Source organism: Manis javanica, chromosome 13 (genome assembly GCF_040802235.1).
Source record: "Manis javanica isolate MJ-LG chromosome 13, MJ_LKY, whole genome shotgun sequence".
NCBI lineage: Eukaryota > Metazoa > Chordata > Mammalia > Pholidota > Manidae > Manis > Manis javanica.
In genome coordinates, this window is record NC_133168.1 from 53459418 (window position 1) to 53603596 (window position 144179).

A 144179-nucleotide genomic window follows, 5' to 3' on the forward strand; every position below is an offset into this window, starting at 1 on the left:
TGATATAAGACTGAGCATAAGTGTGTTAAAATTATTAAGACATCATGAACAAATTGTCCATCACTCATCTGTTTTATATACGTGTATATAACGTGACACTGTGTCTTTATGCTATGACCCTTGGTATACTGTTCACATAAAGCGATTTCAGCAAGTACATTTTCCTGTGAACAGTCTGTACCTCATGTACTGTTACAGCATTATCATCGTGCCTGCCGTGATACTAGGTGGAGCACAGAACAGATGCCACTGAAAAGAGCAAACTAAGAACCCTGCCTGTCAGAGTCCATGGTTTCCAAGATACATCCAAATATACAAACATATCTGTCTGAACACAATGTTATAGGTAAACACTAAGTAAACATCAAGGGTTGTTCCTCATCTTGTTGCTGAAGTCCTTCATGGGAAAGATGTGGACAGCAGAGAAAACATATATAAATTAAATATGTTTGTACAGAGCAAGGAAGTAGTGGCCAAAGCAGGCCAGGGAAGATCACACACACATAAGCCACAAGTCAGATCTTAGCAATAATAGTTTAAGTGCTGGTTTTTGTGAGCAGTTAACAATTTTCATGCACTAGGAGAAAAAATCTCAAATTGGGCTTAGTTCATTTGGATGACTGTTTTTCTTAATGGAAGTATTGTTCTGGTAACACCAGATTAACTTTAACATCAACGTGCTCCTAAGACAAGGCTTGAGGCCTATGAAACAGGATATAGGAGCTTTTTGATAGATGAGGCAAGAAATTTTATAACAAGAGGAGGTGGAGATTGACTTCCGCGTGCGGCATGTAACATCTTGCCTTGCCAGTTACGTTGACTGATTATTGACTGGCAGATCTATTATGCCTTGGGGATGTTGAAGAAACTGGTGGGTAGCCTTTGTCCTAGATGCTCTTTCTGCAGCTGTGACAACCACTTCAGTAGTCAGTTACCTTAATGAAATAAGCTACATTAAACACGTGTTCCTTTTAATTCATCCTTTTTCTTCCTTCATTTCCAACAGCTCACTAAGCTCATTGATTTGGGGGTATTCAGAATATCTCTTCTCTATCCTTCCCTTGCCACTGCCAATGGGGTGAGCTGTTAGAAGTCCCTTTAGTGGCTTTCCCCACACTCACAACTCGTGGCAAGAGTCATCAGAACGCTCCATCTGATCGCCTTACTTTTCTCATGGATAATCTCCAAATGCTCCTTTTTGAAATCTGTTATATATCAATAAAGATATATGAAATCTGAACTTCCTCATGTGATTTTCAAGAGCATAAACGATGAGGTCCATCTCCCACCTCAAAATGATTTCTTACTGCTTTCTAAATATCTTTTTCTTTCTCTCCTATAATCTAGTACAGAGGAGGGGAAATTGAGAAAGTAGTGAGTGTGGAAAGAAGAAGCTAATTAGCATTCTTTAAATTCCAGTTCCTTCTGTCATTGTCAGTGCTTTGAGGAGATAGGCACTGGCTGTTCATTCCCCCCTGAAGAAACTAAAGTTAGGAGAGGTTTACCCAAGTTACTACTTGCCCAAAGCTAGAAGAATGATCAGCAAAGCTGGGATTCTGGCCTAGGTCTGTCTGGGACCCTTCTTGCAGTATCTCATTTGTTGTGCTTCTGCAGGCTGTCCCCACACTCCCCCACCTCTAGCAACCAGTATGTGGGATGCCCTTCTTTCTGCCATACCTTTGAGATCCCGTTCCCAGGATAGGCTACCTGAACACTCCAGATCTTCCTAAACACTTCTGTCCTAACCTACCTGAAAGCTTAGCCCCTTTGCCTGACCCTCAAAGTGAGTAGGGTGTCCCCATAACATCCTTTTTTCTCATCATACCAAATATCCTTAATAAACATCTTTACCGATATATAAGAGACAAATGCACTTAAGTATATAGCTTGATGAAATTCCAAAAATTGAAACCACTCCCTGAAATCACCAACTAGAAATTACCAGCACACACAAGATTCCCCGCATCATGTGCCCTCTTGATGGTTATCTCTGCCCCCCTCCCCTTTTCAAAGGTGATCATATCTTGACTACTACATAGATTCATTTTCTTTACTCTCACATTTTATATAAATCAAGTCATACAATCTGGTTTCTATGTTTGGTTCTGAGGTTTATTCTCTGTCATCATATGCAGCAATTATTCATTCATTGTCATTGTAGTATACTGTTCCATTGTATGAAAATCACACTAATTTGTTCATTTTACTGTTGGTGGACATTTTGAATTGTTCGCATGTGGGGGCTAAGATGAATAGTACTACTATGAACATTATTGCAAATATTTTATTGGATATGTGTATATAGTTTGTGGAACTACTGGGCCATAAGTTAAATGTACATTTACCATTAGTAGACAGTGCAAAACAGTTTTCCAAAATGATTATGCTAATTTGCCCTCCCACTGCAAAGCATATTTCCAGCTGCTCTTCATCTTCATCAGCAACTGGTGATGTGTACCTTGTAATTCCAAATTCCCCCTCTCTTTCTCTGTCTTCACCTAGTATGACACCTAGAAGATATCTTAGTAGAAGTCTGGCAAAATAATAAGTGAATGACTCACAAACACATAACTGCTTGCCTCTGTACTCTGTTGTCATCTGTTAAGCACAATAATGGCTACAAGCATAGGCTTTGGGGCCTGACTGTCATGATGTGACTTCTCGTTTCACCACTTCCAGGCCTGCAGGTTAGCTTTCTGTGCTGGTTTTTTCACTTGTAACATCACGTTGTTCCAATGATTAAAGAGATAAAGTACTTAGTACAATGTCTGCTTCTGCTCAGCGGCATTAGCTCTTAATGCTATTATCTATCCTCAGGGCCTGCATTCCACTGGACTCCCTAGAAGTAGATTGGTTCGTACGAACCATTGGCATCCCCCCTTGTGAAGCCTGCCCTAAGCAGCCAACTCCACGGAAAGCCTCTGGATGTCTGAAGTTCTCTTTAGCTCTCACTCAGCCCCTGTCATATACATGGGGCGGGAGTCACAGCTCCCCAGGGAGATGACAGATTCCCTAAGTGCAGTGAATGACTTACTCTTCATGGCAGCAGTAGTTTTGAAGTCCCATTTTAACTTGTGGGAATCTTAGCTGATGTTTCTCCAAATCCATATTTGAACAGATCCACAGCTAGAGAGCTATGGAGAAGTGGATTGTTCCCTTTGCAACCATCATGCTCAAATGTAGCTTCAAATGCCAGCAGGGATGTGCCCCAGTCCCCTAGATAAAAGATAGCTCTGAACATACGCTACTTAACATCACAGTACTTAGTAAATATTTACCTTTTTTTTTAAAAATTGATCCCTGTTCTTTCTAGACCTTCCTGTTCTTACCTTGTTCCCTTCCCACCCACTTGTGTTTGGTGTCCTCCCGTTTATGTGACAACACTTGGGACACCTCTGACTCTTATCAGTTCCCAAGCAATACAAATCAGATCTTATATAGTGATTGACTGTAGCCCAATAAGCCAAATGTCTACCTTTAAAGAGGTGAGAATCTTTTAAATCCATGACTAGCCTCTTTGAGTTAACCTTTAATGAGACCGGAGACTCCCAGCCTGCAAGAACTATGTTCAGATAAAAATATGATTTAAGCACTTTTGTTTGGGGAGTATGTAACTGTTATTGATAATGAGGATGGGGGGTGACAACCAAAAAGTCTCGCAGCAGAGCCAGCAGCAGTCCTTACCAGGAAAATGCAGGCTTCAGATTCTCTTTGTCACTGTAGTTGACTTTGGCAGGGATTTAAAAATCCTAATATCTAATATCTAATATCTGTAACTCAAATGCAGATCTGGATGGGGGCCCACCTTTGGCAAAAAGCTGCTGACTTGTTTTGATCGCATTCCTTCACTGGATTAAGAGGGAGAAGGACTAAGTGATCCCCAAACACCTGTTCAGCCCTTAGGAGCCTTGGCAGGTGGGATGTGAGGTGAGATGGAAAGGGGAAAAGATCACACCTGTCCCTGGGCAGAGCCTTGTGCACACGGAGGTCAGGGCAGAGGGAACACAGTGTTTAGAGGGTAAGGCTGCAGCCCCCTCAACTGTTGGACTCCTTATGTGTTAGGCATTTGAGTGACAGGCTTAGAAGAGTGAGAAAGTCCAGACTGTTTGTACTCAGAGATGATCGCCTAATACCGTGCCATCTTCCCCTTGCTCAGGGCAAATTATCCAGTTCAATGGGCTATAGGAGTGGCCCCTGCCTGCCAGACCCAGAGTGAGCTGGGCCCACGTGGTGCTGGGTGCTCGCCGGCTCATGGCTTCTAAGCCAGGGATGTGCTGCTTCTTGCAGATCCTTTTGAGCTGGCACTGATTTGGTTCAGCTCTGGGTACGCTCAGAAACCGGAAGTCCTGGTTATGTTTATCCATTTACGTTTCTGAGGTCAAACATCTTTACCGTTGTTAGTGACATTCTCCTACACTTGCAGGCTACTGTGTTGACTTCCATTTCAATCAACTGCTTGATTGACAAAGTCTGCCTTTCCCATCAGGCTCTATAAGGGCAGAGATTTGCCTGCCTTACTCACTGCTGTATCCCCGGCCTCAGGAGAGAGCCTGGCCCCAGCATAGGCACTCAAATATTTGTTGGATTACCTGCTACGTCAGACAAGCTAAATGTCAGGACAAACAGCTAACTTCACAGGGCAGGCAATAAATACAGGGAACATTACTTCATGGCTGTCCTTGCAAGACTGGTAAATTGAAAAGGATTTGCTGGGTTGGATTTATGAATGACTGACATCATAAAATGCTGCCAAGAGCACCTGGAATATAAATTGGCTTTAAGACTATCCTACACTCTCTTGGAGTCTGAAGCTACAGCAATATTGGAGACAAACCACTGAGATGGAAATTCCAATAGCATTTTGCTGATTTTAAATTTTAAACAGACCCATTACTGCCTCTTTAACTGAAATATACAAAATAACACACATGACAAATTTGTAAATATTTTTCAAGGTTTTATTGCAAACCAAAGTTGGTTTATTACATACACACAAAAAATTGTGTGGTGGGGAAGGGGGAGAATTGTACATATTATAACCATGTTAATTACAGTACTAAAATGGTGGTTTACATTACAAATACGCCTCTAAGTTTAAATATACTAGTGTTATAACCCAATGTACAGACTTTCTTTATACAATACATACAATTATCAGGAATGCAAAATAAAACCCATAAATAATGCCCATTTTACAGGTGACATTTTAAACAATGAAAACAACAGGCTTTGACCGACAACTGGGGCATTGGTCCATAAAAACCCTTTCTAAAAATAGAAATATTTGTAGCAGCAATGCTTTCGTTAAGCATCTGAATACAAGTCATTGCAAGACCATTTTCAATAAATTTTAGTTATTAACTATATCTTACAAAAAAAACCCAGTCTACACATAAATTTATCTTCCAAATATGGAAGAAACAAACAATGTCCCACATTGTAGTGTCCTGCAAGTGTCACATTGATGCTTATAACTAAATCTACCTGTGATCAAGCATACCGCACTCATACCACTGTTCATACAGAAAACCCATAAGGAGAAATCAAGAACTGGAACAATTTGCAATAGGAAAAGCTTTGGAGCTAACACAATCTCGTTAGAAAAGGCACATTTCATAAAATTCGTTATCACGGCCTGGACAGACAGACCTTCAGCAGATCCTTCTGAGGACAGCATCATCCCTCTAACAGGCTATAGCATCTAAGGCGGCGCTCTAACGCCCATTTCAGAGATAGCACCACGTTGGAAGGAAGAATAAAAGTGAAAACCTCATGAGCTCACTGAGAGGAGGATGTGCTCTTTGAAAAGCTTCCAGCAACCAGTGTGCAGTAAGACTGCCAAGATGTGCAAGCTTCCAGAGATGTGCAAATTCTCTCTTAAAATGTCCTATCAGCTGGCAGCTCCGCCAAAATACTAACTAAAACGTTTAGGAACACACATAACATCCTTCACAACCACCCCTAAGACTGTTCAGAGGAAAGAGTCCATGGGAGGTGCATAGGAAAAGCCTAGGAAGGCCTCGGCGGCTTCCTTGACACTGGCTGTGAGGAGGATGCTGTCGGGAGACCTGCCGATGGAGTTGGGGACCGGCTCTTCGGTGAACTCAGGGTCAAAGTGCCGCAGGTCGTTGGGCCCACTCTGTGGAAGGAAGGACAAGATGCACTCAGTGCCAGTGTCAAGAATTCACAGTGGAGGCAGGGCAGGGAAATCTTCACTCAGGCCTTAAATACTGGAGCTCAAGGTTGAGGGCACTGTATGGAAACTCCCATAGTAACTATCCATTTCTAGCACAAAACTCACAGGCCATACCAAGTTTAAATGGTGAGATTAATGTTCACTGTTTGTCTTTGGTTGATAAACATGTTGAAAAGTTATGTCTCCTTGGCTGGGACAAAAATGCTACTTTTTCTTGAGGTACAATAGTGGCCTATGAAGAGGATATATGCCAATTTATTCCCTGAGGGCCCTCCCCGCTCCACCACCACCACCGCAGACTTAGAGGAATACACTCTGGGCCTCCTTATACTTAGGGGAGAGACAGGTACTCACCACATTTGGGTTAAAAGGGGGGGTAATCTTCTTATTAATGAGATCATCCCAGTTAATTAGGGAGAAGAAGACATGATTCTTAATCTCCATCTGTTGAGAAGAAACATGAGATGGATTTAGACAGGAGAATTCAAGGAGAGCAGGGAGGTCTCGTGCACTTCGCAGACAGCCCAGGACAACAGGAAATACGTTACTCACAAAGTCGTCCTTGGCACCCAGCCGCTTTGTCCTGTCCTTCTGCAGGAGGCACTCCAGGAGGTGTCTTGCAGAATTTGTAATATTTGGCTTCAACTGGAGGGGCTTGTTCAGAATGTTGTCATACATTTCAGCTGTGTTTCGGCTATAAAAAGGAGGCTGAAAGAAGGGGGAATGTTACTGAGTACTTAATTGGCAGTTTTGTATAGTATACATAACCCATACAGAAAAAGACTTAAGCTGCATTATATTACACTGGGTTTGACAAAGTCTATCCCTTCATAGGTTTTCTTTGCCCCAGATTTTGAAATGTGTATTCTGCAACCCTTATCGGGGGTATATACTCCTGAGTCACCTTTACCACACTCATGTAGGTTAAGTGTGGTCCTATTTAATAACATGTGAATTAACAAAAGAAAGATCTACTAGGTGAGGGTTTACCCTAAAACACTTACAAAAGAATCAATGTGCCTCTCTTATTGGTAAGTTTACTGATAAAGGGCAACACACAATGACCACGTGTGTGAATGGGGCCTGTGCATCCAGATTAAGTCTGGATTTAAGACTAGGTTCTAGAGAGCATCCTCAAACCGGGGCAGTACTCCACGATTTTCAGTGTTCTGCTTACCAGGCCATACAGCATCTCATATAAGACGGCTCCCAGGCACCACCAGTCCACGGTCCTGTCATAAGGCTGCTTATGAAGCACCTCAGGTGCAAGATACTGAAAGACAAGCCAGGAAAAGAGAGTTTAGAGCCTGTGAAGCCAGGCACTCATAAGACCAGGCATGCACTTTGAAAGGTCTGAAAGATCCTGGGTCCACTTGGAGGATATATTTCTTTAAATTACTCTTTGATAAGACTGCTGGACTTTGAGGCTGACTAGCCACTTACATGTACTGATATTTATAGGAAGCTTTTGGGCATTCAACAGATATCTCACTTGGGGATTTAGAAACCTTTTAAGACATGGATCTTACAAACAACTAGTTTTAATTAAAGCAGCACTAGGCCTTGGAATTTCTCATGCTTAAACAGCACATATACTTTACTTGCACTGGACTAGACTAGAAAATCTCTGCAACGAGCTTACTCTTTTGGTACTTGAAAGCACTCTTGCACCTGTCTCCATGGAAGGCATAGGTGGACCAGGCCCCAAACCATTCGTGCTCCTACCTCAGGTGTGCCACAGAAGGTAGATGTCGTGCCATTGTGCTCAATGTTCTCCTTGCAGAGTCCAAAGTCAGTAAGGACAATGTGTCCCTGTGAATCTAGCAAAATATTCTCTGGTTTTAAGTCTCTGTAAAAAAAAAAACAACAGGAATAGTAAAGTAGTTGCGTAAGTGAATTTCACTTCATTAAGAAATCCTCTGTAAACGTAATTGCTAAGGCTATCAGAAGCATTTTAAATTCACTGTACTGTAGTTGTCTGTGAATAAAAAAGGGAGTCCTTGTTCTGCTAATCTGTTCTGGATTAGGCACAATCTTAGCTGGCTAGTTCCCTTGTGGCGTGGAGTCAAGGCGGCTCACATGCTGGGGATTTGGTATTAGGTAACCAAGCTGTACCTAAACACCGATTATTTTCAGGCTCCGTCAAAGGCAAGGACTATGTCTCCTCTGTACCCAGGAGAGCAGCCTACGGAGCTCTTCAGCTCACCTATAAACGATGTTCAAAGAGTGCAGGTAACCCAAGGCACTGGCTATTTCGGCAGCATAGAAACGAGCCCGTGGTTCCAGGAAGCAACGCTCCCTCTGGAGATGGTAGAACAGCTGCAAGAGGCAGAACAAAGTCAGTCTGGTTTGCTGAAGCCTCATAACAATGCACTGAATTAGTCTTGACATATACTGCTAAAGAGAACAATTGCAGGAAGTGGCCCTAAATAGTCTATTAACTATTTGAGACCTGGTAAATTAAAGGAAGTGCTAATTCTGGTGACTTTCCTTAAAATATCTCTTAAAAACTTTCTTTTCAAACTAAAACTAAGTAAGTAGGCTCTGCCCAGACCCTCCGGGGTTAGCTCTTATTCCCTCTGCTCACCTCTCCACCGTTTATGTAGTCTAGGACAAAGTACAACTTGTCAGCAGTCTGGAAAGAGAAGTGAAGGCCCACCAGGAAAGGGTGTTTCACATTCTTCAGTAGAACATTCCGCTCCGACATAATATGCTTTTCCTAGAAAAAGGACAATTAAGATTTAGTGGCAAATTTCAACCTGGTACCACAATGCCAAGGTGAAACCACCCAATAAATGTCTAGTTCCAACCTCAGCCCATCAAGCAAATCCCTTACCTCTTTCTTTTTCAGGATCGCCTTCTTCTGTAAAACTTTGACTGCATAGAATGCTTCTTCTGCTTTGTGTCTTGCTAGAAGAACCTGAAATTTCAATTAGAAAAAATCATTTTGTTGTCCACATCCAGGGTGAATGTAAGATGAGTCATGCAAGACTATAAGTTCTGAGGCCTTCAGATCTGAAATTACCTTTCCAAAACTGCCCTTCCCAATCACTTTCAAGAAGTGAAAGTCAGATGGTTTAGCGTGAGGATTGGATGATGGACCAAGGTTGATTTGCTGAGAAGGACTTGGCTGGAAAACAGAGTTTTCTTTTAATATCCTTGCTTCACAGGAAGACATCAGCAATGTCAAAAATGTCACATCAGCAGAAGACTGAGGCAACTAACCATACATCTATAAATACATTCAAAACTACTTTTCATCCATACATGTATTTCAAATGAGTATGGAAATAACTCACAATCACATTATTGTAAGCAGATAAAACTTTATGCAATATGCCTTTTAAAATACTTCACTGACTCAATACTTAAGTACTTATGACACTTGTTATGCCATGAATGAACAAGGCATTCCTGACTTGATACTAATTTTCTAGAAACGATGCTCATTTAATTCATCAAAGTAGGAAAACTAGCTGACTCATTTACAAGATTCCTCCACAGAGGCATCACAAAAAGAGACTACTTACTGGAGGAGAAGGGTTGGCATTCATAAGCTCAGGCTCCTGAGGTTGGGAGATTTTCAAAATGGACTGAACTTCAGGGCTGCAGAGGAGAAAGGCATCATTTAGAACCCCCTATCTCACCACAAGGGGGCACTCCGACACCAAGAGTGAGGTTTGGCCTCAACTTTTCCGGGAGAATTCTATACTTACACACACAAATAATTCACTCAGTTAAAGAAAATAATAAACCCAGTTAAACACAGCCATGCAGGTTGTTCTTCATGGAGAGGGGGTCAATGAGGCAAACATTTAAATTTTATTTTATAGCTCTAGAGCAAGTTAAACCAGCACATTAATTTTAACGTTTAAAATGTTTAAACTAAATTGGAACTTAAAGAGAAAAAGGATTCCCCAATCCCGGAGAAGCCTTCGGCTTCTTGATAACCTACTGAGGAGAATGGAATGTGTCTTTAGTGCTGGTAAACTGAACATACACTGTTTTTATTTTCCCCCATCCCCACAAACTTACTGTTTGCACGCATAGGAGTTATTGGCAATCTTCTGAATAAAGTCGTTCAGGCCCATCCTCCTCTGCTTCATAAAAGCTGTGAATTAGGAGAAATAAACGTTTAGACGGCTTCGTTACATCTGACGCCACACACGCTAATCCGATCAGGGCCTTACAAATTTTTCCACTTCCAATCTCCTAAATGTCCAGTCTACTCCTACACTCACCGATGAGAATTGCTACCATTCCCCTCATTTTGGAGTAGGTGAGGGTGCCCTTGGCAGCCTCGGTCTTCACCGTCATCACCACCGTGAGGATCCCAGGGGACAGAGGTTATGCGAGACCGGCTCTACCAACTGCCAACACTGGGCTCACGCCGCGCCTCCCGCCTTATAAGCGCAGCGCCTCCTCGGGGGCGGGGCCCGCGGGACTGGGGGGAGGCGGTGCTGCCTGGCCCCGCCCCCGGCCCGGCGGCCGCGCGGCTGGGCTGGCGGCTCCGCGGCGGCCGGCGGGCGGCGCGACCCCGGCGGGAAGGAGCTCCCGGGCGCGGGTGGGGGCGTGGGGACTGCCCGCGAAGGGCCCGGCGCGGGGCTGTTATCAGCCTGCCTCGGCTCCCGGACCGGAGAGAGGGAAGCCGCAGGCGGAGGGGGTGGGGAGGGAGGGCGAGGCCGGGGTAATTTTCCACCTTTCTCATTTATTCCGCCCGGCGAGGAAATCAGGCGCGGCGCTGGACGCTGGGCGCTTTCCGCAGTGTGCGCAGCGACCGGGTGGCTTTGTGCCCGCTCCACTTTCTCAAACTCTCCCTTTAAGTTCACTCCCGACCCGGGCGCCGACCCTCCCGCCTACTCCGCTGCGCAGCCTCCAAGGCCCCTGCGGGGCGACCGCACGCGGCCCGCCGGGTTATCGCTCGGGCGCAGGGCGGCGGCGCCCGGGCAGGGCGTCCCCGCGCGCCCTTATCTTCGGGTCACCGTGGGGCCGGGGCAGCCGGCCGGTCCCCCGCTCCCACCGCCCTCTCACCCCGGCCTCGGTCCCTCCACCCGCAGAGCGACTGCACACACCCAGCCCCGCTCGCCGGAGCCGAGCCGCTGGTGGGGCGTGAGACCAGCCGCGCGTGCCGGCCGCGGCGCTTACCCAGGCCCGTCAGCAGGAAGGACTCGCTCCTTTTCTGCGCCTCGGCCCTCTTTTTGTGGCGGGGCCGGAGCAGGGACTCGAGCCGGGCCCTGGCCAGCGCGCCTTGCATCTCCCCCATGGGCCGCGGCGGCCGGGCGCGCGGCGGCGAGAGGGACCGGAGAACACTGACGTTTCCTTGAAGGAGCCGCCGTGACTCAGGCCGGGCAAGATTTCCTGCCCCGAGTCCCAAAACAAACAAATGGCCCTTGTGCACGGCCGAGCCGCTTCCGAAAACGCCTTTTTTGTGCTTTTGGCCAAAGCCAAGCAAGGCTGAAAAATCCCAGAACTTGGAAGAGGAGGAAGGAAGAAAGAGGGAAGGGGGAGGGAGAGGTCAGGAATGTGCAGGGGAGGGGGCGGAAATAAAATTCGTCTCTGCACTAAGGAAAAAAAAGTACAATCTGCATTTCACTTCTTTTTTCCCCCTAAAGTAAGCTTTGAGAACATTCTGTCCCGTTCCGCAAGCAATTTTTTTTCCCTTACATTTTTAATCCCCGCCACGCCGAGAACACGTGAGTTAGTGGCAAGTTAGAGGAGCGGTGGCTCGATGCAGAGGGCCGACCTAGCGCGACCCAGGGGTAGTGCGGGGTCCCCCCCAGGCCTCATCGATTCCCCTGGTTCCTTATCCTGCTTTCCCAACTGAAAAGTCTGCAAGGTCGCATTGCATTGTCTTAGATCCTTTAGTTTGTCCTGTCTCCCCCCACCCTCCGGCGTATTTCAGGACTGACCCTGGAGTCTTTCTCTCAAGTCCCAGAGAAACTCGGACTCTTTTTAACTCCTGAAAGATTAGCCGCGGGCCCCTTTGCTCCAGAAAGCAGAGGATGGAGGGAAGCTCTGTAGAGCAGCGGTGTGGTGCCTTCCAGTAACCCCACCGCGGGGAGAGGTCTGGGAACTGCAATCTGACCGCCGGCGCGAAGACTCGCGCCAGCGCTAGCAGGGAAGCCACATTGAGCAGCGACCGGGCCAGGAGCCTGGAGACGGCTGCAAGTTACTGAGATTTGCAGAGCCGGGTACCTGGCGCTTGCTGGTGCTGCCTGAGGTGGCTGCCCTGCCATGACCCCTTAGTGCCAAAAGCCCTGCCATTTTAGAGTTGCCTACTGTGTCCGACACACTCTGAAATACCAGCTGTCAAACCAAGAATAGCATGTAAGGCGGCTTTTTTGGTCCTGATCAAGGGTTTGCGGACACAACCACCTCATTTGCCCTAATATGATCTGTAGCCTCAACTGCTTTTTGATTTGCTCAATTGCAACAGCTCCACACTGGGATGAGGGAATTTATAAGCTCTCTACTGGAGACTGGGAAATTTTGCTCAGCACCCAGTATTTTAAAAAGCACTTATTAGTGCCCCCGGTTGACCTTCCAACCTAAAACAAGGTTTAGGAAATTGCAAATCATAGTAACTGGCCCACTTACGCTTTGTCTTGCATGGATTCTTCATATAACATAACTTCATTATTGCCAATGCCATACTCCATCAACCAGCTTAGCCCAGCCCAGCCCTGCTCCCACACTGTTCCATCCCCTTTTAAGACAGAAAATTCTGCAAAGACTACCCAGAAACACCAATCTGCACCAAGATTTCTTCTTGTTTGTTTTTAAAACCTTAATTAAGAAATCTTCCATTAGAGACCCTCCACTCTGCCCCATCTCCTGTGCCCTTGCCATACCAAGCAACCCCAAATCCTCCAAATCGTCTTTATTTTACTCATTCCATCCAAATTAGAGTAATAAAAGCAGACGAACCTTTCAAAGGGGATTTTATAGCCTCCTCTTTCATTCTTCAGGTTGCCTAGGATATGAGGTTGGGGCTTACTTTCTGAAGACTGGAGGTGGAGCTCAGTTAGGGCTGGAGTAGCTCCCTGTTATGTGCCTGATAAGGCTGAGAGCTGAGATGACAAGGGAGCTCAAGTCAGAGGCTGCTGTCCCTGCTCTGTTAGGAACCCAACTTTTTATAAAGGCAATTTACATACAGGAAGGGAGCAAGCTGCAAAGTTCAACACTGGTCCATTTATTCCCTCCGTTGCAACATCACCCAGAAAATTACAGTCATCAGCGTCCTGGGTTTATTACCACCCCTAGCAAGACATACAAGAAATGTAACTTGACTGATTATCATCACAAATCGGTCCAGAAAAAATTCAAAACACATGCAAAGGGTTCATTTTCTCAAAGCTCTGCCTTTTGCATTCCAGGAGGAACGTGGAATTTAAGTTAGAGGGCTCGAAGTGGAAGACTGAAGAGGCACAACCGTATGATTTGTGGGCGGAAGAGACAAGGAACGTCTGATGCTCTCCTTCCTCCCCCTACCCCAATGTTCAGCAGTTGGAGTCGGACCGTCTGCTAAACTTGTCATTTCACGTGGAGAATCAAGTTGTTGAGACTGGCTTTTCCTCCAACCGGATACCTGATGGGTGGAGCAGGCGCCCCCTGTTCTGTCTCAGCAACCTACTAAGACTTCCGAACCGGAAGGTGACACACGGCGGTGGGTGTATGGGGCCGGGGGAGGTAGGCTGGGGTGGGGGGGTACTGTGTGGGTCGCGCGCTGTTAGCTCTGTACAAGCTTTAGGATGCCCTGGAGCCGCTATTCAAAGGTTTGATCTGTTCTTCCTTCCCGTCACCAGCCTTTTTCTTTGGTCCAAACAGTTTTCCTACCGGGAGGAATCCGGCCCCTTCCCTCTTAACTCCCTGGTGGCGAAGTGGCCAGAGTTGCGTCACCAGATTCTGCTTGTAAATGCAACCTAGAGGGCGATCGCGTTCTCCGGGAGAACCAGTCCGGAATGCTTGATTTCCCCCGACTTGCCTCCAGAGGATTAATCAGTTCCAGATAATTCCTCTACAGCACCTTGTGCAGCTAGAGAAAATACACACCGCTTGATAGGAGATACTCGAATAACCTTCTCATTCTCCAAATCATCATCTCATTCATCCCTCATCCTGGGAAAACTACAATCAAAACTCACCAATGGAAATGATTCAACAAGATGTAAAGTTTGCACTGAAACAACATTTTCCAGTGAATGTGTATTTTAATACTTCAAAAAATCGTTTTAGCTCATCTACTATATTTTTCCTTAATGATGGCCTATAAATACTAAAACCTGAAAGGTTTACTAAGATGTGACCTTTTCCTTTCAAAGGCTCAGAAAACAAATTCCTAATGTTTCTGCACACATTAGAGGAAATATTTTGAAAAATGCTTTTTTAAGGACTCAGTATATTCCCTCTTGGACTACTTCTTAATGATGTCAACTGTGTTTATCTTCATTCCCTAGATATAGTATCTTCCATTGGTAACAGGGCAATATAATTGCTTTCTATTGATGAAAGTACCATAAATTCTGGAACAACCCTGTGTACAGTTTAGGCTCCCATACTTAGTGATTCGTTGGTTGATGCTGATAGCATCCATTTCCTGCAACATCACTGAAGAAAGTATATACAAATGCCAGAAACATAATTATTACTCTAGAGAGTTTTTGTTGGATCGGTTTTTGTTAGAAGTTGTTACCAAGTGCATGTCTGTTTTACAGCATTCGTCAAACAGAAAATGATGGCAACAAGTGAGTTTATTCAGGATCACTATTATAGATAAGTAACAGCTAATGGTAGTTAAATAAATGTCTATAGAACACACATCCTGTATTATCACCTGCATTTGTACTTGTCAAAAGTGATGTGCATAAAGCACAGAGATTGTGATACAGTGGAGAACTAAGAGAACACAGAACCTAGAATAATAGTGTGAAGAATTATTAAAACCCTTAAAACTACATGTTTTATTATGAGAAACTTGTTTTTTTTTAGTATGGAGGCCTTATGTTTTCTCTAATGGCATTTTTTAAACTCTAAGAATTAAGCACTTATTGTTACTTTTCTTCTGAGTTGAGCAGATGATAGACAAAATTGGGAAGTAGCAAAACTTGCTTTAGAATCAGACTTTTCTCCTTCTTGTTACCCTTCTTTGTCACTGAAGTTGACTCCTATGCCTCGCCTACTTCCCACCCATTCCCCTGACATGCTATGTGGTCCTGCAAACTGAAATACTGCCTGCCACCGTGTTCTCACCAATGACAACCGCCTCCAAACCCAGCTCTCAGCTAATCACAGGAGATGTTAACCTGATCTTTCTCTTTCCTTTCTTCCTTCCCTTCCTTTCTCCATGCCTCCTATCCATTCACTTACACAGCGTTTAACAAGCTTTTTAAAAGTACAAATACTAAGACAAAGGGACACATTTATGAGTCATCCAGTTATCTGACTCACAGAACCTACCATTCTAAGTGAGGAGACATACATGTACATTTTGACACAATATAATGCATGTTAAAACAGAGGTCTGAGCCATCTGTCATAGAAGAACAGAGGGAGAAATTTTCTGGGGAGAAGCAACAGGCTTAGAATTGTTGAGGGAAGTCTCCACAAAGAAATGATATTTGGGCTGGTCCTGGAAAGACTAGCCAGGTACAAAAGAGGAAAGTCATTCCAGGCAGAAGAAATAGCATGAGTACCAAACTCCAAGGTGCTGTGGAGCACCTCTGGAATAATTTGGAAATATGGCCCTTACTCAGGCCTTACACACAAATTAAATGTATATGGCCCTTTTACTGCTATCACTGAAATGGGAAACAGCACCTGCCAGTGACATGAAAAAGATCCCAGCCGTCCCAAATCTGCTTCTCCCTCTCACTGCCTTCCTCACTATAAATATAGAATTAATAATGTCTTTAAAACATATCCATTTGAAAGACAGCTAATTATCGCCCTGTAGGCATCTCTGTGTCTGGTACAGCTCTAGGCATGGTTGGCGTTCATTCATCAACAATTTCTTCTAGAACTATGCACCAGATGCTGTGCTAGATGTAGGAGACACAGAGGTAAAAATGAGCGCATACGGTGAAGCACAGGTGGGGAATTACCTACAAAGGCAGAGTGAGCCCTATTGTGAGGAGCTCTAAAAGCCACCAAGGAAAATCCCTGCATCAAGGCATTTAAATGGACACATTCCAATGGTTTTGGAACATTAATTCAAACCAAAATGTGATTGATAACTATTATTCCTTCAAAGGATATTTGCCTTTATTTTTATTACCCTATCTCATTAAAAAGGATGAAATTTACGTACACAAACATATAAGAGAGTGTTGGAAGTTGTAATGGGAAATGAATGTAGTTAGAAGATGGATGAACATTTAGAAAAGCATAGTTATAGTCTAGTACAGAGATTAACCGTTTTTCAGAGGCCATAGCACCAATGTTTTAAACCCTTCCACAAAGTCAGGCCCCAGGAAACTTGGCAGGAGGGTGGGGCATAGTTTTGTAGTAAATTTCTTATTTCAGTCAGGGGGCAAGGGAGGCCAGTGAGAGTTCTTGACGAGGGAGGAATGGGAATCTAGTTAACAACAAACCAATGAATCCATGATGGACTGAAAACTCATCTTAGCCCCATCTTGGAATGTTGTCCATGTCTGATGTATCATAATCCAATGAACAATAAATAAAAATTAAAAATAACTGTCAAGCAGAATACAATATAAAGGACAAGGGACAGCACATATTTGGCAGCTTTATATTTGACTCTCAGGATTGACCTGGAAAATGACATCCAGGAAACTTTCTATATGACTATAAAAAACAGTACAAGAATAAGTTAGAAAAATATTTTAAGTCAAAATCCAATACTATCTGTGACTTTCTGACCACAGAAGGACTACAGCTTTACTGAAAGCCTTATATATTATTGACATAGCTTTATTATTAGACATTTATCACTAGGCATTTATATATTGTCAGGCATTTGTTTTTAGAAAACTGTTAATTCAAAAACATTAATTTGTAAGGATAAAAGATCAGGCATTAAGGTACGGAAAGCCAGAGCTTTGGCTGAGAAGCGTCTCCCTTCTCTCTGTCCAGGGGGATGCCATGCATGCACTTACTTCCCCTGAAGTCCCACAGCCCAGCCTTGGTGTTCAGGAAGCACAGGGTTTGGAATTTTCTTTGCAGGCTGAATCCTTCTTGGGACACACATATGGAAGTTGCAACCTACACAGAGGCAGTGTAAAGGGTTCTCTTCACCCCCACTTTATTTATAAAGTGCCCACAGGAAATAAGGAGCTTGGTTTTCTCGCAGACATCTGCCAAACCAAAGTGAAACCTGAAGGCTTTAATTTGCTCAGTGCAAATCTCTCCTTCAGTCTCTCCTATTGCTGACCTCATAATCAATCGAGCAAGAAGCAACAGAAGCTCAGGCCACCCCTAAGGACTGTTTCCTGTAAACCCTGACTACAAACCGCAGCAACAAAGTGAGATAAATCTTATAGTAACCAGCGGTGGGAAAATGGGGGACAGGAAGGCTGGCAGAGGGTTGACTGGTGTCATTTTAATATAAAGCAGTTTAGTGAGCTTCCTTTTGATTGCTAACCCTGGAGGTAAGCTATGTAAATGTTTATGTCACCTCCCACAGCACTCTCAGGAGTGGCTGTAACTTGCTGAGGGTAGGGCTCTTCGTGGTACACTTTAGTTGGCTGCAATTGTATTCTCTAACCCTGATTCTCTTAATCTGTATAATGGGGATACTAATACTTAATATCAATGGGGACAAATAATTGAAAGAAAGAATTTAGTAAGTGTCTTGTTCAAGCTCACATAGAAATATGATGTGTCTATGTCCTTACCCCCACAGTACATATGCCACAACTACAAACAACACCTCACACAACACAAATTAAAATCATAATGCTTATGTGCTATATTGAAACTGCACAGACAGTATGGGGCACTTAATCTTCTGGGTCAAGATCAGGTCTGTGAGATGGGAATTCCATTAAAGGCCTGATGGGTGATCCATGTTGTTCTCCCAACTTCCCCCTCCTCCCTGAGTCTCCCTCACAGATAGTGATCCAGAATGCACACTACCAAAGAACTGAATGTCATGATTACAGAATAAATACTTGTACACCAAGGGTTTGAAGTGCAGGCTAACGTTTAGGGTCAAAAGGCAGGGGGTAAGCCAAAAGCCAACCCCAAAGAGATTTTAATTTCTCATGGAGGATGGGAAACAACAGAATGTAAATAGGAGCTTATCAAGACTAGAGGCATTGAAAGCAGGTCAGGGAAGGCTTCCTCACCCACAAGATGCTTTTTCTAGGTCATTCAATTTATCCACCAGTTACAGACAGAGGAACAGTCTCCAAATGATTGCAATCGGTTATTTTCCATCATATTGACCTCTATGGAGCACATCTTTTGTACCAGCCACTGTGCCAACCCCTGGATCTAACAAGAATACCCAAGAGGGCAGCGTTCCTATACCCAGGGAGGACGTGGTCTACATTTATTTAGTTTTTTTAAATAGAGCTTTCTCCAAAGCAAAGGTAAGCTCTCAGGTATTTTTACTTTTTCTGAGGCGCAGTTATGCCTTAATGCCGTTCAAATACAGACTTGGATAGGTTTAACCATTTAGAATATTCACTTTTACCAGTGAGGAATGAGCTGGAGGTTCTCCTGTAGCACTAAAATTATGCAGTTCTGGGATATCTGGGAAAAGATCAATCTAAAAGGAACTTCTGGAGGCTCAGAACCACCTCACTGGCTTCCTTTAATAATGTCCACACCCACCTAATCCTTGGTAACCTTCCTGTCCTCCCCCCATTGTAGCCTCTTCTCAAGGATTTTGTACTCTTAGTTGCTTACCTCTCAGGTGCCTCTCTGGGCCTTGTGTTCCTTGAAAACCAGACAGCACAACCCCCGTTTCTCACCAGCCTAACTTTCTCCAGCTCCCTCCCTGGGCACCCTGCCCATCGCCCTCCAGGTTTGCGGGTCTTTGCTCTGGGTTCCTTTGGCAGTCCGAGCTTGTGTATGCCTTAGGGACTTCGTGCTTCCCCTCCACCTGAAGTGCTTTCTTCCTGATGTTCCCCCAGCTGGATCCTTCTTGGCAATCCGATCTCAGAGTAAATACCACTTAGACCATGAACCTAAAGTAACCAGCTAACCATCCTTTATCATTCACTCTGATTCAATTATCTGCATATTAGATTACTATCTGACTTTTTTCTTGGGTTTATTGTTTGTCTCCCCCCCACTAGAAAGCAGTCCCCCTGGAGAGACGGTGTCTATCTTGTTCTCCGTACTACCCCTGGTGTCCAGAAGAAGGCCTGGCCTATAGGAAGTACTTAATAAATGAAATCGTTTTATAATATGCACCTTATATATTGTTGGGCACACAATTGGTTCTCAACCAAATTAAATTCCCTCCCTTCACTTAATAATCAAAGGTACATTTCCCAGGTAGTCACTTTGCTACTCACTATAAAAAGCAAGACAATATCAAACCAAATAAAATAACCCTTGGGTTTAGCTATTTTATTACATATTACATATCATGCTACTCAATTGCTTCTGAAAACGGAGGGACTAGATTTTATGAATGATGTACAATGAGGATTTTGAAATCAAGGCTACTTTTTTTTGGCCCATTGGGGTCATTAACAATCATACTGAGTCATTTTTCAAGAAGTAGAAATAGATGCTCCTTTTCACAGACATTTAATGGATACTTTGTCAAGTTCAGAGAATCAAACTATTGGGTGTGGCCATCTAGGCTTTTATCTGCCCAGCTTGTAAAGATGCCAAATGAGCCACTTGTTCCCAGGACCACAGATAATCTCCCAATCGGTCAGAAAAACATATCCTCTTTTTCTCTCTCCTTTTCACTTTGCTCCCCAAATTCTCCTTTGCTGTCCATGGACTCTTCTCTTTATGAACCTCCCCAGTTTTGTAAGTGTGGATGATCATATTCATGAGGAATTGGTAGTTGTTAAGAAGAACTGCCCTTTCTTTAGGGTTTAAAGAAAGTGATAGACAGCAAGCTATCTTTCTAGAAGTGGCACAGTGCAGTCAGAGCGGCATCCTGGTGCTCTCAGTGCTTCTTAGGACTCTGGTTAATCTGTAAAAGTAGATGTACCCTCAGTAGGTGACGGTAGCCAAATGTCATACTGCATTTACAGATACGCAGAAATCAAAGGACAGATACTATCTTTATTAATGACACTGTATGAGTTTGGTAGAGTGCTGTCTGTCATTCAACTGACTTTCCCCAAGAGTATCAGAACCTCTCATCCAGCCAGAGGACACAGGGGATAACATGGCCATTTCCAAGAGTGTTTTCCTCCTGTGTTGCAATCATCAAGTTCTTACATAACTGTCATATTACCAGAAAGCCTGCATGAGCACTTAATACAAAACCCTTCTACTTTATTTTCTTTCTTTATTTCCTTCTCCACACTATGACAAGGCCTTGATAAAAGGACTCCTATTGTGCACCGTCTGTGTGTGGTTTTAAAGCCATAGCAGAATGACTGTTAGGTTGTCAGACATGGAAAGAGCCACAGCTCATGTGCAAGTGCTGTAAATGCTTAGTAACAAGTTGGTGGGTAATTGTATTTTCATATCTTTGTGATTATTTATACATACATAGGTATTAGGGTTCCCCAGAGAGACAGAACCAATAGGATCTATCTATCTATCTATCTATCTATCTATCTATCTATCTATCTATCTATCATCTATCTATCCATCTATCTACCTACCTATCTATCTATCTCTATCTAGAGATTTATTATAAGTAATTGGCTTTTGCAATTACAGAGGTTGTTAAGTCCAAAATCTGCAGGGTGGGATGACAGGCTGGCGACCCAGGGGAGAACTAAGTTGCTTCTCAAGTCCAAAGGCTGTCCACTGGCAGAATTCCTTCTTGCCCTGGTGTAGGTCAGTTTCTGTTCTGTTTAGGCCTTCCACGATTGGATGAAACCCGCCCACATTACAGAGGCCAAACTGCTTAAGTTACAGACCACTGATTTAAATGTTAATCTCATATAAAAAGAACCCTCACAGAAACATCCAGAAGGATGTTTGACCAAATATTTGGACTCTGTGGCTCAGCCAAGTTGATACATAAAAATAACTATCACACATTAACCTGTGTCAACTTGGCACCCATACACATCTTCTTAAATTATACTTAATCTCCATATAAAGACAATAACAAGGCCATACTTCCACCTAACATGACACAACTATCCTGCATACAACCCAAAACCTACTAATCCTTTCCCCAGAAAAGGATGCAAAGTTTTTGCAAGATGTTACTCTTCCCTTTGACAGCCTGTAACTTAAATACTATGATGTAAGGTTCACAATTCTTAAATGTTGTGATAGAAAGTCAATGAATCTTATATTACTTGACAAGGGGTAAGAGGGGGAGAAAACAAAGATATTTACTTCACACACACTCACACACACATCCATAACAGATAAGGAAGAAATATTCATAATTATAGTCTTTGTTTCTACAATCGGTCACACGGGTGTAGCTGATATTTATAACCATCTTCTCCCATTACCCATTTGTCCTCAGCAACACTTCAACTGGTCATGATTCTTCATCTTGTGGGGTGACCCACACTTTCATTGCTGATAGGGGCTGGGCCATCAGTAGTCCTGCCTGGATTGGGTTGTTGGAGATTTCCCTTGCCTTTAATCATAGGGCATGGTACACCAAGAGCCACCCTGTGGGGTCACCTGTATTCCGGACATACTCTTCCTTACTTCTGTTATGCAGTAGCAGTCCAATTTCTCCTTGGTTGTCAGGACCTACCTCCCTTCCTTGCCTGTTGACTTAGGGGCACAAAGAGCCCAAAGTGGATCTGTGGCAGTCTTAACTTTCAGTTTAATGGAATCATTGCATCTCCCAGTGGAAGCATTCCTCCCTTTGAAACTAAGACCACTAGGCCAGCAGAGCATAAGATTGGGAAGACAGGAAGCAAAACTGCTGCTAATAATTCACTGGAGTTAACAGTGAGCGGTGCCACTCTCATCTCTACACCTTGATTTCTGGACCTGTGAATGCCAGTATGGGAGAAATAGCATCTTATACTAGATGCTGATTCAGAGCATATATAACCTCCTAGAAAACCTTGCCCCAAATCTGCAAAGTACTGCTGTCTAGCTGGCACTGCAACTGAGTTCTCAAAAGGTTATTCTACTATTCTATCAAGCCAGGTGCTTCAGGATAGTGGGGAACCTGCTAAGACCAGCAAATTCCATGAAAATGGGGCCTACTGCCATGTGGTAAGCAATAATACTGCATGGAATACCATGTTGGTATTCTGTAAGTAGAATAAGTAGGTAAGGCATTCGTAAGTCGGTGGATGGTTGTTTCAGCAGAAATTTTGCATGCAGGGAAGGCAAATCCATATCCAGAGTAAGTGGATATTCTGGTAAGAATAAAAGGCTGTCTCTTCCGTGATGGGAAAGTCAGATGTAATCCCCCTGCCACGGGGTAACTGGCTGATCACCCTGGGGAGTGCTGTGGTATCAGGGACTCAGTATCGGTGTCTGCTGCTGGTAGATTGGGCAGTCAGCAGTGGTTGTAGCCACATCAGTTTTGGTGAGAAGTCCACATTGCTAAGCCCTGGATAGCCTCCATCACTGCCATCATGGCCAATTTGTTCATGAGCCCATTCAGTGATGATGGGGGTGGCTGGGAAAGAGGCTGACTGAGATCCACCTAATGGGTCATCCTATCCACTTGATTGTTATAATCCTTCTCTGTTGAAGTCACCCTTTGGTAGGCATTCACATAGGACACAGATAGCTTCACATTTTTTTGTCTATTCAAAGAGGTTTATCCACATTCCTCTTCCCCAGACTTCCTTGTCACCAAATTTCCAATCACATCCCTTCTACTTCCAATTTTATGACTGTTCAGCCAAACCATTGGGCACAGTCCATGAATTGCTATATAATCATGTCTGGCCAGTTCTCCTTCCAAGTAAAATGACCAATCAGGTGGATTGCTCTCAAGTTCTGCCCACTGGGAGGGTATCCCTTCACCACTGTCCTTTGACAGTGTCCCAGAAAGGGGTGATAGCATTGCAGTTGTTTGCTTCTGGGGTTTTACGTACATATACATTTTAGTAACTTGGTGGTAACATCCATAATGTGAGTGTCACACACAAGCTTTATCACATACAGAAACATAACAAAGCAATAACCCCTGACTTGGTAGTAAGTACCTCAATTTTTACTTTCTAAGGATTCTACATCTTCATTTGCTGCCTTCTTAGTGCTTAGTAAATTTGAGTTCATTTCACTATTTTTAGAACATTTCTGACTAGCTTTGATATCTGGGTTCTGTTGTTTTTCTTATCCTTCCACTCTCTTTTCAGGTTAATAATTTACAACTTTCTTTGTGACCCTATGGGATTGGACATACACTAGCTTACCAAGCAAAAATTCAAAGAAAGGTGACTGTGGATGCCCTAATTATATTGCCTGACCATTCACTTAATGTATTTGAAAATACTGAGTAAATATGTGGAAGGTATTGTCTTAGCACTAGCTAACTTTTATGAGAAAATCAGGGAGTCACCTTTTCACATTTATATGTTGTGCAGTGTGGCATAACACATAATCACAACTTGGCAGTGTGAAGTTGCCAAATGCTCCTTACGGCAGGGTACCTGAGTCCTGTTGACACCTAAAAATGCCCTGAAAGAATGTGACTTTTTGATGTCTGTGACTTTGGGAGATGCCCGTTATGCCCCCATTACTGACTACTCCTAGAATTGTGGGAGATTTGGCAGGAACCCCATTTCCCCCACAGCTTATCTTGAAGTTTTGAAGCTCATCCCCAACTCTGAAGGCTACCAAAAACCTCATGGTCCCCTCACCGCTAGCAACAGGGTTCTAGGAACCTGTGCACATGTTTACACTTTTCTAATAATTTGACGCAGCAAAAGAGGAGGATTATTTTGTGTGATTACCTTTCCTAACTTCCTAACATATGCCTTGCATGTAACTGAGGTTCAGGAAACATTGGGTGTATTTGATGAATAAATCTTTCTGCCGGGCCCATCATAATTTCTCCTACTTATCTGTACTTCTCTTCTCAACTTTAACACCATAAGATGAACATGAAAAGGCTTGATCCTGTATTCAGGTGATGCATGTCAGTGGGAGATGTTCATTCTAGACTAGTTAATATATTAGACTAGTAAATTCATTTTTGTTTTTATTTATGATATCCTGGATCAGAACTTCCATGATCAGCCATCATAGCCTAATTTCCTTAGGGTGTATGGTCAACCATCAGACACTTATGATAGTACTATTTGTTTTTGTGTTGTGATTATAGAATCCATTTAACAAATAAGATTAGTTGTCGCAGAAGAAACTGACTGATGGTTTGGCCAGCAGTTTCAGATGTATTAATAACTATTTCTGTTTTATGTGTGTGTGTGTGTGATGATACCAGTCTTCTTTCGTAATCACCATTTCACTAAAGACATAGAGGAAATCTAAAAGAATAAAAATAAGCTTTTGTGGAAGACCATAATAAAATTACAGAGAAGAAATTAAGTAGATGTGAGCAAAAGATAGAAATCATGAATAATCCCACACTTCCCAAACTAAATAAATACGGTGACTTAAGAAGTTATGTTATTTGTTTATGAACTTAATGTTTAAAATTGTATTATACTCTATCCTTATTTACAGCAAATGACTATTCCAAAGAGACAAGATTTGCTATCATTAGTATCTATGATGATTCTACTTCATAGTTCATAAAATATTGCTTAAAAATCTAAAGTCTTAGAACTTATAGAACATGGTAGACCTACTTGAAATTCATTCTTCAAAGAATGTTGTTTATACCTTTTTATATTAACATAAATCCAGTTGGGCAAGTTCTGTTTAATAAGCCTTGAGATTACATTTTAAAGGTAAAAGTATTTTCTTTTTTCTCTTAATCACATTGTAAATATTCTATTTTTATATCCACAAACTGCTCTTATTACATAGTTGATGGCCCACTGCCTTCAGACTTTCTTTTTTGTAATGGGAAGAAACAACCAAAGGGGAGAAATGAGCCCAACATACATAGTTTCTGTCTAAGATCCATTTGCCATTCTCTCCTGCCACTTTCTTCCTATCTCTTCTTACTTCCCATTTTCTTTTCTCTGAGGTTTATTTTCTTTAGGATTATTGGTTTCTGTAAGGTGGACAGGGACCTTGTAAGGACCCCAGGACTGCTATTCCTTTTCCATCTCTTTTCTAAAAAAGTTATTGAGAATTACAATTAATATTACACACATTATATTATGTATCTATACACATATATAATATACAATGCACATTACATTAATACTATGGCAATACTAAAATTTTAATATTTAAAAACATTTGAAGGTACATTTATATAAAGATATCAAAGCACAAATGCACTAGACATAACAAGCTTACTTCCAGGAATTATTGTAAAAGGATCTACTACAGGGAGCCTTGTTAGAACATGGTACTGCTGGATTTAACATCTTATCTGCTTTATATGAGCCAATTATTTTTCCTCACAGAGCATTCCTTTGTGATTTTCACAGATGTTTTTCACAGATAATTTGTCCCCAAAAAGACACTGGATGAAGACATGAAGATGGATTATTGTCGACTCATTGCCATTTCTAAAAATAACCCAACCACTATTCCTTGAGCTCTGCTGTACTTATGTGCTCCTGTGTATGGACAGTTCACAGCCAGCATGCTGAATGACCTTTTCCCTCTTTGTTTTAAAGTTTGAAACTATTGTATATATCTGAAAGTAGGTTTTTATTTGAACAGCACTGCCAGCCTCATTTCATGCTATTCATAGAATTATAAAAAATTCTGTTAGGGCTCAAAGGACCTTAGGAGCTATGACTCTACAATTTTCCTGAGAACTCTTTATTGAGCTCTCTCTTTAATTTTTCACTGGAATCACCTCTACTTCCAAGGCTATCTCTACCATTGCCAACTAGCATCAGTTGGTAAAGTTCTTCCTTAGACCATATGCCAATATTCTCATAAAAATTTTTGAAGGAATACCTCGTCTGCACATTCTAGAGCCCAGCACTACTGTGATGCTAAGGACATACTGATAAGCAGAAATGACCACGTTCTGCTCTTTAACTTCCATAATTCAGTGCATTTACTTTAAATAGCTAACATTGAGTGATTTTAGTGGCAGACACTATGGTTAAGTGTTTTTGGGGAAATTTCTCACTTAACCCTCATAATCACTATGAAAAACTGTTACTATCCCCTTCTATAATTCTTAAGATCTGAGGCTTAAAGAGGTAAATATTAGTTATGTCATGCAACATAACTAGTACTGGCAAAATCAGAATGCAAATGTAGGTTTTTCTGACACCTAAAATTCTTCTTTTTACAAGTAAAATAACCTCTCCCCTTTATGTTCCAAATGATAGTCCTTCACATATGTGTAGGCAGCTATCATTATTTTAACTTGTATTTACACTATTTTATTCATAGTCTTCTTGTGTCTGCCAGTTTATCTACCTGAGCTTTCAAGGGAGAAAATTTGCATCTTTCTCCACAGAACTCAGCAGAACACCAGGCTGAAAGGGATACTATGTCTCAGTCCTCTAAAATAATCCCTGTATTTGCCTAAATTTCCTCCTTTCCCAGCTTCCCGTGAACAATGGCAAAATCACATCTCAGTTTGAATCTCATCCTTAATTTACTGCTCTTTCCCCAAACATTTGGTCCCCGTTAAGCTATATTTAATTGCAAAGTTCTACTCTTACCTTTTTGAAGCAGTAGAAAGAGAACCGGAGTAGTTCCTAGGAGCTCTGATTTCAGTTCTGTGTCTTATCATTTATGATACATTCTGCTTTGGGCAAAGCACTTAACTTTATGTATTCTCAGGGCTAACACCCATTTTGTTAATCCCACGGGGTGACTGGGAAGATCAGCTGAGATTAGGTATAGAAGGACAATTTGAAAACTTGTGTGTTATGTAATTTAATACCTAAAAGAACAGAGCAGCTGAACTATTAATATAAAATTATCCTCTAAGAGCCAAAATTTTAATCAGTGGAAAGAGCTGATTGCCACGTATTGTTGAGGAGGCAAGGTCAGGGTTCCCTGAGCTACACCACTCACGGGGTCTACTCCAAGGGCCCCAGCCCATCCTGAGCCATCTTTTTAAAAATTCTTTTGCATTTCCTTTTTATTGTCAATTTACAGCTTCATAGAATAAGGGAGATTGAGAATAAGAAAGAATCTTAGTTTTGATTTACTTCAGTCAACTCTCATTTTACAAATAAGTTTCCTGGAGGCTCTCTGTCCTAAACTATAATTCTTTTCTTATCTCTGAGCATCCCAGGTTTACACTCATCTCTGTCTTCCTGTGTTCCTCATACCTGTGTCCAGCCTACCCCTCCAGGCCTATTCCTCACTCTCCATCCTGCACCCAGCCTCTCTGAGGGCCATTTCATCCCTGGCAGAGCCTGTTTTCATTGCCCTACTCTGCTTATCATGTATTATTTAAAAGTTGTAAAATAACTTCTCTTCCAATTTTGAAAACTATGTTTGTATTTGGCCAAATATAGTATTTTTGTTATTAAGGGAAAAAACTCCAAACCTCTTTTTTCATTTATTTTTTTCCTGTGATAGACCTGTAACCTCCTGGAAGACGATCTTATATATTACATATCTTGCTTTATGGGACACTCTTCTTAGGAATAATGGAAGCTGCCAAAGACTCAATATTTCAGCATGTTTAAAATAATAAAAGACATTAGGACATCTTAGCAGTAGCTACACTAAAATCCACTAGATTTAAAACATCTGCTATTCCATTAGTCTGATATAAACTAACAAAATGAGAAAAAAAATGCATTAAAATATGACAAAAATAACTTAGCTGAAATTATGAAGTTGCATTAATCTATTTTTCTTGGATTTTTTAAATGAGAAAGTTTCCTGGTATTCCTTTAGCCATAATAAAATGTTCTTTAATGCTATGGAAATGAAAGATCTTAGACATGAAATGAATGATTTGGATAAAATGGTTACAAGGAAATACTGTGTAAAAATATTTTGAAAGAGTCTTGGGGAATCAGAAGAATCAGTCATTGTGAAACACTGTTAGCTCAGCCTTGAATAAAACAGCAGAAATAATGAGTAACTTTGGTTGTAACAAAGAGAAAGAAAATTCTGAGTTCAACAAAGGGAGAAACAGATTTCGTTCCAACTGTGAAGTCTCAGAAAGCTAACCTTAAGTTACTTACACAATCTGAACAAGAGAGATTGGGCTTCTTTGTGCTGAGCTGAACGGGGAGTCTCTAGTCACACATTCACACACTTGGCAGAAGCCCAATCATGAGGACCAAAGCTGATGAACTTCTGCTGTCAAACATTACTTAAATACTAGATGAGCATGGCTCTACGTATCTTTAAACAGAGGAGTTTGAAATGACATTTTGCTACTTGCTGGAATAAATAACTCATCCTTGAACTTGGAACCTTCTAAACCATTATAGATGGTTAAAGTCATGCAGAACTAAGTGTTTCTGCTTTACAGATCCTTGCTTAGAAAGGTGATATTTTATCTAAATGACTAGGTGACATCTAAGTTCTTTCCTTCTTGAGGATTTTATGTCCAGCCATATGTCTATTCTCAGGAAGCTTATCAGTCTCTTGTCTGGAAACCCAGATAATGAAGACAGTGAATGATGAGCTTATGGTTCAGAGAGAAAACAATAAGCCATAGGTTCAGTAAGAGTATGAAATAGTAACAGTAATGACAAAGTAACATATTTTCTTCTTTCCCCTTATAAACCCTACATAGATAGGGCAGAGGGAGTCTGATTGGGTCTGTATAAATGACATAATTCTTTCTCCAAGTAAGGAGAGCTAACATAAATTGACACTAAGTCTATGCTAGACAAGGTTCTTAGTACCTTTACCTACATCATCTCCTTTAATGGCTAGATAATACCATACTTTGAGGGAAGAAGCAACTGCTATCTATATATAAATATGAAAGTGTTTTGCTTTTGAAGAAAAAAAATTTAGAAGTTATTTCCTTCACTTTTAAAATCTGTATAATGAAGTCCTCCTTCTCCTTATATTAATTCAGTGATCTAATTTGACAGTCTCTGAAATACTGTAATATTTCTGTAGTCCATATGTTTTCAGACTGTGATTCATTTCATTTCTACATTTAATACATAAACTATTACTGTTCCTGAATAAATATGAATATACCATTTTATAGTGATGTTTACATCCCTAGAAATTTGGATTAAATTTTAATATGTGATGAATCATTAGAAAATATAAAGAAACAATGCATAATACTGACAATATAGGGAAAATTAAATTTTCCTTCTGGGAAAAATTTGCACAACAATGATTCTTGACCTTTAATTTTTGCTGGAAAGAAAAGCAGACATTTTGAAAATCCCAAGAGTACAATTGCATCTTCTTGTTAAAAGCCATCTTCAAGTTAAAGCCCAGGGAGAACACCAAGGAGCTACATTTTCTTACTAGGCAAAATAAGTGCCAGTTAAAATCATGGCCCTTACAAAAGAAACCTTACTGTTTAACCACTTTATTATCTGACTTTCTTTCAGCAAAGAACATTATCTGTTTTGCCAATAATAGTACTGGGAAAACACATTCTGAAAGTGTGGGGAAACTCATCCTACCTTGAAATTCTAATTTAAGGGGATGTTACAAGCCACTGAAGGACCAGCAATTGAGAAACAAAGGTGTGGAAACAAACAACTCAGGTTTCAAAGCCTGAAAGCAAAGATAATAGGATAGAGCCTAAACTTGTGCAGCCTGTTTGCTTATTGTTGGAATAAATCCTGGGAATGCCTGAGAGAGTCAAACCCAAAAGTATGGATGGTAGGAATAAGGGTGATTGATTTTCTTCCTTTCTTTATTTTCCCTTTCTTTCCTGTGATGAACATATGCTCTTTTTGTATTATGATTTTTTTAAAAAGCTTTTTAAAAAATTACTTTTGTTTCTCCACCTACTATATCAGCATATGGCAATTGAGCTTGCCAGTCCGGTCCTCTGGTAGTCATGCAAAAAGACAGAAAGTATGAAAATCTAGGCAATCTCATCAGGTTTCAGGGTGTCTTAACCTTTGGGACTTCCTTACTTCAAAATAAAATAATTTTAAAATTTAACTTATATTTCTATCAACTAATGTGGACTAGTTATCCTAATATTTAACTCTAATAAACTGCATCATGAGACTATGCATTAGATCAATAAATAAAATACCCTCTGGTAATGGCTGGCTTTGTGTGGAAATATTCCATTCACTGAAATATATTTTCTGTAGGAAATGATGGAATCATTTTATCACAATTATTTCAGCAATTGGAAAAAGCTACCACAATAAAACTCATGCTGTGACTAGAATATTGCCTTTGTAAAGAATCCATTTATAGGCTCATAAATTTGCATGTTGCAAAAGGATAGCTGTGGATTTACTTTAGCTTATGTTTACACTTCACAGAATTGAAGGCATTTAGGAAAAGTCTTAGTTAGAGCATTGATACGCTGAAGGAGAAAGGGCACATTGCAGTGTAGAAATCACAGCAGAAACAGTTGCATCCCTCAGATTCAAATTCTAAGCAAACTACTAATAAGAATGTCTAACTTCCTAACCCTGAGGGGTCTCCATCTCAAAGAATATAAATTCTAGTCTAGACCCATCATGGTCGAACTGATAAGAAGCAAAGATTAAAAAAATAAATAAATAAAACAGCCAGTGAAAGACAAGAATATTCAGAGTAGCAGTAATTTAATCAATTGCTGTCTTTGTATCAGAAGCTATAGAGACCAGAAGACAATGGGCTAACATCTTTAAAGTGCTGAAGGAAAAAAAAAATCACCCACTCAGAATTTCATACCTAGAAAAAATATCCTTCAAGAATGAAGTAAAGATACTTTCATTTATAAAGGCATATCATGAAGATAAAAGAAAACTGAGAGATATCATAGTCAGAATCATTGAATTGTAAGAAATGCTGAAAGAAGTTTTTTCCAGGCTAAAGGAATAATCCCTGAGGGAAACTTGGATCTTCAAGAAAAAATGAAGAATATCAGAAATGGTAAATATCTGAATAAATACAAAAGATGTTTTTTCTTAATACATTGTACTGTAGGGTTTCTTTCATATGTAGAAGTAATATTTATGACAACAATAATATAAAAAATAGTAGGCCCAGGGTAAATGAACTGATACAAAGTTTCTAAAAAAGTCTGTGAAAAGCTATTTTTTGTAATCCCTACAGCCAGCAAGTCAATAGGCAAATTAATATTGGACTTTTTAAAGAAAGTCATATAATCCTAGAGAAGTCAGGAAAAGAAGAGCCGGCAAACAAAGAAGAGAAGGGACACAAGGAAAAGAAGTAGTAAAATGGTATAGTTATATCTGACCAGGCTATTACATTAAGTGTAGTTATACTACTAATGGGCCAAAATGATGGCATAAATAGGCCAATTCACTTTCATGTTTCTTCAAAGACATGAAACAAAATAGAACAATTTTTTTGTGATGAATGACACTGGTAATAAGTTTAGACCAGGAGCCTGGACTTTGAAAAAAAGCATCAGAGGGTTTTCCCGCTGCTCTCCTCAACCCTTCCCACTGCTTCTGCTAATAGGCATAGTCTTTGACTCTCTTTTATGAAGAGAAGATTAAAGTGTGGATTTCTCCCCTGCTGCTTCCCACAGGAGAGCCTCTTCCTAGGAAGTGTGATGCAGAACTGGGCCCACAGGCTCACTATCTACCCCCAGGGCTGGCATTTTCTGGTCGTGAGCTTTGGGTATGTCTGCTAAGTTTTTTCAGAGTCTGATCTCATCTCTCACACAGGGATAGTGAGGACAGGCTGCCCCTCCTACTTTACAGGGTTGCTGCGAACACTAAATTAGATTTTTGTGAATGCACTTTATGAAACTGTGAGGCCCAGTAGGTATATTAGGTATCACTGTTATGTATTTGATGAGGCAAGGTGAAAGCTCTAGTATCGCTCACCCTCTTAAGTAGCTCTTTCTGCTGAACCTTCTCTTTTCATTTCTAATGTCTTTAACCTTGTGTAATTAGGCCTCATGGCTCAGACTGCTTGTGAAGAAGAATGAAAAGATGTTTCCTATTTTCTATAAGGACCTACCCTATACTTTGTTTGAGTGTGATTTTTAATTATACAACCTGACTCATATTTTCTGATCTCAGAAAGTGCCATTACTTTGATTCTGATTAGATTTATACTCCTGAATCGATATAATAAATCACACCTGCCCTCCACTAAGTATTCTGATGTATGACTCATCTTACATTATTTAATCCTTTCGTTTCCCTGAAGAGAAACTGGGACCAGTGGACTTGCCTACCTTATCCTAGTCCTCTGCCCTCCACTTCAAGAAATAGACTCATTCCTTTGTTTCCCCAACACTCAAATATACTTCAGGTTCCATACAGCTGCATCTGATGGCATATATGTTTTAGATACTGAAAAGGAAGAGAAAATAAAGGGGCTTATATTCTTTAAAAATGATTGTGAAGTATATTCCAGTGTTGGATGAGGAATAAACAAACAAACAAACAGACAAAAACAAATATTTCCCCCAACCTTTGCCTTTGTGTAGGGCTTTACTAGAGAATGCTTCTTGCATATCACAGGGCCAAAGTATATTTTTCCAATAATACCTGAATCATCATTAGTCCAGAAGGTTCTTGGGTCAGGCTTGGTCAGGATGTTGGCATGATTACATGGCTCTTTCACCTTGAAAACAAAAGGGGAAAAGAAGTGTGAAAATGGCTTCACTATTTCGGCTGTTTCAGGCCTATAGTTCTCTAGGCAAGAGTCCAAGGATGAAGCTAACACATACAGCTTATCTGCCCTGAGAAGTGGGACCAAGGGTTCGTCCAGGACTGTGCTGGTTTGTGGTACTGGAAGCCCCATATCCTGGGAAACCCATTAGTCTCAGGCAAGCTGGACATTTAGTGATCCGAGACCTAATGCAGTTTCATTGCTGAGGCTCATGACTGGATAAGCACATGGAGGTGGGACACTAGTCCCCAATCACTCCCTCATCCTGTGCTTTTTGCAGTGTGCAAACTTCACAGCTGTACTCAGAGGCCTTGCATGATTGGCCAATGTGTTAGTGTAAGGACACTAATCACATAAAAAGTGTTTGCACTTCTACATGATAGAAATGGGATTTTTAGTAAATAAGCTTGGGAAAATGCATAATGAGGAAGAACTACTTTTAATTCAGTAGAATTTTAAAATTAATTCTTATTTTATAGTTTAATAGAATCTATTTTTAAAGTAGTAGCACATGTATATATCCAAGATGCATTGTTTATTCAACCTAAAGCCTCTGACTAGAGTATATCCAACTAATAGAGTCCTTGCAGTAAGTTCCAGGGAACAGCCATGATACAAATTTTTTTTGCAACTTTATACTATTGTGATTTCTGGTTTTCAAACATATTTTCAATTAGAGAAATATAAATCTTAGTGTTAAAAAGGAAGTTCCATTTCTATATATTCTGTAGTGTGATAATTTGATTGCTGTGAAAATTCTCTAGACTGTACTATTTAATGGGTAAATTCCTTCCATTGCAGCAATAATCAAAGTACTCAAGAATGTCATTAAGTACATTGTTTAGTTCTGTTGATATTTTTTTTCCATAGCAAATCTTTACTGTTGAAGGAGGCAATCTGTCAATTTACAATCTGGCACAAGCTCTTTCTCTTCTTCTAAACTTGGGTCAAAAAAATGCATGGAATCAGGATCTTGAAGAGTTATTTGCACCCCCATGCGTGTTGCAGCTTTATTCACAATAGGGAAAAGGTAGAAACAACTTAAATGCCTATGGACAGATGAATGGATAAAGCAAATGTGGTATATAGATACAGTGAAATATAATTCAGCCTTAAAAAAGAAGGAAATCCTGCCATATGGAACAACATGGATGAAACTGGAAGATAACTAAGTGAAATAAGTCAGATGTGGAAGGACAAATACTGCAACAGTCCATTTATAAAAGGTATGCAAAATAGTTAAACATGAAAACAAAGAGCAGGATGGTGGTTTTCAGGCTGTCGGGGGGAGGAAAGGGAGAGCTGTTATTCAATGAGTATAATATTTCAGTTATGCAAGATGATTAAGTGCTAGAGATCCGCTGCACGACATTGGTCTGTAGTTAACATTACTGTACTGCACACTTAAAAATTTGTTAAGAGGGTAGATTTCATGCTAAGTGTTTTTACTATGATAAAAAAAGATATAGGAATAGATCACCATCCTATGTCTGTTAGTATATTAGAGAGGCACACTAACTATTTGATACATAAATATGTCAGTGGTCTACATTTTAGCAGTGGAATTTTCTGGTAATGTGATATGATTTTAATTGACAAGAAACAATTTTAGAGGTAAAGTTTTTGTTTAAAAAACCCATTGAAATGTAAATCTCAAGGGAAAAAAAGAATGTGTAGGTCAATTCTGTGGAAAACATTTTGAGCAGCAAAACATCCTTCAAAGTTTACTAAGCAGCCTCAGTGTAAATTCCTTCAAAAGAATTACCTATTCCAGTAAAGTACTGCTCCAATTGTTTGAGAGTTCTTCAGAAGTCAAAATCTGGATCTTCAAAACTTTCCTCACTGGTTTTAGCTCTGTTTTGAGTTACACAGAACAGATCTACTCTCTCTTTCATAAAATGATATTTCAAATATTTGAAAGTAGCTATTATATCTGACCTTAGCTTCCCATCCTCAAGTAAGCTGGCCCTCTTCCTTTCCACTGTTCCCCATGAAATGGTTTTAAGTCTTTTTACTGAGGTCACTGTGTCACAGAATTCGTCTTCTCTCACATGTTGGCTGGTCCTATGGGAGCATGGTCCCAGATAACAGCCACTCGAATAAGGAATTGGTTTTGAGATTCTTGGACTCTGCAGACTACAAGCATTATTTCCAGATATGAGTAATTAAAATGTTTCCAAGAACTTATAAATCTAATATACTATGTAAGTAAAGCATGCTCTATTACTTAACCACTTTTTAGTACCCTTCTATTCCAAAAAGTCCTAATTTATTTTATAGCTATGGACACATTTGGGGAAATTGCCATGTATGAGCATTCTTTCTGCATTAAGCTTGAATTATCTTGTGTCTGCAGGTGTTTTTGCTGTGCCAAAGGTCATTCCTTCAAATCTCATTTACTTATGAATGGGTCTTCTTTTTTATTAAAGTATCCATGATATACAATCTTATGCTGCTTTCAAATATACAGCACAGTGTTTCAACAGTCACTCATATTATTAAATTCTAACTCCCTCTAGTGCAGTTACTGTCTATCAACATAGTAAGATGTTACATAATCATTGACTATTATGAGTGGTTCTTTATCACTATTTGTTTAAAAAATCTTCTACATGTTGAAGCTGTTAAATTCAGAGTCATCAAGAATTCCTTCTTGCACTTTGTGTCATTATCATGCAGCTATAACATGCTATCCTCATCCTCATGATTCCCAAGCACTGAAGTACCCACAGGAAATTATCTTAAGAGTTTATATAGTATATTTTTTAGTGCACATTTATAGAAATCCATTAGTAACTATCTTTACTGCAACAGTTTATAAGCAATGTGTTAAAACTGAGTCTGTAGCTAGTAGATACTACACAGAAGAGAAAATTATCAGATGTCAAACCTGCTGAGTCTGTACAAGATCCCTGTGGCTGAAGAAGTGACCAGCACTCAGGTCTGACTCTTGGCTGAATCCACAATGAATTCTTTGGTTCTTTCCTTCTTTCCTAGAGCCAGAATATACAGTAGGACATGTACCTTGGAAGTGTGATTGAAGGGGTTGAAAGGTGATGATATAACAAGAAGAGCAGAACAACATTATGGAGTTTTTAAACATCTTATTAGGGACGATTTCAAGTATATGTCAAAGTAAACAGTATAATAAACCTCTATGTATCTATCATCCAGCTTTATCAATTACCAGCATTTTAACATTTTGCCAACCCTACTTCATCTGTCCCCCTTTTTTAGGTGGAAATATTTTAAAGCAAATACCAGACATCATGACATTTCATCTCTGATTTCTTAAGAGTGTGTTTTTAACCGATGACATTTTTGTTTTGCGTAACCACATGCCATTGCCACAACTAACAATTTCAAGAATAATTGGATTTATTAAATTTTAATGAAGTCATTAAATTAATTTTTAAAAAAGAGATCCTTTAAAATTGTGAGCTCTATGAAACCATTGGAACTTATCCTCACTTATTTAAATCCTTATAAGCTTTCTGAGGGGCAGTCATCTTAAAAAATTATTTTTCTGATGGAAGTGACATTGTCTTTCAACTTAACTCTAATGCGTCCCTGGAGGGAAAGGAGGGAACATTTCCCTGCCTGGTAGAATGGAAAATGTTGGCATGTGCAGGCAAAGAGAGGATGATCATCTTTGGAAGGTAATCCCAAGTGCTTAATTCCTACAGTTTTGAAATTTAGAAGTACTTCCATAAGTTACAACAATATTAGAACATTAGAAAGATAGGGGCATTTGAATAAGGACAGAGGGATTATATTAGAAAACAGAGTGTAGAAGAATATTACATTTAGGGAGATGTCAGATGTTCATAAATTTTTAACACACTGGGAATGAACCTGGGAATAAATCATTGAAAGTTTCACTGACATGAGAAATGTATGAAAGTCTCAATTTTCCAAAATGGTCCAATGGATGGAAAATTGGAAAATTTGTGGGATTGCTAGAAAGGAAATGGTTATGGTTATCCTTCTCTATTCCATCTCATCTTTATTTAAAGAACATTGGTCCAAAATAATAAATATACATGCATATATAAAAAATTACAAAATCACCTGTGATAAAGATATAGGGAGAATAAATCAGAATATATTGATTCTCTCTGATTTTATGTATATGTTATTTATTCGCACTGGTTTTTTGTATATCCTAAAATTGTCAGTTCTTCCTAAAATATAATGAAACTCTCAAATTACTTGTTTCTTATTTGCCAGGGAAGTTGATTCTCTCCCACCTCAGGTTACAAAATGTTAAAAAGTAAGCAGGAATACTTTGTATCTAGGGAAATGAAATTTTGTTTCTTAAAACTATTTAGTGAAGCTTTAGAAAATGTCCCCCGGAAACTATCCCAGGATATAAAGCTATCCTGCAAATATTAATTTTGAATTCAGTTCTGTTTATCCAGGAGGAAGAAAAAACTTCTTTGATTTTTTTCTCATGGATGGGTTGATTACATCCAACAAGTACTGATGAAACACTTGGGTAAGTCTAAGATGCTGGGCTGGTTGTTATGAGGACACAAAGGAAACTCAATGATTGATAGGACTTTACATTCTGATTTGGGAGCAGGACATAGACATCCACAAAGCTATACAGAAACTGACACCAAGTAGCTTAAATCCAATGTGAAGAATATGGTATACCTGTTCAATTTTGTCAGAATTTAAAGGAGAAAGCAATAGTGTGTGCAAAGTTGTCAAGTAAGGCTTTGAAGAAGAGGGAGGGCTTGAATAGGTTTTTAAAATATGGACAACATCTGGACTAGTGGGCAGGCAGGAGAAAGGTATCCAAAATGGGCAGGGCAAACAAACAAAGGCATTGGAACAAAGCTTAACAAGACATGTTTAGACAACCATTGGTTGAACTATTTCATGGGAATTGAAGGCTCATAGTAGAAATGATTGGAAACTAGACAGAAGCCAGATGGAAAGCTCTGAATGTCAATGTCCTTCACTCTGAGGGAATTCAAGAGCCTTGGCAGTTTGCGCGGAAGATCAGAGTTAGAAGAGCTGAGGAGTGGAGAAGGCTGTTGTACATCAGAGTAAAGCCGATGAGAGCACAGCGAGCATGGAAAGGAAGGGATGGGTGTGAAAGGCAGCCAGAGTGATTTGGTAAGATTCGATGCATGACTGAAACCGAGGGAAGATGGAGGAGTCCAAAAAATATTTCAGAGCCTGGGAACTCGGTGACCAGGAGATTGTGGCCACAGCATTCCACAGCTCCAGCAGCTATCGGAGGTCCTCTGTACTGTGCTTCAGCGAGCATGGCAGACCTGCGGAGCACATGGGGCTCTTGTTCACATCCTGGGCATGCAGTCCTCCTGGAAGCACAGAACCCCTCCTGGCTCCACCTGGGACCTACCCAGACCGTATTACCTTTGGGTGTGTAGTGGTGAGGCCTTACTCACACTATTGTGGGCAGGTGGGTTTCTCTGGCTTCTATCTCCAGGCTACAGTCCTCCACACATGGCAGGATGAGACTCCACTCACATGTATTTCACTACAGCAAACATCCCACGATTTGCAAATCTGCTGTCACCAACCTCCACCCTCATAAAGATGGCAGTTTGCACAGGACAGCAGGAGTCTGGTCTAGAGATTAGTTAAGGAACCTCAGCAGAGATCACAAGTTTTACTGTTTTGGTCTCTGAGAGCTAATGATTTATCCTCATTCAGTTGCTTAACATTAATTACAGCCATATAACATGAAGCATAGGGACTATTCTTGGCCCCTGAAGAGACCGTGATTCCAAGTAACTAGACGAATGTCTTCCTTTTATGGCTTTATTTCATTTACATTCTTATTGGCTTTTGACATTTTTCAGTGTGGCCCTTGTGACTGTGAACTGCTTAAGGCAATTTTCCACCCCAGCCCACTTGCTTATTTATGTTTCCTGCTCAGCCCAGCAAGCATTCCCATTTCAACCTCTGGGTAAAACCAAGAGATCCAGGTGAAATTAAATATATTAATTTAAGTCAGATGTTTTCTTTATTCTCCACCAGTAGTAAAATACAGAGGATCGGAGATTTGGGGGAACTGGAAGAGATCTTTTCTCATCTCCCTCTTTGCTTTATGGATGGAGGAGAAAGAAGACCAGAGGCTAGCTATCTTAAGTCAGTAACTGCCCGAGGGCCAGTGTATGAGTTTTGACTGTTACATTTCAAGAAATCATTTGAGAATGGAGAATGGTTTTTTATAAGCTTGATTTGTCTTCAAGTGTGAAATTAATTCAGTGATACATTTCGTGCAGTAAATATTTGTGGATAGCCTAGGTACAGTGCTGGGACCCATGGCATAGACAAGAAGGAGGGATGTGTCCCTGCCCTCAAGGACTTATTTTCTAATGCTGGCAATCAACATGAGCTCTATGGAGCCATAAGTAGGGTGACATGAGTAGGGAGTGAGACAATAGGTGGTCATTTTAGATACTTAAAAGGAGTCCATCCTCTCACATATTTTTTCAGTAATATCACCAGCATCAACAACCATACATCTGTTTTTAAACATTAAAACATAAAGCAAAATAGACACACGGATGTGGTTTGACTGGAATCCAAATTGAACTTTTATATGTTCTCTACCAATTAACCAACTCTTCAGTAAGAATTATTTGGGGACATGGAGTTTGTAGATTTTGCCTGGCTTAGAAAAGGACATGCCTATTGACTAGATCATTGATTTGGTAGGACTCAAGAGATGTTAAAGTGGCCAAAGTTAATGGATGACAGAATAATAGTATTTTGCAGGTAGAATGGATTTAACATCTGACTTAACTCAGCCCCCTTATAAAGAATGGGAAAACAGAGGTAAAGTGACTTACTGAAGGTCACACAGATAGTCATGTTATTTATGTTGTTTATAATACATGCACTGTGATTAAAAGAAAACTGCATTTATTTAAGATCAAAATTGAAAGAAATAATTAAATGTACGTGTTTAGAGCATGTGCTTTGGAGTCAAACAGACCTGGACTATAATATGACAGCTCCACACTTGGCTATGTATGTGACCCTAGGCAATTAACATAAGCTCTCAAGCCTTAGTCTCCTTATCAGAAAAAAACTGGCAAAGTTAGAATTAGGGTTAAGGTTGTGGGTAGGGCTAGCTCTATCTAGGTTCAATAATTGGTAGGGTTTATTATTATCTAGAATCATATAATCCAACAGGTAACAGGAATATGACTTAGAATGGAGGCTGGAAGAGATAGGATCTTTTGATAGAGAAACTTGGCTCTGTTAATTGATCCATCTATATGCAAGTAGTATTAGCAAAAGTAAAAAGACTTCTTTCCAGGCATTGTGCTTGTTGAGCCCTCAGACTACAGACTAGACCTTTCTTTGCCCAGATACCTACATAACTCTCATCTCCTACAGGTACCTGCTCAAATGTCATCTTCTCAGGGAAGCTTCTCCAGACACCCTGTTTAAAATAGGATTTCTTTCTCTCTTCCTGCCTTACCTATATATCACAATGGCACTTAACACTTCCTCACATGTAATTGTCTTATTCATTTTTCTAATGGTCTCTTGTAAATTTCATGAGTCCTAAAGGAATGCTTTTCACACAGTGGGGCATTCAATAAACACTCGCTGAATGACTGAATTTTTTTTTTGTAGTTCTAGATCATTTTATTGTCACATGTGTGGATTCATGTAACCACTGCTATAATCAAAATACAGAAAACTTTCATCATTAAGAATTCCCTCCTGCCATCCATTATAGGCACATCCCCTTTTCTCCTGCTATATTACTAATCCTAGACAACCACTAATCTGTCATACATTTTTATAATTATCATTTTGAGAATATTATACAAATGGTATCATACCATATATAACCAATTTAAGTTATCATTTTTACTTAACACAGTACCCTTAATTAAGATCCATCCCTTGTTTTGTGTATCATTTATTCCTTTTTATTGCTGAACAGAGCAGTCCATGGTAAGGATATGCCATAATTTAACCATTTACCTACTGAGGGACTTTTTGGTTGTTTCCAGTTTGGGGTTATTACAAATAAAGCTGCTATAAACATTCCTATGTGGGATGTACATATGAGCACAACCTACAAACTGGGAGAAAATATTTGCAAAAGGTCATATGGTGAGTGCATATTCAGTTTCTTTAAAAATTTCAAGTATTTTCCAAAATGGTTATACTGTTTTTTACATTCCCACAATTGTGACAGATCCAAGTTCTCCAAATCTACACCTGCACTTGGTATTGTCATTACTTTTTATTTTGGCTGTTCTAATCAGCGTGTAGTGACAGTTTATGGTGGTCTTAATCTCCATTTCCCTAATGGCTAGGGTATTTGGAGCATCATTTTATATGCTTATTTGCCATTCATATATCCTTCACAGTAATATGTCTATTCCTTTCTTTTGGGTTTTTGTAAAAATCCAAAAAGCTCCATTTTCTAATGGATTTTTTTTTTTGAGAGGGCATCTCTCATATTTATTGATCAAATGGTTGTTAACAACAATAAAATTCTGTATAGGGGACTCAATGCTCAATGTACAATCATTAATCCACCCCAAGCCTAATTCTCGTCAGTCTCCAATCTTGTGAAGCATAACAAACAAGTTCTTACATGGTGAACAAATTCTTATATAGTAAATAAGTTCTTACATGGTGAACAGTGCAAGGGCAGTCATCACAGAAACTTTCGGTTTTGATCACGCATTATGAAGTATAAACAATCAGGTCAAATGTGAATATTTGTTTGATTTTTATACTTGATTTATATGTGAATCCCACATTTCTCCCTTATTATTATTATTATTACTATCATTATTATTTTTAATAAAATGCTTGAATGACTGAATTTTTAATCCCTAAACTTTTAAAAGTGAAGACTATAATCTCACTCAATTTAGAATTGATATTAGAATTAAAGATATTAGATATTATAATCTAAGATATTAGAATTACAGGAGGTAGCCATTGTGCCAAAATGTTGTAGTTTAACATGTGTCTTTGTCTTCTGGTGCTTTAATCCTCCAGAATTCCTGGTATTGGGGTATGGAAGCAATTTAGAGTGAGGTTAACTCAGAGTGCAGGTGACCCTTGAACAATGCAGAAGCTAGGGGTACTGACCCCCTGTGCAGTCAAAAATCTATATATAACTTTTGACTCCCCCAAAACTCAACCACTAATAGCCCACTGTTGACTGGAAGCGTGTCCAATAATATAAACAGTTGATTAACACATATTTTGCATGTTATATACATTATATATTGTATTCTTAACATAAAGAAAGCTAGAGAAAAGAAAATTTCAAATTGTTACAGATCTCCAAAATTTTTTCCAGTATACTTATTGAAAATAATTCACATATAAGTGGATCTGTGCAGTTCAAATGCATGTTGTTCAAGAGTCAACTGTAAGCAATACTTCCATAAATAATAAAGAGTGAAAGAAACTACTCTTCAGCCTAGCCTGACATTGCCATTCAAATCATTTTTTTTCTTTGCATAATGATGCAGAAAATTATTGGAAAACATTATTAATGACTGGCTGTGTTCATCTTTCAGACTATTATCTGTGACTACAACACAGCATGTGGCTGGGAAAAGCAATCCTCAGCAAAATAATCCTGTTTGCATAGATTCAGGCTCAAGTCAATAAATTATTTGGATTTTTCGATGAATAGTCTGTGCCTAGGCCATGACTAGGTCTTTCTTTCCTCCATTTAAGTCACTTTTTTCCTGTTCTCAATCACAGCTACACATTACAATGAGAAACCTAAATGAATATCAGTGCTGGGATCCCACGTAAGGTGAGAGGGGACTGGGGTGTCAGTGAATTTTTTAACTCTCCAGGAATCTCTAACATGTTTAAACCAACTTCTACCAACAGAAGCAACAGGGATTAAGTGGTATTTACCCACTGGGTACAGGGAAGAAACTAAGAATGTCTGTTTCAAGGCCATTGTACCATGTAAGGCTAATATAAAGAATGATTCCCAGGTCTAAGTTAAACAGCAAACAAGCATCCACCCTTAGGCTTTATGGAAGAAAGAGAATGTTTTGAATATCTCATTGAAAGTGACAATATATTTTAAAATATTTTTCTCCTTGAGCTTACCTCCAGAAAGACATTTGATAAGAGGGGGAAACCAATAGGAATCTGGATCTGGATTTTATGTGAAGTTCTAGGAGAAGTGTTCCTACTACTTCCCTATACAGAAGCTATGGCAGGCATTTGCGATAATAATTTGCTCTATGCTATAATTCTTCATGTTTAATTGCACTTTATTAAAAAGACTGATATTCAATCTTCCAATAAAATTTTAGCCATGGAGCCTAAACTGTCTAATGCAATTGCCAATGAATGCATGGTTTCTTTTTTCCTCTGTGAATGGAAGTAGACATCTCCATTTAAATACCTGCTGTTTTTCTCATGCAGTAGGCTAACTGTACAGTATTTAATGGTCTACAGGTCTAAAAACATTTCTTATATGCTTTGGCTTGCACAGAGTGCTTCTGCAAAACCAGTTAATAATCTGGCCATCCCAGGAGTCCAGAATGTTGAGTTAACTTTTTACAGAGGTTCCCAGATGTGCTGGAAGACTCACTCAGTGGATCCAGCCAATAATTATTTTTTTTTAGATTTCATTTGACCTTTCCTGTATCTGATATTAAAACATGTTAAAAGCAATACCTGACAACTATGAAATGCATTTTTCACATAAGCAAAAACATCACAAATACGTCTTTTACAAAGTTTTGAATGGCAGAGATGGAAGGTTTTCATTGCGAAACTGGGTTAGAAGTTAGCCAAGTAAATCATACATTTTGACAATGATTCTTCATCCAACATCTCTTTGGTATTTAGTGGGTAGGTCATTAGGCCCATGGAGAAATAAGTGGGAGAATGTCCAGGGAATGAAAAACATCTATATAACATATGGAGAGATGGATAGTTTTACTAAGCACTGAATTTCAACTTTAAGAGGTGCAGGTTCTGACCCCAGCCATTTTACCTGAGGGAAGTAACTTCTGGGAAGTAAGCAAAATAACAATGTGAATCTGTGAGAGTTCCAAGACAACCATGCATTAGTTGATACACTTTGCAGGTATTTTCCATATTCAGCTTTACTTTCACCTTTTCTTTCTACCTGTTCTTCTTTTCGATTTATTTTCCAGCGGTCCCTAGGAAATCCTTACATGTAGTGAGTTTGCATCTTATCATTCCTTATAGCACTCTTATAATATTTATGAAATATAATTGTGGATCCTGTCTTTAGTCAAGGATTAAAGAGACATCCCAGATATTTAAATGAAAGAGACTGCTGCTGAGGGGTCACTGATGCTACATTTAGCTGTCTTAAAAACATAAGTGAGCACCACTACAATTTGGTATTGAAGTTTTTCCTAGACCTAGACTTTCAAGCATTTCAAGTCACACTATATTTCAGCATAATAATTACTAATATTTTTATGGAGTGTTTACAATGGGCCAAGCACATTTAATATCTCATTACTCGGTTAATCCTCAGAGCAACCTCTGGGCACTCTTGTTTCTCTTTTGCCATAGAGGGAGGGGAAGCGTGAACAAGTTAGCCTTTAAAATCTTTTCCAGGGAGGTAACATCAACCAAATGGCAGAGTGGGCACCTCAAGGCTCTTGTCCCTGGACAGAGACATCAAAAGAGTAAGCAGAAACTGTCAGAAGATTTAACCGAATCTGTCACAATTCTGGAAGAGTCAAAAGTTTACAGCAACCAAATGAAGGCTGAATGGAGAAAAGGGGAGTGGCAACCTAAAAATGGTAGGAAAGCTTTATTGTGTTTTTATTGTCCTTACCCCCTCCCTCCCTCTCCTGCCCAATGGCAGTCTCTCAAAAAGCCAGCCCCAATGACATGCCCATTCCCAGTTGCTGGCCCTGGAGTGGCTGTCTCTTTAAACCTGTCTGGGAGCTACCAAAGGGCTGATGCAAGTTGCTCATCACTCAGCCAGGCCAGGAAAGCACCAGGTGTTGCTGGAGAACCTTGTGAGATGGTAAACAAGCTGCAGCCTTCTAGGACAAAAGACAATGCCTAATGCCAAGGAAGAAAAGCATGCCTGTTCTATGTGCTTCATGCTAACTCACTCACTTTATGCCCACAGCTTCCCTATAAGGAAGCTACTATTACCATTGTGTCCATTTTACAGATGAGGAAACTGAGTTAACTTGGAAAAGGTAAAAGAAGCTAGCAAGTTCAGGCTTTTAATCATTACACCACAATGCCTTCAAATATATACATCCTTGAGGTCAAATGACTTAGTTTATAACTATAAGAAATGAGTATATTGATAAAATCTTACTTGAAAATTTTATTTGAAATTTATTCCTTTTAATTTAGGGCTAATTTATGCCTTATTAACCTGTTCAAAGGAGAGGAAAGAATGGAATTCATTCTTGATACCATCTGTGTTTATTTTCTTCCCAGAGGGTGTAAACTATATTGCTATTTTAATTATTAGTTTGTTTTTGAGGGGGAAAAAAAAGATGAGAAAATAGCATACCTTTTCACAAAGCAATGGTTAAAAAGTAATTAGGGACAAATCCCCATTTCCAGGAAATGCAAATGAAAAAGGCCAGAGCGCAGCAGAAAAAAACCAAAAATATGTAAAACAAAGCCTTTTTATTGCTTATTATTTATAAGTTAGATATTCCTAGACTGTAAACACTGTTTAAGAAGGGACTGTGTCCTGAGTTATTCACTAGTCAATTTCTGGTGGTTTAGCGTGGTGCATCCTAGCATGGGCCATAGTAGGCCAACAAATGATACTTTTTAAAAGAATGAAAGATAAACCATGGTTTTACTTTTATATATATCTTACTATTACTCAGTTCTGCTCAAAAGCAGAAGAGTGTCCTGGGTAAAGAGCTACAGGTGGTTGCTTACGTCACCTTCTTTTCAATGTATCCCAAGGTCTCCCATGGGGAAGTCCAAATGCTGTTTATAAAGAGCACGAAAATTCAGTATTGTACCTGCTACGGCTAGTTGCTTCAAATCACTGGGCTGCAGAAGAAAGATACTAAAAATAGATTTAATGCAAGGCTTTGTCTCATGTGTACTGTGCTTGTTAGTTATCTTGACTTGGTCCACAAACCTCCCTTACTCCTTCCACTGAGTATTTAAATTTACCGAGAGTAAACCTGTAGTAAACCTGTCACTCTATCCTGCTACATTTACTCTATAACCATACAAAAGTGTCAATTCCATTTATAGTGGTCATGTATCTTAAAGAAAATGGAAGGTGATCTTTTCTGAACATTCAGGAAAGTAATCTATTTTTTTAAAACTAAGTTGATTTTTTAGGGAAAAGGCAATTCCTGATTATCTGATGACGTACCTGAGGAAGACCTGTCACCAGACCCACATCCTGTAACCACTACCACCAGTTTCTGTTGGGTTTTTCTGAAATTGTCCAAGCATGTCCACACAACATACACCTGCAGTGATTTCTTCTGTGTGTGTGTGTGCATTCGCACATACATCTTTGGGTTTTGTTCTTTGTAGAGACTAGCAAGAATGAGGCCCCAGAGAGAGGAATAAGGAAATCAGGTATAAATAAAAGGAAAAGCTTATTTAGAATCTTTGTAATTTCTTTCCTGAACTCACCACTTCCTTTTTTAACACCTTGTTTCCCAATTAAAGCCATTAAATAGTTTGTATGCAAAAAGGTATTTAGTTAAAGGCGTAAGAGTATAATGTGATAATTAACAGGACTTGCTTGACCTTGCAATACAGCTGCTGAGAAAGGCTGGAGGCCAACAGCTCAGAACACAGCTGTTTATGCAGCTCTCCTCAAAATGAGTTAGACTGTAGCCCTTGATGTTATGGAAAATCTGCCTCAAAGATGATTAAGGCAGATTAGAATTTAAGCAATGGTTTATCACTGTACTCCTCAAGTCATCTAAGCTACTTATTGAAAACTTAAGGCCCAAATCCTTTGCCCATCTATTTTAAACAATATGTATTTGACTCTTCCCCTTGCAATAAGATAAGCAATGATGTTATTTGGTTAGAATATTCATGTTTGAAAAGAAACTGATATTCAGAATAATACACAACACTGATTTTTCAAATGGCAATATTCAATGTTGGCATGGTGTTAGTAAAACTGGTAATCATGTAGATTGCTCATTGGAATTTGATTTTTAAAACATTTACTAAAAGCTATTGTAATGTATTTTCAGGGCTTTAAGATACTCAGTACTTTAATCCCACTTATCTGATTTTAGGTTATTTACCCTAAATAAATGATTCATAAATCTATATGTACAAAACATCTTAACATTATTAATAATTACAAAACACTGGAAGTAACCTAAGGCTTAAAGGGGAAATGATTGCATAACATAGCCAGTATGTTCTTGGTGCCTCTTTAGAGTTCTTAATATAAGAAGAAATATTATTCATATTATATTAAATGAAAGGAATCACAATATAAAGTTGTATTTTAATGTGTATAGAAGACAAGTTAAGCATGAAGCAGTGTTTATTGTTTTACTATAGTGGGATTATAGGTGCTTTTCTTTCCTACTTCTTCAATTTTTAATAATATTTTTGCATTATCTTCATAACTCAAAAATTATCTAACATCTGTATCAATAAATATATCATTTGTCTATCTGCCTATTTATTTTAGTGCAAACAGAATAGTTTTGTCCATATCTAGGAGATGGAGTAGAGGGATGAATGTTCCAATGATTGGAAAAGGCCCTGATATAAAGTATTACTATAAAAAATAAGAAAAAATGATATAAATTTTGAGGCTACAATCTCTGACTTTTTTTTTTAGCATAGAATGACTCATGAACTTGAATGCATGTGTGCCCCACCTCACCTCCAGTTTTCAATTCAAGTTTGGTGTTCTCAAGTTTTTCTGGACTTGTGCATAGATAAGGCTTTTTTAGTACCAATCTATGATATTCATTTTGTGTCATTGGGAAAAGGGGGACAGGAAGTGTCAAGCTTCCCCCATGAAGATTTTATTTTCAGTCCTGTGGGCCTCAATCATTATTTCTGATGTCTAGTTTCCCCATGGACCTGGTTCTTTCCCAAGGCAAAGGAAAATTCACATGCCAGGCCAGCACTTTGTTGAACTTCCCAAAGACAAATACCAAATAGGCCAGGCAAGGTTATCACTTCTGAAGGCCTGAAACTTCAAAGGATTAATCAAATTAATTAACTACAAATTGCTGCTCACTTGCCTATGTTGTAATTATTTTCCACCTGCTTTCCAGAAAAAGGAAAACAATAAACCTGGGATTCAAATATAATTCCAGCAGAAATAGCCTAAAACATTCCTAAAAGCTCTAAATTTGTTCATAATCACACTGATGCCAAACTAAATTGGCATAGTTATTGTATTAGTATTAATTTTTTTTTTTTTTTGGCCAGAAACTTGCTGGAAAAACATAGAGCTGGAAAATTCATCCAAGATTAGATAGAGGGAAAACATTAGAAAAAATATTAAAGAGAAATACAATAAAACTATTTTATCTGTAGTTATAATTTTTATAAATGCTTCTTAGCAAATCTACCTATGTATCAGTGTTGGCATTAAAATGTTTACTCTGTATTGCTATCCTATTTGAAACCCATCAGTTGCATTAAAAGCAAATCCAAATCTAAACAAACCAAAAAATGCTTTGATTAATATTACACATAAAAAGACCAATATACAAATAAATGTAGAATGAGAATATGATGTGAAGAAGCTGTTAGATAATCTCAACTTTGTATTGTCCTGAAAGGTGAGCTTCTGAAGTCCATGTTTAAAGACTGTTTGGAGAATGGGAATTATTTAGAAGATAACCACAAAGACGGCAAAGTGATTCAAGTGTTGGAAAATAAGACCAATGAGGAGAGGTAAATGGGACCATTATTCATTTTCTTGAAGAGAAGGCCAGATGGCAGCTGGATACATTCTTTGAGCTTATAGAGCTTTTTATAAGGAGGTGGCTGGCTAAGTGCACTGAGTATAAAGCAAGGGAAAGCAGGTTGGGTTTGAAGGATGAAGGCTTTGCTTAGACAGAGTAAGAGTATTTAAATGTCAAAAGGAGATAGATGCAGGTTGAGGTTGTGCAATCTGGCATGGTATCTTCTTTGCGTGGCTCTGCCCAAAGGTGACGGATGTGCTCACAACTGTTCTAGGCCTAAGATTCAGGTCCCTGGAGAGAATCTTCTTAAAGTCAGGGAGTTAATGTAAATTTTGAAACCAACTTACCTGAACACATTAAACACAAAGAGGAGAAAGCAACTAAGATCAAGATGAAAAATGTGGCTCCAAACCCTTTTGAGAAAAAAGACAATAATGGAATTACTTAAAAATAATAAAATTCATTATAAAAATGTTTAGGGAAGTTTTGGAAGGAAGTGGAAAAAATAGATATTTTAAAAAAAGAACAAGATCAAATGTTTCACCTAAACTCTAAAGTAGGTATTTCTAATTAACTTATTTTTCTAAACATAACCTTAGGAATCATCACTTCAAAACATGGAGAGCTTAGGTCAGCCTCGACGGAGGCCGTATGCTCAGGCTGTACGCGTTTGCACAGGGCCACATGTGTGTGAGGCTCCTTAGTTGGAATTATCTGATTATTCCATTGGTCTCTGACTTTTCTGTATGAATTTTAATCTCTAGTGAAAGGACTGTAGTATTGGTAGGTTTGTCCCAAAATAGACTGTGAGTCAGTTATGAAGGAGGGATTCCAGGAACTAGAATTTTAGAGTGAAGATGTTTAAAAAATTTACATGACTCAGTTCCAACATATTTTACATACTATTGGGTAGTTTCTCTTCCTATAATCGCTTCTATGTTTCATCTGTAGAGTTTTTTATTTCCAAAAATAGCCCTAGAAAAGTGATTTTAAAAAAATCATTCAGAGATGGCTATTTTGGGGCTCCTTGCCAGCAACCCAGATATCTGAAAGAGCCTTATTCTCAGTATTGAATGTTAATGGACTTTGAGATCATTCTGCTCAATGCAGAATGGAATGGCTTGGTACTCGATGAGTTCCAGTTCTCCCCTGTCAAAAATCAGGAGGCTATTAACACTCAAGTTCTCATGGGATTCAGGTAAAAGCCATTGCTTCTATTTTCACTTTCTCTACCCATCCCACCTTCATTATAGCTGAACAGCAAAGCGCCCAGAGCCAGCACCCCCAGCACTGCTGCTGCAGTATTTATAAATGAACTCATTGTTGAGTGAAAACATTCCACTTGTAGAATTCATTGTCATTGGCTTCTTGGTATGTCATGGATACATACTCGTCAGGAAGACAGCTGCTGCCACGTTACTCTAGATTGACAGAGCAAGCACATCTGGAATCCTAATGATCCCAGGAGCTTTGCAGCCTTTCGGCGACAATCATCTGTGCAAAGAAAATCTGGACCAAGTGTCCCATCCAACAGAAAGAACCTCATTGTGCAGCTACAAAAAGCAATCGGCCCTTCTTCCCTCTGGTAACACAAAGTAAATGCAATCTCCTTTATATATACTATTTTTAGGAAGGTGTTTTTCTACTATTTTGTTTTCTATTAGCTTTTTTCCCCCTGCCTTATGCACAGTCTGACTCCACTGAAATAGCTTGCCACCAAAAAATTCTCTTCTCTCAAAAGATATACTGAAGAGAGTAAATAAGTATGTGTTCACAATCCCAGAGATTCTAAATTAGAATAAAGTTGCCATTGAGAATAACATATAAATAATTCACATAACTTGCAAAATTTTGCACACTTGTAAAAGTGTGAATAGAAACCTTGTTCCCCAGTCTGACAGCTCTTCAATTTATATGATTTAATAATTCTGATTTGGAGTATAGTTCTGGAGTCTAGAAAACCCTTAAAGAGATTATCTGTATCTCTGGGAAAGGATTGTTTTCCAGCTGGAAAGATAATCTTTCTTCTATTCTCCCGCATAGAAAAGTAAATAACTGACTTCCTGTCTAAACACACCTGGATTATTTCTCATGAGAGTAAGAAATCATTTGATTTATGAATTAGAAAAGTGGCCATAAGGTCTTAGGGAATCATTGACTTTAGATGTAGGAAGGATCTTGGAAATCTGTTTTAAGTCCTTCATAAGTGATAAGAATTACATATGAAAACCACTTTTGAGAAGCCAATTAGCATTAAGAGTGAGGTAAGTTTCCTTTCAGCTTAATTACTTCTATATAAAGAACTTCTAATTTCTATATAAAGAAAGGGAATTCTGGCAACTACTTCCCACATGGCAGAAATCCAGAACAGACCCAAAACAAAGGAAGGAGGGGCCAAAGCCAAATGAAAGACATGAAAACTTTTTTAAAAAGTGGTACTAAAGAATATTAACTCTCTCAAAATATTCCCAAAGCCAGTTAGTTTTTTTTTAAATTCCCTTAAAACTTCCATGCATCAAAAGATGTTCCTGAGATACTAGCATGGAAATAATTAGTATTTTTAATTAGTACAACTGGGAAATGAGGCAGACCAGCCTTAATAAGTTGGATCTCCAATCTGGAACACATTAAAATAAAAGCTCTTTTTTTTTCCTAATATCAAAGTACATCCTACTGATGGACACACAAAATGAGTTATTTTGCAAAATGTAAAGAGTATAAATGGATTAAGAAAGGAGATACTTTGGAACTCTGAGACCTGGGAATTGGATTGTCTTCGATGTTCACCACTACATTTCTAGAACGCATTGCTCATACAGCAGGGTTTTAACTACTTAAATCCCAAACATCTTTAAATACTGCATAATGCCTATTTTGAGGATCAAAATTCAAAATAAAAATTATTAATATTAGAAGCATGCTAAACTTTTCTGAATATAGTCTAACAGCTGGATACATACTTGTCAGGAGGACAACTGCAGCCACGTTACTCTAGATTGACAGTAGCAAGCACATCTGGAATCCTAATGATCTCAGGAGCTTTGCGGCCTTTGGGCGACAATCATCTGTGCAAAGGAAATCTGGACCAAGTTTCCCACCCAATAGAAAGAACCTCATTGTGCTGCTATAAAAAGCAATCGGCCCTTCTTCCCTCTGGTAACACATGAGCTCCTCAACTAGTGAATGATCAATGGAAATATATGTGCAAAGAGTGTTCACTAACAGACTTGTATCTAAAACTAGGACAACCTGACAGTTAAGAAAGAGGGATATATTGGGGAAATAATTCCTTTTTTTTGAAAGGTAATAGGCAAATTCTGTTATACCTTTATCTAATCTTTCATCAATTTCTGCTGATAATGTCAGTTAATGGCTCCTCCAGGCTTCAATTCTTTATCTATAAAATGAAGGGGTTGGGCTTTATGAATTTTATGGCCCCTTCTAATCTTAACTTCTGATCAGCTTCTGAATTTACAGGATATAGGCTAGATACAGAAAGGAAGGTCTATTGAGGAAAAGAAATGACAGGAAACATTTCAAGGTGGCTCTAGGAGAGAAAGCGTGTTGCTTGACCTCATCAAGTCATCGGGGGAAGAAGGTGGCACTCAGAGATGACCTCTCAAATGATTATAAATGGGTTTTATAATCCCACCAGCAAATCAAACCACTGTCACCCCTGCTCTAAACTGTCTACAAACTATGACCAGCTTGCTGGATCCACCCATTAAACGCACTGTGGGAATCTTGGGCAGATGGAGGGAGAATGTACAGCTTCAGCAGATAAGGATGGTGTCTGCCTCATGAAGAGCAGCAGTGGGGGCACGAGACTGGAGGGCATGAAGGAGGAGAGAAGGGCAAGGCAGCGTCAGCGAGAGAAATCAGAGGGCAAACAGCCTCAGTAAGGGATAACGCTTCATCAAGGGTTCAGATACTTGGAGAAGTAGTTTAGGGTATATGTGAGGTCCGACAAATGGCCATGCCGGTAGCTTGACGAAACGGTGGAGCTAGAGAGGCATGGAGACAGAGTCTGAACATCTATAAAGCAGAGAAAGATATTTTGGATCAGCTAAATATGGCTCTGAATTCTGGTTCTACCACTGAATACCTTGTGTATCCTTGCACATGTGAAATAATGTATTTTACTCATTAGCTGTTTGGCAATAATATTTATTTCTTATAGCAGTTGTGGAGGTTACAGGAGATAATGCATGTTGAGTGTTAAAGACATTTACTGGTGCACAGTAGACATTCAAAAATAATATGGTAGTTATTATTACTACTCTTATTGTTATTGTTAGCAGAATCATGAGTGTGAATATTGAATTTGTCTAGACTGTTGGTGAGAAAGCAGAGAGGAAAATTGTTACATCAGGCACCAAAGAGATTAAAGATTAGAAGAGTCTTGGAAGCTAAAGGTGATGACAGTATAGGGCATAGTTGAGTAAAGGTAGGGAAGTTCTCGAAGGCCAAGTTAGAGAGTACCCGCCAAGCTCTTGGCCTCCAGATGGAAGAGGCTGGAGAAGAAGTCATTTCCACCTAAGGGTGTCAGAGAATATGTGTCATCTTTAGTAGGAAGTGAAATCTCAACTAAGGCATCCTTTTCCTGCAGCTGTTTCTTTAAGAGATGTTGGGGTCCAGCGTATCTTGGGAATGCTCAGGTTCTTCCCACTTGGGGAATCACAGAGCACATTGCCCAAATGAAGGTTCTGAGACATGCAACCTGCCTGTTTCAAACACACTTGGCCAACAAATGCTCTTTAATATACGGCACATACTACAATCTTGCAAAACAAGATGAGAGGGCTGGGAGAGGGTTTTGAGGAAAAGTTTCATAATTTAATGGAGTTTTATGGACAGAAGTCTCAGAAGATGCTGTAGAAAGGGGAACCCAGGGGACTAATTGTGCCACTGAGTGAAAAAAAGGATAGACCAGAGATGAGTGGGATTAAAACTCCAAGAAGGGATGGAGTGAGCTGATGGGACTGCCGCGTGCTGGTTCTCAGGAACAGTGTGGGGAACACGGTGGCAACAGGGTGCACTCTTGATCGAGATGTCTCTCTGGCTCAGTGTTGAAACGGAACTTTGAAATAAGGTGTAAGAGTAAGGTTGATAGGTGGCCTGGGCCAGTGGGAGAGCTGCTCTGCACATGTGAAACTTATCCAATGTTGCCTTAATGCCCTCTGAATATTTAGACTTTCTTACACCTTCATACCAGTCTGTTCTTGAGTATGAACTAGATTATACAGCAACAGTCGGAATGGGTATTTCAGTTAATGATAACCTTAAAAAGATTGTCATCAATATCTTTCCTTATTTAGCTTTTTGCATCAATACCTTTGATTGTATGGAATGTATTCACTCAACAATGAGTTTATTTATAAATGCTATGGCAGCAGTGCTGGGGATGCTGGCTGTGGGTGCTTTGCTGTTCAGCTATAAGGAAGGTGGGATGGGTGGAGGAAGTGAAAATAGGAGCTATGGCTTCTACCTGAATTCCAATGAGCACTTGAGTGTTAATAGCCTCCTGAGTTTTGAGAGGGGAAAATTGGAACTCAACAGGTAGCAAGTCATTCCATTCTGCAATGAGCAGAGCTATCTCAACATTTTCATCAATACCTTTCCTTACTAGCTTTTGCCTTCTGATTTAGGAAGTGGAGAATTATAATAATGGGTTAATATGAGAATAATAGAGAATATGTGCCATCTTTCATATACTAATGGTGAAGTTTTATACCTACTGCCTGAATGGCCTATTAAAAGTCAGTTTTAAAATTATCACTGGGACAATCCATTATACACCAAGTCACGGCTTTGTTCTTTTCATTGTAATTTACAGTTTCAAAGTACAATCCTTGAAGACATTCAAACAGTAGTAGATTTCTAATCTATATTATTCATTAACTCTGCACAAAGGAATTGTACTGTTTGGTTTATTCTCATAAAGCTCAAGATGTTGCTCATTGATGTAGAGACAATTGTTATTTATATTTTAAAAATCCTTTTGCATTTCAATCTTTATCTTGTTTTTTGAAATAAGTGTTTTATGAATTAGGTGTAAGAAAACTAAGTCTTAGTGAGATTAAAATTTAAAATAATAAAGTCAGGTTTGAGAAAACTCGATACAATAAAAAACTCTAGGAGCTGTGGTTTTATTTGTTTTTGGCCATAATGGTTTAGTCTTCCAGGCAGCAATTATCTCCTAGAATAAAGACACACCTGCTTGAGATGCCTCCTGCTGAGAAGATATAGAGAATCTGCTCTTCCAGAGGGGCTGCAGGTCAGTGGGATAAAATGTCAGCAGAATTATTTTTCCGTGAGATCATTTCAGACCACAATATGTTTTGGGTAAATAATGTGTGCGGTTTTGTTAATAATTGGTATTCAGAGGCACTATAACCTTCAGAATTGGGAGTAGGAATCCTAGAAGTTTTGCCCTAGAGAAAACCAACTTGAAAATCTTCCCTCCAGTTTTCCTACCAGTTTAGTTCGAGACTCAAAAATGAAACATAACAACTGGGACAAGAAATAAGTTGATAAAACACTTTGATTAATAAAAGCTCACTAACTCTAGAAAAGTTACACTGACACAAGCTCATTTAGTAATATACTGACTTTGCAATCTCTACTTCCTTGTTTAATTGTCTTTTTGCTGAACAAAGAGACACAGGACACAGTCCTATGATTCATAAGTATAGTATCCAATGAACACAAATTACAAAGGGAAGAGAAATAGCACTGTGCACATAGTTCAGAATCACCATGTAATTTTCATTGTGTAGACCTGTTTGATTTCTTTTGGGCCTGGGAAACTAAGGTGGAACTTGGGGGTGGAGGAAGCAGAGAGAAATGAAATTAATGTCCATACATCCTCTCGTTTAAACCTCACAGCATCCTTGTTTAGTTTGTTTTTATAGACGGGGAAACTCAAGGATACAGATGGTCTACAGGTCAGAACAGGGCTTTTAACTGAGATCTAACACCAAAATAATGCTTAAAACATACATGGGCCAGGGATAATTTAGCATATTGAATAATATCACATAGTATGCCCAGAGATAGGATGAGCTGACTGGAATGTTTAGGGGTTCTTGTTCTTTCTTACTGCCCCTTCCAGTGCTTGTATACCCCCTCACTCCCTATCTCCTCCTACTCACCCTCCAACACCACCACCCATGGTTGAGTAAATTTGTTAGCCATTTTGAGAATATTTGTGTACTGTAGAGTTGAGGTAGAGGAAGGAAGTAATGTGTTCCAGGGCAGAAGGGAAAAATCCCTGTTTTGATTAAACATCCTGTGTGGCCACTGTGAAGCTCGGATTTCCCCAAAGCGTGCTTAGGGCTGCATGCTGCTGCTTGTCACACGGCCCCAATTCAAAGTCGTACCTGCTGTGGCCTTTTGCAAAACGTATCTATATATGGTCACACAAAGCCACAAACACAGAACCCAAAATGGAATTCACCTCCGAGATGCTCACAAGATAGTACTGTTTTATGAATTGACTGCACCATGTCTGCCCTAAGAGGAAATGAACCTTATTAGCTTAAACTCACACATCCTCTTAGTACTGGTGACTGAGGTTAATAATATGGTTACTTGTGTTTGGGTACGAATGCAGCTTGACTGATTGGGAAAGCAGGTGCTAGATTGATGTACCATGCCTGAGACCCATGAGTCATGTCCCTGATTTACAAGCTGTCCTTACCATGAGAATGAAAGCCAGAGCCAACTCTGTGTCATACAATTTACGCCATTCACTGAAATTACAGATAATTTCAGCCTGTGCATTTGCAAAATCGTCTATGCCATCTTTGCTTTAAACATCTTTTGTACTTGGTATTTCTGACTTGTCTAAACAAATATTATCATTCATAGTAACCATTACCAATCCATTACGAAACTTCATAAGAGTACATGCAGCTTTTAGACTTAATCCATGAAATAAAGCTTTATAACTTCTGCCAGCATCTTTGATAAACAGTTGAGTTCTTACAGCTGTTATGATTTCAGTTATGAAGAAAATTGGAACTTTTGCATCCTTCAATGGCTAAAAATCCCTAAAAAAGGCACTTCAATTTTGTTTCCTTTAACCTCATAAATATTGAAAGCCATGGGTCCGATTAGTGTAAGTTGATTAGAGCATTGTGCTAAAAGGCCAAGGTCTCTTGTTCAAGCCCAAGAAAGGTCAGTCAGATTAACCCTCCAAGTCTGTTGAAAATTTGTTCTATTAGTCTTCAGTGAGATTAGGCCAGAGAGTATAAACAGATCAATACAAATCCAGTCTTTAATGCTTGCAAATGTAGCTCAAATCACACTCAATTCTGATAGATGGTCAGTAACATCATCTTCCCCTACAAAGTGATGACACTTGTACAGAAGCATCTTAGAGACATCTACTCTCTTGTGTCTTTTACAGCCTTTTGATTACTCATATACAATCCATCCTAACAGCGAGAACTTCCAGACTCTGATTTAGGTAGGCTCTGCCTCTCTAAGTCACTGCTGTAACATAAGCACAACATGAAGTCTAATCATTTGTATCACACCCAACCTGTCTCCTTTCTCTTTTTCTTTATTCCCTTCTCCCTCTGATTACTATCTTATTCAAAATTTTTCACGTCTTCCACATATTAATTTTACCTTTTCTCTTCAGTCACTAATTAAGGACAAACTTAGCAACTAACAAGGGTTGTTCTTGGTTACAGACTCCTCTTTTTAATCATTTTTTTTCATTGTAGTAATGAGAGCTCTTTGGTTAATATTACCCTTTCCCAAATCTGGAATCTTTGTTTCTCTTTGTAAAACATGAATTGGGTTTATTGTATTAAATCTCAGGCATATTTGTCCTTAACAGGGTCAGAGCCATAAACCTTAATCCAAAGCCATAAATCTCCAAAGGAAGAATTTCTGGAATTTGACTCTCTCTCATCCATTCTTTATGCCTTATGATAACACTGTTGCTGTGGTCGAAACATTTAAATGGATCTTTGTTTCTTGAGGATAGTATATAAGCTATTTAAAATGCCCTGCAAAAAGCCTAAATGATCCTGTTTTCCAATTCAGCTTTATTTTCCGTACTCCAAATTTACTGTGTCTTTCAGGCTTTTGATTATTTGTTCCATCTGACTGGTTTCTCATCCTTACCCCTCCTTATCTCACTAATTTACTCAACCTTCACTTCTTAGTTTAGATTTCCCTTCTGCTGGGAAGCCTTCATTGACCCCCCAAAGAGTGGGCCATAGGACCCTCTTAAAGTGCAGTGTGTTCCTTCCCTTTATTGTAGCTACCTGGTTATTTGTTAGTATTTCCCCCTCTCTTGGAAGCATTGCATGGGATACTTACTATCTAGTCTGTAATAGAAGACACTATAAGAAACCGACGCTCTGTCATGGGTTGGGAGTGCTTTGAACATTCTTGTATCCCTGTCACCATTTTGTGTAGGTGGCTGCTACGTGGAAATGCCTACGTGGAAATAAAGCATAAGCAATTATCAGGACTTTAAAAAAAGTCTGAGAGGTCTGCCTGCATGCTGGTACCAGATTGCTTGTTTTAAAATTGCTACTGATAACATGCAATGTTAAGTCAAGAAGAGAACTATAATGGTCATTAATTTCATTCTTTCTCTTTTTGGTACCACCAGGTTAAACATTTTCTAATCTACAAAGGCTTATAACCCCTGCTCCCTATTACCTAACTAAGGAGTCACCTGTCTGCTACTTATCTAATCCAGCAAGGGTTGTTCAAATCTTGCATTTTCCCAAGTAGAAATCTAGGTGAATCTCCTGAAATGGTCATTTTAAAATCAACTCAAAAGGGAAACAACCTATCAGAGCAAGAGAAATTGAACTGAGAATAGAATTATGTATTCATAGTTATCAAGGCTGATGAACATTGGAAAAGTACACTAAAATTATAGATAGCAAGCTGTGGAGTTTGACTTGATTTCAAAGGTTTTTATTTTTTATTATGTTCTTATATCAATGTCTGCTATTCAGGGTCACAAAGAAAAGTTTAATCTTCTTACGGAATTTAGCTGAATCACTTATATAATATTTGTGTATTTCTGCTGGTTCTGATGATTTGCTCAAGAGATGATGTTACCCAAATTGAGCTTTGCTAGAATCTTCCCTAGAAATAGATTGATTTATTTACCAGCTCACAAAGACAAGGGGATCCAGCATCAGACACAAGTGAAAACAGAATGATGTATTTATCCTGAACATCATAGACAAATGTGTGTCTTGGCACATTTCGGTGCTTTCTTCCAGGTCCTCTGAATAAACAAACAGAATGAACAAGTCATTCACTTGATGAGAACAGGAAATATCAAGGTGATAATCATTTTCACTTTTTTTTCATTAGATAGTTTATATGAAGAGTCTTTTCAGATTCCCAAAGACAAATTTTAGAATTGTTATACTATAGAATATCATACTTCTATACCATAAGAAATCATCATTAAATCTTTCCCAAAATTTTTCATATTTTTGCTTAACTTGTTCTTTGTGGAGGAGATTACACTATAGGGATGTCTCTTAATAGATTAAAGTCTGTCATTTCAGTAAGCAATCCAAAAATATGTGTATAATTGTAAACTTGAGGAAAAAAGGAACAGCAAACAACAAATCAAGTGGCATGCAGTTAAGCTTTGCTTTATCCTCTAAATTCGGTTCTTGCTTGTAGACTTTTAGTAGTTTGTAAAAAGTCATCTTATAAAATTTTCAAAGTCTCTAACTACTAAGAAGGGATATTATTTTAATGGGAAATAGCCATATGGTTTCTGGGAAAGACTATACTAATTAGTTTAATCAGAAGCAGGGAAGATTCGGTTACATACAACAAGAGCCAGCAAAATATGCTCCAACCCAAGGGTAAGTGTAACCACTGGCTAGGGATTTCCAGGAGAGGCCAGGGAGTAACTTTCCTGGAAAATTTTATATCCAAAATAGCCTGGACGGATTCCCTTACCCCTTTCCAGACTTATCGCCTGGGAAGTTGGCATGCCAGTGGGAGGTAACTCATAGGAGAGTTCAGGGAATAAAAATGAACTTCACTAAGAGTGCAGGCATAAACTTATTTTACTCCAAAGTCCTGATTCTAAAATTTAATTTTTGTGACCCAAATCATGTGTTTAAATACATCAGAGTCTGTGTCAAGTTGTGGGTAAGGCAGCCCTTTGGTCAGTGCCTAGAGGGGACAGTGGATGATCTGGAGTTCATGGCACCTCCTCTGCTGCCCCGGATCCTGGCTGACCTCTCTTCCAGACTCCCAGCCCACACCTCTGGAAGAGAAGGGCAACACTGTGTGGAGGAGGCCTCCTTGATCTAAGAGCCCTGGAAATAGGGAGGTACTCCTGGGAGAGGAGGAGCCGGCTTCCTGGTTATCAAGCTGTCTGGCAAGATACTAAATGCGCACATGGCACAGACAGAAAGCCATAATCACCCAGGACCTGGCATTCTTCTGCATGCAGTCTTCCTGTTGGCAGTCGGGTTTTGCTCAGTGCATTTTGGGGAGGAAGAGTGTGCCTATGTTAGCTTTAAGGTAACAAGATATTCCCTCTCTAATTGTACAAAAAGAAAACCAGGTTCATTTTTGAGAATGTAATAACCAAGAATCAGTTTGGGAAAAATCTGCCATGGATAGGATTGAAAGAGAATTTAAATCTACATAGAAATAATTCATTTAAATTGACAAAAGGAACACAAAATTCCAATAGATAAGCGACAAGAAAGAATGAAACATTCCCATGGGGAATGACAATAAATTTAAAAATGGAAAACTTTATAACATTTTTGATAATCAAAGAAATGTGCACTATATTATTGAAGTATCATTTAATTAAATTAATAAGAATTAAAATATACCACGTCCTTTAAGGGATAAAGTGCTAGCGGAGTAGGTCTTTCAAATACTGGTGGTATTTTTACTGACTTAACTCTTTTGATATTGCTTTCAAAAGTATTTTGATAAGAACCATAATTATCTTCAAACTCTACTCCATTACTGGAAATTGATCTTAAGTTTTTAATGTATGTCAAGGTTATTCAAATTGAGGGGAAAAAATCATTTGCAGCCTTACAAAAAAGAGAAAAAAGTTAATAAAAAGAAAGTGCTAACAGTGGGTATACAATTACATGAAATGACATCAATTGGCTTCAGTGCTAGCCATAATGATAATTATCAAGTTTATGTTACAATGCGCAAATGTTTCCGGTAAATGTTAAGTGAAAATGGCAAAAAAAAAAAAGGCAGCTTCACTATCATATATATGCCATAACAGCAATCATGTACAAAAGTAGTACATATGGGGAAAAATTGAAAGGGAACATGCAAAAACAAAAAGAGTTGGTATGTAAAGAAAACGGAATTTCTTTTAAATGTCTCAATAATGCCATTATTGCATCCTACATGCATTTTTGAAAATAATGGGGAAAAATAAGGAGAAGGCAGATTTATATTAAAAACATATGAAATCTAAAAAATGGAAATTTCAACTAACCAATAGCTCTTAGAAGGAGCTATAGGATAAAAAGTTAATCTTTCCTCTGGCTTTTAGCTGAAGAGAACTGGTTGAATTGAAAGTTACATAAGACATTTCAAATTATTAAAGATACAGAAAATGAAAAAATTTTTTTAAAGTTCAAAGAGAAACCAGTAGGGTTTTGCCTCTATTTTCCCTGACTGAAATCAACTCTTTTTTTCCCCCACAAATGCTGCCTTTCTAGGGAAAAGAATTCTGAGTTTTGGGGGTAACACTACTTTTTTTTTCCAATTCTACCTCAGCATTAGAATAATGATATTCGGGTAAGTAATGGCAATAGTAATTATAGGGATTCGCTACCCTTAGAGTGACCCATTCATGTTACCTGAGACATGTTATTTTACAGGTAGTATTCTATTATATTATTATTATTATCATATTTTAATTAGGAAAGCTTGGACACATAATGAATGCTTACCTTAAGACTGATTTACTTGATTTAAAGTTTTTCAGTTTTTATTACCTTTCAGTGTATTTGTCAACTAATAGCATTGCAAGTGTTGTTTATGATTTTTTAAGAGCTTCCATTCTCTCTTTTGATCCCATCCTCTCATCAGACCTGTGAGGTGGGCAAGGTCATTTTATTCTTCAGGGTTTGTAGGTGAACTTCACAAGATCAGGTAACAGGTGTAAGGTCTAGTGATCTGCTAATATTAGGACTGGATGTAGAACCCAGGTTTTCTGGTCCTGGGTAGGATGTCATACACTTGGCCGCATTCTAAGCATACAGGCATACCTCATTTTATTGTGCTTCGCTTTGCAGATACTGTGTTTTTTTACAAATTAAAGTTTTGTGATAACCCTGCATCAAGCAATTCTATTGGCACTATTTTTCTTACAGCATTTGCCCACTTCGTGTCTGTGTCACACTGGTAATTCTCGTGGTATTTTGAACTTTTGTGTTGTTTGAATTGCTGCAATCTCATGACAAAATTTTAACAGATGAGGTGTTGCTTCTTATGAATAAGCAAAGAAACTGGTTCCTTGAGATGGACTCTACTGGTGAAGCTGCTATGATGATTGTTGAAATGACAAGGATTAAGAATATTATAGAAATTTAGTTGATAAAGCAGCCTCAGGGTTTGAGAGGATTGACTCTAAGATTGAAAGAAGTTCTGCTGTGGAAAAAATGCTATCAAACAGTATCAGCTGCTTCAGAGCAATTGTTCATGAAGTGAAGAGTCACTGCATGTGCCAACTTCATTGTTATCTCATTTTAAGAAATTGCCTAATTTGTGGAGTATAACAACAAAGCAAAACCGGAGGAACAAAATAGCAGCAGACTCAGAGACTCCAAGAAGGGACTAGTGGTTACCAAAGGGGAGAGGTGGGGGAAGGCGGGTGGGGAGGGAGGGAGAAGGGGATTGAGGGGTATTAGGTTTAGTACACGTGGTGTGGGGGATCACAGGGAAAACAGTGTAGCCCAGAGAAGGCAAATAGTGAATCTGTGGCATCTTACTACACTGTTGGACAGTTGGGGTATGGATGGGGACTTGATAATATGGGTAAATATAGTAACCACATTGTCTTTTTGTGTGAAACCTTCATAAGAGTGTATATCAATAATACCTTAATAATAAAAAAAAATTTCCTCAGTCACCCCAGCCTTCAGCAACCAACAGTCTGTCAGTCAGCAGCCATCAACATGGAGGCAAGACCCATGTTCAGCAAAAAGATTGTGATTTGCTGCTGGAAGCTCAAATGATGAGCATGTTTTAGCGATAAAGTATTTTTAAATTTTGTTATGTATGTTGTTTTTGTAAGCATAATGCTATTGCACACTTAATCAAACACAATATAATGTAAACATAGCTTTTATATTCATATTCATGTGATTTGTTTTATTCCAAGAGTCACATTATTGTTGTGTCTGGAACCAAACCTGAAATATCTCCAAGGAATGCCTGTACAGAGCAAAAGAAAAAGGCATTTTCTTGTCCCTCCCCTAATAGTCTAATCTTTTGTTTTATGTAATGAGGGCTTTCTCAAGAATTACATGGCTTGAAATTTGCTGTAGAACAGGACTATTGTGGGTGATAAGCTTAGAAATCACCAGACATTCCCCAGAGACCATAATATATTTTGTTAAGAGCAGAAATCTGGCGGAAGACAGCAATCTAAAGCACTATTACTTTATTCCCTAGAAGCATTCATAAAAAGCCATTTTTATTATATAAATGGAAGGAAACTGGAAACCTATAAAGCCGTATGGTTGATTTAATATATATTTTATAACCTTTTCTTAAGAAAGATCAGAAAAACTTAAGATGATATGAAAGTAAGTGAGTGTGGAAACCGTTCTGCAGCTGACCACTTTTTCTGAGCTTCCTGGGCTTCAAAGGTGTAGTTCAATGATTTTGAGAAGAAATATAAAAGTAACGGTGCATCTCTTTAAGCTGTGGTTGCCTAACGGACGGCATCTGAAACATTGAGCAAGCTATGTGGGCAGACTCTCTCCCAGAACTGTGTGAAATAAGCTTAATTAAAAGTGCCTATTACTGTCTTTGGTGATTTGCTGAGGAGGAAGGAGAGGCAGTGACCTTGTATTTAATCATGTCTAAGGCTCAGTGTTAATTCTTGTGTTTGTAGTAACATGATTAATAAATTCTCCAAGTTGGATGGCTCCTTCCAGTAGACTGACTTCACTAGACCTTAAAAACAGCACACAGTGCCCTGGCTTCAGCTGTTGGCTGACTAAGCACCTTTTGAGCTGCCTTCAGTTGAAAGGAAGACAGAGGAATCTGAGGAAATCCTCACTCAGCCAAATCTACCCCATGTGAGAGGGCAAACTTAATGAGAATCAGTTGTGAACCCTTGGCATGCCGCGCCTGTGGAATGCATGAGATTTACAGCCAGCATTGGCTGCCGAGTTTTCTTAGACTCTGCTTTTCATGTTAAAAAAAATGCATGAACAGAATTTCAATTTCAGCTAATAAAGGCAAAGAACAGAAAAGCACATTAACTTTATGGTGGGTATGCAAGATCCTGGGAGGAGATAGGAAGAAAACCATGTTAGATTGAATGACTGCAGGGAGCTTGGAGAATAAATGGACCCCCCCCAAACATCACACAAGGCAGGGCAAAATAATCAGCAGACAGAAGTGTAAGCAAGGTGTTGCAGGAGCATCCAAATTGTGTTTTCCATTTTTCTCCAGGAGCCTTTTTTTGTAATGATGGAATCATGGTGTGAAACCACCTCTGTGATGGTGTCTGACTTTCTACTAATAATACTGAGTTGTAATTATTCACTTTCTACAAGTGAGTTTCCTGGTGGGCACTGTATTTTCTCAAACCTACGGGTAAGTTATTAATATGGTCTTGAAAAATTCAACCAACATAAACAAAGCTGAAGTCTTTCTTGACTACTTTTTCCCATCTCATCCCCTCTCAATTCTAATCCCTGGAAGTTGATAATTAACATTTCAGTTTGATATACATACTTCCAGATCTTTTTATTTGTATTTATACAGGCACACAAACACAGGCACACCCACTTACAGACACATACACATGTACAAAAACATGGAGAAATATGAAGTTTTAAAAAAATAAATGTGATAATGTTACATACATATGCATCTTCAACTTGCTTTCCTATTTAATATATCTTGGGATATGTCAGTATACAGATCTCATTTTTAACTGCTGTATAATATTTCATAGTATGGATATACCAATTTAGTAATTCCTTGTGAGTTTATAATTTTGTTATTCACTGACATTTCCATTTTTTTAAACCATATTTAATATTGCAATGGATATCATTGTACCTGAACCCATAATTACATAAGCAAGTATGTATCTAGGGTAGATGTGGAGACAAATTTGCCCATTTAAAAGGCATGAGATTTAAAAAGTTTTAATAGAGGAACATTGCCAAAAAACTCTTCTACCAACAGCATTTTGGCCCATACTTTTACCAATATGACATTACAAATCTTTCACCCTTTGACAATCTGATGGATTAAAAACAAGTGAGATGTCATTGTTTCAGTTTGCACTTCCTGGTGGTGATGTAAGCACTTAAAATAGTTTTAAATGTCCCTTTATATTTTCTATGTAAATCCAGAATTGTTAGTAAGGGGTTTGTGGATTCCAGGTGGAAGGATTGGCCTAGATAGGAGTTGGCTCTCATATTGTTGTTAATTTCTAATTTTATTAAATTGTGGCCTAGGTGATGTCTGTTTTTTTGGAATTTGATAAGATATGCTGTGTGATTTAATTATTGGTCAGTAATTGTTCCATGTCTGTTTAAAATAATGTGTATTTTTTGTTTATAGAGATAAATCATATTTGGTTAATTATTTTATTAAAATCCTCTATCCTTACATATTTTTAGTCTTCTTGAACTGGGAATTTCTGGAAGAAGTATGACAGGAATTTCCCTCTGACATGAATTTGCCAATTTTTCTTGTGTTTCTATTAGTTGTTGCTTTGAAGACTTCCATGTTATGTTGTTAAGTGCATAAAACTTTGCAAATGTTTTATCTTCTCCTTGAATATCTTTCAGAAAAGTGAAATATTCCTCTTTGTTCCTTTCAAATATTTTTGTCTTGCATTGTATTTTGTCTGAAACTTTTTTTTGCCAAAACCACTTCCCTGTTATTAGGCCTCTACCGGAACATCTTTATTTTCCAACTTAACTGGGTCCTTTGGAATACATAAGCTTGCAGTGTCCCCATCTGTGTTGGTAGTTTCTGGATGTGATCACTTTGGACTTGCGTTCCTCATCAACTTCATAATACTACCCACCTTCGGTTTTTCAGAGATTCTTAATTATTCCTTATCCATACAATGGCATACCTTGTCTCCTAGCGCGATTATAAATCAAAATGTGTGTATGTGTTGTTCTGTCATTTAAAGAGGAAGGAAGATGACCTTATATGTTCAGGCTGCTATCTTGTTCTAATCCTGTGCTTTCCTTAACACCACGTTTCCTTCCCCACTCCCATTCCAGAACACTCCTTTCTTTTCCTTCCAGCTTGGTTGATCTGGATATTGAAAGTTCTGTGCGAGAGATACGATATAGAACAGGGTTTGTGAATGTGTTCAATCGGCAGGTACCCAATGAAAAACTACTTTGGTTTCTATCTCTTTATGGCCTAAAAGTTGATTTCAGACTGAAATGCAACAACTTGAATTCCATTAGCATGCATTATATTCTGCGACAGCTTACATAGCTCTTAGTTATCATCTTCCCATCTTATTTCTAGAAAGGTCAGTTTAATTTAGAAACAGTCCATCTTACATAACCCTACTAGTAACATCACAATATTGCTATCCTTCTGGGTGATTTACTGGCAATGTGTATATCCTAGTTTCTTCCATGGGAGAAACATGCTTAAAACCCACTAACTAGACTACTGGCAAGACCTGGCACAAACTACCTGCACTATAAATCTTAGCAATTTTTGGCCATTAAAGGTAGCATTTAGAATGTACTACTTTTAAAGTCAGGGGGGAAAAAAACCCAGTTATTCATAAAGGACCAGCACTGTTTGCTTTCTTATTTTCTTTAAAACATTCTCACCTCATTTCTGTGTTTTATCTTGACATCAAATAGAGTTTATTTTCATGTATAGGGCAACAGGATTTCAGACTAAAGAGGGCATTAGAGTTAATTAGATTAGGGCTATCTTATAACGTTTGAGAGGTTTTGAACTTGCTCAAGTTCATATATTGACCTTGTGGCCGAGTTAGCAGCAGAAGGTGGGTTGCCTGATCCCAGCACACAGGTTACAGTTACAAAAGATTTTAAAAATCCCATCTCATCTGCAAATTACTAAAAAACTCCAAGAAAGGAACTGGATGGCAAGCATGTATGATCTCAACTTTCATAGGAGGGAACATTGAGAGGGAAGGATGCATTAATGACTTGCTTAAAATAATACACACCAGGAGTTGTCAGGGCAACAACCTGGAGTCTTTTTTACCAAGCCTCCATATTTTACAGCCTCTCTGTCTCCTGATCACATAACTCTTCTTCCTAAAAGGACGGAGGTGCCTTCTCAAGGAACTATTTCATAGTTTAATCCCTATAGAAACACAAAATATAGATTTTTTAAATTGTTAAAATATAAGTATCTTCTTGATTTATGGTGACCTCAGGAAAAACCCAGCAAAGTCAGAACCAGGTAATCCATTGTAAGTTGGAGAATGATTCACCTGTTAGTCTAGATAAAGTAAAAGGATGAATCACAATATTGTGTTAAATTCCATCCCATTCTTTGTTTATTGTATTCTCTTGTATGGAATTCTATTTATTCATTAACAAATAGGGCATACACGAAAGCCTCAAGTAAACATTTAGTACTAGGCATTTGTGCTTTGTATAAGATTTCTAGAGCCCTCTCTCTGCCTCTAAGTCACAAATAGTTCTTTAGACTCTAAGAAGTTAGCAAACTCTTTTAGACTCTAAGAATTAACAGTCTGAAAATTGTGGCTGGTAGGCTAGTCAATGTTTTTGTAAATAAAAGGTTTATTCAAACACAGGACCATTCATTTGTATATTATCTATGGCTGCTTTTCTTACAAGGGCAGAGCTGAACAGAAATGACAGAGACTGTATGACCTGCAAAGCCTAAAGTATTTATTATCAGGCCCTCTGCAGAAAATCTTGCCAATCCTTGCATATAGAATCGATTTGTTGACTTCTGTGTCCAATCTGGACTTGAGCCAGCATCTAGCTAAACAAGAAATGGCCTTTGACAAATGTCCACAGGGCAGCAAAGTGCTAACTTAGTTGTGGAAGTCTAATTCAGTGTTGCAGGTTCACAGGCTCAGCTAATAGGCAAATCAGCAAACAAGATATATATATATACTTGCATAGTACCTTATAGATTAGGAAATATTTCGTATGTGTTATCTCATTTGATCTTTTCAATAACCCTAGAAAGTGGGCAAGTAGGTATTGTTTTTCAGGAGGAAACTAATTTCTGGGAGATTGCATGTCCCAGAGTTAAAAGGAACTCCTTCTAGTGAGTTCAGTCTTTCTTTTAGCAGCTAAAATAATTCCTTATCTCCATGAAAGGCTTACTTAAGAGAAAAAAAGGAGGGAGGAGTTATTAACATTTATCATTTTATGTTGCTCTGACTTGAAATGATATATTGGAAGATCAATTATAATTAACTGTACTTTTTCATAATATGTTGTGTCTTCTTAATGCTGTGTTTTTATGTCAATAAGCTGGGAATAAAAATAACAAGGATTTAATTTAATGGTTTAAAAACTCAAATAAATATAAGCTAATTGAGTTATAAATTAAAAACACAAGTTTAAGTTTCTAAAACCTTAGCATCTAAAAGATATGTCAGTTATCTGTTTTTTCTTTTGGATGAACAATATTTAAAAAAAACACAAAACTTTGCAGTAGCAGAGAACCTAAGTCTTAGTAAAAATATGAGTATATACAAAAAATATGTGTATATATGGGAAAAATACTGAAATATGGGTTTGATATAGTGCTCTGTTATGGGTCAAATCATATTGAGCTAAATATTTCAGTGGAGGCTACAAACAACTGTTGTATTCCTGCATTGTATAAGAACTGATCTCTGTGTGACCAAACAAATTATCAGGAATTTCCAGTTGACTCAGACATTGCTATATCACTCTTGGCACAGCATAAAAAGTTAGTATAACGTACTGTATGAATCCAACTATATGACATTTGGAAAAGGCCAAACTATGGAGACAGTGAAGAGTTCAGTGATTGTCACGGGGTGGGAGAAGGGAGGGTGAATAGGCAGAGCATAGAGGATTTTGAGAGCAGTGAAAATACTCTGTATGATATTGTAATGATGGATACAAGTCATTGTAAATTCATCCAAATCCATAGAATGTACACCACCAAGAATGAACCCTAGTGTAAACTTTGGACTTTGGGTGATGATGTGGCGATGTAGGTTCATCAGTTGTAACAAGTGCACCACTCACTCTGGTGGCAGATGTTGACAGTCGGGGAGGCTGTGCATGTGTGGGACAGGGGCCATATGGGGAGTCTCTATACCATCTCCTCAGTTTTGCTGTGAACCTAAAAACTGCTCTAAGAAATAAAGTCTATTTAAAAAAATTAGCACAGTGAGCTAACAAAGGCCACAATTCTATATCCTTCTTGTAAGCTTTTTAAATGTGCCCTAAAGAAAAATCCTTTTTTGGCAGAAAAATTTACTGTAAAATGAGTACAGGAGGAACAAAGGCCTAGAATGCTTTCAGGAAAATGGATCCAGAGCAAAGATGAACTTACTTCACACCCAGATTGAGTTTCCCATGAACATGACTCCTTCTCCTGAGGAAGAACCCCTTTTTGGAAAGCATGGTCTCCCAGGCATGTCTGACACAGGGAAGGCTCAAAGTCTGGCTCCCCTGGTGGGATGTGCACTACCGAGGGACCCGTGTACTTCAGGCTGGGGCTCTGATGCTTGTCCACACTGACCATTGGACTCTTGATCCATCTTCGTACCTACAATGTGCAAAAGAGAAGACAGAACAGATGCATTTTACCTTCTTTGATGTTTAACGGGGCTTTGGTGGGAAATGTGGTGTATGAATACCCATGTAAGGAGAATTCAACCTCACAATTTCTTCATCTTTCAGCTCTTAATGCTGACCATTCCTTTGGGTCAATGCTAACCAATCCCTTTCCGGTGTCTGTATTTTTGGCTGGTCATTTCATCTCACTGAGTCTCTCTCCCCATCTATAAGATTGGAGCAATAATATTTCCTCCTAGGCTGTTATGAAGATTTAAAATGCTCCTAAGTGTTCGAGTGTTTTGCCTGGGACAATAGTGTTCAGTAGATGGTGACTATTTTACTTCAACTCTTACTATTATGATTATGCTGACAGAAGGTCTACAGTAGATAGCCAGTTTTCTTACCAGAGAAAATACTAACCTAGAATGATTAGCTTAGGGCCTATTTGCTGCAAAATGAATTAACAAATATTTTACTGTTGCAAAAACTTGATTGTAGAAGAGTTGCTTCTGGCTAAGAAATTATCTTGCAGTCTGTTTAATTCTAAAACTCACCACTTGTCTGCTTGCAAGTAAGGTTCCTGTACGGAACAGAAAAAATGTAAAGCTATTCTAATATTGAAAGGGATACTACTTTATTGTCAGAATAATAAATAAATTATTCTTCGTATTGAAGTAGGAAAAGCACTGTCCTAAGTCTTTGACACTCATTGTCATGTTCAATCCTCACAGCAGTCTTACATGATAGGTACTATTACTCATCTCATTTTACAGATGTGAAAACACAGCACAGAGAGGTGAAGCAAATTTTCCCAAGACATAATGTTGGTATCGAACAAAGGCAGGAGCCAGGAACCTTGAATCCAGAGTGTACTTCTTTACAAGAATGTAATTTTGACAAACATTAGAGTATTGTAGGATTTGTGGTTGTAATACTTGAAATTTATCTTGATTTAATATGTCTTTTCCATGCTTTTTGTAACTCCTGAGGATTATTTTATAGTTAACCAATTAGTGAAATTGATATATACTGAAAGGATGAAGACATAAAATCTCAATACTGAATTTTAGTAATTCTATAGTTAAATCTTCTTAAAATACACTAAAAATAAACTAAAATTATAATAGCAAAAGAATGTTTAAGTAATTTAAGAGAATATTATGCCACCACTAAAAATAAATATTGTGAAGATTCTGCAGCAGTATGGAAAATGTTTAGAACATAATTATATGAGAAAAGCCAAATACAGGATTGTTCAATCACCATAATTACAAATACAAAAATATATGTACTATCTATAGGCAAAGCAAGAAAGTAACAGTCAAAATAGAGACTTGTATTCATTGTTAGTATTATGGATGTTTTCTCTCTTTTTACAGTGTCCTGCACTTTAATTTTTTTAAGAATTTTTTTAATGTTTGCAAGCATCTCAAGCAATTAAAATCTCAGATTTCTTTTTTTGGTTACATATGTGTTTTTTTAATTGCTTTGTTTGTGTTGTATTTATGTACTCTTTTCAATAGCCATTTAAAATATCTTTTTGAGTTTACTATCCTACTGTTAACATTTGGGAGATTTCCACTGGTATTTCTCACACTCTAGGTCCCCATACACATATTATAGGTGCGTTCAAAGTGTTTATTTGATTCATTAATTAATGTCTAAATGAAACTCTAAAAGTTTGAGACAATAGAATCTCTCTTCCTGATGTTAGTACCAAATGTGCTTTTGATCAATCTAAAAAGTACTAAATTTCATTAGGATGGAAAATGTGTCTTATTATTCTTATTTAGAGAATTCTGAACTTGAAGTATGGTGATCTTTCCTGACTAGTTGCCAACCTTGTATTTTAAAATCAATCTTTTATTCTGGCTTACTTTCATTGCCTCTTTTGCCAAGTAGATTTAACTTTGGAGTTTCTATGAATAGAGTTGTAAAGATTTATCTTCAAATAAATTTGGCCTGACTGATTAGGAATCTTGATATATTGAAATATAAGTCTTATATTTATGGACTGCTCTATTAAAGTAAATCTCATGCAATATTGTCTTACAATTTTTCAATTTATAATGGAAGAATGTCCATACAACTGAATCTTATTTCTCATTAGTATATAGAAAATAAAAACTGGTTTTTAACAAAGGACAAGAATTTAGAGACATGTCTCACTTCAAAGTATATAAATGATCTATAAACTTAATCTGCTGGATATGAGAAATTATAGGAATGAAGACTCATAAAGAATTAATTGGAAAAGGAAGAATCATGAGGAACCATTTCAACTGGTATCTAGCTGAGAATTCCCAAAATACTTCAGATGACCCTGAGCATAGGCCGTCAAACAACCAATAAGTGTTTTCATAGAATTTCAGAGTCAAAAGAATCAAAGATATTAGTAATTTGTCCTGTAAATTATTATGGTCAAAACTACACCTACTGGTTTAAGCAAATCATCAAGCTGGTTTCTACTAGGATATAAACTGGCAAACTCAGAGCCTGCAGAGGCTGGCAGGAACAGGAAATGTGTAAAGGCCTATGACCAGGGTATGAAAATAGGGAATAGTGGGGTCTGTGGCAAACTAGATTGTATGCTTGCTAAGGGCATTTCAGTCTCAAATAAATAACAAAACAAGCAAACAAACAGTTCAGGGCCAAACAAAACTGTAGTCAAATATACCCTATACCTTCAAGGGTTACTGCTTGACCCCTGAAGTTATTGTACCAAGCAGAATAAGTATGAAATAGAAATAAAAATGATTTGAAATCTTCTAAGTTTTTAAAAAAACAATCTAATGCTTTCAACTTTTATTCATTTGTCTATCATTCATTACTGAAGATAAGCCATGTGTCAGGTATAATCTAGGCATTCACAATAGATCAGTTAAGACAGATCCCAAAAAACCTATCTTCATGGAGCCTGAGGTATGGCTAAGGGAATACATTTATTTATTAATGAAATAAATTCTTTCTTTAATAAAATAAACAAGCACATTATAATATGTAAGGGGAAAAATAAAGCACAGACAGTGACCAGGGTCATTTCGGGTGGGAGGGCTCAATTTTAAATGTATGAGAAAGGCCTCCCTGAGAAGAAGTCTTTTCAGTAAGGACCTGAGAGGTGATAGGTTTTAGGCATTAAGGATATGGGGACGTCCAAAGTGAGCTATTAAGTAGGCAGCTGGATCACGAAGCCTGGAATTCAGGGGAAAGATTCAAGCTGCAGATACGAATTGGAGACTTGAAACAAATAGACATATTCTACTGGAAAAAAACTAATGACTTGCCTGGAACCACTCATTGAAGTATGTGTCTAGGTGTTAAGCTCCTATTCCTGAGGTTTGATTATGAGAATCTATTGTGTTTCACCTGAACTCACTGAAATACGTGATTTACTCAATCTTCTAATAGCTGGTATGTGCTTTGCACCTTAACACATTCCGCTGGAGGCAAGTTGTGGGTTGGGGTGATAATGTAAGAAAGGCCATGATTCCAAATAACCATTATCAAATTAACCCATTTTGAGCCTTATGAATGTGGGAATATGATATTCCCTCCCTTTCCACAGAGAATGTGGCAAGGGAAATTCAGAAATTTTCTATTTTTCCAGAAGCATCAGGGAGAAAGGTGTTACAAAAACATACACAGTAATGCATTTTGTAACAACTGTTGCTGGCATTAATTGCACGCTTTGTCTGTAAATGCTAAGTCCTCTCACTGGTTTCAGTAGGTCCCCTCTCGCTACTATTACACATTTTACTGCCTTTGTAGGCTCCCAAGTGTTTTTCATGGGACTTATTAATGACATGGCTTACTATGTTTACTTGATTTTGAGAGAGTGGTGGATTCTGAGTGAAGGCGGGAGGAGGTGGGGGCGCTCTTCCTGGGCCTCAGTCAGGCAAGGTGCCCTCCAAAAACTGCTGCGTGGAGAACCGCTCCCTGAGCCCTGAGGGAATTCAAGCTGCAACTGGCCTATTGTGTTCCTTCAGGTGGTGAATTGCTCTGCTCGCGAGAGTAGCTGACGGAGCGGGGCTTTGGGAGCTCCTCGGTGACCAGGCACAATGGCTCTGGGGGTGCAGCAGCTGTGTGTGTGAGGAGAATGAATGCCCAGATAACGCCGCAGCCCTGCGTCCTCGGCCACCTGGGCCACGGTTTTATTCAGAGCTACAAAACCATCTGTGGACAGCATTATAAACAAACATAGACAGGGGCGAGACATCCTCCTCGCCGTGAACAAATCAAGAATTCCCTCACTGGGGTTTTATAGGAGCCTGCTCTCCAAACTGCACCAGGCTTTTTCTGAAGCAATTACCTCTCAAGACATCGGGGTCAAAGAATGAGGCCCTTCTTTTAACCACACAGCTACTCTTACAAACAGTCTTATGAAAATATTAGTCTAGTTTCTTTTCTAAACCTAGTCCTCCCTGATTCTAATAATTTCTTTTTTTCGGAAAAAAAAAAAACCAAGGCAATAACCCCTCATACTAGAAAATCAGGTGATTAAAGAGATTGGCCAGCTTCTAGGGATTTTCCACTTGTGGTTTCTTCCTATTATGTGATGTAAACAGATCATTCTTTTAATGTAAAATGGTTTAGTTTATGATGATATCAACCAACGCAGAGAAATTACAGCGTCCCAGGACTTAAGGCTCATTCCTAAGGCCCTGCTTGTCTCATCGTAAAGGTTGAGTTTGTTCTCCATTCTTGTTCCACTGCAATGAAGAACTGAAAGGCAGAGACACAGTAGCAAAGCAGGGAGAAACTCCAAGGGAGGAGCAGGCCAGAGTCGAGGTAGACAACTGGATCTGTTAGGTGGGAGGCCTTTATATTGCATTCTGGTTAGGAGGCACATCTTGGACTGACAAGGTGGGGTTATTTGATTTACAGGTGTTTTTATATAGTCATCCCTCTCAGTGAACCTGTCCTTTCCCCCAGGCTGCAGTGTGATCTGGGCAGTTCTTAGTTCCATTCGACTGTGTCCCCTTTGGGATCTAGTTGGGGAGACATTTATCTCCCTGCAAAACCTTTGTTGTCTTCACATGGGACTTCCACCTGGACAGAGTTTGGGAGGCTTTTTCTTTGAACTTTATCTGGATGGCTTTCTCTTTGAGCCTTATCTTCCCTTTTCCAGCTGTCCATGTCTACATGTCCACCTAACATTCCTAACATCATCATTCCTTTTCTTGCCTGGGAGTGAAGAACTATCTTGTCCTTAAAATCCAAGTGGACTTAATGTAGGGCACAACTTCTGCAATTTCCCCAGGGGCATTTATTACAGAAAACTAACTTTGTTTACATCATGCCACAATAACTTTCAAGTTGGACATAGTCAAGCAAGTTTTCTACTGAAATTGTTTGGATAATTCAGTTGGTTATAAAAAAAGGATCTCTGCACCTACTTTTTTTATAGCAGAACCTGCTGGCAGGCTGATTATGACATGAATGTAATTCAGAAGATGGTCCCTGGAAGCAGGTTCCTCTGACACTGGTGCTTGGGGCTGCTTCACAGCACAGCTCCTAAAATGTAACCCTGCTATAATATAAGGTTGGTGATATTAACCTGATTCCTCACCCCAGCTATGTGTGGTCCTCATAGAGTCTTCTTTTCTCTGACCACCGTAATGTTGATCACTTACATAAAACCATGGGACTTTTACTCTCACTGGTTGTTATTATGCCCATGTTATTTTTCCAACTTGTCCATAAGGGTGAGGACAGCCTTGTAGGCTTTTAATTCACTAGAAGCTGGCATATGGTCTTAGAAATAGTAGGCAATAAAAGAAGGAATTGTTTGATTATTTCTGACAACTGTATTTATTCGTTTATAGATCTTGACATGCTTTGCTACCAGCCTTTATCAAGGTAACAAATACATTCTAAATAACTATTTCCCTTTCACAAAGCAGGCACCCTGAGGAAACTAAGTGGCTTTTTTGGAATTCTGGTCCTTCTATGTTATTGCTCTTGAGGATTTCCCATCCTTTTCTCTAAACACTGACTAAGGTACTTGCATCCCATTATGGATTCTCAGAGTCTAAAGGTGTGTTTCCCCAGGCCTAGTATGGGGTGTAGAGTGGCAGGGAGGACTGCGGGGAAGAGGAAGGACATGGAGAGGTGCACACTTCTCCATCCTCTCCTCTGTTGCTGTGCACAGTGGGGGCGCCCCGTGTTGCTGTGGGGACTTGACACCAAACACTGTCCTTGCCCTGTACTTCCTGCTCCTTAAACATAAAACCCCCTTTTCTCCTCCTTCCCACTGAGGCACCCACCCCACCCCACCCACCACATTTTAAACAAGCTCAGTAATTCACTGACGTAAGTCTTCCCTTTGAAATGGAGGAAAAGTTTTTCTTCATGCGTCAAGCCATGGGACTGATCGTTTTAGTGTGAACCCATCTTTCCTGGATTTAGAAAATGTGGGAAAAAAAGAAAGAAGTAGTAGGAGAGAATTCTTTCATCTCCTGTGTCTAAGGGACAGTATGTGTTATTTGCTTTTGGAAATGAAAAATAAGGCTCAGAAAATGGCAGGTCTGGGCTGGGCCCTGGGAAAGAACCTTGGCCCACCTGTCCACGGCTAATCCCCAGGAACTTTGGAACCTCTCCCTTCTGGCTCCTCCAAGAAATCCCCTTTTCTATAGTCTTTAACTTCTTCCTCTCTTGGCTACTGTCTCTTAGCACATTCAACACATTGTTCTTGCAATATTTCTAAAAGCTAGCAAGCTGAAAGCACACGCCTTTCCACCCACCTACTTCCTGGTTCAGCAGTCCTCCTTCACTGCCACCAGAATGCCTTTCTTTCTTAGCCAAGCTTCACGAAATAATGTTCCCCATTTCCTACCTCACATTTACTCCTCAACCCATGGCAGCTTATTCACTAAGTATCTGTGAATCACCTCATATTTGCTGGGGCTAAAATGAAGAACATGACAAAAACATCTCACTTCATGGAAACAAGTTTTCACTAAGATGCCAATAAACCTCATTACCAAATCTAAAGGACACTTTGCAGTACCTACTCGCATGCTCTGCAGCATTTAAAGGTTTCAACCCAAGTTTAGCTACCTGCCCACTCCCAGCATTGTGCTGGGAGGGGGGAATCACAAAGAAATGCAAGTGCTTGAGTGCCCTTTGAGCAAGGGTGCTCACATTCCAGAGAGGATTGGCCCACGAACCTGTGTTGCATCACAGCATGGTGACTGTATAATGTAGCAAACAGAAAGCATGAGCTCTAGAACAACACTGCCTGGTGAAACGGCCCACACTACTGCTTTGGCAACTGACTGAGCCTTCCCAGAGCTCAGTTTCTGCACTTGTAAGGCAGTGATAGTGATGGTAACTACCTCATCCGGGCTTTGGAAGAACTGAATGAGATGACGCATGTCAGCCCGGGGCTTGGCACTGTACCATCAGGATTGATGTGCTGTAAGAAATCCCTGTACACATACACATCTCTAATAAACATAGAGAGACATAACTGACACAATTAGTTCCACCCCAAAATTTGCCCTTTTACCATGAAATGCACTGATATTTTCTATTCTGGTTTACTCCTTTAAAATGCTGATTACAACCCACTGACTTCATTTCATGGCCCATAAAGGGTGCCATACAAATTCACCATTATAGTTATGGCTCCATATCATTAGACAGTTTTATAAGAAGTGCTATGGGAGAAAAGATGGGGAGTGGTTGGCCCCATTGGGAGAAATCAGGAGAGGCTTCCTGGAGGAAGTGATGCTTAAACTGAGTCTTGATGTCCGAGTTAAAGGAAGCCAAATGAATTGAAATGGAAAAGACATTCTCAGCAGAGAGGATGGCAGATGCCAAAATAGAGAGGCAAGAATCTGTAGGGGATGTGTAGAAAATGAACCAAAGAGGAGAAGTAAGATGAAGCCTGATAGAAAGGTTGGGTTAAGGGGCAATAAGTAGTAAACAGAACTGTGGGATGGTCAGATGTGTCTTTCAATGTCATATGAAGGATGGATTTAAGAGATAGTCAAGAACACAAGTAGTTACATGTGTCAGGAATTGCTTATAAAATAAATAATAGGAGTCAAGCAACAATTGTAGCAGTTGGAATGGGAAGGAGGGATAAAGCATCAAATGTTATCTATCACTTAGCTTTCAAGTTTACATCCTTTTCTCCATCCAAGTATTAGTATTTTACTGTCTTTCATCTGGATTCCTAAAGCCATCCCGTAAATATCCTTGCCCTTTTAATTTGTTCTTACAGAGACCACATCTTCCTAAATATAAAAGCCTGCCCCCACCTTAAACTCTTAAACGGTTCCCATCACCAGATCTGTGGCTTTCAAACCTGTACCATCAGGATTGATGTGCTGTAAGAAATCCCTGTACACATACACATCTCTAATAAACATAGAGAGACATAACTGACACAATTAGTTCCACCCCAAAATTTGCCCTTTTACCATGAAATGCACTGATATTTTCTATTCTGGTTTACTCCTTTAAAATGCTGATTACAACCCACTGACTTGATTTCATGGCCCATAAAGGGTGCCATACAAATTCAAGAACACCTAAATGGTAAAATCTAAATTCCTAGGTCTGGGATACCAAATCCCCTAGGGTCTGAATGCTCTTCCCCCATTGTGCCCCCAGTGCATCCAGATCTTCCACCACATCATCTAACCTGCAGTTGTCTTAAGGACTGTTCTTTGAGTGTACGCAAAGCCTTTCCCCTGACCCACCTTGTCCAATGGGGAATTCCTGCCAAGAGTCACACATGTGTGACAGTCTTCCATTGTCTGGCCTCTTAACACCCCTTGACCTATTTTGATTATTTATTTGTTTAAATGGGAGGACACCTTCCCTCTGCTTTACTTGTCTATTTCTCTTATTAGAATGTGAGTTTCACAAGGCCCAAGGCACTGTTTTCTCTCACATGTACTTTAATGGGGCACTGGCAAAGCCTCTTTGCTGGGTTCCTTCTTCCTAGCCTATCCCCTCCTCATTTCCTGTCTGCCTTCCCTCTGAGCCGAAGTTCCCCAAGGGAAAGAGACTCACTGTTCTACCCCCAGAGCTTAGCACAGCTCCAGCATATAGTAAGTGAGGAAGAAATATTTGTTGATTGGTTTAAAGCCAGGTATTATTCGAGGTACAGGTGAATAAAAAAATAAAAGGCAACTATCCTTAAGAATTAATAAGAAAATCAACTGTTGTAAAGCAGTGTCAAAGCTTGTAGGAGTTTTTCTTTGGGGACAAGTGGGATAAAGCTGTGATGGGGATGTGTTTTGTACAGAGAGAGCAGGCATGCTGTTTAAATGCTTTAGACAGGTGTTTAAAGGCATGCTCATAGAGAGGGCTTGACTGGGGCCCACCTACAGTGCAAGCGTGCATAAGATGACAGCATAGAGGTAAAGGGGGCAGATATCAAAGGGATCTGAGTGCTTGAATGCTGAAAGTTATCCTTAACTCAGAGAGAGAAAACATAAGGACTGTAAAGTTTAGAGTGGTCTGATCAGATCTGCTGTTCTCTGAATGAATTAGAGAATAGGTCTAAGGGAAAGGCAGCCTAGATTAGAGGAATGAGCATTTGTACAGAGGGGGTCTCAAGAAAGTATATTTTCTCCATGTGTTTCCAAACCCAAGAGAGATTTTGAAAAAATGAAGGCTCATCAGTAGTTTTAACATTTTTTAAATCTTACTTTCAAGCTCTATGTAACCAGGACGAAAGCCAGGGAAGGCTGAATAGGGCATGAAAAGAGCAGGGCCTTGGAGGTCTGGAGGTCAGTTGGGATAAATAGGAGGTCACCAGGCAGGCTCTGGAGAGGACAACCCCTGGGCATAAAACGCAGTGGAAGTGCCACCTGCATTGCCTGTGAGAGCTCTACAGGATTGACCGTCTCCTTGCTTCCATTCTCCTTCCCCACCCCAAATCTAAAAGGGTGCCGGAGGTTTATTATTTCATGTAACTGTTAAATTTCTCAATAATCGAGAAATATTATGAATGTAATAGATCTTATGGTTAAGTTTATGGTCAGGAGTGACTCATGAAAGGTTATTCAACAGGAAGTGTAATATATTTTTTGTTTTTCTGAGGGTAAACATCATCTTACAAATGATGTGGGATTTCCTCACAATTTACTGAACAAACATTTAAGAAATAAAAATGGTTTTCTACAGAAATGACAACTGTGTGAATGCTAAGAGAACTGGATTGTAGTTCCAGCTTGGCAGGTACCTTGAGGATGTCACTTCAGCCATCTACACTTCACTTCACTTATCTGTAAAATGAAGGACTTGGAGCAGGTAAGCCTGGCAGTGACTTCTAGCCAGGTCACAGATTCAAGGCTATCTGTTCACTGGAGCTCTGTTAACATGATTGGTAGGCCTCCCCACCCCACCTACAGTGGGTGGCACTCAACGCAGGTTTATGGAATGAACAAATGATCAGGTAACATTTCTTTCCCCAGTGCGCTTTCTCCCTGCTTGGCATTCCAGTCACACTGCTCCATAATTTTGTATCACCTCCATTAGATAAACTAAAAAACCCCCCCACAAGGCTGTTAAAATAATCTTACGGTCTTAAGGGCAGTTGTTAGAAAATCCATTTAAATTGCAGTGATAAAGACTGAATGAAAGTCTCATTATTTGAACTGTGTACATTACTTAATTGAATTGAAAGTACTAAATGAAAGGGAAGATGATTAACATCCAAACAGGGGCTTATTACCCCTTCCTGATGTTCATGCTCCTTCCTTGAGTCCTCTTATAAAAGGATCTGCACAGCACATTCAGTTCCAATTTTATGCAAACACAATTTTCCTCCCAATGATGCTTGCACTGTATTGGTAATGGTTTCTATTTCCGTAGTCTATTTTCTTTTCTCACTTCATGCTTTATAAAGAAAGTGGTAAGATGTAATTGTTCTCTGAAAACAAGAAGAGAGGGAAAGCTCATAAATACATATTTACTAAGTACTACTATGCCCAACAACTGTATGAGGTTCTGAAAATGTGGAAGATGGAAGAAGGGATTGAGAATAAATTGCAGATATTTGAAGATCCTATGGAAATTGCTGAAATCAGAAAACTCATTGTGACCGCAGCACAATTTAGATGGAGGAAAATTACCATTAGTATGTGCTGTGTAAGTCGAAAAGCAACCAAAGATAGTTTTTAGGACAGGTGCATTTTTGTGGAATGCAAATAATGATAATAAAGGGTCAGAGTCAAAGAAAGATCCTAGCAACACTTATCACCGGTGATTCCACCCTATCCAGAAATGGGGTCATCTACTCAGGGATATCAGTACCAACCAGCATGAGTTGATTTGTTGAAGAAAAAAAAACAGAAAAAAAGGAAATGGTGTATATAATCCAGAAATATGCATTTAACACATTACTACAGTTCTTATTAAACTCCCAAAAGAAAGCACAAATCCTTCAGTGTTATAGAGTTTTATATATGACATTTTACATGAAAAGGTAGTTTATAGAAACTCTGATTATCATGCTGTGACAATCTTTTACTATAATACCAACACTCAAACAAGTCTGGTATTGGCTTTACATACACATCTGGAGTCAACAGGTGTTCAGTAAGCACTATACTGCAATCTTGCAAGTGAAACTATAAACACTCAGCTTTGCTTAGAAAGTCTAGCGTTAGGTGCATTCATTGTTTTTGTCATCCTGGAGCCCTTTGTCTCTTTTTATGGCAAAAGCAGCTCCATTCCCACCCCACTTCCACCTTCTCATCTGGGAACTGCTCCTCTCAAATATTATGATTTTGAGGACCTGCCAAGGAGAGCACATGGACCGTGAACAGGATTGGTATGTGATTCAGGCAAAGACAATGAAAAGCCCCAGGCCTCTAGCCATGTGACTGGTTCAAGGGTTGGCATGTGACCCAAACAGAGCCAATCAGAATCCTTCTCTGCAATCCTGTTTTCATACTGAAGCTGGGCAGCAGAGTCTTCTCTTTCCTTTTGAATTGCAAGCTCTGGGGATGCACTCTGGGAAAACAGCAGCCCATCTCATTATGTGGAAACGCCTGAGTTAACAGTCTACACATTGCAGCAGATTCCAGAAAGAGTGCATTTTTTAGTGTGTAGTTAGATACAAGGAATGAAATTACATGGGGAAAGAAAGTTGGTTTTAGGTAGATACAATAATTCAAAATAGCTCACAGGCTGAATAGCAGGGGCACAGAGTACAGATGTTGGCTGTAGGATCCAGGCAGGGTCCCTTAGGCCTCTGCTGTCCTAAGCTTCACCCCTTTGCTTGCTGGATTGTATCGAGTTCTTGAAGATTTCTTTGGGACAGGCATGAACAGCTGGGTTGGATGGTGGGAGGAGACACTCAGAGGCTCTGGACAGTGGCTATTTACTAACGCTCATAGAAATATTTCAATATTTCAAAAGCAGTATGGTTTATCATGCATACCAACTGAGCATCAGCCCTGGTTTGGGGCAAGAGGAGATGGTGTTCGGGCTTTCTTTGTGGAAACGACAGACGGTGTAATATAGATTGCACAGGCTGGACAAACTGTCAAATTGCTTGAACTCAATTGTTCTTACAGTTTTGGATTTTGTAGTCTTTGCTTACAACCTCAAAGGATGGTCACCAAGGTTTCATTTATTTTCACAATCCAACTGTCCCTGAGTACTTTACCAAGTGCTGGAAGATAACAAAGGGTGTTAAAGAAAGATCATTGGCTCATGTCCAGGGTTAAACAAAATAAGCCCTTACATTTTACAAAGAAATACAGGGCAAATATTTTGAGCATGAGGGAAACTAACTCTGACTAATCAAATAATAGGGAAGAATTTCCCAAAAACATGGAGTGAAATTTCTTGAATGGATTTTTGTGGGTACTTTGGCTAACAAATTCACTAAAACACAGTAAAACCAAAGCTTAGAGTATTAATGAAAACAAGGAATTTGAACTCCAGGTCTGTCTTTACTGAACCAAACATTAATTGATTAATTAAATGCTATTGATTGAAAGAAGAACTATGATCAACAGACTAGCTCAGTCACATTTTTTCTTCTGAGTCCGTCCCATGTTTAAAATTTGTTAGGGACCCAAGAGTCACAGGTTAAGTGGTGATGAAACACCATCACAGCAGCTACTCACTTCCTTTGTTTGTCCCCCTTCCAATCTACCCCACACTTTGCCTCTAGATCCATCTTACTAAGAAAAGTTTTGGTTGTATCACTTCCTTCCTAAGTAGCCTCAACAACTTTTCATCATCTTTGAATAAGGACCAAATCTCTTTGTTTAGCATGTTACCTGTACTTTCTCCCTGCTTTGGCCTTAGCACAGATTTACAGTTCTGTTCCCTGTGACTCACCTCCCTTTGTGCCATACTACCAGCCAGAACAGATTATTTAGTCCTTTCTTAAAAAATCCTCTATTTTTTAACCTTTGAGTCTCCGGCTGTCATATGTTCCTGTCAAAAGAGGTACATTTTTATTCCTCACCTCATCTCGGTTTTACATGGGCAAATCTTACTCAGACTTGAATACTTGGCTTTAAAAACATCTTCACGGATGCTCATTGCAATTGCATGAAGTGTCTTTCTCCTTGGATTTTACATGTCATATGTGAGTCTCCCATGTTGTACAGCAGCACTTGATTCACATACTCGTTCGTGATTCTAGCTATTACTTATTTGCATGGACAATTACCATGAGGTATATTCCCTCCTGGTATTATGGGAAAGAGAATTTTTTTTTTTACCATAATGTCATGCTAGAAGGGCTAGGAGGAACTAACTCATCACATGTACATGGAATAAGAAGACTTCATTCGTACCCTGAGAATGGCCATGAGGGTTCAGTCTATAAAATGAATTTCTTTGCCACTGCTATTTCTATTCCTCTTTCCAAGAGGATGTACCAGACCTTGAGGGCTAGAGTAAAATTCCTAACATGTCTTTGCACCAATAATTTCCATAACATTTATTTGATTTTGACATTTATTTGACTTGGGGAGTGGCCAATGCTTCATTTATAACTTCATCTCCAGTTATAGCTTCTCACCTTTTTGCCCATTTTATTCATTTTGCTTCTCTGATCATATCAGGCTTTAATATTTTCACTTTTCACCTTCTGAAAAATTACTTCTTTAGTTATAGCTATTGCCTGCCTGATCATTTCCCCTGGAAATACACAAGGGCCAGCGTGAGGATGTCTGGGAGTGGGAGTACTTGGCTCATTTTGCTAGGAATCCTCAACTCTACATTTCATCATTTTCTTCTCTTTGGTGAAGAGTTTCTTCCAGGCCCATTAGAACCTCCAAGAGGCCTTTCTCTGTAGAAAGGTTTCTCTGCCCTTAGAGTATGGTTCCTATAACCATTTTACTACCTTTCCCTTACTCATGACTGTTTTGAGGGCACACAGAAGTTGCTAAGTATTTGTTGAATGAATATATGGGTAAGGAAGGGATAGCTTCTTAATCTGTATTCCTTACTGGTTTTAAGTTCCTGATGGATAAAGATTTCACTTTGGGCATCTGTGTGTCACTTGTCCACCAAGCAGTATTTTGCATGGATCAAATTCAGCAATTATTTGTTATGTTAAGTCCTAAATGTGTACCTGTCACCCCATGAGGTCTGAATGAGGTAGCAAACCCAATCTTAGGAAATTTCACAGCCTCATTATCTTACTCATTCATTGTTTTAGTTTCTGTCCATTTTGGTGTTGATCTCAGTATCTTCATACTGTTAGAATCCGTGATTTTGGGTGTTGTTTCTACCACTTATTAGATGTGTGATTTTGAGCAATTAACTTAATCTCTGTTTTCTCGTGCATTCAGAGGTAATGATCAGACCTATCTAACAAGGGGTGAAGATTAGAAAACAAGTTGATGATAAGTATTCAGATGAATATACATACTGAAGGGTGATTAATTTTGTAATTATTCATAGTTCACTTTCCAAAGATGAAACTGACTACCAGAAAAGACAAGCTTTTAGGCACTTGAGTTAACTTCAGAGAAAGTTACAGACACTTGGCAAGTATGGGCAGAGGTAAGTCGATCTTGTGCAATTCTGTCATACTATAATCACACATATAACTCATACTAGGAAAGCCACTCTTATGCTAATAAAGTTTAACAATGTACTTCAACTTTTTTTACACTTGAGCTATGACAGGTCAAGTCACTAATTATGTTCCTCTTAATTGTAGAGTAAGAGAGACTTACAAGCAGTTCAAGTAGAAAAAATCCCAGGGATTTAGTTCACTCTAAGCCTTATAGGAATAGTCTAATCCATCTTCAGGATTACTTGACTCAGGCTATATCAGTAAACATATTGAGGCCAGAGCAAGGGAGATGATGCACTGTACTCTGTCTTGTTAAATCAAATCTGGGGTGCTGGTTCTAGACCTGTTCTTCTGATTTTTTGTGTATTGACGGACTAGGGAACACCTAAATAGGAGCTGGTAGGATGGGGCAGGAGATAGTGATGACAGTTAACTAAAAGAGTTTATGCTTGATAATCTGGGTGGGCCTCATCCAATCAGTTGAAGAGCTTTAAGAACAAAACTGAGATTTCCCCAAGAAGAAATTCCGTAATCTCAGGGTTACAGTATCAGAAATATACAGTTTGCCTTGTACATTTCAGACTTGCCCTGCCTGCCATTGCATGAGCCAATTCATTGAAATAACTCTCTTCTTATGTCTCTCCTTATAGTTCTTTTTCTCTGAAGAACCTTAACTCATGCAGACATCAAAGAAGAAAGATGAAGTTGAAAAATTCAGGGAAGCCGTAACAACAGTTTTCTGGAATTTGAATGGCTATTATGTGAAAGATGAACCCATGGATGAAGGTAACAGCAAGGCACATTGGGACTTCCCATATACTAAAAATTAAATGAGGGTTTCTATTAAAGAAGGTAGCTGACCTTCAGGGGGTACATCAAAGAAGAAATCTGACCAGTCTTTCACTCACTGAAATAAAGTGCCAAAAGAATGACTATTTTTGGGGGGTGGGTGGGGGAGGGGTAGGCATTCAGTGGGTCCCTCCCTTATAGCTCTTTGAAATATTATTTGATCTTATAACTGTTCTTCCCAGAACTTCCCTGTGGCTCATATAAACAATATTTCTAATTTGTGGACCACTGTATTAAACCTGAAGTTCCTAGATTCATCTTCTGAGTAAGGCTGCACACTAATTCTCATTTTGTAGAAGATAAAGCTGATGCTTTTCTGAAGTCATCCAACCATTCTATAATAGATGAGGACTTGGAAGAGGTTAGCAGGTTCATAAACTTTTAGTCAGTGCTTTCTTTACCAACTAGACAGCATCTCCCAGCCAAATGGATTTAGTGATAAACAAATTCTGAAGGCAAATTCTGGTGCACTAAGACCCTCACCCCTTAAGATCCAATCACCAATGGCCAGATGGCAGCCCACCTCTTAAGATCCAATCACCAATGCAGAACACAACCTACCTTACTCCTTAAAAATGCAATTCCTCACCCACGAGCTGCTCTCTCCAGCTAGAGACAGCCATTAAAATCTCTTGTGTGGGTCCGTGCCTCCCTGAGTTATTTCAGGGTAGGGGAGGGTTGCGGGAGATACCATTTCAATTTCCACAATTTTTTCCGTGAGATTGGAGCCAAGAAACCAAATTCTGTGCCACGTAAGCATAGATTTGAGAGCTGAATGTTTAAAACGGCTACCTCTGAAATCCACAAATGGCATTATTATGTTGTAAATCCTAATGCTTCTGTCTGAATCTCTCAAAGCTATTGAGTGAATCTTACAAAAATAATTTAAAAGCTAGGAAGTGATCACCCAAGTATGCCTTTGAAATATATACTTTAAGTGTGTTCTATGCAACCAACTCTGTGTAGTATCATTCAGACACATACTCATGAAGGGTTTCTTCCTTGAGTTTTACCTTCTCTGATGTATGTATATAGTTCATGGGATTGCATGCTAGAATTATTTTTTTCTACTTTTCAGCAACTTTAGCTGAAATATGGAGCCAATATAAAATATAATTACAATATAATAATCATTCCTTGCCACTGGAGATGAATATAATGGATTTCCCTCCTTTTAAATGAGACACATTTTTTAACTCTCATTATTAGTTCTTAGATGGAAATCATGCCTGTTTTAAGTCTCTTAAGTCCATTTATCTTGAAGGATATTGTATGTGTTCTGGTACCAATTAACAATCTTGTTTCTGCTTTCTCTTATTTCATTAAATAACATACAATTATATTAATATGGTAGGATGTAGACTCTGAGATGTTTTGAAATGAAATTCTAAAATTGGAAAAGTATAATTTCATATTGATCTGAAGAGAGATACTAAACCTTAGAATTGAATGTGTTTTTCACTACTTTCCAGCTCCTAAAATCTCCATCATGCCATTGATTATTTTCTCTTCCTCATTTTCCTGGAAATAAAGAAATTTTAAACAAATACTTAAAAATTTCCAGAGCTGGCATGTGGTGAAAAAAATATTTTTAGTTTTGGCTAGAACAACAGTTCATTCTTCAAAATTTGAAGTTATTCTAAAATTCAAGTTCAATTGTTATTAATTTTCTAGTTAACCTAGGTTTTCAGACCTTATTTTAGTATTCTACATATGATAGCCTGGTAAAGAAAGTGTATCTCAGAATGTCGATTAAATGACTAATTTATAGGCAAACAGAAAAATGTTAACTTCGTCTTTCTTAAGCACAACACAATCAGTTTTCCTGTAATTTCTTGCTTTCCTAAGACTAGGGGAGTTCTGAGGGAAAAAAAAAAATGGTCTTATTTCTTCTCACCAGGTTGGTTATTTGAACTGGGGTCACTGAGGTTTCCCTTACATAAAACAGTGAGTGGCGATTTGTCCCAGACACTCACGTAGATGTTGGTGACAGCCTGGGCTGCCTGGAGCATCAACCAGGTCATCTGGCTCCACCCCAGGCTCCCTGACCACATAGGGCCCTGCCTGGGTGCTGGGGGCGTGGCTTGGAGGGGGTGTGGTCTACAGGGGGCCGTGCCCATGCAGGTGTGGGACTATTGCTTCTTGAGATGTCTCACCAAGGCCAATGGCGGCAATATTACACAGATGCGGCCTAAGGGGCAGTATCACTCACTGCCAGGGGGCCCTCCTACCTCACAGGCTCCCCAGGTCTCCCAGCTTCCGCTAGGCCAGTGACTGTTAAACATACGCCTGCCTCAGAATCACTTGGAGGGCTTCTTAAAACACAGATTCTGGACCCTGTCTTCAGAGTTTCTGATTGAGTAGATCTAGGGTGGGGCCCAGGGTCTGCATTTCTATCCAGTTACCAGGTGAGGCTGACGCTGTTGTTCTGGGAGCCCCACCTCGAGGACCACTGCTCCAGGCCTGCCACAGCCCTTGCTGTTCCCCTCTGTGTCCTTCCTCTCCTCCCCCAAATCAAGGAGGGGTTTTGCAGCCCTGGTATCTTCTCTTTCCTCATAATGTTAGTTTTCAGATAAAATGAAAACACATTTTATCTCTTTGCCGCAGGGGCAAGTTGTCAGCACTCTCTAAAGTGACCATTTACTAATCTGATTAGCTCTTCTGAGTGTGTCCCAGCCCTCTAGAGCCTGTTGGTGCAAATGAGGTCAGCTTAAAGTTAACAGCCAAATTATGTCTCTAGTCACTATATCCCTGCAGTGTCCCCAGAAATAAATCCACTTGTGTGTATGCATGTGTGCATATATGTGTGTGTGTGTGCTCTTTAACCTCATCTTTAACCTTTAGCTTACAGCCTGCTTGCATTTTCTTGGCTCTGCACAGCCTCCTTTGTTGGTGACTGGCATCCTTATGATGCTTTAGCTGCTCTGTGTCAATGTTGGCATGAGAGGGTGATGATGGGTGCAGATAGATAGGAGGCTAGGGAACACACCTCTGCCCAGCTGTGTTTCATTCAGCCATCATCAGAGCCCAAGTAGCATGATTCATGCTCAGAGTTTCAAAGCCACTGGAGAACACTGCCCTTCAGTGTCCTGTCCTGACATCCCCTTCTCCACCATTACGCAAATGCATCCCTTGATGTGGGCAGGGAAACAGATGCTATGCATTCTCTCCAACCTCACTCCTTCCATTCTCAAGGGCCTGTGCCCTCCAGCTAGTCTCTTATCCCCATGTAGTGCCTTCTTCTCCCTTCAATCCAAAACCAAAAGCACACATGCCTGTCATTCAGTATAAAGATACTGGGCACCCCTTCTCATTCCATAGATGGATCAAGCTAGTTTAGGGTTCCCCTGGAACATCACGCTATTATCAATGCAAATTCATTGCTTTATATGTCTGAACATTTTTGAAGGCTATTTGTGAGGTGCTGGTAGAGGTATAAAAAACATTCAATTAAAATGGGAGGCAGTTAACTGTACCAAAGGCCTGTAACTTATTAAAAGTGACATAGAGACAAAGTTCTCTAGAAAATAAATATTAGAAGCAATGGATTCAGACTGGCTGAGAGCAAGGATCTGCTAAAGTGTTTGCTTTCCAAAGTGGGGCCCATTTCACCAGCAATTTTCTGAAGACAAGGGTGTCTCCTACTTTACCTGACCCAGGACTGACTCTAATGGATAAAATGCTAAGGAAGGGAAACTAGGAGGCCTCAAGGGCTGTCTACAGATATCAAGGCTGAAAGCTGGCCTGCCAGAAAGGACATCAGGCCCAGACTAGCAGGCCACAGGTTCCAGGACCCTGGGGATCACTTAGGCTTTTCTGAGAATGGGGAAAATGAAGGCTAATTAAGTTAAAAACTTGCCCAAGTCAAAACAGGCACATCTTGGTTACAGTGACAAGAACACTAGCACTGGCTTTTGGCAGACTGGGATTTGAGTTCTGGCTGGAATATTGCTATAACCTTGGTCATGTTACCAAACCCTCAGCTTCAACATCCTTGTTTACCAAGTAGAGATACCCTTTCACTGGCAGAGCTATTGCAAACACCAGATTAAATGGGGGGATAATATTCACCTAATTAATCTCAGTTTCTTACTTTCCTCCTTTCATTCCAGATGGAGGATTTGAACCAAGAACCCGGGTCTCCTTGGAGTGTGCTTTCTTACATATGCAACCTCTCTTCTTCCAGGTGATGTTACTGTGCTCTTTCCCCTAATCATCATCATTATCATCATCATCAGATGCCTACCTACAGGACAGAACAGTTACAGGAGGATTGATAACATTTGTGAAAACACTCTGTGAACTGTACAGGCTTCTACAAATGTACAATATTATTAAAGGCTCACCGATTTGCCATGAGACAGTCACACTGGCTATCAAATACACTAAAATCCAAATGATTAACTGAGAGGTTGTTTTGCTCGGTTTTCACTGGATTTTTGGTGCTAAACATTACCAACGACTATGTTTAATGGAGTAATTTGTGAGTGATGAAATATCCAAAGTTACAGAACCTGAGTTTGATGTTTCTCCCCAATTCTAGACTCATAAATGTTCAGTACTCAAAAGAATAAGGATGCTTACTTCAGTAAGTCAAATTTCTATCAATGATTCCAGCAATAATGTCCCAAAACACTAAAAGCAGCTTTCTATTATTGAAGGCCTATTGTGTCTCAGGCACTGTGTATTTATCACTTATGCATAATACCCGACAAGGTCAACATCATCACCATTTTATATGTGAAAAATATTGAGGCTCAGAGAAGTTGCTTTCTTGCCTAGAGTCACATAGCAGTTAGGAGGCAGAATCCAGGTCTGACTCCTTTCCTGGTCCTAGCTACTCCCTCCTGCTGCCTCTCCACAGAGTGTGCTTGACCTCAGCAACAAATATTCAAACACATTTGTATCCTAGCACCTGTCATGTGCACTATGCTTGACATAATTAAATAAATTATTTCTAACACAAGTTCTTTGAGCTCAGGAATAAACAGAAAGAACATTCACATAAATAAGTATAACACACTGTACATTAGAGAAGAGTTTATTAGTTCTGGGTGTCTGCCACGCCTCTGCTCCTTCTGAGGAGAAACCAATAATGTGACTTTGTCACACTGGCAACGATCAGTTGACATAGGCTGCTGTTGCCCTGTGAGAGGATTTAGTATGTGAATTCTTTCCACACCTACTCTTCAATCTGATGGGGTTTTGAGGGGGATATGATTATAAGACATTCAGAGAGAACCCTTGGGGAGCAGCAGGATGAAAGTTGAGGATGGATAAGCATGGATAAGCAGCAGGCATTTCAAGAGATAATGAAGAGATAAGTCTGGTTGAACTAGAAGGCTCCTATGAGAGAATGGTGCACAACAAGTCTGGAGAGAAGACATCTAAAACTAAGCATCTTTTCCAGGTATAAAATGTGTATAACTGAAATCAGGTTTTCTAATTAGCAAAGATGTATTCCAACCATTTTATGATGAAAAGTACATTTGTTCATCCTCAAAGCTCCCTTAACAAAAAGGAAAGTGTGTATGTGGTCACCATGGAGGAGCCTCTAAGAACCATAAGGAGGATTACTCTAAACCAGAAGTGGTGCAAACAGAGCAATCCATAAAATGACATGTGATATTGGGAAGTCCTCAATACCTTTTCTCAAACCCAAATTGCTTGGTATCCTAACTTGTTCTCTGCATTATGTATGTCTTCTATGCTCTTAATAATTTTCCTTGGTCTATGTCTCATCATTCAAGAAGACCAAGTCAACACTAGCAAATGTCCATATGCAGGAAACCACATTTTATTCCATCGCTCATAAACCATTACTCATAATGATCAGTGTCAGTTTAGCTGTAGCAACAGATGTTAAAATACACATAGAGACTACAAAGGCCCTTTTTAATGTCAATTTAATTTAAACCTTAACCTCAGATTTTTTCCATAGATACAGTGAGAAACCACAGGATCCTCTTGTCCTAAGTGCTCCTTCCATGCACTGCAATAAAAGTTCTTGTTTTGGAAACAGAGAAACCTTCTGAATCAGCAGTCATGGCTCATTGTGTTTCCATGGTCACACTACATGTCCCGTACGTTAGCCTTCTTAGGGGGGCCTAGGGAAAAATGTGTCTCCATCCCACACCCATTAGTTTCACTGTGGAATTGTGGCTCCACATTTCAGACAGAAAGTAGGTAGTACACTAAAATTGCAAAGTCCTTTTTAAAAACCCTTTAAGAATGGCAATGAATTTCAACAATATTTACCGAGTCTTTACTAGGGAAAAGCTAGTGTGTTACTTAGGGGGATAAACAGATGTATAATTGAATAAACATTCACTATGCAGGAAATGTAGAGTCTAGAAGAGTGCTTTTCAAAAGAAATGCAATGTGAATCACATACATAATTTAAATGTTCCACTGGCCACATTAAATGACGTAGAAAGCAAGATGATGTGAACTTCAATAATTTAACCCAATATATCCAAAATGTTATCATTACAAAATGTAATCAGTAACACTGAAAAAAAATTAAAAATTAAAATTAAAAAATTTAATCAATAAAATTATCAGTGAGGTACTTTATACTCATTTCTTTTCTTACTAAATCTTTAGCTTCTGGTATGTACTTTGTACTTAAAAGCACATCTCAATTCAGACTTGTCACATTTCAGGTGCTCTATATGTAGCTAGTGGCCACCATATCAAGCCCTAGAGGTTTAGTCCTTGGAAGAGATAAAGACATAAAAGACTATATTACAAGCTCCATTTGATTTAAGGAAAGGAGGAAATTTTCCATGGAGGAGACAGTGTTTGAAATTGGTCTTCTAAATAATGGTTATGAAATGGAGAGATACAGAGTGCAGTTCACACTAAAGGAACTGTACGGGCATCAGCTTGAGGAAGAGTTGCGGGGAATTGCAGCTCTGTTCAGTCGAGGGAGTTTCTCCACATGCTTAAGATAATGACACAACTCCTTAAGGTGGTCTATGAAGTCCTATCCAGTTTTTTACTCTCCAAACTTACACATACTTTCAGGCTCTCTGCTCCAGCAGGACAGCCTGTTTGCCATCTCTCATAACCTTCCCACTTCTGCACACCCAGGTCTTTATATGAACAGTGCACACCTGGAACTTACCTGGATTAGCTCATTGTTTGGCTTGGGCACCGAGCATAATGCTCAGCAGACAGTCCTTAGGAAATACATTTGAGCACATGAATAACTGTAGGGGACATGCAGGGAAGAAGAAGATGGGGAGGTGGGAAAGGTCCTATTGGGGTACTTCGACGGAGGACTTTGGGGGCTAGCTTAAGGGTTTGTAATGAATTCTACGAGCAAGCCAGTTCTATACCTGTCACTTACATATTAAATGCTTATCTGCAGGTCGGCCATGTGTGGAATGGCTTGGAGTGAGGAAAGATAAGTGGTGGAGAGCCATATTAGGAACCTTTTGAAAGATTCCAGATGAGAATTCTTAGGGTCCTGTACTATAGGAGAGTGGTGGGTATATGCAGTAGTCACAAATTACACCAAAAAAGCAAGTAATTTTGCAGAAATTGTACACTTTTAGGGGAGAAAAGAATTTTTGCCATTTTATAGATGAAAAAAGTGAGATTCAGGTAAGTTACTTTCCTTTAATTAAACTTTAGAGTTCATTACTCTGCAAAAATGGATTTTGTTATGAAAATGAAACCCAGGAATAGATTATGTTACAGGAGAAGGGGTCATGTTATAAACATTAAATTTAGCAATACAAAAAGCAGGCAAAAGGATTGAAAGGATCCACAAAATGCATTTGACTTATAAAAGAAGTGGCTTTAAAAAGTTTTTGACATAGCATAACTAACTTTAAATCACTGACATGGTCATGTATTCAGTCAAAGGTTCTGATTTAGCAATCACTTAAGTATTTCTATTTTCTAAGAATGTTAGAAGTACTACTACCAGTATATCTTTACAATGATCCAAATATCAAAGGATTCCCAAAAGAAAGACCAAAAGAAAGAAATTAAATGGCAGTACCATGGCCACAGAAATTTATTCTCTAAGTCATATGTCATCTTCATGATTAGATAGCTCACTTATTTGTAGGCTTTGTTCTCAGCTAAACTACATGTTTTTTTGACTGTCTCAGAAGGTGAAGAGACACTATTTTTTAATTTTCAAAGAATTAAACTCTGGCAATCTACATGTTAGATAAGCAGTAAAAGTCTTACCTTTTCATTGAGAAAGATTTGTAAATTAAAAAAATTTTAAATAGTTACAATTAACTAAAATAGCATTGCAAAAGAATATTAGACTTAATATTTCATGAAGCTTTGCTGGCCACAGTGTTTCTGAATGGTGGAACTTTGAGGCTAAAGGCAAACAAGAGTATTAGAAGATCTGTTTATTTATTGGTTGAACTACCATTAAAAAAAAAAATCCAGCTAGGCTGTATGGTTGACATTGCAAAGTCCAAACAACCTTAATTGGATCAAGGTTTCACTTTGTAATCAGTTGTGTTTGTAGTGTGTAGATCAAACTTTGATGTCAAATCTTTAAGCCTCAAGATTTGATACATTTACTTTAGTAAAAACTTGTATTTTAATGTCAAAAAGAACATAAGTCAGACCACTTAATAAAAGATTACAATTAGACTTGGGATCCACATTGATTATTTTTGTGAGTTAAAAGTAAAGAGTGTAAGGCCAAACTCAAGGAAGCAAGGATATTACAGTGATTTATCAAGACACTGAAGACATAAATCAGATATAATTATCTGATTTTCAAAACCTAGTCATCTTCCCTTCCTCAAGTGGTCTCATAATGCTTTAATGATGCATGGCAGAGAAGTGTTTATGTCAAACTGAAATATGGACAAGGAAAGATAAACGGTAGGTCTGGGTAATTATTTGAGATGCCAATAGTCCTCTTGAGATTTTCACTCATTGACTATACACTTTTTCCATGAGGTGCTAGGGTAATGAAAGGCATCCAGTTCTTGGGAATTTAGTAACACACATTGTAAAAGCTCTACTTTTGTACTGATTCACACTCAGAAGGAAGATTTAGGTCTTTCTGAATCTTGCAAACACGTGGCTGTGCATGTAGGTAAGGCCTGAACAAAAAGCAGGCACACAATCCTGTGTCAGTGAGGTCTACCCTAACCTCTTACCTCTCAGCCCTCCCTATTGCCCCTTCACATCTTTATTTTTCTTCAGCACATTTCTCATCTAATATAGTATGATTTACTTTTTTTGCATTGTATAAAATACACATATTAGACATAATATGATACACATAAACACATTTACCATTTTAACCATATTTAAGTATGCAATTCAGTACATTCACATTGTTGTGCAACCATCAGCACCATCCATCTCCATAACTTTTTAATCTTCTCAAACTGAAACTCTGTACCCATTAAGCATAATTCCTCATTTCCCCTTCCCCCCAGGCCCTGGCAACCACCATTCTCCTTTCTGCCCCTTTCAACTGGAATACTCTGGGTACCTCATGTAAGTGGAATTGCACAGGGTTTGTCCTGTTGTGACTGGAGTGAGTGTTTTACTTTTCAAACATTTTGTTTATTGATTGGCTCACTCCTGGAGAATGTGAACATCCAGGGCAGGTAGATCTTTCTGGTATTCTCTGCTCTATTTCCAGTGCAAGTAGCCCCTGGGACCTGTAGATCTCAATATTTAAAAGTGAATGATTCAGGATGGGCCACAGTGCTGCAATGGGGCAACAGTCCACACTGAACAGGGGATTACTGAACACACACACTGTGGATAAAACAGGGACAAAGCCACAGGGTTGGCTTCCAAGAGATCATGTCTGTACTTGAGTGACATGAGTGAAAGGTAATCAGACTGTAATGAAATCAGTTAGAACTGAGGAAAGTTCACTGTTAAGAAAACAGACAGGAGGTGCTCCCGGTCTTGGAGGGTCAGGGAACAGGACTTGCGGGTGTATCTTTCAACCAAGCTCTGAGGGATGTGTGTTTGTTGTTCAGGCCAAGAGTGTATCATTCAAGTCTGAAGAACAGTCTAAGGAAATGGACTAGGTGCTCTTGACATTTTTTGAGCCTAGAACCCTTTTGACAGTATGGTGAAGATTACAGACCCCTGCCTAAAATAAGTTTTAACAAATAAAGTAAAATACGTAGAATTACAAAGGCAATGAATTAAGCTGCAGTTAGCAAAATATTTTTAGAAATTTAGTAGTCTGTAAATACTCTTAATACTATATGGGGTTTTTTGTTAATATATTAGATAACAAGGTCTGGATGAGAGCTAAATGACTATGACAAATTTCTCAGTAATGATAAGCATACATGATATATTGTGAGACCTTCAAGAACTGCCACATGATACGAAAATATCTGTGATTTGCTTTAGTGACAAATTTGCCTGGTCATACCACTGCAGTTTGTTGGCTACATTCATTTTTGGATGAAATACTAAATTTCAGTTAGAGGTTAATGACAATAAACATGTAATTTTTTCCATCTAAATTTCTGAATTCTATCCACAGACATCTCTCTCCCCAGGGCTCAGGGCCCTTGGATCATTGCAGAACTGTGCAACTGGGGAAGAGGTAAGCTATTCAGCATGTTTGGAGAACAGCATTCTGTGGACAAGGATGAGGAATAAGGAGAAGGGGAAAGAGATGGGGGGCATGAGAGGTAACAAGGTCCCCATCTTAGTAAGCTTTATATGTAGTACTAAATAATTAGGACTTTATTTTGAGATGTATGATGAGTCATTGAAATATTTTAAGCACAGGGTTATCAAGCTGCAATTTGTATTTTAGAAAGCTTTTCCAGACTGCAGTTTGGTGCAAGACTAGCAGCATGAGGCCAGTTAGGAAGTAGTGGAAGTTCTCCAGGAGAGAATGAAGGTGATCCGAGCTAGGGCAATGGCAGTACAGACTCTGAGAAAGTGAATGGAAGCAGGAGCCCGCCGCTGCTCAGAAGGGAGAACTGACAAAAGGGGATCTCCTTTCACTCTTAGACCAGAGAATCTGACAAGGCTAGCATGAAAACCGAAAACTCCATTTCCATTTTCTGAAATTCCTACCATAATAGATGGTGAGCACAGAAAGCCAGTGAAAAACCACAGCAGTTGCCGGAGAAGTGTTGTGATATAATGTAGAGAGAATCGCCCACATTATCAATTGATGTGGGCCTTCGTATCTGTGTGACCATGAGGGAAGTTACTTAAACTTTTTGATGCCCAGTCTCCTTGCTGGTAAAGCAAGAAAACCTGCATTCCTGAATTGTGAAACATAAGGGAGAAAAAAATCATCTAACGTTTTCCAAGTTAAGTGCTATGAAAATGTTAAGTATATTAGAACCAGCCAATAAAGGGTAATTATTACTAAAAGTCAGTATTTATGAAGAGTTGAAGAGGCATTTTGAAAAAAACAATCCATGCAATTCATAGTAGCTGGGTAAGCATCCTGGATCACATGAAACTACAGTTGGCTATGGAAAAATATGCAGACTTTAGCTAAGTGAGGCATAAGGGTGAGGGGTTAGCAAAGCAGGACTTTTCAGGGAGAACAGAAGAATGAAGAGATGGAGGCCCAGTTCATTCCAGAGATAATAAGCAGAGGTGGAGAGTTATGGCAAGGAGTGCAATGTAAGGCAAGTATGCTGATATGTCCCGAGTATGGAGGACACCGAAGTCTATCCAGACAGCTGGCAGACAGCAAAGCACTATGGTCCCAACATTATTATTCTACTCTGGCCTAGCAAATCACTTAAAACAAACAAACAAACAAAAAAAGATTCCCAGTCCGGAAAAAAGATTTCCAATCTGGAAATACTCACTGTTTGAATATGTCTATTTATTCTAGTTTCAAATAAAGAATTAGGCCATTTCCTTCTGACAGGGTTTTGGAGCCTCTAGTCCCTCTTCCAACCGCTGTGAAGTTTTTGTTTTTTTTTTTTTTGCCCTGAGGCAGGTGGGGATAAATAATGTAGTTTAAAGTAAAGCATATTATCATCTGCTGTTTTCAAGAGGGCCTGAAGATCTCAATTCTTCACAAAATAAAGTGCTTCTTTCATTCAAAAAACAAAGTAAATCAAGAGGAGAGAAACAAAACATAGTAGTCTGTCAAAGTGTAAACAAAGTAGTCAATGTCTAAAGAGAATAAAGGAGTTTATTGCACAAAGAAGGAACCTGGCTTTTAATGTCCTTTGCACCTTCTCTCTGTGACTCTGGGCAGGTTCTTCAGTCATGTCCTGTTTCCTCAGGAAAAACTCACCACTGTGGAAAAGCTATTAATCTGCCCAAAGTGCTGTAATCTCTTCATGGGAAAGTCAAGGAGGAGAAAGGCCGGACAAAGGAGAAATGGAGAGAAGAATAGAAGACTTTATTTAAGAGTCTGAAAGATGGTGGTGGCTTGCACCAAGCCTCTGGAGCTAAAGAGAGGGGGGTGTTTAAAAAAATTTGTTTCAGAGGTAAACTCAATAGGATATGTCAGTAAATTGCATCGATGTTGGAGGGAAAGAAGGAGGAGCAATTGCTGGGTTTCTGGCTGTGACAGATTAGTAGATGGCAGTTTTGTTTACTGAGATGAGGATAAATGGAGAAGGAAACAAATTAGGTAGGAAGGAAAATTGAGAGTTCAGTTTTGAACATGATTGGTCCAAAGTGTCTATGAGACATTTCAATGGGAATATTAAGTAGACTAGTGGGAACAGGGATCTGACATTCAAAGAAATGATACATTTAAGGGGGATATAGGGATTGTTTATAAAGCTCAGGAATGAATGAACTTGTGTGTTGATGGGGAGGAGGAATGGAGAGGAGAGAGAAGATATGGGAAAGAAAGAAAGATGGAGAACCAGAGGGAAAAAGAAAGAGATGGTGAGAGAGAGCGAGGCTAGTTACTCAAGGTTTGAGGCCGAGCCACTTCGTATTAGAGGCAGGACAGAGCAGGAGGAGCCTGAAAGGAATAGCCCCGAGGTGGGAGGAGAAGCTGGACAGGGCTGTGTCACAGAAACCATAGCTGAGTCTTTATGGTGGGGGGGGGGGTGGCCCCAGGGGAGGCAGGCTGAGAAAGGCAAGTCAAGGTGAAGATGGATACGTGTCCGTATGACAAAAGAAATACAAAACCAAAGAGTTTGATCTTAAGAGTTAAGGAAAACAGAGGGATGAAATGCCTTGCAACACAAGTTTTTGAGCCTTTCATAAGGAATATTTTCATGAAAGTGAAGCAATAAAAGGATTTTAAACAAAACTCATGATGTAGAATTTCAAGTGGATTTCAAGTCTTGACTGGGCAGTGCAAAGTAGATGAGAAAACAAAACTTGGCATTAAATTCAGATAGACTATCATCAATGGCTGATTATATGTTGGACATAGGGGTCTGGGTACTTGTTCCTCCCTCGGTGCTTTATGCACATGTAACTAAAAAAGCAGACTCATTTGCTGTTACTTGATTTAATGAGATCCTGTGGAGATGAAATGCCATTTTGTCAATGAAGCCAGACCATTACAGTTGCTCTAGGGACAAGTATCTTTAGAAGATAAGTTAATTATGTTTACTAGTTCCTGAGCTTCTGGAAACAACTAATTCAATAAAAGTGTGAACTTGCAGACCACGCAGAGGTCTTTTGAGAACTATCCTTTAAACAATAAAATCCAAAAGCAAAGAGGTTCCATAGCAGCATGTCTGCAAGTGGACTCATGAGTAAAATCACAAGTTATACCATGACAAAAAGTATAAAAAGGTAGGCTAGATAGGTAGACCGTAATTCTGAAGTCTGTCTTGATTATATCTAATATGTTTTGAATGCTAAGAATGTATGAGGCACTTAGGCTAAATATTTTACATGAATTATATCATTTAATCTTTGCAACAGTTTTGAGAAGTTCTATGAAGCTCTATCAAATAAATGTTCTTATTAAACTCATTTTAAATGTAAACAGATTTAGAACATCACACAGCTTGTCCAATGTTACAAAGCTTGTAGGGAATGTAGTTAAGAGTCCAGCTGGGTTTGTCTGATCCCATATTAGGAGCCTTTAATATCTTTCTCCTATAAAGGTTTGGGATTTCTGCTTTTTGAGTATAAATGAAAATCTTTTGATTAAAAAAGGATATTGATAAATTCAGTACAGTTAGATATAATCAGAACAATTACATGAATTTTAGTGGAATAGAAACATTCAATGATTTCATTTTGCCACGCTTGGCATTGAAAGATGGCATTTATTTCTCCTGCTCTTGAATCTGAGCTGGCCCTGAGACTGTTTTGACAAATCAAATGCAGTAGAAGTGACACTGTACAATCTCCAAGGCTGGGCCTTAGGACAGCTGCAGCTTCCGCTCCTCCCTTGAAGTCAGCAGCCCTCTAAGAAGTCTGACTATCTTAAGACCATGATGCCATGAGGAAGCGCAAGCTACATGGAGAGAGAAAGAGGTCAACAGAGCAGCAGTGAGGTACCAGACTTGGATTTTCTGGTCCAGCTTAGCCACGAGCTAGATGTGGAACGACCCAGCCCATGTCACAGAGCAGAACCATCTTAATGAGTCAAGCTGAATTCCTAATCCACAGACTCATGAGCAAAAGTTTAAAAAGTGGTTGTTCTGATCACTAAGTTTTGGGCATTTTGTTATGCAGAAATAGATAACATAAATTTAGCATGGTTGGATCTAATTAGACTATATTTTAGTGGGACGAGCAGAACACATTCCTATAGTTTTACTTTGGGTCCAGGTGGTTTATGGTGTATCTCTGAGATAATAAACCTGCAGTTTAAAAGGGAGCTCTGATTCAAGGCTTCCTTTCATCTGGTCTGAGACAAGCATTTTCAAGATGAAAAACCAGTAGAGAAGCACTTCATATTTTAGAACTACATTTCTTCTGTGTGAGCTGTTTATCACAGAGTAATGCATTAGTATCACATGCTTTCTATCTTATTAAAAACATGTGAGGCAATTTACAATGTGCTACACATAACGACGGTTAAAATAAAAACACAACATTAAAACTAAATTCTGCAACTGGGAAGTTCTTTCTAAACATTTGTCTAATTTGTTCGCTGAAATTTACCTTTAAACTGAGCTTTGAGTTTTCCTGGAAGCTGAAGCAACCCTGGGGGATTGTATCGTGCTAAACGGATTTCCTCCAGAAAAGAAATATCTTTAGTCTATTGCTAAATTGTAAGAGCATTTTACTGTTTGGATCTTTTCACAGGGAACAGTAAATGATAGAAGGGACAATGGCCTTAAAAGAGATGTCATTTAGAATACAAATATGTCCCAGAGTCTTAACATATATGCCACTGTTTGAAACAGAACAGAATAAAATGTAAAGAACTTTTTATTTCTATGTAGGTTTTTGGATTAACTCCTCTCCCCTCTCCCTCTTAGATCATAATTTCATAATTTCCTTTTTATTTGTTGCAATAAAGAATTATTGAGACCCCTCCAGGAGCTAAGCTCTGAGGGTATAATTGTAAGCAAATGAGAGAGAGGGTCCCTGCCCTCATAGAGATCATAGTCCAGGAAGACATTAATTAATGTTAAGAACATCAGTTAAGTAGCTACACCAATGTGTGTGATTACAGATTGACAGGTGCCATAACAAAAGTACAAGAAGCTATAAAGCTTGTGTAACAGCAAAATGTGATCCAAGTTCCCGGGAGATGGGATAGGATGGAGAGAGTGAAGGAAAGTATAATTTCTTATATGCCCATTCCTACCCTAACGCCTGACTCACATATGGAGGTGCTAATTCACATTGGTCGTAAATGATGAAAATACCAAAAAAAAAAAAAAAAAAAAAGGAGTGGTGGGTGGTTATTTCAACACTAATTCTGAATCTGTTGTTTGAAGGATAATGACTTTAGGAGGAAAGGCATTTTTAGAAGTCTTTATTGCTCTGATTTTTGGAAAATAATGAAATGTATAATACAAGAGCTAATTGTCAAGGTGTCAGAGGAAATGATCTGAAATTCTATCTGATTGAGATTAGGTCTGAAGGTTACTCTCAAACTCCTGATTTAATGCACTCATTTTGTACTAGAAGACTAATTATTAGCAATGGTTTCACTATCTTATTAGCCACAGTGTAAGAAGGTGTGGGCCCTTTTACTTAAAAGTTGACTAACAGTCAAATAAATTAGATATGACTGCATTGCTAAAGCTGATAACTAAGGCCCTGGTTACATTAAGTGCCAGGTCCTAGTTCTTACTATGTATCATTTAATCTTTGAGGTCAAATGGTTCAAAGGGAAAGCAATTACATTGATGTTCTTTGGAGAAATTAATTTACAGATCCTTATTATTTAGCTGTAAGTTCTTAAGTGCTGTATTAGACATCTCACCAGCCATCTAGTGCCTAAAGCTTTATTACATAACATTTAGCAGCATTTTTTTTCAACTGCTATTCCCTTCCCACTTCTATGACATTACCATTATTTTATTTCTTAACATATTCTTGCCTACCAAACCTGTCTCACCTGACACTCTCCAGTGTTACACATTTTCTGCAATGTTCTGTTTCCCAGGACTTACTAGTACATTTAACAAAGTAAAATCTTCTACCTTAGAGTCCATCCTGTTGGAGATGCTCCACTTCAGACAGAAATGAAGTTTGAATAGTAAGGAAAAACCTGTCATGGATTGAATTGTTTCACACCTCCTTAACCTCCCACCAAACTCATATATTAAAGACCTAATCCCAGAGCCTTAGGATGTGAACTTACTTGTTGATAGGGTCTTTATGGAGGTATTCAATTTAAAATGAGGTGGGCTTTAATCTAAGATGGCTGGTGTCCTTAAAAGAAAGGGAAACTTGGATAGATACGTACAGAGAAGATGATGTAAAGATACAGAGAGAAAACGGCCACCTACAAGCCCAGGAGAGAGGCCTGGAGCAGATTCTCCCTCACAGCCCTCAGAAGGAAGCAGCCACGCCCACACCTGGGTCTCAGACTTCCAGCCTCCAGACTGGGAGACAATACATTTCTGTTGTTTAAGCCACCCAGCTTGTGGGACTTCTTATGGCAAATCCTAGCAAACTAGTGCAAACTCCATTTTCTTATGAAAATCAAGTAGTTTTTAGAAGATCTTCTCACTGCTCACCCAAAGAAGTGGGTGAGCAGAATTCTGGAATTTGCTTACATGAATTAAGTGCCATAACTGTCTTTGATATCTCTTAACTCCTTAAGCTTTATAATTCTACTAATCATATTCTTCAGTAAACCATTAATGTTTACATTACTCTTTTCTTGTTAATCATATGCATTCATATCTTTTATAGAAAAATTGATATAAAAGATATAAAATATTCCTAAGTCAAGCCCTCCAACTTGTGACAAGGATATTTTAAAAAATTATTTATATCCAGTATCATAAAAATGCCAAATGAATCATCAAAATAGAACCCAGTTTAGAGCTATTGCTCACATCTGGTTTCTACCAAACCTAATCAAACAAAAATATCCTGCTTTAGAGTGTATTAACTTATTAATACATTAGCTCCTAATCTTTCCTTGTTTTCATTTGCTGGAATGCCCAATGAAACTACTAGAAGCACTGCAATTTGCTTTTATTGACTCATTTAAAACCTATAGTATTGAGTGTCTATTATGCACCAGGCACTCAGAACTATGAGAAAGATAGACAAGTTCTCTGCCCTCAGAGATTTTATGTTCTATCTTTGAGAGTAACTGTATGAGACTGTAGAGAAAGTTCATTTTTAATGTCTTTGGTTTTATACTACCTTTTCACTCCTTTGATATTTAGCCTTTCTCCAATCTTTTTAACCACTCAGGAAGCTATATACTTAGTTTTCTTTCCCATAATTTTTTTCTATACTATTACCCTAATTAATACTGGTTTAGAAGATTCAGGATTCAAAGGAAATTTGGTCAATTTTCAGAAAGATCATTCTATGCAAAAGATTGTATTTGCCACTAATAAGAATTCAAAGTACATATTCTTACTTGTTTTTAATTCTCAAACTATTAACTTTTTTTTTTCCTTTGACATATTTTCATGTTGGTCCTACAACGACTTGAGGACCCTACTTTGGGACCCTTTTCACCTTGCTCTTTCTAGAAACTGAAGTCTTTGATCTGTCAGGGTCGTCCACAGTGGCTGAGCTCCCTCTAACAGACCCACAGATAACAAGGCATTCCTGAAATTACTGGGTTAGAGGAACATGAGTTCTTGGTTTCCTATGGGGTACAAGTCTAGGAGCATTTCACCTCAGACTTCTCTCTCTTTTGCCTTGATGTGAGCTTTTCCTCCAGAGACAAGATGAGGGAGAGACAGAGAGAGAGAGAGAGAGAGAGAGAGAGAGAGAGAGAGAGAGAGAGAGAGAGAGAGAGAGAGAGGGAGAGAGAGGCAGAAAGAGGAGGAGGAGAGAAGGAGAAGGGAAGAGAGGAAGAAGGGGAAGAATCACATGGCCAGCCAGTTCTCCAGGCAAATGCCATCTTGGGTGAATGCCCTGACCCAGGAAGGGGGAAGAGACCAAGGTGACCCCAGCGCTATAAAATTAGCTAAGTGGACTCTTGCCAGAAACATGTCACAGTAGGCTCCGGGAAGCAATTAGAGTAATATTTTGGCATCTTGCACTACCTAGAGGAAGATTCTCCTACCGCCCTAGTTACAGCCAAGATTTTCATTTGTAAATACGTAGGAAATCATTTTAGGATGCTGCAAAGAGATAGGTGTAAATAAACTAGAGCACTAATCTTCTCTTCAAACGCTGGCACAGCGGCCTGCGGAGCCAAGGCCGCGCCTCCCTTGCCCTACTGTCAGCCCTCCTGCTGTCCTCTTCCCGCCTCCTTTGCTTCTTCCACACAGAACCTTTTCAAATTGGCCAGCCCCCCTGTATGGTCTGCCAGGGAAATCTGGCCCCTTGCTAGCTTGCCCTAAGACCAAGGACGTCAACTGCCTTCTCATTTCTGGGCCAGGAGGATGCACCGAGACTATGGGCCAGAGCAATTTCCCAGCAGGAAGGACGCGGGTCTCCAGAGACACTGTGCATGCTGTCACTTCAAGCCCTGCGAACTTAACTTTCTTAAATCCCATGAAAGGATAAAGGTCCTTATCCCTGTTAGGGTGAGGGGCTAAGGAACTCACACTCAGGCAATCCGAAGAGCTGGGTACTAAGGCTCTAAGAAGCAGGCAGCAAACAGCATCCCACTGGTAAGTCAGGATCTCCTTATGTGCCAGTGTTAAGAATGTTGACATTTACCATCTAACTTTCTGGTCTTGCTTCTAAAAAATTAACTGGCATTAAAAAGCAAATCACACTGTAAAACTATGCCTCCATGGTATTTCCTCTCATGAACAATCTTTAGCGTGACCTAAATTACTAATTAAACTTTTCTGTTGATCCAATTCCTTACAGTTCTTTCCCTTACGCACATTTATAATCAGGGATCTCCAACTGGGGACATGTGTTTCAATGGTACCCCACCCCCACTTGAGCTTTGCTTTATCTTGTTAAGCATTTTTAGGCCATAAAATATGGGTGAGCTCAGAATACTTCTTGCTCATGTGTTAAAAGTGGCACCAGCACTTTTGCACCTGTTCTTCAAAACATGGAACTTTCAAGGAATTCTGCTTCATTTTCTTTTCAAAATATTTCCTTAGCACTGGAGCAGAGTGAGAGCCCAACTGTCATGGCACTTTCTGGAGAGCTTCTGGGATGACAAAGTGTTTACTACTCGAGAACGGCTCCTCACCTGCATCCTAAGAGGCACTGCCCAGCGCAGCCCAGCTTGGCCAGCCAGACTTGCGCCTGCTCCAGTCCCAACCCTCTAAAACTTAGGAGTCGAGGTGGAAAAGGCACCTTGAGTCCAATCTTTTCTTCACACTCAGTGACTCCTAAGACTACAGTGAAAATGAGGAAAAACAATAACTGGAAAGATATGTTTAGGATTCTAAGTAGGGGAATATATAAGGCAAATACTGAAGTCAGTGATTTATATTAATATAAAATAAAGAGAGATTAGTGAATCATTACTACATCTGTCATGTTTGGCCTGACAGGGAAAGCATTACAGAAAAGAAGCTGTGGTTTGGGCCCTGGATCAGCCAGCAAGCCGAGGTCCAGCTTCCTTAAATACCTGCCAGCTATTAAAGGTGGGGCCAACTTGAACCAGACTTGTTAGTTTTCAGTCTTCATATATACAAAATTCATATCCAAACATTGAGAGAACTCAAATGTGTTAGATTCCCCAAGCCGTTAATCTATTTCAAGAAAGAAGAATGGGGAGGAGGGGATGAGACAAGGACTTAGGGACAAGTTAACACAAAAATTCATTCATTCATTTTTTTCATTTAACAAATAAGGTTTGACAAGTAGGGGACATAGTGAAAGAGGTAATGGTTCCCCCGTCCTTAAGGCCCTTCTGGCCCTGCGGGAGCTACAAATGAGTAAATAGTTCTAATACTGTGAGCTGGGCCATGTGTGGTGCTGCAGGAGCACACGGAGGGGGGCTCAGTTGGCTCAGAGTTCAGCTACTTTTGAAGAAAGCACAGTAGGAGCCACTGGAGTCTGCTCCATGGTTCCAGGAAGTATAATCAAATATCACTGGAGAAATCTAAGACTTCTGATGGGCTGGCAAGCATTCCTACTGCCCTCAGGAGTCATTCGGAAACTTTAACTCTCTGCAGGTGTGGCCAACACCCCATATAATCCTTCGGGTCGTCCTCCAGGTGGTATCCAGAGGAGAGGCCCCTGCAGTAGTGCTAGTAGGTGGCATGGTGGCAGCATACCCCAGTGACACAGATGGAAAGACTGGGGGCGTGAAAGCTGACTGCCTGCGCTGAACTCGGCACACGACTTCCTACCACTGTGACCTTGGACCCATTACTTAACCTCTCTGACCCTCATCTTTAAAACAAGGGAGGTCAATGAGAGCATTTCTAATGCTTGTTCCAAATCCAAGATTCTATACAGCTAGATAGCCTTTGAAATTCCACAAAAGGTAATTATGGCTGTAACAGTCTTTTTCACATACCTCTTGGGTTTCCTTGGCTAAAAAATGGGCAAATGGAGAGATTATGAGGATCACACAAGTAAAGTGTTTTGAACAGTGCCTGACCCTTAATAAACACTCAATAAAAGCTAGCCCTCTGAGAGACATTGAGGGTTTCACATAAGAAAGGACCCTGGTTAATATTCCAACTCAGATGCTTAAGCAAGCATAATAGGGCAGTAAAGGGAAATAAAATGTAAAGGGATGCCATTCATGGAGCAGCTGTGGCGAATAACCATGTCAGAGGAGCTTAATTTCATTTCTTAGCTCTGCTGGAGGGAACATCATAACCAGGTTGAAAACTTTTGCTTTGTTCCCCATCATTTTAAGAGCAAGGAGGAAGCTGGGGCAGTCATACCTTTTCACTCCTCCTCTGACCACCGTGGGTAACTTCACAGCAGGTGGGATGTCCAGTGGCTAGGGCCAAGGCCTCTGGAAACAGGCGCTTTCATCCAGAGCCTGCCTCTGCCACTAACTAGCTGTGTGATTTAGAGCAAATTCCTCTACCTCCTTCCACCTTGCTTTCTCATCTGTGAAATCGGGATAACAATAGTATCTACCTTAGGATTTTTGTGTTTGGGAATTTAAGTATGCAATACATTTAAGCCTCTTAGAACAGTGCCCAACAATATTAGTGCTATATGTGATAATTATTGTATAATTTACTGTTACTCAAGGACAATACAAGGAAGTGTTCAAATGCACAAAATCATGAAATCCTAAGACAGAAGTGTCACATAACTAGATTTTGTTCCTACTCTGTTAAAAAAAAAAGAATGAATGAGATATGAAGCAGTGAACTCACTACCATAATGAAAAGGAAAACACACTAGATCTGGAGGTTTGTAAAAATCCTACATGTGAGGGGTGGCTTAGCTCCATTCTAGCTGGTATAGGAGATTCTCCTCCCAGGCACTCAATTTCCTCATCTTTAAAACAAGGGAGGTCAATGAGAGCATTTCTAATGCTTGTTCCAAATCCAAGATTCTATACAGCTAGATAGCCTTTGAAATTCCACAAAAGGTAATTATGGCTGTAACAGTCTTTTTCACATACCTCTTGGGTTTCCAAAAAGGATTCTCAAGTTGAAGAAAATGTCATTTGTTGGTTTTCTCAGTCATAATGCAAGAATCCTTAATCCATGAGAATGGATTATCTTTAGCAAAATTGGTAACTTTAAAAGCTCTCAGATTGGGAGAACACAACTGAAAAGGACATTTTCCATTCATCCTCAATGAATTTTTAGACTCTAACACCAAAACATAATCCATAGGCATCTACTACTAACTTATCATTAACACATAGCTAATGAATGTAGAACTCTTATCATGGAGTTTAGTTTAGCAATTCTCAACTAAATGAAATTAAGCTGATTTAGTTGAGCCTTTAAGACTTAAATCATAAATCCAAAGGATTTGGGGGACAAGCAGGCCTGTCCTCGGATTATGAGTGGGAAAGGAACTTTAAGAGGCTTTTTGCTGAGAGGCGGCTTCCTTTATAGCTTTGATAAATTGGGTGGTGGTATAAAGACTTCACCTGGGGAAAAAGGAAGGTTGTGTTGTGCGAAAAAAAGGCTGGGAGCATGACTGGAAATAAAATATTTGGATTATGAATATGCGCTTTGGGTTAAACAAGGTTTAGATTTTGGCTTTGCTACTTTTTAGCTTCGTGACCTTGGGCTGGTTGTTTAATTTCTCTAAGTCACACTTTCGTTAAATTTAATATTTTTTCTTACTTCATAGGATTACTGTGAGGATTACATGAGATAATATATGTAAAGCCCTTGGCTCATAATATTTAGGACCTAGGAAATGCTCAATAAATGGGGGCTACACTTGCTCCCTTAAATGAATAAAGGGCAGATTATCTGTATCATCTTTTGGTAAGGTCCTTATGTTTCCTTTGGAATGTTTCAGAGGACACACTAGTTAAGCCTTCTGCAATCACAATTTGGGTTCAAACCTCAGGTCGTTTTAATGAGTCCTAAAAAACCTATGGGTTTTTCCCAAGATCTATTCATGGTTTCATGTGGGCACAGGACAAAGGTTCACTTTGTAAGCCTGTCCAGCTAGGTTAAAAATAAAATATGCAGGAATGTGTGGAACTTCAACAATAGAATATAGGAAAAATGGATTATTCTTAGCTTAGAAAACAAAGGCATTCTAGGATATGAATATCTATGTAAATGTGTTGAAATGGTCTGGAAAGTAGACAACACAGTAACAAGAGTTACCTTTTGGGAAGATTGGGAGCAGGTGGGATTTATCTCAGTTTTAATGTTTTACTCATTTGTTTACACATTAGTTGCATAATTAAAAACCAAAAAACAAACTAAGAGGGAAACTCAAAGCAAGACATGGTACAAAATGAAATGAACTCTCAGAACAGAGAACTTGTGGACTGTACCAGTAGACAAGAATCAAGGAATTTACTACTGAGGCTGCCCATGACTTGATACAAAATCATGTTCTCCTTAGTTTGTCATCTGTCCTTGAGGAGAAAAGAGAGCAGGAGGGGAGAATTGTGATCCTATCTCTGACGACTGATGGACCCAAGTTAGAAGGCAGATGAAGGTTGCCAGATATCTTGGTGTATGTAAACTTTTTTTTCTGCAGGTTCTTAGATAAAGCATCAGTACCCTGGCTAGTTCTTTGCAAAAGTCAAGGACGACAGAGGCACCAGATGAAAGTTATTGGTAAGTTATGCTTTGAAGCGAAAGAAACCAGAGGTAAATCAGTATATTTATTAATGCATTTCAATAGCAAAGAAAATAAGAGACAACTTAAAAAAAAATCTGTGTAACAGCTATTTGATTGATTAAAGATATATGACTGAGGAGTTTTAAAATATCACCCTTACTCCCCTTCCTCATATCACCAAATAAATTAATTAAAAGAGTAAAGGGTTTAAGTACCAAATTATAGGTTATGGCATCTTTTATTAGCAAAATATTGGTTTACCTTGGGAAATTAGTATTCACAAAGGGCTCTTTTCTTGGAAAGAAATATTTTCATTACAGGGACAACTAGGAAACATTGGGTAGCTCTGAGAAGTTGCCCTGACTTGCTTTTTAATTCAGCCTGCAATCCCCACTACAGAGAGACCTGGCCTGGTGCTTGGGCTCCAGGAGCAGTAGCCAGGACAAGGTGGCTTTGCTTTGTTTCTAATGCATATCTTTTGGCGCATGGACTTGAGGGAAGATTTTGCTTTAGTAATGAGAACTTAGTCAAAGGCAAATGGGAACCTGCCCTGACATCTCTGGCTGGGCCTGACGTGCTATTTCCAGTCCTATCTTCCCAGCTTGCTCATTTGGTGCAGGGAGGTGGTCCAGCCAAGCGAGTAATTCAATGTGTTTTGCTGGGGGGCTAAGTGAAGGACTGTGTTTCAAGTACAGCACAGAAAGGACCTGAATGAGGGGAAGGACGAATGAATGGAAAGAGCCATTTTGATGGAATTGCCCCAGGGAATTAAATAGGTTGGGCGGCTGGGGGCTGTAGGATGCTTCTGTTGCTTAAGAAACTCTCCCCAAGAGTATCAGTCATCAGTCGCTTAACAATCATTCATTTCTCACCTTCCACTTGTGTATAAATTTGCAATTTACGCAGATCACCAGTGTGACTATTACAATGAACTGAGTGTATTATGGAACACACAGAAAAGAATAACCTTTTTTTTTTTTTGCTTGCTTGCAAGCAATGTAATGTTAATACTATGAATGGAAAAACAAGGAATTTAAGAAACAAATGGGTAGAGCAGCACAACCCCATATTACCACTCAAGTTCAAGCCACCCACTGCTCTCTTTCTACAAGAAAGGCAGTCATACCAAGCAAAATTGAAGCAACTTGAAAGAGGACTGAAATACAGGATTCCATCATTTCTGTAAAAGGTCATTCTAGTCCTTTGCTATTTTTACCGTAGAGACTCTGCTAGTTACTGGCTGAATGGGTTTGGGAAGCCAGAAGCTGCCACTTCTGAGACATGAAGATGATAATGCAGCCCTTGAGACTGAGTCAATGAATGGTGGGGAAAAAGTTGAACCCTTCAAAGATAAGAGAGACAGAGCCTGCTGACTTAGTCCCTGACTATATTACTAGCCATAATTGTACTCTGGCCAGTTCTCTTTGAAACTGCCTGTAATCTTGTGGCTTGACTGAGAATTTCCCACTCCCAGCTCAACACCCTCAAGACATCCCGGCCCTACCCCCAACCATGCCCCGGCGCCCCCACCCACATATTTGCATCAAGGCAGGTATATTATCCCGCTGGACCACCGCTTCCGGAAACAGGGCTTTCATTCAGGGTTCCGCAACAAAACCGTGGGCTCACTTCAGCTCAGCAAGCAAAGGCATTTCAGAGAGGAGCAGAAAACAAAAGAAACAAAACCTGTCCTTACCCGCTTCTTAAAAAATTGGAAGGCTGAGCATTTCTTGACTGGGAATCCATTCATGTCTTTGTTTACCATTTTCCACAGTGGGGAGTTCACAGTTGTAGATCCAGGGTGGCCCCCGCCTGGTTAGTGCATCTGGCCGCCGCCTTCCCTCCTGGAGACAGTTAATGAAGACCGAGCGGGATGGAGGACCTAGCGGGCTCAAGTCTTCACTCCCACAGTCTGCAGCACCGGCTACTGCAGCAACCTCGCCCCACTCTCAGCTGCCGCCGGCAGAGGCTTTTCTCCTTCCATCGTCGCTCCGAAACACCGGCGTCACCGCTCCAGGACCCCGGGAGGCGGCCGATCGCTGGGAGATGCTCCTGCGGCTGCCGAGCGGCGCAGGGCGGCCCCGCGCCCCGCCTACCTGGCTGCTCCGCGGAGGGGGCGCTGGGCGCTCGCGCTGCTCCAGGTGATGCGCTTCTGGAGGCTGCCGGAGAAGAGCTGTGCGTGGTTGTGCAAGTTCCAGTGGGAGCTGTAGTTAAGCAGCCGAGAGAAGGAGTAAGGAAGAGCAGAAGCCAGAGGGAGGGAGGGAGGGAGGGAGGAAGGGAGAGAGCGAGGGAGGGAGAGCCGCGCCAGGAGGCCGAGGGAGAGAGAAAGCGACGCTGAAGACGCAGCGATTCCTGAACATCTGAGCGGCGGGTGGAGAGCGGCTGCAGCGCAGGACACGCTGCAAAGGCAGTTGCCTCCCTTCGGGAGGGCTACTGGAATAGCGTTTGTATTTTCTTTTTGATGTTAGGACCGTTTAAATCAGAGTTTCGTATAAAATGCAGACTCTTTATTTTTCGCTCACTGGTATTCTTTTGATACTATTCCTGAATAAGTCTCTCAATGGAAATTGTAATAAAATGTATTCCTGATCTGTCCAAATGCGGAGAAAAAAGAAATAAAGGGCAAGCGTAGGTGTAGCAATGGACGATCCCTCACCGTACAGAAACTCCTAGGTGCCCTCTCCCCACTTGTCATAATGTAGAGGGCAGCGTGAAGGTAATTGTGTCTTTCCCACTAAAGAAGATTATTGAAAAACAGCACAATGGACATCTACAAAGTGTTTTATGCCAAAACACAATGAGCATTACTAAAAAGTATTACTGAATCCATTTCATGAACAGGAAGGACTGGTGAATAAGAGAGGAAAGCATTCTTCTATCCGTTGAAAATCTCCCCCCCCAAACCCTTACTCATGTTATTTCTTTGTACATTCAATTCATTTTAAAAAGCCATTTAATTTGTGTGTGGTCTGTCTGTCCATTTGTACTCTTTGGTGTTGGTATTTTATGGGGACTTTTAAAAGGTAAAGTTGATAGTTAAATGGAGAAAGCAAAGAAAATAAACTTGGTATCTATCGGGCACGGCTCCCACTTCAGTATGTGGCTTTCTGCCTGTCACCTGGCTTCACCGTGCCTCTGACAGTGCCTCATCAGCGCCCATGAAATGCCAGCAACCGCTCATACATTCTTTCACTTACTCATTCATGCAGTCATCCACTAGTTTGCTGTGTGTCATTTCATTTACCCATTAAATAAAATCCAAAATGTAGCAGGTGTCCCCAGGATGTGCAGCCTTTTCCCAATCACAAGGGAATAAAACTGATACATAAAGGAAAGGCACAATGCCTACTTGATAAAACTAATGGCCAGCCCATTAAAAACAAAATACCTAACATAGTCAAAATATTCGTTCGACAGTCTCTGGTAAGAAGAGAAAAATACAGGTTAATTGGGGAGGAGATGCCTTCCTTTCTTTGAATTGGTATACATTTCTATAGTAGCACCTGGTTTTTTGGGAAATAATGATGAAATCTTGTTTGCTTAATGCCTAAGGTTCCCAAAGGAAAAATGCAGCACAACCAAATGATGATGTTAGACTGAGGGAAAATGAACTGTTCATTTTGGAGAGATACGTTACGTTGTCCAAAAGGCAAGGATACATTCTTTAGTCTACAAATGAATAGGTTTTATGGTTCTTCTAAAGAGTTCACTTATAATTCTGGTAGTTCAAGATAATTTTTGAGGATGATAGGAACGTTCTTTTCCATGATTATGGTGGTGATTGTATGACCATGCATTTGGCAAAACTCATCAGGCTTCATATATGAGAAAGAAAAATTTTGCTGTATATAAATTATAGTTCAATAAACTTGATTTATCCAGGAAGTCATAGCCTAGTGGAGTGGAGAAGCACACATTGTGGTAAGAATGAATACCTATCTATCTATCTTTCTTTCTTCCTTCCTTCCTTCCTTCCTTCCTTCCTTCCTTCCTTCCTTCCTTCCTTCCTTCCTTCCTTCCTTCCTTCCTTCCTTTCTTTCTTTCTTTCTTTCTTTCTTTTTCTTTCTTTCTTTCTATATAAAAGCATAACCCCATCTCAGCTTGGAAAGGTGACAGATTGGCTTAGAATGGGTCTGAGGAGGCCCAAGAAATTTTTCTCAAAGAAATAATGATAGTGTAGAGCATTAAACAATGAGTAGAGGTCAGCCAGATGAAGGAAGAGAAGCATATAGAGCAGAGGTTCTGAACAGATCAGGGGACCTATTCTTTTAGACTGTATTTTGATCATGGCCATGCTGGGCATTCAATGAATGGTTTTCAAATAAATTAAATTAAAGATGTGTAAAGCTAACATCACTGACCCTGCCAACAGACTATTCATAGGAACTGATAAATACCTTTGAGATTCTTAAACCACTAAGAAAACTCCCACCGTTACCTGTGCTGAACTCTAGTAAAAGCAAATGACTTTCAATCCTCACCATTTCTTCTTTAAGCTTCAAAGATATTGATACCCTGGGATGACACATCTTTTTTATGAAAATCTCTAGTATTGTAAAGAATCCCTTGAACCTGCATTTGCTCTTTTGTATCATATTCATTTTTTCCTGCCACCAGATTGTTTAAACTATAACACAAAGAATTAAGAGAAGTAGTGAGGTAGGACTGATTGATCACTAATAGATTCATGAAGTAGAGAGACTGCTAAGTTGATTTGGAAGATCTGGTTACTAAACTCCCTTTTCTGGTTGTGTATCCTTGAACCAGTCCCTTCAGTTTACTAGACACAGTTTTCTCATCTGTAAAATAGTAACAATAAAGTACATACCAATGGCCTCATAAGGCAATTGTTATTACCAAGTTGGATGTGAAAGGACCTTGCAAAGCATTAATAACTCTGTATTTTTGCTTTTACAAAAGAAAGAGATGTATATTGCTGTAACACTTTTTTAGAAAGTTTATCTTTCCACAGATTAAAGTGTTCTTGTGTGATACATTTAGTTGTTGAATGGAATGTGATTCTTTTTTCTATAGCAACCTGGAACACAGAAGATAATAAACAAGAAAATATTTGTCTAGTTTGTCTAGTGACAAATGTCCTTAAGGAGAAAGGGACACAAATAGACCACATCATGAGAAATGTTTTACATTCCTCTTTGGCCTGGATAACTTGATCATATGGTTCAAACTCCAGCCAAAATGGTAGTGATGTATGTAATTAGAAACTAGGAAAGCCCATTGGGAATTCTGGGTTAGTTTTTATATATATGAAAGATCTTTTTTTTAAAAAAAATAAAAGAATCCTTTAGTATAACCAAAGTAGATTTCTTTTCATTTAATTCATGCATATATCAATGAAGAACTTAAAAAGAAAAAATAAAACCTAAAATATCAGTTCACTATATTTTTTTTGAGAGAAATAATTATGTTATAAACAAAAAGAATCAATACCAGGATGGATTCATGGCATTTTCAAGAAGAGATGCAAGTAGCAATGGATTGTTCTCCCTTTCGTAGATAAGGCTGAATAAGGACAAAGTGCAGTTTGTTTCCATTCTCACTATGTTAACAAAATAGTCATGCGATTGATAAATAACAGCTTCCTTATAAAGTCAGTATTTATCAACTATCTTCTAATTGGCAAAGAGGTAAAAAAATATTTCCAGTGTTAACTGATTTAACACCATTTACTGAATGCCAAGTATGTGTTAGTCACTGCATTTATAAGAAAGAGAAAAAACAAATAATAAAAAGACCTGCATTTGTCTTAGCAAATCCCATCTAATAATAGAACTTAATTCATATTTAAGGTATTTGATTTTTTTCTAGAGATATGGTTTTGGCCATATCACCAAATAAACCAGACTTGTATTTATCTCTATTATATGAAACATTTTTTAGATAGAATCACAAAATTTAGTTCCCTAACTCAAGTGAAGCTGTAGCAGCTGATTAAAAATTCACGCCACCTCCAAATATCTCTTTCTGATACTTGCTCTTTACCTGGGCCTGATCTTCCACACGGGTACCGCCAAATGCACACTTTTCTCTCTCTGCTTTTTCTTCCACGTGTTCTATATAATAAAATGGTACCAAAGTATTTATTTACGACTTAGCCTCTTCTGACACAAGGCACAAAGAAATCCCTGTAGCAATGTGACAACATGCAGCCCAGGGGACAAATCAATTTGTTAGCAATTGCTCATTTGAATATGATAAATCATTCAGCATGAACAGTGTATGTACAACTCTCCTGGATTTCACATTTATGCCTTTGCTTTTATTTCCATGTTTAAATCATACAAAGAACATGTCAAGATTGTTTATTTTAAAGAAAATATACTAGTTTGAGCTCCCATTTAAGGGCCTGTCATTATAGTTATCTCTGTCTCCTCAGTGAGGGTATTTTCAGTATCATGGTAAGACTTTGTCATTGTGTAAATCTCATTGATAGAGACCTCGTAAACATACAGAAACACACTTCTACACACAGATGCACACATGTACAATGTCAGCGGAATTGAAAAAAACAGGTCAGTAGAGCATTCTGCAAAGGTCATTATCATTTATGAATCAGATTGCCTTCTGAATGACATTGAGAAATGAAGTAGATGATAATGGATTTTACAGCCTTTTTATAAATTGACATAATTTTTTTGAACTCTTCAGTGATTCTTCTCTTTTTCTTTCAACACTCAACCTTTGAGGTTGGGTTCAATATAATTCCTTAACTGAGGCCAGAAAATCCCATTTTCAATGTGACTTGTCCAAAAGATGTTCATTAGCTACTTTTCTACATGCAGCACAAATGAACCATAGCGTGGGGGGCTTGCTCCTGTCGATGTCTCACCATGCTGTGATGGAATAGTCTATTGTGATCGGTATTGATTTAGAAGACACTGGAGGGAAATTAGTAGCCCATACCAGATGCCTGTTTTCTCTACTCTATAAGCATGATCTCTGGCTTTATCTCTATGCGCACATGAAACAAAAAGCTGAGTCAATTTCTCAGATAATTCAAATTAGCTAAGAGTTGCAGAGGAGGGAGAGTGAGCAGAGTAGATAATGTCCAACAGCAGGAGCAGCTCTGGGAAAGAGACAAAGAACTGTCTCACATCTTAGAATTATAGAAAATGCTGAGCCTTAGGGTGAGTTGATGACTGGCTTCAATTTGAAACTCTCTCAAAGTTTACCTGGGGTTTATTTGTTTTGTAAATTATGCTTATTTAAATTGAATGCAATTTTATTTCCTCTGCCTCATTTTGTTTTCATGGGAAATGTGCTACCATGAATATAGAGACAACTTAAAATTACTGGAGTGGTAATAATAAGAATTGGAACTAATGGGATCCCTTCTGAAGTTACTATGGTTTAGTAGAATTAGCATGGCTTTGCTGTAGATAGATTTGAATCCTGCCTCTACAACTTACTTGTTATGTGGCCATGGGCAAGGTAAAATAGACATAATACTACCTATGCAATTGATTTGTTGTGAGAATTAAAGGGGATTTAGTACACACACAGATGCACATATGTATACATGCACACACACATATCTATATGTGTATCTATATGTATACATGTGGTTTACATCTATATGTGAGTTTTAAAAACATGGCTGCAAATTCCTCAATTCAAATTCCTATTAACAAGTCAGGTTTATGACCCCTGTCCTTGGATCTAGGTGGGCTTGAGGCTGCTTTAAACTGCAGTACAGTGGAAGCGATGCTGTGTGATTTCTGAGGGTTGGCTACAACACATATGTTGTTTCTGCTTTGTTCACTGAAACAGTCTCGCGTGGAACCCTGAGCCACCATGAAAGAAATTTGCTCAGAGACTGCCATACTGTGAGGAAGCCCAAGCTACACAAAGAGGCCAGGAATAGGCATTCTGGCAGTCTCAGCTGAGCCCAGCCTTTGAATCATCCCAGCCCAAGCACCAGACATGTGAGTGGCAATGCCTTCAGATGATTCTACCCCTGAAGGTTTGGGTTCCCTCAGCTTTTGGAGGTTTTTCAGTGGAGGTGCCAGGCTTCATGCAGCACAGATAGAGTCTGTGGGTGTGGTGTTGTTTTATATCACTAAGTTGGAGGTAATTTGTTATGCAGCAATAGATAAATATTCCTTGTATCCCTTCCCTCACCTCTAGGAACATGGTTCATGCTCAATAAATAAGAACACAAGGAGACCTTCAAATGCCAAAAAAATGTTCATTTAGTAATGGTTAACAATTTAGATGAGAAATGGTCAAATTGACATTAATAATTGGTGAGGAAGTTGTAGGGTGTTGCTTTCGTTTAGGCAACATGTCTTTGAGCTCTGTATGTTGTTATTGCCTTAGTCAGCTGGGGCCGCTATATCAAAATACCATAGACTGGGTGGCTTAAACAACAGAAACTCATTACCCCATAGTTCTGGAGGGAGACCAGAAGTCCAAAATCAAGTTGCCAGCATGGTCAGTTTCTGATGAGATCTCTCCTCTAACCTGTAGATGGCTGCCTTCTTGCTGCATTCTCACACGGTGGGAGGAGGAAAGAGTGGGCAAGCTTTCTGGTCTCTTCTTACAAGGATGCTAATCCCATTATGATGGCCCCTCTCTTACAACTTCATCTAATCTAATTATCAACTAAAGACCTATCTCCAAACAGTATCCTATTTTGAAGAGTTAGGGCTTTAACACACTAATTTTGACACATAGTTCATGCCCATTCAGTCAGTTCATTCAGTTATTCTGTGATGTGAAATTAGTTTTGGTACTGATGCACTCTCAATTACCATATTAATTTCAAAAGTGAATATTATTATATTGCTTATTCAGTAATAGGTAGGAAAAGTTGTCAAAACAGTCCATGTGGCAAGGAGTTGATATAACTTCTATACATAAAGCTCCTATACATTTATAAGCAAAAGACAACTTAATAGAGAAGATGCCTAGGATATAAAAATCAAATCAGTAAAGGCATAATGCAAAACAACAAAGATATATGCAAATCAACATATGTAGAGATGCTCAAATTTCTAGTCATTAGGCAAATGCAATTTAAAATGACAAGATAGCATTTTTCACTTATCAGACTGGAAAATATTTAAAAGGCATTATGTAGTCAAAGCAGGCCAGACTCTAGTGAAATAGGTACTCTTATATAGTTGGGGGGAGTTTGAATATTTTTGAAGATAATTTAGCAATGTTTGTATAGAGTTAAAATGTGCTTATGCACCAACTTGGTAATCTTACTTCTAAGAATAAACCCTTCAAAAATATACATAACCAGTATGCAAGACTCTATGTATAGGGATACTTAATGCAAAGTTGGTTGTAATAGCAAGAATTTGGGGAAATAGAAATATAATTCAATGCATTATACAACCATAGTAAAGAGTGTTGTGCAGATATTAAAAAGTATGAATCTAAAAACTTGTGTAATATATTATCAAGTTAAAAAAATGTATTATCCTAATGTTTCCTAGAGAAAAACAACTTATTTTTGTGTGAGCATAGAGAAATGAACAATTGCTATACATCAAGTAGTTGAAATCAGTTCCTTCAGGAGGATGGTGGACACAGTTCACTTTTTTCTTTATAATAAACCGCTGTAGTTTTGTACTTATTACAATAAACTTGAGTAACATTGAAAATCCTATAGCTTACCAAATATACCCAGATCATCTCATTACCAGATACATCACTTTGGTCCTTTGAAAGCTACCATCCACTCATCTTTGATTTTAGGTGTTGTGCTTGGTGTTAGTGCATTTACAAAGAATAGTGTTTGACCACAGCCAGCACCTACAACTGTAGAATGTAACATAGAGCTAGAAGGGATCTTAGAGATTTTCTAATCAAATGCTTCATTCTATAAATGATGAAACCAGGCCCAGGGAGAGACAGACTTGCCCACAATGACATCGTAGTTAATGACAATCCCATTCTGACTCTAGCCAGTCACAGGTATCTATCAAATCTATACAAACTAGAGTCGAAAATATAGTAAAATGCATTCATCAAGCAAAAGGACAGCAAGTATTATTGACAATCCTATTATTCCTTAGATGCTGGGCTCAGGACTGGGCATCTGTCACATTTCTTTAGGCTGTAACTCATTTTCTTTAGACTCAGATCTTGGACATCAATGCTTGTTTTTATAATAGCCTATGTGACAAAGCTTGTGTGGGGAATTATAGCTGGTGACTCTTCTTTTTCTTTGCCTTCTCTTACTGATCATAAAATCAGTCAAGCAACCTCTCCCTACTCTAATCTTCTTACTCAAAAGAGATCAGCTCCTCCAAACAGGATTCTGGTAGTGATTAAGAATTTAATTGAATTTGCATCACAAGGTTTTCATGAAACTTTCCATTCATTCCTGAAGTAAAGAGATCTAAAAGGAGTGGAATGAAGTTTTCCAGATAGAATAGGAAAAACCATTTTGTTAAAAATATAATACTCTGAAAAAAAGCTGGCTACTTTGTAAAGTTCTGTGCATCTGAAAATCATTGGAATTGTGAAAGGTCAGACACTGAAATTGCTAAACACATTTTAGTGACAGGATTTCTCATTTGATTTGGCTTTTTTTTCCACACTATCTTGTCGTTGAAGTGCAGACTTGACATCTGGGCAGAAGCTATTGAATAGGGCAGGGGAAGACCAATATGTTCTTCGAATATGCTGTTTATTCATAATTTAAAAATACTTATTCCTTATCTAGCCTATCATTTTACATTTCTATTTTTAATTTTTAATATAGGGTTTTACTAGAGAGTTCTGCCTAGAATTCTTTCTCAGCTCTGGTTGAACAGAGTACCAATAATTTAGCTTTTCTGGGAGAGCTTAAAGTATACTTAAAGTGGGTACTCTTATTTTTACCCAGTGTGTGCTATTTTTATAATGAAATGGACCATTGAAAGGCTTTTAAAATGTAAGATAAATGCATGTTTTATTACAAGGTATTCTAGATGGTGCACAAACATGAAATCTTAAGGAAAAAGAAAGGACCTAAGACAAAACTTCCCCTCTCTTTGTAAGTGTCTATATTCTAAGCTGTATTTATTTAGTCTACTGGGTGTATATTACCCCTGTTTGGATGAGGAAGGGGAGAGAGTCTAAATAAAAGACATGAGTTTCACCCCTTCATCTCAAGCATTCAATATGCATATTTAAATCAATACCAGGAAAATAAGCACACAGTGCAGTTCTGTGCTAGAGGCAGTGTGGCCAGATGGCTAGGAGTAATGATGCCTGGGTTTGAATGTCTCCATTGCATCTTAGCTATGTGACTTGGGACACAGCCCTTAAGCCTTCTAAGCTTGTTCCCCATCTTTAAAGTACAGATAATAGTTGTACCTGTGTCCCTGAGTTCTTACAGTCTTTAAAAGATATGTGTAAACTGTTTAACAGAGTGAATGGCATGCTACACTTTGGCTATTATTGTTTTTACATGGAAACATTGATAGAGGAGGTTCTCACTGAAACCACTCGCTACCAAAGAGCACACAGGCAGGAAGGGAAGTTGTGAGTGTCAGTATACTCGAAGCTAAACCAGAATCCTGTTGACTAATTAATTGGTATGTTTGGCTTTCCCACATGTTACAAAGGGAACACTCCCACTCTCACCCCCAATTTTAGGCAGGATCAAAAACTTAAAATTTGTTAAGAAGTGTGTGGGCAAAGGAAATGAATGAGAGAACTGGGCCCCTTCAGGACCTGAGCTGAATGGGGGCTCTTTGAAAAGGTGGCTTCTAATCACCTGTTGCTGATTATTGCCAAATGGAAATGTCAGCCCAGTGATGGCAGATCTTCTGATGTTCTAGAGAAGCTCAAAAAACACCCATTCATGTAAAATTTTCCTAATTTAGAAAACTCTCTCAAAGACCAAAAAAAAAACCCAAAAACTATAGGCTGGATCTAGCTTTCCTAGGTTCTTAGTTGCCTCAGGGGATATATAACAGCTTTTTATTTCTAGTTCTCCACCACAGAGGAAGAAAGAGATTGGTGGGTCTCTCAAGTCTGGGTTCCTGGACAGGGCAAGCTGGGCAGTTTTGCCCCATAGTGTAGCCAGGGGTGAGATGCCCCCTAGACGTGTGTGTGTGTGTGTGTGTGTGTGTGTGTGTGTGTGTGTGTAAAACTAATCAATATCCCACAGATAGTGACATTTATATAGCTTAAGTGTCAGGGAACAATTCATATCAATTATACATGCAAACAACTAGTTTCAGTACCATTCAACTTCCATTGTTTTGTCTGCAGACATATTATACAATAGGGAAGAACCAAATTTTACTAAAAAGGGACAGCATTTATGGAAACAGCTGCTTAAGTAACATTTGAGGCTGTGATTTCAACCAGCACTCACTCCACAACTGTTTATCAAGCATCAACTACAAGCTGCTCTCTTCACACCCTTTCTCTGGACCACCTTGCAACAAGCAGTGTGAATATATTAGAGTACAGTAAGTGACAGTGAAGGCAAAGGGGCTCATATGGATTTGGGGGCAGCAGCCTTGTCCTAATGAATCCATGTTTTTAACAATGATCAAATAAGCAAAATCTCATTCAGAAAACACCAAAACTGACTGTAAATGCATGACTGTGTTTAAGTAGAGAATGAAATGAACCACTGAGAAGTTATTTTATTTGCCCTGTGTCTAAAAAGAAAAACCAAACCAGGTTGAGAAATTAACACTTCTTTCAGTTTTTTCTTCTTCCATTGAGTCTTATAACTCCATAAATTCAAATTTCCTGGACAAAGTCAGATTAAATAATATTTAATAACCAATAATAATGACATCACTTTTGCTTCCCAAATTTACATCTTTTATGTTTTCTGAGAAGACACTGTGTTTTACTTTTGCTTACCGTAACAGATTCAGCTTGCTATCTCTCCACTGGCTTGTCCCAGCTCAGGAACTTAATTTACATTCTAAGTAAATACAGTGCAGACATCTGACCATGTGCAATGCATTGACTGAAATCCTCTAGGCTCAGTCGCCACTTCCAATTTTGAGGATTCATGATCCATTTCTACTGGAAATGAGCTGTACCATTCTGGACAGCCATGGGAAGGCACACTACAGCTAACTGATATCACAGAACAGCTCCAATTGGTTTTCCCTACACACAATCTCTTCAAGTCTTTTACATTTTGGGACTCAAACTGCATAATCCTCTACTTCGTTATCTAATTGAGCGGAAATCCTTTTTCTTGGTAATGGAGAGCTTTAGATCGCTACAAAAAAAATGCAAATACCTTAATATTATGCAATATGCTGCTTCCCTAGGATGAGTTTAAAGACTTTTCATGGGAAAATGATACTAACTCAAAAACTTAATCCTTTTCAATTTCTATATTGCTCTTTCATATTGAGCCCAGCCTCTTATGTCATCACAAATGTTTTCTCTGTGAATGTAGATCCTATGGACTAGTTATTGTGAAGATTAAGTTCATGCAGGTGAAGGACCTAGGATGGTATCTGGAACACAGTTAATAGTTAAATATTTATTATTATCATCCGCAATATAAATGTCCCTCTAGCATTTTGTCATGTTGTTTCTTTGGGATGTGAGATTTCTACTTTGTGTTTTGTATTAGGACTTCTGGTGATGATACTCAGGACTGGAGTTTCCCTCCTCAGAGCTTAAGAACACCACTTCATAACAACTAGTTTTCCTCCTGTTTCATCCAATCATATCTCACAGATGCTTCCAGACTAGGGCTTGACCAAACACATCAGCAGATTTTTACTGAATGCCTATTGTGCGTAAGGCATAGTAACTTGTAAAATATTTTTTAGGACTTTTCCTTGCTCTGAAAGAGGTGATCAGCTTAGACAAATCAAACTTTACTTAAAGGACAACAAAACAAAAATAATATCAGGGCTGAGTATAATCAGGAGAGACAAAGGAGTGGTCTAGACGGGTGGTTCTAAGGAGGGAATAATCGGCACCTACTGGAATGGAGCAAGCAGGTCTCAAGCAAGAGGTGGATCTCAGAATAAAGAATGTGGGGATTTTACTCTTCAAATAAAACTGGATCTGGAGAAGGGAGAGTAGAAGGGTCAAAGATCATAGAAACTGGAAAGTGGAGAGGAAGAATGGTGCAGGAAGCTAGGGAAGGACCTCCCACCTCCAGGACAGGTTGCTGAGCAGAAGCAGATTTGGTGCAGGCTATGTTCTAATGGGGACCACAGGGAGCCTTTCAATGATGACTTACTCTTTCCCCTCCTGAGCATTGCCTGTGGACTTATTACCCTCCATCTTTAGGTACTGAATTCCATTTTCTACATCAACTCCAACAGAAGTGAGGGGGCATGGACATCTTATGAGGAGGAGGGGTGTCATTCTGGCCACTTGGGTCAAAGCAGGACTCAACAGAACCAATCAGACATTCCCCTTTGAGTGAGGACATGGATGGTCTCAGCGTCCCAAATACATACAGAAAAAAACAGGTATAAGAAGTAATATCTAAGTTTTCAGAAGAGGAAGATTTAAACAGTTCTTAAGTGCAAAAAGAGTGCCACTCACAACTGGACTCTTAATCTATACAAAGTATTTGTCCTGTGATGCAGACGCTACGTTCAATCATATAAAAACTGAAATATCAATCATCTTCAGTAACCACTTTAATCCCTTCTTTTAACCAAATCATAAAACATTATTCTTTTGGGATTGTCTCAAAGGATTATTGCTACATGGTTGTCCCGAATAAGCAAAGAAATTACCATTTAGTGATATGATCAACACAGAGTTTCAGGACTGAAATGATGGAGTTGGCTTGTATGGCAGATGACTTAACAATGGCCAAAAGCAGAGAAAGAAAACCTGAGAGATCAGCTTGTGCTTCATTCACTCCTGGATCTGCACTCTCTGGGTCAGATTCCAGCCGACTGAAGAAGTTTATGGGCTAGATGGCTGTCCACCCATGTATCACCCATTTGTCCATACATCCATCTAACACATATTTACTGAGTGATTACTGTGTACCAGAAATTCATGTAAGAGCAGTGATTTTAGCAGTAGGGAAAAAAGGGAAAAAACCCTAGTCTTATGAGGCTTATATTTTAGTGGGGGGCAGATAAATAGAAAACAAAATAAATAAGCAAAAATTAAAGTAGATCATGGAGAAAAAGAGAATAGGAGAGGGGAATGAGAAGGGTCAGGGTTACGGGAGGGAAGGTGCCTTTGAATGAAGGCCTGCAGAGGCCTGCGGAGCAAGCCATGTGGGAACTGGGGTGCATGTTCCCGGATGGGAATCAGCAAGGACAAAGTCTGAACTTGTTAATGGTACATGAAGGCTATTGTGTGATCAGCAAGCTGAATTTTCCAGAACTTCAATGACTCTGATAGATTTATAACAATGAATGACACATGATGAGACTTTGATCAAGGTTGACATCCACTCTTTGTTTAAAATTATCTACTGCCAGAAGATGCTAAAGCTAAATATTGACCCAATTTTTCCATATTGCACAGAATTGTGTTTTTGTTTGGAAATAAAATATGAAGTCATTCCAGCAGGATTGGAAGCTTCTCTGATACTGGAGGGGGTGTGCCACTTGGTACCTAGGAAGTTGGTGGCGATGGTCAGTCAGTGACTACCATGCATGATGCCTCTTGACAAATTAGAACAGAAATTGTTAAGGCCTGACTTCATTCTAACACAATCCTTAACTATCAGAACAGCAAGAAAACACTTTTCAGAATCATGCCCCCTTCCCTAAGCCCCTTATTAGATTAATATAAAGTTGCATCTTTCATGGAAGTCAGCACTCAACATGCTTTCCCTTTTAACTGGCATCATTAATCAATGTGGTATTAATCCCAAAAGTAGACCTCCCACACTGGGGCAACTGGGTCCTCTGTTGTTCCATGGACAAAGGCAACACTTTTTTGACTGCAGGGTTTATTCAACCTTTATGCACTTCAGTCCCTTGGTGGGTCTCCTGAGACCAATAGCTCATTTTTACAAGAGCTATCTTCAAACTCTGTACTCAGCCTCACTCCCTCTACTATAGTGCAATAATAGTTGAGTCTTTAGACTAATTGGACATTTGAGATCTTCAGATACCTGAAGACTTCATGTCTTACTCCACAGTAAGCGAAAATTAGTCTTCATTTTGAAGTCACATTCTGGTGCTAGCAGGGAATTCTGTTTGAATCCTTTTATTTGTGCAGTGAAAATTCTGACCATATTTGGTTCTTCATAATCGCAGTCTATACTTTAGAACAAAGTAGAAAGAAACCAGGACAGAACTCAGGCATCCTTACTGTGAGCCCATTTTGGGGTCTAATAGCCCATTTTGGGGTCTTCTTAGCTTGTAGTTAAATTATCGGTAGTAAGTTATCTTACAATTTATTTCTCATGGTGCCTGGCATATTTATGAAGAATCTGTATTAAGTAAATTACATGCTGGTTCACCAAAAGTTCTTCTCCCACCTGTCTCTTTTTTCCCCAGAAGTGAAGCATTTCTTTGCATGTCATGTGTATGTATGTGTGTGCATGTAAGGGGATGGGCAGACTTCTGAGTCAGAAGACAGGAGAAAGGCTTCTTCCCCACCTGCATTACATGGTCACTGGTGGTACATTTCTCCATCTTTCAGTTAATCTCTCTGCCTCATTTCCTTCAGAGGAAGATACCTTTTTCTTAAACGGGATTTTGTGGGATAAAATGAGCTGATACATGTGAATAACCTAGAGGCTACAAGTATTATCCCAGTTTTAACACATTGATCATCATGAGTACAGACAGAATCCCCAGGTGTTAACCCATGACTACTACTACTCACCAGCTTTAGGAAAATTATTTAAAAAATTATTTCAGTTACTCCACTTGTGGGAGGAGGGTAGGCATTATGCAGATGTGAAGCATATCATCTGACAACAGATCAATACAGAGCAGCTATAATGGTTTGCAAGGCATGTGGGGAGTGTGCCAAAGATCCAAACCAGCTGGAGCCCCAGAAACCTGACCTCGGGAGACACCCAGCTCGCTGAAAGCCTGGGACCCGGGCAGTGGTGCAGTGGCCTCTGGCCCCCAGGGGTGTGTGCCCTGCTGCTGGCTCCTTTGCCTGTGTTCCTGCCCTTTCCTGGACCCAGGCATGGGCATGCAGACCTGCTGGCCTCAGGGTAGGTGCCAGGGTGGAAGTGGAGCCAGGCTTCTTGGATAACTCCTCCCTTGGAAATAAATTTCAGTGACTAACTGCAGATTTCATTCATCTTAATAAAGGACTACTCCTATTATGTTTTATTAAAATAGAAAGTGGATTTAGGAATATCCAGGAACAGTCATATTTGCCACACACTGGCACCTGTGAGAAACCTAAGGAATAGCAAATTATTATTCGAAGTTCCATGCCTGAACACTTTTCCTTTGCACAGATGCTTCTCATCAGAACTGTTGTCTGTGATCATGGCACTCAGAATGACAGACTTGTGCACGTTATAGATACTGTTTTTTTTAAGCCAAGACATTTCCTTTTTCCAATCTGTGCATATTTACTGCATAGTACTTAAATTACACGTGGCAAAAACTTCTTTCTTATGATTTGGTAGTAAACCAATTATCAGCATTTTATTTAAAGTGTGCCTAGTATTAGGCAGACAATAGCTAGATTATACACCAAAAATAATCATTCTGTTCAGTATATTTGGGCAAACATTCACTGAATGCCTGTTTGATAGCAGGCACCGTGCTTGGCATTGAAGAGACAAAGATGAGTAAGATATGGATCCTGTCCTCAAAAAGTTTATGAAGTTGTTGGGGGTAGAGTAGGGAAGGCACAGCAAACCTATTTTCAATACATAAATGTGCTGGAAGAAAAGGTGGTGGAGCACCAAAAAGTGGAGCTTCCAATCTGAAAGTTCAGAGAAGGCCTTTCCAGGCGTTTGAGAGGAGCGTCAAGAGGACGAATAGGAGTCGGCCCTGTAAGTGATGGAAGGGTGGGGAAGGTAGAGGGAAGAGTCGGTGGTTGGGTAATAGCAGGGGCAGCAGTACAGAGATGAAAAAGGACTTTAGGCCTGCAGATAAATAGACAAGGAAAGTGTGAGGCAAGATGTGGCAGAAGATGAGACTGGAGAGAAAGGTAGGCTCTACCCTTGCTAAGCAATTCAGACTTAGGGCAGGGGTTGTTGGTTGGAAAAGGTGGGTAGTGACTCTGCACTTGGGCTCATCCGTAGAGTATATAGAGATTTTTGAGATAAAGCTTTTCCCACCACCAAGTGGAAAAGAATGTCTGAAAGGCCCACACCCAGGGAGGCTGCATGACCTTACCAGCTGATAAATATGGTGGCTTCTGTTTACAGACATGGGTCATCTTCAGTGTTTGGTAATAACCTTTCTTTTCCAAATTTTAACTCCACATTTTTATAAGAACTGGGCTAGTATTTTAACACAACTTTAAAAATATTCATGTTAAAAATAAAGATAGGCCAATTAGGATGGCCAAAAGACATAGAAAAGACTATTAACAACAAATGCTGGTGAGGATGCGGAGAAAGGGGAACCCTCCTACCCTGCTGGTGGAAATGTGAACTAGTTCAACCATTGTGGAAAGCAGTATGGAGGTTACTCAAAAAACTAAATACAGAAATACCATTTGACCTGGGAATTCCACTCCTAGGAATTTACCCAAAGAATGTAATTTAGCATATTCAAAAAGACATATGCACCCCTATGTTTATTGCAGCATTATTTACAAAAGCCAATATATGGAAGCAACCTAAGTGTCCATGAGTAGATGAATGGATAAAGAAGACATGGTACAGACACACAATGGAATACTTTTCAGCCATAAGAAAGAAACAACTTCTACCATTTGCAGCAACTTCAATGGAGCCGGAGGGTATTATGCTCAGTGAAGTAAGTCAGGCAGAGAAAGACAAATACCAAGTGATTTCCCTCATTTGTGGAGTAAGTATAACAATGAAGCAGAACTGAAGAAACAAAATAGCAGCAGACTCACAGACTTCAAGAAGGGACTAGCAGTTACCGAAGGGGAGGGTGGGTGAGGAGGGAGGGAGAAGGGGATTGTGGGGTATCATGATTGGTGCATTGGTGTGTGTCAGGTCATGGGGAAGACAGTGTAGCTCAGAAAAGACAAATAGGAGCTCTGTGGCATCTTACTACACTGATGGACAGTTACTGCAATGGGGTATGGGGAGGGACTTGATAATAAGGGTGAATGTAATAATCACATTGTTTTTCTTGTGAAACCTTTGTAAGAGTGTATATCAATGATATCTTAATAAAAAAAAATAATAATGAGAGGCCACACTAGGAGAGAAAGATAAAACTGCTTTTAGCTAAAGGGAACTACACCCTTTACACACCCTTTTCCCCCCACCCACCCTGAGGCTGCAAGTACAGGGGCTGGGGAGAAAGCTGTATCTTGGTTGCAAACTATCTGGGGTAGAGTCCTGACTCTCTGGTTGGGAGGCTTTATTTTAATTTCTATTCCAAAATTCTCTAACTCACCAATTCTAATGCTTAATCAGTAAGCATGCATTTTTTTCAAAAATTGTTTTTTAAGTACTTCCTATGAGTGAGTATTGGGTTGGATATCAGGGATGCATAGGGAGCAAGAGAGATTGGTGTTCTGACAAGGAGCATAAAGGCCAGTGATGATGGTGGTTGGGAGTGAGGTGGACTTGGGGAAGTAATTGGGAATTACTGTAAAGCGTATAGAACATGAGGAAAGGGACACTCTGTATGGTAGCACTTAACAAGAGCCCCGTCCTAGACTGGGCATCAGAACAGGCTTCCCTACCGGACGTGATGTTCGGGCTGAGCCCTGGAGGATACGTAAGAGTGAGCCGAATAAACAGAAGGGGCAAGAGTGCTCTGGGCAGAGGGACAGTGTGAGTGAGAGCCCCAAAGGTAAGTGGGAGCAGGGCACTTGGAAGAATTCAAAGGAACTCCTTGTGGCTCGAGAGGAGCATAGGGGAGGGGCAACACTCAGAAGTGAGGAGTGAAGGTGGGGGGAGACGAGGCTGGGTCAGGGAGGGCGTTGGCAAGTGGGACTTCAAAATCCTTCCCGTATTTTATGCTTGAGGACAGTGACTCTCCTCTCAGAGAGGTTACATGGATCTCCTAAAATCAAATGATTATAAATTGACAAGGTCACTCTGGCTTCTTTCTGTTCCCCCAGAATCAGACCTTGACACAGGATTTCATTATTTAGGGGATAAGCTGAGGAAACACCAGCAAGTAAGCAGGAAAGGGAGCAGGAAGAAAAGGCACCTAATAAAAGGTATGTTGGCAAGCCAAGCAACAGCTGGGCAACTGGACCTTAATCTGGGAGAAACTCAAACCATGCCTTAGTTACTGCACCTGAGTGGAATGGGAGCTGGGAAGCCCAATTCCTGTCAGTGTGGGGTTGAAGGCCACAGTGGGAGTTGGGGGAGAAATTCATTCTCTTGGCATTTCTAGGCTGTTTCCTGGGAGGGCAAAGTGGGTTCTGGGGTTCAGAGAACACCCTCAGCAAAGGAATGCAATGTGGAGGTGCAGGCATTTTGAAAGCTGGTTGCTGTGCCCTTATGTTGGGAAGGTGAGGACATGGGCCCAGTTCCACAAGATCAGCTGCACAGTTCTCAGGCAGCTCCATCTGTGCCCCAGTACTGAACCTTTCCACCAAACCACAAGGGCTAGATTTCCCTTGAATTCTACTTGACCGGCAGACGAAAGATGTATGCTGACAGTGGATAGAGCCAGTAAAGCCTCAGAACGCTCTGCAACTGCGTGCTGAGGCCTCAGCGACTCTCAGGCCTATACCTTCCTAGTCACAGCAGACTTACCGTAATTCTTCTCTTCACTCTGGAGTCTTGCTACTGAAGGAAAATGTGCATTTTGGGCAGCCTATTAATTGCAAAGTGTCAAGTTTAATCAGGGAAATAAATGAGACTCCACAAAATGAGAATTTAGAGAGACATGGGGTATTGAACAAGGTCAAACACTTAGCTTGAAACAGTTGGATTAATTAGGGTAAAGTCATTTGACTTGGGATTCTGGGGGCAATCTGACTCATAGAATTTTACCAGAAAAGAATGGGTCATACGTTTTGAGGAATCTAACATTTAATGACTTAGTTTTGGGGCTAAACATTTATCTTAATAATGATTTTTCTCATGAGAAGCCCATGAGAGGCCGTGAGTCAAAGGGGAGGACAGGTCCTGGCCCTCCCTTTCCTTCTTGGCTTTCTGCCCTCATCAAACGTTTATCATGGTAGGCACTGTGGATTTACATCTTCAGTATGGGTCAGGTGGTCAAAGATTTCACAGTCTTTAAGATAGGCAGATAAGGGCACATTACCTAAGAAGCTATGGGACTGTGGGGCAGTTTCATTCAGAAGGGTTGTGATGGATGAGATCAGTGATTCTCACCCTTGACTCTCAATTAGAAAAACTTTGAGGAACTTTGAAAGAACACCAGTGCCCTGGCTGACCCCACTCCCAAAAGATTCTGTTGGGCCCCAGCAAGTCATGGTTTAAAAAGCTCCCCAGGTGATTCTAATGTGTAGTGGGAGGTTAAGAACTACTAGGTGACAACTTTCACATTTTTGGTAACTGTATAACTCCTGCTTTTCCTGAACAGTTTGTTCTCTGTTTATCTCAGCACAAGGTAGAAGGGAGTAGTTGGAAATCACGTTCCTTATTTTGGATGAGTAAAAACATAACCCAAAGGCAGCGGCATGCTGGGTTCGGTAACTACATATTGGTCAGTATCTTGGACAGCTTACCTCAATAGGATGCATGGAACACTCATTCCAGAAAAAACAGGTGCCCACATTTATTTTTTTCTCAGAAAACACGTTCCTAATGCCAACAACTAATTATCATACCAAGAAAACAAAAACTCTGAGGGAGAGCAGAGGCGGGTTGGCAGTGCCATTGAGCTGTACGAACCATGACTCACTCTTGTTTGAGGCTGAAGCATCTTTGTAGCATCTCTCTGAGACGTACCCAGACAACGTAGTTTGCCGTGAGCCTGAAGGAAAGGGAAATCTTCTCCCATCTCCTGCATCCTCTGCTTGGCTGCCAACCACACCTCCTAGTGAACTTTCCATGGGAGGAAGAGAGAACAGTTGGCTTCCAAGGCTCTGTTCTGGCTTGTTCACTACGCTAACAGCCTCTTCCATTACGTATCAGGCAGTTAAAGGTTGAGCTTAGAAGCTGGCAGCTTTTCTTTAAAGTAAAAGCCAGAAGCTCATGTTTGACCAGTGACAGTCTCCTGTAAAAACAAATTTCTTACGAGTGATGAAATGAGAGCCATTAAATAATCTCAGCTCATGGTTAGCCTGGAGACTGCCTGTGCTCTTCTGAAATCGTCTCTGTGATACATGGCTGACGAAACCTCTCCCCGAGGGCAGCAATGCCAACGTGATCCCCTCACCTTGACTTCTTGTTTTAAATTTTTATCCAGTTTATTTAAACTAAAACACATCCACACAGTTAACCCCTTAACCCCTGCCTCTTGCAATAACTAATCTGTTCTCTGTAACTACATGCTTTATTTATTTTTTCTAAGATTCCAGACATAAGAGAGCTCTATGGTGTTTGTCTTTCTTTGTCTGACTTATTTTACATAATATGAGTCTGCAATTCTCTGGTGGGACTGATTCTTCAGAGAATGTCGAGGGGATGAGTTGGAGGCATGTAAAAGTTGCTTGTACTTTTCCTTGCTGGCTGGGAAGCCAGCGCTGCTCCATCCAATGGAATGTCTACAAAAAGCCACAGGGACTCCATTTATTTGTTTATTTTTGGCAGATACATTTCCTATTTCATCTTCTGCAGAATGTGTAGTAACTGCTGGGAACACAGGATTGAATAAGTCAATCGATTACAGAGGGGCCCTCAATTTAAAAGGCAGAGACCTGTGTCTGCCCAGGAAACATTTGAGTGGGATAAAACTTGGAGCAATACAATTCCCAAGATTAGTTTCATAATATATGCATGGGCAGGTAACAAGGGCACTGAGAAATGTTAATAGAGTTTTTCTAATAAGATACATTTTTCCACTTAAATTGTACTATTGTTTTACTTGAAAAGCATTGTATACTGTTATGGAAAATATAGAAAATGAAGAAAAAAGATTTTAGAAATCACTATATTTTTACCCCAAGTAATGAACGCTACAGCTTGTTGTATTTTCTTCTAGTCTTTTTTTCTTAAAGTAGCTTTTTGGTAACATAAGTTTATATATAAATGTATATGCAGATATGTATATGTGGGAATATATAATATTTGTTGGTCAAGTAAACCTTTTTGGGACTTCAGTTTTTTTATCTTTACACTGGGGATAATAATAGTACCTATCTCATAAAATTGTGAATATTAAACAAGTTAATACAAAGAGCAGTTAGAACATGCCTGTTTTGATTAGCAGTCTATAAAGGCTAGCTATTATTCTTTTATGACTATTTTATAATTGCATGTCCTGTTCTTTTTACTTAGCCTATAATGTACATTTTCCCATGGTAGGATATACTTTTCACAAAATGTCTTTTGCAATGGCTGTATAACATTCTATTGCCATCAAATATTTTAATTAAACAAAATGATATCTTTCCCTATTTCATTCTATTAAACTGGGTGGAAGATTTTTTTTTCCAAGCTACCTAGTATAACCAAAATATTATGAAATAAAACTCAGGTGTCTTATTGCATAGTTGCCAACTAACATACAGAACCCCTAGTTGAATTTGAAGTTCATATAAATAACAAGAATTTTGTGTGTCCATGTCTCAAATACTACATGGTATGTGTGTATATATGTGTGTATGTATTTATTTATTGAAGTATAGTTGATATGCAGTGTTACATTGGTTTCAGGTGTACAATATAGTGATTCAGTAATTGCATACATTACTAAATGCCAGGTACAGTTACCATCTGTTACCATACAGAGTAATTACAATATTGTTGACTATGGAATGCATTTTTTCTGAAATACTATTTGTAGTTTATCTACAATTCAGTTTAACTCGGCTCTCTGTATCCCTATTTGTTAAATCTGGCAACCTTTTGAGTGAGAGGAGAAAAAAGGAGTTATCTGCTTATCCTGCCTAATTGACACTAATTTTTTCAAAAAAGCAGTTTTAATTTCTTACGAACAACTACCACTTGGTAACAGCTAAGTTGAAAATAAAAATAAAATAAAAAAGAAAGAAGGAAAGAAAAGAAAAACAGGTACACAGTATGTATAGCCTCAAAAAAGTAAATTGAAGCACAATCATCTTGTGCCTAACCAATGTCACTGAAAATATAGAAAAGAAAAGGAAGCTGTTTTTGAGTAGCTATGAATTTTATCTTTTAACAGCACTATAGGAAATTCACTCTGGTTTTGCAGATGATCATTAATACTGTTTGCATTTTATGGGGCTGTTCTAGGTTTTTGACTTTTCAGACAGAATCTGGCTAAGTAGTGGCTAGGACCTGAAAAGATTCTTGGTAAATTCAACTGAGAATTTAGCCAATGGCCAAACCATCTGTTGCCAGTTTCCAGAGCCACGGTTCTAATAATCACTGAGGAATGTAGACTCGTTTCCTGGGCTGTCCCTGCAGAGGCCTCTCTCAGCCATTTACAGACCACTGGAGCTCCCACAGGGCCTCACACAAGAAGACATTATGAGACCCCTAAGGTCTGGAATGACCAAAGGATCAGCTGTGAGTCATCTGCTGGGGTTCACTGGGTGCTCCAGAAGCTGTATGTCAGAGTGGCTCCTCAGAGCACCAGGTGGGTTGGCAGGTTGGCGTCAGAGCCTTGTCTTGAAGCTGCCCTGAGTGAGCACAATGTCTTCACTTACATGGAAGGTGAATTTGGGCTACTGAGGAGCAGGTGAAGAGGGCTGGTTGTGGCAGTCTTAACATCCCCCACCGCTTTGCACAGTACTTCCACACATTGCTGCTCCTGACATCACTAGGAATGGCATAGGACAAAAAGGATTGGAAGAAAAGAAAGGCTAGTGTTCTTAAATATGATTTAGAAGACTAACAACACTGGGGAGAAATATTTCTAACCAGGCTGTAACGTTGTCATTATATGCTGTCACCGTGGCTTCTCTCATTTTGCTTTCACCCAGAGACATCTATCCAAAATACAAGTCTGACCATGTCTCTTGAAAACCTCTCCTTGGGATCCCACTGCCTGTCAGATCAAGGCTGGGCATGAGAGTGGGTGTGATACCAGTGATCCTGGCCTGCTGATGACCTCCCTAGTCTCTGCTCCCTTTGTGCCAAGCACCTGTTTGCCTCCTATCACCTTACCTCTCTAACTTGCCAAGAATACTGACTGAGTTTTGTGGCACAAGATACTATTTCATACCTCCATTTGCACCTGCTGTACTCTTTGCTTCCGAGAAAGCCCTCTCTCTCCTGTCCTTCCACTTTCTTTTGCCCTAAAGGCTGCCTGGAGACCTCTTACTTCACTTTTAGAACCAGTTCAGATGTCAGTTTCTGTAGGACCCTCTCTTTGTGACTCCTGGGCACTACAAGGTTCATGCTCCCCTTTGCATGACATTTCTGCATCTTCTCACACTTCATCATATCAGATTTGTTCATTTGGTTTACATGTCCTCCCTCTGTTCAGAAGCCTGTTGAGAGCAGAGCCCACTGTTTTATTTGTCTTGATTTTCCCAGTAACCAGACAGTTTGGTACATCACGTCACATTTGTCAGATAAACAAATTCTAGATTTTAGGTTTAGCAATTATTCAATCTTCAACAAATGCCAATTTGTTCAATGAAAATAAGTGATTCAATACATTTCAAAAACCTGAACTCCCAGCTGTACCATAGGGCAAACTTTGTAAAAAGTGATGCTCTTTCTAGGTCCACAGTTTTGAGATCCTAAACAGGGATGTACACAGTCATTTTAGCTCCTGGCTGGGCCATTGACTCTATAATTTCTGGATGATTATATTGTTTGCATTTTCATTATATTCCCATTGTAAACTTCTCAGCTCAGTCAGGCAAGAGGAGTAAACACAGTGACATCTGACATTTTTTTCTTTTCTTCTTTTTTTAAATTAAGCTATCATTGATATACACTCTTATGAAGGTTTCACATGAAAAACCTTGTGGTTACTACATTGATGCGTATTATCTAGTTCCCCCCCCACGCCCCATTGCAGTCACTGTCCATCAGTGTAGTAAGATGCCAGAGTCACCACTTGTCTTCTCTGTGCTACAGTGTCTACCCATGACTCCCCACACCATGTGTACTAATCATAACACCCCTCAGTCCCCTTCTCCCTCCCTCCCCACCCTCTCTTCCCCACCCCTGCCCTTTGGTAACCGCTAGTCCCTTCTTGGAGTCTGTTGTTCCTTCAGTTTTGCTTCATTGCTACACTCCACAAATGAGGGAAATCATTTGGTACTTGAATGACTTCTGATTTAAACCTTGGTCTTCTGGGGCTGCTGGTTACATCAAGAGAGAAGTTACAGGACGGAGACATTTTATAGGAGGTTTAGTAGACTTAGAGATTTAGTAGTTTTTCAAAGACACTGGTAGACAATACACTCAGTGGTGAAACAGAAACAAGGAAATCCTAGGTCAGAGAAGTCGCAGCTGCCATCACTCTCCATCAACACAAGTCTTTGGGTACCTGCTAAATCTCTGATTCAAGTCGTGGTTTCATGTGAAATGTTAGTCATCTTCTCTCTTTTTTGAACCCACATAAGTAATCCTTCCTTGGAAACAGAGAAGTGGATTATTTGTCAGTGCCCCTCTGAGATTTCATGGAACCAGTGTGATTCATTCCACATGGCATCAAACCACTTTGACTAATATTTCACTGAAGTCATGTAAGTGAGTAATCAATGGGAAAATTCTGCAGAGAAAGTAAGTTGGTTGCTTGTAAGTTTCTTGAGCCTGGGTAAAGAAGCCCTGATATTTGCTCTTCAATTGTGCTTGTTATTTTGATCAGGCATTGTTAATTCAACAATGGCTTGAAAGTGGCCTGAAAGTTTAGGTTTGTTCTTCTCCCCAAATTTTAAACAAGAGGACTTCTGCCTTTATGCAAATCTTACAGATCAAGAGTATATCCTAAAACTGAGCATCTCAATCTGTTACTCTTTTATTCAAGTTGAAATGGAGTTAAGTGAAGTTTGTAGCACCTAGAACATGGTTCCTGGACTGAGACACCTTGGGAACAGGGATTTGTCTTAGCTGTTACTGGTGTTTTCTCACTCCCCTCCCATGTTATGAGCTCTGCCCCAATTTTGTGATTTGGGTTGGTCACGCCCTCTCTGGTCCCACTTGGAATAACATTTGTTAGGGTGAGCCTGGTAGTAACTTCCCTTAAAAACACTGACAAACGTATTTCCCTCCTCTGTCTAAGGACTTCAGATGAGCTCTGGGTCCTCACTGCTAAAAGTAGCCTATTCATGAGCACATGTATGGAAGTGCACACACATACACATACACACATTGATACCTGGTTCCAACATCATAGGATTCCTTCTACCTAGCCTTTCCCTTTTTTAATTTGTAACTCTTTTCTGACAATGAGAAACCTTGCTTTCAGTATCCACAATTGACTATCTTTTTCTTCCATACTAATATACACATAAAGGTTCAGAATTGCTAACTCATACCTATGAGAGACACAGTTTACTTGAGTATATTTGTGTACAGTTCTTTTTGTCCATAACCTTTTAGTATATAAACAAAATGCTATTTCCCAAAGATCGGCAGGTTAATATTTCTCTTTCCCACCACCTTTGGTGTGGTTTGTTACTCAATTGTAGTACAGTGAGGTTCATTTGTTATTGTTTTTATTCCATTTGGCCTCTGTTCCCCCATCACTAAAGTAAAAGTCTTAGGTATACAGTAGTCCCTCCTTATCCGTAGTTTTGCTTTCTGTGATTTTAGTTACATGTGGTCAGCTCTGGTCATGAGGCAGATGATCCTCCCAACATATGGTGAGAAGGTCAGCGGAAGCCTAACACTGCGTCACAATGCCTCTAACATTCATCTCACTTCACAGAATTATGTAGGTGTTTCATCATCTCACATCACAAGATAGAGGGTAAATATACAATAAGACAGTTTGAGAGACCGCATTCACATAACTTTTGTCACGATATATTGTTATAATTGTTCTATTTTTTTATAGTAGTTGTTAATCTCTTGCTGTGCCTAATGTATAAACTACTTTATCATTAGTATGATCTAAAGGAAAACACATATATAGAGGGTTCACTGCTACCTGGAGTTTCATGCACACATCCACTGGGGGGTCTCGGAACATCTCTCCTGTGGATAGGGGTAACTACTGGAGTAGAACTGGGATTCTGATCAAGTTCAGCCTGGCTGACAGATAAGCTCTAGGTCTATTGAAGAAGGCAATTGCGTTGCTTTTGCCCTACCTTTCCTGTTCCGATTAACCTGGCCTCTGGAGAGAATTGCTCTATTGATAACCTGAAATCCATAGCCACTTCACAACTGCTTTTCAACCTATTCCCTTTACCATTTCTCCCACCCCATTTTCTGGTCTCATTTTCCTAAGAGTTTCCAGTTAAGAGAAAAACTGGCTCTAAGACTCCTCCCTAATGCTTTGGAAGGAGATGGAACTGAATAGTCAAAAGGCTGTAAGGTAGGTAGTGGGTGGGTGATGGAAAAGTGGTGAGGGCAAGAATAATTTATAAAACAGATAATAGAGATTTCAGTGGAATTAATGGTCAGTGATATTCATTTTAATTTGGCAGTAATACAATGAAGGAGAAGCATGTCCTTCTTCACCTCTGATCTGTTTTTGGTTTTTTTTGTTTTTTTTTTTTGGTGGGGCCCAATCAGAGCCAAGAAACGCATGGAACCAAGATGCCGTTAGGATTAGCAGGCCCTTGTTCAAGGGAGCCTCTTGGGTTGACATAAAGTTTAATTGCATATCCTATTTCTGTTCATTCTTTAGTGTTCTCATTCATTTATTTAATCATCCATTGACAGAGACAGACCTTAGCTCTTGCTCTGTGTGAAGGACATTGCAGGGGATGTACAGTAGCTGGGTCTCCTCCATCTACAAGCATCCTTCCACCCAGTCAGTCCCATTGTCTCTGTTTTGTGGCTGTCCTAAAACAGGTGATGCATCAACACCAAAACATCTGGGAGCTAAGCAAACAGAAGTCATGGAAATATGCTCAAAACCAACCATACCAAGAAAAAACTCAGGCCTCCTGCAGAGGGGGTGGTTTTGAAAATCTCATGCCAAACCATCCCCTACCATTTAGACTTCAGGGAGAGAGCAAGCTAGCTATAGTTTGCTAGAAGAGCTTTAAGTGCTCTTTTCCAAAGAAATTCAAACAGCCCAGCCCAGACATGTATTTGAATCAGTGTAAACAGCGTTCTCCAATTAATGGGGGAAAAACAGCTTTCTATCAGTGCTGGGAAACCACGGGTTAGGTGATTCATCAGGCAGGTCACAACAAGGCAAATGAAAATTCTAAAATGTTTGTTTCATCCAAATGCTATTACTAGCATAGTAAATAGGACTACAAAACCATTACATCAAATCTTCTAAACAACAATAAAAATTTCAAAATTGCCCAAGGTAGGAGAGATTATCATGAACACTCAAATCAAGGATTTAAGGTACTATTAAAGAGCAGGATTCAGTTTCAAACTTCATAACCCAGATATTGGTAACATCAATTTGTTAGTAATATGTTTCACTGAAAGAAAGATGTATAGGATCATCAGATGTTGTATGTGTTGTATGTGTTTAGGAATTGGCTTATGGTCTTTGTAGGATAAGATAATTTGCATGGGTAATCTCTGCCTTCATTTATTGATTTCTTTTTCATCATGCACCAGGTAAAGGAACCCTGTTTTGTTTGACCTTGGAGCCTGATAGAAGTGAACATACTTAAATATGAAAGGGCTGGACAATGAAACCTTTTCTCAAGAAGTAACACCAAATCTCTGGATTTGTTGGCAATCTTGTTTATTTTTTCAATCTGTTTGACACTTAAAATTATAGTTGGAACAATATTCCCAATAGAAATGTAATTTGTTATTTCTGAGGGACTTGCACTAAAAGAAAAGTTATTATAGTTCCTTATTTCAGCATTTTACTGTGAGGAATCCATCCCTACCCAGCAGGCCCCCAAGGATTAAGAGGAAAGGTGTTTCTAAATGTTCGGATCTTATCTGAGCATCATCTGAATTATGCAAGGGCCCCACATTTATGCATTCAGGTCGGCTCTTCACTGGGGAGCAGCTCACATGAGGTCACTGGTATTTCCTGCCTGCTGGGCCAAAACTATTGTAATGACAGCATTTCTGGCTGGATTCAGGTACCTTTGCTTCAAGCCCAAACAAGAATCAGGAAGTGAAGGGACATGTGTGAAAAGGAAAACTACTGGGGTGGAAGTTTGGGAGTGGGAAAAGGGAATTGCTCAGTTTTCTCACAGTATCAAAATGCTCAGTATGGATAAGTCATTAGGAAAAAAATTAATAAAATCTGCTCTTAGTGGAAATTACCACTGGGCAGATTCTCTACTGTAACTTCTGATTCTGTCACTATATAAATGAGCTGGATAGATCTGAGAGGTTTCAAGCTTTATCTAACCAAGAGTTAGCATGTTTAGTTTCTTTACAAGTATTTTGAGGGCTTATACAACTTGGCAAAGGTCTTCTTTAAGCAAAGAATAGAAACAGAAATACAAAATTAGATATGAAAGTGAGTATCTCATGAGAAAAGAAATACTAAGAACTACAAATTTACAAAGCTGGCAAATGCCATATATATTACAAAATCTATAAAGACTACACAATATTTTTATTAGCCTGACTCATTTCTATAATTATCTTTTTCCAACGTGTTTTGGCTGCTGACTCTTCAACTGTCTCTTCAAAAGATAATGATTCTATATTATTATCTATGGAGACCTGGTCTTCATATGTGAAAACATGTTCCTCTCCCACTACCCTATGCCCACATACTTCCAGTGTCAGATGCTATAGGACAATCTGTAGCTCCACAGTCTTTGTGTAGAAGCCAGATGAGTTGGCATGGTGTGTCTGAGTATGTGTGTGTGTAGGTGGTTGGGGAGTCCATGCCTCAAAGCCAGTCCTACACCAGACAGGCTTGCAATAATCTACCTATACTCATGAGTGACTTTGGACCACATACATGGATCTTATAAAAATTAAACTGCATATATCCCCACCTCAACTTTTCCTTAGCTGGATCCTGAAAATGCTCAAGGACATCTAACATGAAGAGAAATCTGATGGAGGGAAAATTGGAGTGGAAAAGAATGGTGATTTTTACCAGTTGTGATTTAATCACTGATTGTGATGAATATGTCTTACTCTTATGCATTTTATAGAAACTTATGACCATGTGAACACATCTTTCCATTCCAGGATCTTAAAAGGAAATGGTTCAAGGCAAGACCTCTGGTGTTTAACCTTCATTAGCTTTACAATAAATCTACCTGTGGTGCTCTGTGAATGTGACTTGACTCCCTGACTTCAGTGTCTATCTCTCTCTATTCACTGGACCTTATGAGGACCAGGTAAGTATATATAATGGCCTGAAAATAACAGACATTTCTGTTTTGTAGGTAACTCAGTACAAGCCTCATGCTTGGGGATATAACTTAAGTGTCAAATAGATGAGTAGCTTAGAGTTCAGTATCTGAAACTAACTCCTATTTTGGGGCCTGTACTTTAACTTTTGCCAAATAATTATCCACTCTCAGCAATCCAGAAGCATTAGCAAGTAAAAAGCTTGGTGAAACTTCTGATTAGGACTTGAAGGTTCTGTAACTTGTTTCCAGTGTAATGAGGCAGTATAACTTCTGACTAGTATTAGTCTTTTAGATGCATCTTGGGTGGAGTTTTTAATGGATGAAGAAAAGCTTCTAGAGTCTGAGGGGAGTCCTCAAGAGGAGAGAGAATTTCATGCTAGCAGGACAGAAGGAATACAGAATGGAGCTTTTACTGCTGGCATCTCTGGTCTGGCAGAAGGCTAATGATGAAAGTGTGGCAGTGAATGATGGAGGGAAACAGACACCATCTTAGAAGTTATTGGAGAGCCAGTCTTTCTGCAAAAGGATAAAGAGCAAAAGGCACATTAAAGAAATACAACTGTCCCACAGTGAGATTTCCTTTACCTAAACCAAGTTTGAACTTAATAGTGCAACCATCCCCCGTATCATTCCCACCACATACACATGCACACTTCTTTCCTGTTTGGTTCAACATAATGAGGTTGATCCCACTTCTCACCCTTTGTTATCTCCAAACATTTCTACCTGAAGCTTTATAAATCACTGTCATCAGTAAAGCACGTTGTGTCTTTGACATTTTTTCAAGATACGCACTTCATTTTCTAGATCTAATTGAGAGTTTCTTTCCTCTCAGAACATTGATTCTTGTGCACCCCTCTCCAGTAGGGGTGGTTTCTCCCACACCCTGTGTACCTCTGAGCCTGAAAATGTAGCAGCTTCTTCTTGATCCTTGTTGCCAATTCCAGATAATGTCTCCTTTGGAATTTTTTCAAAATTTCAGACTTTGTTCCACATGTCCTTGAACCATTCCTTTTTGCTATCAGCCTTCTGGTTTGTCTGCCTGGCTAGAATGGAGACTCCATTATCAGCAGATGCTATCTCTTATCCCCAATAGTTAGAAAAGTTCCAGGCACCTAACAGATTTTCAGTCAATATTTATTAAGGGAAAGAAGGAATAAAAAGAATGAAAGAGAGAAAAACATCTGTCTGTGAGGGACCTGTTCTCGCTTGCCTCCATTTGGGACTACAGCCTTCTCAGATCAGACACATTAATTCCCCCAACACCAATCATGCCCAGTCCCATTTTCATGTCTTTGTTTCTGTGTTCTGCACATACAGTATGTCAGATCCTGCCCCTCAGCCTGTGTTCATAATTTTCTCTTTCAAGATAGCTAACAACTGTTGTCCTTGATAGAACTTGTACTGGCTGTTGAAATCCTTCTGGCTCATACTAAATTCAAGTACTTCTATATAGCACTTACCGTAGGTTGGCAGTAATTGTACTTTGAGTGTGATGGGAACCTTAGTTGTGTTTATTCAGTTAACAAAAAAAAAAATCCACCTTTAGGGCAGAGAACATTCCTTATTCTTTCATATCCTTCACCATGCCTGGCCCTCTGCTGGATACATGGTTAAATAAGTAAAATAAATGTGTTGATAACAATCGGATCAAAAGCAAAATGTTGAACTTATTTCTATTTTTAAAGATATAACGTGTGTACATACATACACACACAAGTGGAATATACTTTTATATCCAATCAAAAAAGACATACCGATAAATAATTACGGGAGTTATCTCCAGTGTTAAAGAAAAATGGACAGAAGCTCAGTGAATTCTGTAGCATTTGGGGATGAAGGGCTCCCTGTATGCAGTCTTAGCTCTGAGGTCCACAAGCCCCAGCTGCCACTAGGGTATGTCCCCATTGTGACAGCTGCTGGGATGGGGTCCACACGTGTAGCGACCTGCTCTGCTGCTGGCTGGACCACAGTCAAACTGGCCATCTTAGGGCACCTCATGGAGTTAGGGCCACTTCCTGCTTCATGAACAAATGACTTTGAATAAAATTCCGGTACTTGAGGGTATAGGAAGTAGGAGGAGAGAGACTGAACAGTAATTACAGTTTTGGTCAAAGGAAAGAGGAAAGAACCCAACATACCTGGGCCACCCTAGAGGGACTGTGATTCCTCTGAAATGCCTGGGAATCATTAAAACCCATGAGGCCTTCCAATTCTGAAGAAACGGTCATTACAATTGTTCCCATTCCCTTGACTCTAAGGCTTAGGGGTAGGGGAAAACTGGGAATTAAATTCTACTGTCCTCCAAAAGATTTTTGGTGAAGCATTATCTATTAAAATAATATGTTGACTCTTACTTCCTATGTGAACCTGCACATATACTGTAAGAAGAAACAAATAGTGACATTGCCAAGGTGAAAGGAAGAATGCAGAATTTCTTACCCCGATTTGATTATCCACTACACACTGTATCCTGTGGGACTGACTTATTATCCTTGTGAAAAATGTTGCATATCCACATGTGCAACATATGCATATGCAACAGACACAAGCCACATTCAAATACCAAAGGGTAACAAAGCAGTTATCATCAGATACGGCCTCACCTGATCTCTGCTTTCATCTTCACATGGCATTTGCCCTACGTGTGTGTCTGGCTTTATGTCCAAATTTCCCCTTTTATAAGGACATAGGTTGTATTGAATTAGAGCTCACTCTAATGACCTCATCTTAACTTGGTGAAATCTACACAGATGTCATTTCCAAATAAGGCACATTCTGAGGTACTAAGGGTTAGGACTGTGACACATCTTTTTTGGGAGACACATTTAACCCTTAGCAATGCTTTTTTATACCTTACCAGTTACTGCATTGTAAGGCAGGCAATGGAGGTCACAGATGTGGTCCATGGTGAGCATTGTCCTTGCAATAGGTCCAGGCACTTCCATGAGGTTGATGACATTGGTTTTCAATAGGGAGGAAGGTTGTGGCCTCCAAGTTCAAATAGCTGCTGCAGGAGAGAGTATTACTGGAATGAAAGTTCAAGTGCATTTGGGATTACTTGGCCAGTGCATGTGAGAATAAATGTGCCTTTATCTACCATGTGAGTCCCATCT

At 39.4% G+C, this 144179-nt stretch overlaps 1 protein-coding gene and 1 long non-coding RNA gene across 8 annotated transcripts; one reads left to right on the plus strand and one right to left on the minus strand.

Annotated features, from left to right (window-relative positions):
• Positions 1–4936: 4936 nt before the first annotated feature.
• Positions 4937–111717, minus strand: SGK1 (serum/glucocorticoid regulated kinase 1). 6 transcript variants are annotated; one of them, XM_017655290.3, is made up of 14 exons: positions 111242–111717; positions 69757–69972; positions 32950–33025; positions 10232–10307; positions 9727–9802; positions 9222–9326; positions 9033–9116; positions 8784–8915; positions 8403–8515; positions 7922–8045; positions 7374–7469; positions 6749–6904; positions 6551–6640; positions 4937–6139 (listed from the first exon to the last, which is right to left on the minus strand). In XM_017655290.3, the coding sequence occupies exons 1-14, from the start codon at positions 111308–111310 to the stop codon at positions 5972–5974; spliced, it is 1581 nt and encodes a 526-aa protein (XP_017510779.1). In that variant the 5' UTR covers positions 111311–111717; the 3' UTR covers positions 4937–5971. The 6 variants fall into 6 exon arrangements, with proteins under 6 accessions (XP_017510779.1, XP_073075734.1, XP_017510780.1 ...); XM_073219633.1 differs by lacking the exon at positions 111242–111717 and adding an exon at positions 35964–36066 and having other exon boundaries at positions 69757–69909; XM_017655291.3 differs by lacking the exon at positions 69757–69972 and having other exon boundaries at positions 111242–111709.
• On the plus strand, positions 13463–15152 carry LOC118967615 (uncharacterized). 2 transcript variants are annotated; one of them, XR_005054812.2, is made up of 2 exons: positions 13463–13862; positions 14024–15152. It is a non-coding gene; the product is annotated as an uncharacterized lncRNA (long non-coding RNA). The 2 variants fall into 2 exon arrangements; XR_005054817.2 differs by having other exon boundaries at positions 13463–13849.
• Positions 111718–144179: the final 32462 nt, after the last annotated feature.

Excerpts from the sequence above, each read along its gene's own strand:
- SGK1 (XM_017655290.3), bottom strand. The coding sequence starts at position 111,310 with ATGGTAAACAAAGACATGAATGGATTCCCAGTCAAGAAATGCTCAGCC. Across the intron at positions 10,308-32,949 it reads CTGGACTAATGATGATTCAG|CTTTTATGAAGCAGAGGAGG; the intron begins GTATTATTGGAA and ends CCTAATTCACAG. Across the intron at positions 6,905-7,373 it reads ATGAGATGCTGTATGGCCTG|CCTCCTTTTTATAGCCGAAA; the intron begins GTAAGCAGAACA and ends CCCTTCTTTCAG.